At 46.4% G+C, this 117051-nt stretch overlaps 13 protein-coding genes, 1 long non-coding RNA gene and 3 other non-coding genes across 29 annotated transcripts; 9 read left to right on the forward strand and 8 right to left on the reverse strand.

Moving 5' to 3' along the window:
* Nucleotides 1-19524: 19524 nt before the first annotated feature.
* LOC143400760 (uncharacterized) lies at nt 19525-21665 on the reverse strand. The gene is made up of 5 exons (XR_013091543.1): nt 21544-21665; nt 21323-21361; nt 21049-21089; nt 19871-20054; nt 19525-19738 (listed from the first exon to the last, which is right to left on the reverse strand). It is a non-coding gene; the product is annotated as an uncharacterized LOC143400760 (long non-coding RNA).
* Nucleotides 20364-20430, reverse strand: LOC143402669 (small nucleolar RNA SNORD52). Its single transcript, XR_013091742.1, has one exon. It is a non-coding gene; the product is annotated as a small nucleolar RNA SNORD52 (small nucleolar RNA).
* On the reverse strand, nt 21189-21251 carry LOC143402672 (small nucleolar RNA SNORD48). Its single transcript, XR_013091745.1, has one exon. It is a non-coding gene; the product is annotated as a small nucleolar RNA SNORD48 (small nucleolar RNA).
* Nucleotides 21666-24986: 3321 nt separating the features above from the next.
* On the reverse strand, nt 24987-27488 carry Hspa1a (heat shock protein family A (Hsp70) member 1A). Its single transcript, XM_076858918.1, has one exon. It carries the CDS (start codon nt 27280-27282, stop codon nt 25357-25359), a length of 1926 nt encoding a protein of 641 aa, XP_076715033.1. The 5' UTR covers nt 27283-27488; the 3' UTR covers nt 24987-25356.
* Nucleotides 27489-27817: 329 nt separating this feature from the next.
* Hspa1l (heat shock protein family A (Hsp70) member 1 like) lies at nt 27818-34748 on the forward strand. Of its 3 annotated transcripts, none has more exons than XM_076857757.1 (2): nt 27818-27890; nt 32388-34748. In XM_076857757.1, the coding sequence occupies exon 2, from the start codon at nt 32401-32403 to the stop codon at nt 34324-34326; it is 1926 nt and encodes a 641-aa protein (XP_076713872.1). In that variant the 5' UTR covers nt 27818-27890; nt 32388-32400; the 3' UTR covers nt 34327-34748. The 3 variants fall into 3 exon arrangements, with proteins under 3 accessions (XP_076713872.1, XP_076713870.1, XP_076713871.1); XM_076857755.1 differs by lacking the exon at nt 27818-27890 and adding an exon at nt 28688-28763; XM_076857756.1 differs by lacking the exon at nt 27818-27890 and adding an exon at nt 29790-29919.
* Nucleotides 34749-35689: 941 nt separating this feature from the next.
* Nucleotides 35690-41401, forward strand: Lsm2 (LSM2 homolog, U6 small nuclear RNA and mRNA degradation associated). The gene is made up of 5 exons (XM_076857759.1): nt 35690-35908; nt 36490-36557; nt 40617-40647; nt 40763-40822; nt 40920-41401. Exons 1-5 carry the CDS (start codon nt 35906-35908, stop codon nt 41043-41045), a joined length of 288 nt encoding a protein of 95 aa, XP_076713874.1. The 5' UTR covers nt 35690-35905; the 3' UTR covers nt 41046-41401.
* A 961-nt stretch (nt 41402-42362) lies between these two features.
* On the forward strand, nt 42363-54868 carry Vars1 (valyl-tRNA synthetase 1). Of its 2 annotated transcripts, none has more exons than XM_076858919.2 (30): nt 42363-42727; nt 42985-43404; nt 44332-44466; nt 44558-44696; nt 44943-45070; nt 45156-45243; nt 45460-45560; nt 45691-45818; nt 47927-48091; nt 48340-48421; nt 48919-49038; nt 49129-49237; nt 49329-49423; nt 49691-49781; nt 50038-50162; nt 50251-50354; nt 50442-50600; nt 50700-50790; nt 50905-51010; nt 51102-51172; nt 51260-51385; nt 51708-51812; nt 51897-51965; nt 52052-52130; nt 52245-52372; nt 52707-52862; nt 53036-53242; nt 53314-53425; nt 53549-53874; nt 54738-54868. In XM_076858919.2, the coding sequence occupies exons 2-30, from the start codon at nt 43018-43020 to the stop codon at nt 54804-54806; spliced, it is 3801 nt and encodes a 1266-aa protein (XP_076715034.1). In that variant the 5' UTR covers nt 42363-42727; nt 42985-43017; the 3' UTR covers nt 54807-54868. The 2 variants fall into 2 exon arrangements, with proteins under 2 accessions (XP_076715034.1, XP_076715035.1); XM_076858920.1 differs by having other exon boundaries at nt 42364-42727; nt 45159-45243.
* An 84-nt stretch (nt 54869-54952) lies between these two features.
* On the forward strand, nt 54953-65280 carry Vwa7 (von Willebrand factor A domain containing 7). Of its 2 annotated transcripts, XM_076858921.1 has the most exons (17): nt 54953-55306; nt 55620-55868; nt 56208-56489; nt 56972-57068; nt 57644-57754; nt 58184-58379; nt 58498-58667; nt 60236-60348; nt 60584-60700; nt 61118-61303; nt 61829-61961; nt 62079-62231; nt 62349-62441; nt 62674-62975; nt 63054-63193; nt 63409-63583; nt 63695-65280. In XM_076858921.1, the coding sequence occupies exons 2-17, from the start codon at nt 55635-55637 to the stop codon at nt 63857-63859; spliced, it is 2667 nt and encodes an 888-aa protein (XP_076715036.1). In that variant the 5' UTR covers nt 54953-55306; nt 55620-55634; the 3' UTR covers nt 63860-65280. The 2 variants fall into 2 exon arrangements, with proteins under 2 accessions (XP_076715036.1, XP_076715037.1); XM_076858922.1 differs by lacking the exon at nt 63695-65280 and having other exon boundaries at nt 63347-63521.
* Nucleotides 64903-66342, reverse strand: Sapcd1 (suppressor APC domain containing 1). The gene is made up of 5 exons (XM_076858924.1): nt 66229-66342; nt 65858-65998; nt 65281-65376; nt 65085-65174; nt 64903-64998 (listed from the first exon to the last, which is right to left on the reverse strand). The coding sequence occupies exons 1-5, from the start codon at nt 66340-66342 to the stop codon at nt 64903-64905; spliced, it is 537 nt and encodes a 178-aa protein (XP_076715039.1).
* A 500-nt stretch (nt 66343-66842) lies between these two features.
* Msh5 (mutS homolog 5) lies at nt 66843-82894 on the reverse strand. Its single transcript, XM_076857760.1, has 25 exons — nt 82817-82894; nt 82294-82449; nt 81795-81918; nt 81231-81311; nt 81021-81083; nt 79445-79566; nt 79205-79314; nt 78924-78959; nt 78383-78465; nt 77703-77748; nt 73546-73684; nt 73378-73440; nt 71542-71670; nt 70942-71014; nt 70526-70635; nt 70206-70286; nt 69636-69723; nt 69228-69417; nt 68986-69112; nt 68459-68608; nt 68052-68129; nt 67753-67896; nt 67432-67569; nt 67198-67271; nt 66843-66969 (listed from the first exon to the last, which is right to left on the reverse strand). Exons 2-25 carry the CDS (start codon nt 82435-82437, stop codon nt 66858-66860), a joined length of 2505 nt encoding a protein of 834 aa, XP_076713875.1. The 5' UTR covers nt 82438-82449; nt 82817-82894; the 3' UTR covers nt 66843-66857.
* Nucleotides 70682-70757, forward strand: Trnaa-agc (transfer RNA alanine (anticodon AGC)). Its single transcript has one exon. It is a non-coding gene; the product is annotated as a tRNA-Ala (tRNA).
* Nucleotides 82895-86718: 3824 nt separating the features above from the next.
* Nucleotides 86719-91782, forward strand: Clic1 (chloride intracellular channel 1). Its single transcript, XM_076857761.1, has 6 exons — nt 86719-86981; nt 88868-88977; nt 89180-89305; nt 89473-89579; nt 90152-90333; nt 91492-91782. Exons 1-6 carry the CDS (start codon nt 86943-86945, stop codon nt 91651-91653), a joined length of 726 nt encoding a protein of 241 aa, XP_076713876.1. The 5' UTR covers nt 86719-86942; the 3' UTR covers nt 91654-91782.
* A 456-nt stretch (nt 91783-92238) lies between these two features.
* Ddah2 (DDAH family member 2, ADMA-independent) lies at nt 92239-95699 on the forward strand. Of its 2 annotated transcripts, none has more exons than XM_076857762.1 (7): nt 92239-92437; nt 93277-93635; nt 93749-93848; nt 93961-94034; nt 94201-94320; nt 94848-94997; nt 95179-95699. In XM_076857762.1, exons 2-7 carry the CDS (start codon nt 93339-93341, stop codon nt 95293-95295), a joined length of 858 nt encoding a protein of 285 aa, XP_076713877.1. In that variant the 5' UTR covers nt 92239-92437; nt 93277-93338; the 3' UTR covers nt 95296-95699. The 2 variants fall into 2 exon arrangements, with proteins under 2 accessions (XP_076713877.1, XP_076713878.1); XM_076857763.2 differs by lacking the exon at nt 92239-92437 and adding an exon at nt 92495-93130.
* Nucleotides 95700-97672: 1973 nt separating this feature from the next.
* Nucleotides 97673-99358, reverse strand: Mpig6b (megakaryocyte and platelet inhibitory receptor G6b). 6 transcript variants are annotated; one of them, XM_076857764.1, is made up of 6 exons: nt 99298-99358; nt 98757-99104; nt 98523-98613; nt 98121-98161; nt 97905-97984; nt 97673-97777 (listed from the first exon to the last, which is right to left on the reverse strand). In XM_076857764.1, exons 1-6 carry the CDS (start codon nt 99356-99358, stop codon nt 97673-97675), a joined length of 726 nt encoding a protein of 241 aa, XP_076713879.1. The 6 variants fall into 6 exon arrangements, with proteins under 6 accessions (XP_076713879.1, XP_076713881.1, XP_076713882.1 ...); XM_076857765.1 differs by having other exon boundaries at nt 97761-97777; nt 97905-98003; XM_076857766.1 differs by lacking the exon at nt 98523-98613 and having other exon boundaries at nt 97905-98003.
* A 1322-nt stretch (nt 99359-100680) lies between these two features.
* On the forward strand, nt 100681-103076 carry Ly6g6c (lymphocyte antigen 6 family member G6C). Its single transcript, XM_076857770.1, has 3 exons — nt 100681-100732; nt 102096-102206; nt 102862-103076. The coding sequence occupies exons 1-3, from the start codon at nt 100681-100683 to the stop codon at nt 103074-103076; spliced, it is 378 nt and encodes a 125-aa protein (XP_076713885.1).
* A 1445-nt stretch (nt 103077-104521) lies between these two features.
* Nucleotides 104522-113961, reverse strand: Ly6g6f (lymphocyte antigen 6 family member G6F). Of its 3 annotated transcripts, none has more exons than XM_076857772.1 (6): nt 113907-113961; nt 113100-113429; nt 112699-112962; nt 111571-111726; nt 105944-106090; nt 104522-104745 (listed from the first exon to the last, which is right to left on the reverse strand). In XM_076857772.1, the coding sequence occupies exons 1-6, from the start codon at nt 113959-113961 to the stop codon at nt 104522-104524; spliced, it is 1176 nt and encodes a 391-aa protein (XP_076713887.1). The 3 variants fall into 3 exon arrangements, with proteins under 3 accessions (XP_076713887.1, XP_076713889.1, XP_076713888.1); XM_076857773.1 differs by lacking the exons at nt 104522-104745; nt 105944-106090 and adding exons at nt 111173-111197; nt 111347-111413; XM_076857774.1 differs by lacking the exons at nt 111571-111726; nt 112699-112962; nt 113100-113429; nt 113907-113961 and adding an exon at nt 106199-106253.
* On the forward strand, nt 108273-109478 carry LOC143401692 (lymphocyte antigen 6G6e-like). Its single transcript, XM_076859335.1, has 3 exons — nt 108273-108324; nt 109020-109145; nt 109255-109478. Exons 1-3 carry the CDS (start codon nt 108273-108275, stop codon nt 109476-109478), a joined length of 402 nt encoding a protein of 133 aa, XP_076715450.1.
* Nucleotides 113962-117051: the final 3090 nt, after the last annotated feature.

The following is a 117051-nucleotide window of genomic DNA, read 5'->3' on the forward strand; positions in this document are numbered from 1 at the left end:
CGACTGACCAGAACATAAAGCTGTTCCCCTGATCAGCCCCGAACAATTGCAAAGGGCGATCCTCATAAGCCTGAAAACCGCAAAAGGGATGTTCAGGGGTCTAGCCAATGCAAGCAAGCCAGGTTACAGAAGCAGGAGAGTGCAGTCAAGCAGCAGGAACCTAACCAATCTCAGTTAGCCCAATCACCCCAGTTACAGAAACAAAGTCCTGTTACCCTAGTTACAGAAACAATGCCCCATTAGGTAGTTCCATATTCTTAAAGGTTTATATAGCAAAAGGAAAAGAACATCTTGCCCCGGTCATGACCCTTGTACTTGGCATGGTTGTTTTACAGAATGGAGTCACAAAACAAAATGGAGTCACATTTGCTTTTACTATCAGTACCAAAAAAAAAAAAAAAAAAAATTACCTGCAGCCCTATCTGACTTATGTTGACAGGATAGATTACATTCCTCAATAAACTACCTATGTCCAAAGGAGAAATGTAGGCCCCAAAGTTCCAATAAGAAAAACAAAAGTTACCCTAAAGGGTAACCAGATTCCATAGACCAAATTCCAGAACTTGGGGAGAGGCAGGTAATTCCCCCTAACCATAAAATCCATAAGAACAGGTTTCACTTTGTCAGCATGGGCCAAAGTGACCTAGAGTTGTCATGGCAGTGGGGACTTGAGAGACTGATGTCATCCTGATGTCAGTGAAAAGTCAAGCAGTGGGGCTGGGATTGTAGCTCAGTGGTAGAGCACTTGCCTCTTAAGCATGAGGTACTGGGTTCAATCCTCAGCACCACATAAAAAATAAATAAATAAATCAAAATAAAGATATTGTGTCCATCTACAACTAAAAATTAAAATAAAATAAAAAGTCAAGTGGAACTGGGTGGGACTCTCTAGAAACTTTCCTGGGGCCCCCAGTAAAAGGGAAGGTCAGGAGAGGCATGCCATCCTTCCTCTCTTTGAGATGACCCACTCTCTTCCTTGAGAGTGTCCCCCTTTCCCGTTTCCAGTCCCTTCTGATAAACATAGGCCTGTTACTCTGAATGATGTCTGAAATCTTTCTGGCATACTTACAAGAATCCAGATTCAAAGAGGGGCCTTTGTACTGCCTCAGTTTCACAGAATGCCCAGCTCTGAGGCATTCTGTGATCCAGTAGATCACATTTGCAGTCATGTCACAGAGTCAGGGGCCTGAGATAAGTTTGAAGATAAAGATAATGGACCCCTTTTACCCCTAAGAAAGCAGGACTGAGAGAGAAGCCTGCCTCATGTGCAGAATTTAAGAGGATAACAAAAATTCAGGAACCTATATAAATAATATTTTAATGCAATATTTCTAAAACTGTAATGGGCAAACTACGGCCCACAGTCTATTTATGTAAATAAAATCAGAAGGCCAAATTCTCAGTGGGTGAACCAGCTTCAGTCTTTGTTCTGGATGGAGCAGATAAAACAAAGAAAAGTGTCTGGAAAATTCTTGGTCCAGGTTCACATTTCTGGCCCTTGGTGTAAGGACCAGAAATCACATTTCTTATAGATTTGAGACCAAATCTATGAGTCAAAAGCTTAGTGGTATTCACTGGATAGGGTCCAAGAAGATCCCCAGAAGAGAGAAGGGGACCTCAATTTGGCCTGGTAAATTCACAGAAAGAAATTCCAGGCCGAACGCAGTGGCTCATACCTGTAATCCCAGTGGTTCAGGAGGCTGAGACAGAATGACAGGGAGTTCAAAGCCAACCTTAGCAACTCTGAGTTGCTAAGCAACTCAGTGAGACCCTGTCTCTAAATTAAATACAAAGTAAGGCTGGGAATGTGGCTCAGTGGTTGAGTGCCGCTGAATTTAATCCCTGGTTAAAAAAAAAAAAAAAAAAGAATTTCAGGACAAGTCAAAAGAGGCACAGAGGAACATGCAGAAGGTTATTTAGGAAATAAGGAAATTTATTCAGGAGAGCAAGCAATAGAACAGGAAACACAGTCAAAGGGAGAGGAAGTGTGCATGTTCCAGAGGGAGAAGTATTTTGGGGGTCTCAGGCTCCTGCTTTTAAAGGAAACTTTGTAAATGTGAGCATGAGAGTTATGTGGGGCAGCACCAGTTTAATGAGCTCACTCTTTTTGGTCATGGAGCACAAAACGGGTCTCAGTGGTATGATTCTTTTCAATCTTCAAGATGATGCCATCTGCTTAATAACACTTGGACTGGACCCAGATAACAATCTCTCTAAAGGCCTGGAGGAAAACAGTCCTGTGGAGTGAAGATGAGAATGTCCATATGCCGCAGTCTGGCTGGGCACAAAATCATGAGCCACTCAAGCAGGAACAAACTTTATTTCTGAAATTCCCACCAATGCCACGCACGCTCCCGGGAAATATGCCGAACCACACACTCAGTGTTCTCCTGGGTCACACTACTCCAACAGGAAATCCCTCCTCCGGAATTCCCTCCTACCACACTTCCCCAACCAATGGGAACTCTCTGGGAGTCCCACTAGAGCTCCAAAGTAGCAGGCCGAGGCGGACAGCAGGGGTCTAATATCCAATTGAATGCAGATCTTAACATAATCATATCATCTCAATGGCTTGCTGGCGTCACCTTTCAACCAAAAATGCCATGCATCATTCCTACTTGGCTATGGCTCTCAGCATCCATGGACTTTTTAGATTTAAAGTTACAGTCCTTTCCTTCCCTGTCTCCTGTCTGCCTACCATTTCTTCTATTTTACCTTATTGCCACCCACTTCCACTTTGAACTCTTATTTTTTTAATAATTTGGTTTTAATTATTTACTTACTTTTTTTTAATGTGGTGCTGAGGATTGAACCCAGTGCTTCATGTGCGCAAGGCAAGCGCTCTACCACTGAGCCACAACCCCATCCCCTAATCTCTTAATTCTTAATGGTGGATGAGGATCAAAGATCCACATTCCAGAACTGCTTCAAGATGAAAGGGGTGGGCTGGGGTTGTGACTCAGTGGTAGAGCACTTGCCTAGCATGTGTGAGGCACTGGGTTCAATCCTCAGAACCACATTAAAAATTTAAAAAAGCAAATAAAATAAAGGTATTGTGTCCATTAACAGGGAATGTTGGTCCTGCCTAGCCAGGGATTAAAGGCCTCCACCTGACTCGTCTAAAGGAGTAATAGGAAGGGCGGATTCAATTGTTGAGATGGGTTGGAATCCTTGCACTGCCATCATCTTAACATGTAAGTGTTGTAATCTGGAAGACACAAATTTTATCAGAAGATTAAGAAGGCATCTAGGGGCCTTAACTCTTGGATATGCATTGCTTATATGTAATTCCAGTGGCTCGGGAGGCTGAGACAGAAGGATAGAGTGTTCAAAGCCAGCCTCAGCAACTGTGAGGCACTAAGCAACTCAGCAAGATCCTGGCTTTACACAAAATACAAAAAAGGCTGAGGATATGGCTCAGTAGTTAAGTAGTTAACTACCCCTGAGGTCAATCCCTGGTACCAAAAAAAAAAAAAAAAAAAAAGAACTTAAACATGATCATTCTCCCTTTTGAATAGGACCTATAGATCCTTCAGACATACAAATATCGACTATAGACCTTGTTAAGTTCCTGATCCTGTAAATTCTTAAGAGGAATAGGTTTAATTTTAGACATATGAGTCCATGTAGTATGTCCTTAATAGCAGTGAGTGCATTTAAAATAACTTGCTTAGCAGTGCTCCATTTTGGAAGGAGCTGATTAAGGAGAAGTCCATTTTTTAAGTTTTAAGTAGGACATTATCACCAGATTGAACTTTTGTTGTATTAGCTGGTTTATCAGGAGCCAAAAGGACCTTGTTACCATATTGATTTTTTGGCCTTAGGGATCCTGTCAACACCAATTACAAGTTTGATTAGAAAGAAGTCCAGGAGGTTCAGACAAGGCAGAAAAGAGAGTTCCTGTGTCCAAAACAAGTTAACTTCCTTGCCAGCTCAAGAATTACCTAAGGCTGGCCAGGTGTGGTGACACACGCCTGTAATCCCAGCAATCTCAGCGGCTTGGGAGACTGAGGCAGGAGGATCACAAATTCAGAGCCAACCTCAGCAAAAGCAAGATGCTGAGCAACTCAGTGAGACCCTGTCTCTAAATCAAATACAAAACAGGGCTGGGGATGTGGCTCAGTGGTCAAATGCCCCTGAGTTCAATCCCCAGTACCCACTCCCCACACACCAAAAAAAAAAAAAAAAAAAAAAAAAAAGAATTACCCAAGGTTCTTCTGAGGTGATAAACAGTTGATCAAATAGGGCTTTGAGAAACTTCAAGGATTTTAAATCTTTCAGGGCAGCCATAAAAGGAGCAGACAGTCCATCATGTCTCCAATGGTTTCCTTTTATGCAGAGAGGCCATAACCTAGGTATGGGTGAACACTGTTTGGGACAGGACTTGATCCCGTCCATGCTCAGGTTCTCTGAAATGGTATCTGCCTCAAGATCTTGAGTTTTTCCCCCTTTTTCATTTGGAGCCTTTGGGAATCTCTGAAGGGGCAGAGGCCTGTTGCCCAATGCTAAGGCAAATATCTGGGATTGTTCTCAAGCCTGAATTTTTACCTCTTTTGGGTCTTCATGTTTTTCCAATCTAATTTTTAAAAAATTGTTTGGTATTAGGGATTGAACCCAGGGGCACTTTATCACTGGCTATATCTCCAGCCCTTTTCATTTTTTAATTTTTGAGACAGGGTCTTACTAAGTCATTAGGGCCTTGCTAAATTGTTGAGGCTGGCCTTGAACTTGAACTCCTGCCTCAACATCCTGAGGCTATTGGGATTATAGGCATGGACCACCACATCTGGCCCTCAGCCCTTTTTTATTTTTTTAGTTGTCAATGGATCTTTTTAATTTATTTTTCTGCAGTGCTGAGAATCGAATCTAGTGCCCCATACATCCTAGGCAAGTGCTGTACCACTGAACTATGACCCCAGCCCTAATGGTTTTTTATTTTTAATTTTGAGACTGGGTTTCTCTAAATTGCTGAGGGTCTCACTAAATTTGATGATGGTGGCCTCAAACATGCAATCTTCCTGCCTCTGCCTCCTGAGCTGCTGGGATTACAAGTGTGTTTCTACCTCTACTCTCTAATTTATACTGCGGTCTTGCCATATTATGGAGAAAAGTCGAGTTCTTTTTCTTCAAATCCTTTCCTTAAAATAATTCTAGTTGCACCCAAAGAGTGAGTTCGGAGGGATAGAATTGAATTATACATAATCTTGAAAAAAACACAATTTAAAGCTTCCCCTTTAATCTTTCTGAAAAGAAAGAAAAAATAGGATACTTTTTAAAAATTCTTACTGGATACTCCATGAGTTCCTAAACCTGGATTTAGATATTGTCATGTCAGAATACTTATGTTATAGTTTTCAGGATATTTATACATTAACATACTAAACTTGGATTAGGCAGCATTGGCCACACATTGCCATCTACATGAGAGGTTCCCTAACTCCTGAGGCAGTCTTCTCTTAGCAGGAATAAACTGACTCATTCCTTGACAAATTAACAGTAGTTGAAGCATCCTCCCAGCCTCTGATAAGGAGAGGTATTCTTGCTTCTAGGGATCCCTGAAGCCTTTCAGTCTTTTTTTTTTTTTTTTTTTTTCCTTCTGAGGGATTCCTCACATAGATAAACCCACTCTTTTTTTTTTTTTTTAATATATACAAATTTTTAGTTGTAGATGGACACCATACCTTTATTTTCTTGTTTTTATTTTATTTTCTTTATGGTGCCAGGGATCGAATCCAGTGCCTCACGCATGCTAGGCAAGTACTCTACCACTGAGCCACAACCCTTGCCCAAGAGGCCCACTCTTATCACATACCCAAAAGGCAAGGAAAGACAAACAGAGTTTGGGTCCTTTAACCCTTTATGAAAATAATATCTGTGAAATCTTAAGTAATCTATATTTGCTTGAGATTTATTTATTTACTTTTTTGGATACCAGGGATTGAACCCAAGATGCTTAACCACTGAACCACATCCCTAGCCCTTTTTATATTTTATTTTGAGACAGGATCTTGTTAAATTCATAAGACTGGCTTTGAACTCACCATCCTCCCGCCTCAGCCTCCTGAGTCAGTGGAATTACAGGTCTGTGCCACCATGCCTGGTTCTTTCTGGTTCTTTTATTTCTTTCTTTCTTTCTTTTTAATAGTGAGAATACAATGGCCTTCCTTATGGAGAATTTTTAAGAGGACTTGGGTTGTTTGTTTGTTTATTTGTTTGTTTGTTTTTAATAGGACAATGTTAAGGAAAATCCAGTGGAAGATTTATTTAAGGCTGATGTATTATCCCATGATCAGTAAAGACAAACTCTATAAATTGGACAACTATCTTTTGTTTTATTTTTAATACTGGGGAATTAACCCAGTGGCACTTTACCACCAAATTACATCTCCAGTCTTTTTTTTTTTTTTTTTTTTTTTTTTTTTTTTTTGAGACAAGGTCTTCCTCAATTGCTTAAGGCCTTTTAAAATTACTAAGGCTGAGAGCTGGGGTTGTGGCTTACTGGTACAGCAACTCGCCTGACAGGTGCAGGATGCTGGGTTTGATCCTGAGCACCACAAAAAATAAAATAAATAAATATTGAATCCAACTACAATTAAAAAATATATTTAGGAAAAGAATTACTGGGCTGGAGATGTGGCTCAAGCGGTAGCGCGCTCGCCTGGCATGCGTGCGGCCCGGGTTCGATCCTCAGCACCACATACAGACAAAGATGTTGTGTCCGCCAAATACTAAAAAAAAAAAAATAAATATTAAAATTCTCTCTCTCGCTCCCTCTCTCTCTCACTCTTTCTTTAAAAAAAAAAAAAAGAATTACTGCAGCTGGTCTCAAATTGACAATCTTCCTCTGAGTCGTTGGGGTTATGGGGTTACAGGTGTGACCCACTGCTCCTGACCCATCACTATTTATTTATTTTTTTTTGTTTGTTTGTTTGTTTATTGTACCGGGATTGAACCAAGAGGCACTTTACCCACTGAGCTACATCCCCTCCCCTTTTTATTTTTTATACAGGGTCTTACCAAGTTGCTTAGCACCTCAATAAATTATTGAGGCTGGTCTTGAATTTAGGATTTTCCTGCCTTAGCCTCCTGAATTGCTGGGATCACAGGTGTCCACCACTGTGCCCAACTCCATCATTAAAAAAATAAAAATAAGACTCTCCCCCTCTCCCCCTCTCCTCTTCTCCTCTCTCCTCTCTCCTCTCTCCCCCTCTGCTCTCTCCCCCTCTCTCCCTCTCCCCTCTCCCCTCTCCCATCTCTCCTCTCTCTCCCCTGTCTCCTCTCTCTCTCTCTTCTCTCTCTCTTCCCCCTTCTCTTCTGCGACTGCCCCCTATGGTCCTGCTAATAAAAAAAGAAAAAAATTTAAAAAGAAAAAAAAATAAAAATAAAAATTCCCTTCTCTGCTCTTTATCCCTACCTCAGAGCCTCTTTTTATGCTCCTCACAAAAATACTCTGGGAAGTATATCCTGGGCTTTTACTCCAGTTGTTTTTCTTAGGAAAATATGTCCATTACCCAGGGAGTCCAGGTGCTGACAACCACAAAGCAAAACCCCTTCTTTCCTGAAAGGTAAAAAGGAGAAAGCTCTCACAGTTCTTAATCTTTTTAATCCTTGCTGTGCTTGAATAGACACATCTTGTCCTGTGTGCCACCCTGTGGAATTATATAACCAAATCAAGGATATTACAAACCCCAGCATGCCACCAAAAAGGTAATCTTTCTTAAACACACAAGTAAAGTCTTCTCATTTGCCAAATCATATATTGTTTCCTTTGATTTGCACGTGTTTCTTTCAAGAATGTTTCTACAGGAATTTTGTGGTAGAAAAAGTTAATCTTCTCAGGTTCCAATATGTAAGAAGTGGAGTCAATTATTTGAAGGTTTACCTCCTGTTTACCAAAAGGAGGAAACAAGCAAAATCTGGGATTTTACTAGTTTTTAAGTGAAATGAAAATATATTTTTTTAAATTAATTCAAAAGGAAATTCTCACCCATAACCTGTTCTGGCAATCCACCTAAATTTAGTGACTCCAAAAACAATATGTTAGTCAGCCTTTAATCACTACAATCAAAACATCTGATGTACTTAAAGGATGAAGGTTATTTTTGGCTGACAGTTTCAGAAGTTTCAGTTCATGGTCAGCTGGCTCCATTGCTTTGGGTCTAAGGTGAGGCAGAACATCATGGTGGAAGGGTCTGGCAGGGGAAAGCTGCTCACTTCATGAGAGCCAGAATGCAGAGAGTCCCTCTTTTTTTTTTTTTTTTTTGGTGGGGGGAGGGTACTAAGAATTGAACCCAGGGGCACTCAACCACTGAGTCACATCCCCAGTTCTATTTTGTATTATTTATTTATTTATTAGTTTTCAGTGGACACAACATCTTTATTTTATTTTTATGTGGTGCTGAGGATCGAACCCAGCGCCCCGCGCATGCCAGGCGAGCACGTTACCACTTGAGCCACATCCCCAGCCTTCTATTTCGTATTTTATTTAGAGACAGGGTCTCACTGAGTTGTTTAGTGCCTTGCTTTTGCTGAGGCTGGCTTTGAACTCAAGATCCTCCTGTCTCAGCCTCCAGAGCCACTGGGATTACAGGCATGTGCAACTGCACCTGGATGATAGTCTTTTTTTAGCATGATGTTCCAGAAAACCAAGAGATTAACAGATTTGTTAGATCAGGCTCAAATTGACTCATTAGAAATACAATTCTGGTAGTCTTCTGTGATAGTTTTTATCAGGCACTCATGCATAAGAATCCTTTCTTTAGCTGGGTACACCAGTGCATGCCTGTAATTCCAGGGATTCAGAAGGCTGAGACAGAAGGATTCAACTTCAAGGACAGTCCCAGCAATTTAATGAGACCCTCAGCAACTTGGCGAGAGTCTGTCTCAATATAAAATAATGACAAGGACTCGGGATGTAGCTCAGTAAGGAAGCACCCCAGATTCAATCCACCCATATAAAACAAAACAAAAACAAAAAATTCTTCCTTTATAAACTCTCAGCTTTTTTTTTCTTAGTTGTAGTTGGACACACTACCTTTATTTTATTTATTTATTTTTATGTGGTGCAGCGCCTTGCACGTGCTAGGTAAGCGCTTCTGCCGCTGAGCCCCAGCCCCAGCCCTCCAGCTTTATTTTTTAACATGTTGATACATGTACCTGTCTTGATTTTGACAGATCTTATATGTATAGTTTTTTATTTTCTTGTCTTTGTAAAAGTCTTTGTGAAGACAATTATTTTCTTGTTTCATTGTCCCTTGTTGCTGGCATCTGTCCTAATTGTTGGTCTAATTTGGTCCCATGTAGGAGGGGAAGTTATTGATGATGGGGAATCAGCATCAAAAACTCTTTTAACCACATTTGAGCAACAAAGAGATTTAGAAGGCAGTTCTTAGGCCAGGTTTATCTGAAGTCCATTGCTAGTTTTTCATTTATTTATTTATTTTTAATCCTATCTGTCCTATAAGTAATGGCTAGTATGTCAAAACATTGGATGAGATCATTTTGTTAGGTGTGGTACTTCTACAGAATTTTTAAGAAGCAAGAGTTACAAAGTTTTTTTGTTTTTGTTTTTGGTTTTTTTTTGAGAGAGAGAGAGAATTTATTTATTTATTTATTTTTAGTTTTCGGCAGACACAACATTTTTGTTTGTATGTGGTGCTGAGGATGGAACCCAGGCCACATGCATACCAGGCGAGCCAGCTACCGCTTGAGCCACATCCCCAGCCCAAGTTACAAAGTTTTGAAAGGAAAACAAAACAAACCCAACAAGCACAAAACAAATTTAGTTTGTGATAATTTTGAATCAAGAAACAATTTCTTCAGTCATACCAATTTTTACCAGATAATCAATCAAAGGATAACCAATTCGTCTGTAAAATAAGTTTGATTTTTTTCTTTCAGAAAGCTGTATTTTGGGCTGGGGATGTGGCTCAAGCTGTAGCGCGCTCGCCTGGCATGCGTACGGCCAGGGTTCGATCCTCAGCACCACATACAAAAAAAAGATGTTGTGTCCGCTGATAACTAAAAAAAAAAAAAATATTAAAATTCTAAAAAAAAAAAAAAGAAAGCTGTATTTAAAAGTACTTTCTATGCGGCTGGGGATGTGGCTCAAGCGGTAGCGCACTTGCCTGGCATGAGTGGGGCCCAGGTTCGATCCTCAGCACCACATACAAACAAAGATGTTGTGTCCGCCAATAACTAAAAAAATAAATATTAAAATTCTCTCTCTCTTTAAAAAAATTTAAAAAGCTAGTCTTATAGTTATAGTGATAAAATATTTAAAAAATAAAAATAAAAGTACTTTCTACAATCTTTTCCATTAATCTGGTTGCAAATACTTCAAAGAACAATCAAAATTGTGAATGACAAAACACATAAAAGAGCAATGATTAGGATTTTGATGAGAATTTACAAATTGACAAGATAATTTTGTTATTTTCCTTTATACTATCTTTTTTTTTTTTTTTTTTTGTACTGGGAATTGGCCTCAGAGGTGCTTTACACTGAGCCACATTCCCAATCCTTTTCATTTTTTATTTTGAGACAGAGTCTCACTAAGCTGCTGAAGGCCTTGCTAAATTGCTGAGATTGATCTCAAACTTGTATCACTCCTGCCTCAGTCTCCTGAGTCCCTGAAATTACAGGTGTGCGCCACCACACCTGGCTATAAATGGCTTTTTTTTTGCCATTCTATATTTGAGCAATATCTCATTCTATAAAATAGATCCAGTGTTCTGATAAGCTGAGCAGAGAACTTTGGTTTTATGGGCTATAAAATGAGGTAGGATAGAAGAAATGAGGATAGGTAAAAAGGCGAAAACAGGGAAGGAAAGAGCAACTGTTAACTTCTAATTTAAAAACTCCATGAACACTCTCACCTTCACTCCCCTAGGCCTCCCATGGAGAACACAATACCTTTATTCTATTTATTTATTTTTTTCTTCCAAGCCTAAATTCTTAAAAGGTCCAATAAACTTAGAGTACTATAAGTCCAGTTAGTGCTTGTATGCCTTGTTAGCTTACAGAATGTATTTTTAGACTGATTAAAAGAAGCCTAGATGGGGCTGGGGTTGTAGCTCAGTGGCAGAGCATTCCCCTAGCATGTGTGAGGCACTTTGTTCCATCCTTATCACCACATAAAAATAAACAAATAAAATAAAGGCATTCTGTCAGTATATAACTACAAAAACAAAATAATAATTTTAAAAAAAACCAGCCTAGAGAGAGATTATTAGAAACCTTTGGTATGGGTCCAGTCCAAGCACTAATTAATAACTGCATAGCCTCACCCTAAAGATTCTAAGAACCAGACCACTGTGACCTGCTCTGTGCTCCACCCTAAGAAGAATCAAACTCAGTAAGCTGATGCCACCTCACGTACCTCTCATGCTCACCATTTACAAAGTTTCCTTTAAAAGCAGAAGTCTACCTGGGCATGGTGGCACATGCCTATAATCCCAGATTTGGAAGCCTAAGGCGAGAGAATTCCAAGTTCAAAGCCAGCCTCAGCAACTTAGTGAGGCCCTAAGTAATTTAGCATTACTTTCTCAAAAAAAAAATAAAAATAAAAATAAAAAGGACTGGGGATGTGGCCTAGTGGTTAAGGGCCCCAAGTTCAATCCCCAGTATCAATCAATAAATAAAAGCAGAAGCCTGAGATTCCCAAAGTGCATCTCTGTTGCTCACAAACTTCTTCTCCCTTTGAGTGTATGTTCTGCTCTATTGCTTGCTTCCCAAATAAATCTTCTTATTTCCTAAATAAACCACTGCTTGTGTCTCTTTTGACTCATCCTGAAATTCCTTTCTGTGAACTTATCAGGGGCAAGTGAGGTTCCCTTTTCTCTTTTAGGGACCTCCTTGGATCCCATCTAGTGACAAAAAGGACTGAAGAAGCCAGGTGTGGGGGCTGGGGATGTGGCTCAAGCGGTATCGCACTTGCCTGGCATGCGTGCGGCCAGGGTTCGATCCTCAGCACCACATACAAAGAAAGATGTTGTGTCCGCCAAAAAATTAAAAAATAAATACTAAAAATTCCCTCTCTCTCTCTCTCTCTCTCTCTCTCTCTCTCTCTCTCTCTCTCTCTCAAAAAAAAAAAAAAAAAAAAGAAGAAGAAGAAGAAGCCAGATGGTGCATGCCTATGATCCCAGGGGCCCGGGAGGATGAGACAGGAGGATGGCAAGTTCAAAGCCAACCTCAGCAAAAGTGAGATGATAAGCTACTCAGTCAGATGCTGTCTCTAAATAATATACAAAATAGGGGGGCTGGGATTGTGGCTCAGTGACTGAGCACTTGCTTCGTACATGTGAGGCCCTGGGTTCCATCCTCAGCACCACATAAAAAAAAAATAAATAAAAATAAATGCCCTCATTAAAAAAAAAAAAAAAAAATAGGGCTGGGGATGTCTAGTGCTCCTGAGTTCAATCCCTGGTACCCACCGCCCCCGCAAAAAAAAAAAAAAAAAAAAAAAGGCTGAAGAAAGCTGAAAACAGGGAACAAAAAGTGGATTCGTAGGTTCCAAGCTACCTTCCCAGTGAAGGTTCAGGCAGAACAGCTACCTTATCATGATGACTAAAACTGGTCTATTTGGGATTTGGCTGTTAACTCTTTCTCCTGATTCCTTGGAAAATCAGAAAAATGACATACTTTCAGCTTGGTGACATGGACTTCAGCTTGAGTGACTATTTTGTTTGGTCTAATGGGCCTAGTGTAGGAACTTACTCCAAACAATGTGCTCCTATAAATGTTATTTAACAGTAGTTTGACTTTTACCAAGCTTGATTGTGAAATTTTTGAATCCCTGGAAATCATGAGATGGCCCATCAATTAGAGGTGGAGGTAAAATGCATCACAATGGGTACCTGGTACAGAGAACTGTCCAGGAAATCATGTGACTTCCCTGAGATGTCATGTCAACCCTAGGACCAAGTCCATGGCCATAATTCTTAAAGGAGAGAACAGACGGTCAGTGTCTTAGTATGTCTGGGTTTCAGCAAGACTTTTGACAAAATCAAAAGGAACAAGGGAAGGCTGAGGTGGTGGCTCAGTTGTAGAGCACTTGCCTAGTATGTGTAAGGCACTGGGTTTGATTCTCAGCACCACATATAAATAATAAAATAAAGGTCCATTGACAATTTAAAAATTTTTTTTGTTTTTTTTTTTTTAAAGAGAGAGTGAGAGAGGAAAGAGAGAGAGAGAATTTTTTAATATTTATTTTTTAGTTATTGGCGGACACAACATCTTTGTACGTGGTGCTGAGAATCGAACCCGGGCTGCACGTATGCCCGACGAGCGCGCTACCACTTGAGCCACATCCCCAGCCCTGTTTTTTTTAAAAGAGAGAGAGAGAGAGAGAGAGAGAGAGAGAGAGAATTTTTTTAATATTTATTTCTTTTTTAGTTTTCGACAGACACAACATCTTTGTTTGTATGTGGTGCTGAGGATCAAACCCGGGCCACACGCATGCCAGGCAAGTCACTACCGCTTGAGCCACATCCTCAGCCCCTAAAAAAGGTTTTTAAAAAGGTTGTTTAATATAAAAAAAGGAACAAGAGAAATTTCCTAGACCCATGGATATAAAAAAGAAGGCCAGGGTGGCTGGGTTATGGCTCAGTGGCAGAGCACTTGCCTAGCATGTGTGAAGTCCTGGGTTCGATCCTCAGCACCACATAAAAATAAATAAAAAATAAAGGTACATCAACAACTTAAAAAAAAATGGGGAAATTCATTTACCATCATTAAAGGACATTCAAATAACTTCTTACATACACATTGTAAAAACTGGAAAAGTATGAATTACTTATTTCACCTTTGCAATAGGAAAAAATAGATTAAACAAAGGTCAGCTAATGACTTATTTATTTTACAGAAGTAGGCTAATAAGTATAGGAAGAATAATTAAAGGGAAAAGTTATCATTTTGCAAACTCAACTAATGGGCATTGATAATCAAGAGATGCTAAAATAATTAGGTAAAAGAAAGTTGGAGCTGGGGGTATAGCTCAGTGGTAGAGCACTTGCCTAGCATGCATGAGGTCCTAGGTTCCACACAAAAGTGGAGAACTGGATATTCATTCACGGCACCATACACAGCACCATTCTGGTGCCAAAGAATTACCCCAATTATTATAGTCTGAATATGGATTAAATATGTCCCCTCAAAGTTTCATGTGTTCGAAATAGGTAAATAGGAAACAGAATGCTCCCTGACCTGAGGTGATATCTACCTTGCTGCAAGACCCTTTGGAGATAGATTCCCTTCACCAGTTTATTACCTGCTATCATGATGTAACTAGAAATTATTGGATGACATCTGTATCTTCTCTGTCTCTCTGTCTCTCTCTTAGAATTTTATGGTATAATGACAGCAATAACCAGCCTAAAACATAACGCATTTCCACCTGACATCCACCTGACTAAAGACAACAAAATTTAACCCATTGAATTCCATTTTAAAGTCTGCAAATATTTTAAAAATATTTTTAGTTGTAGTTGTACACAATACCTTTATCTTACTTATTTATATTTATGTGGTACTGAGGATCAAACCCAGGCACTAGGAGAGCCCTCTACCACTGAGCCACAACCCCAGCCCCTAAATTCTGCAAATATTTTAATGAAATTGACACACGTATTAAAAAAGTTGGAGGGCTGGGGTTATGGCTCAGCCGTAGCGCACTTATCTGGCATGTGTGAAACACTGGGTTCGATTCTCAGCACCACGTATTAATAAATAAAATAAAGGTCTGTCAACAACTAAAAATATATATAAAAAGTAAAAGGTTGGAAATAATAATCTTGAATTTATATATATATCAATTAATATAGCTATTATAATTATATCCTTGTTATTATGTAATTACATATTACACACTATATTTGGGGCTGGGGATGTGGCTCAAGCGGTAGCGCGCTCGCCTGGCGTGCATGCGGCCCGGGTTCGATCCTCAGCACCACATACAAATAAAGATGTTGTGTCCAAAAACTAGAAAATAAAATATTAAAAAATTCTCTCTCTCTCTCTCTTTCTCTGTCTCTTTCTCTCACTCTCTCTTTTAAAAAAAAATACACACTATATTTAAGTTTTTAAAATTTTTTTAATTGTAGATGGACACAATACCTTTATTTTTATGTGGTGCTGAGGATCGAACCCAGTGCCTCACATGCTAGGCAAGCGCTCTACCACTGAGCCACAATTGCAGCCCCTATATTTAAGTTTTTATAGGTATTCTACATCTGGGATGATAGGACAATATGGTTTAATATTTTAAGAGTCATCAGGTACTTTAATGCCGCAGTCTCTGGCTGGGCACAAATCACGAGCCTCCACACAGCTTGTAGATTCAAACAGCAATTCTTTATTCCCGAACTCACACCGGCCGTCTACAAACACTTTCTGGGGGAATCCACGTTCTCTGCCCAAATCCACACTCTCCCCAAATCCACACTCTGCCCAAATCCACTACTGCTGGGCTTCTGTCTCCCAAATATACTGTCTGACCCTAAGAACTCAAGAGGAACTCAGCAGCAGGATACGCCCTATTCTAAAGGGGGAACACCCTAATCTCCTATTATGCTAAACCAGGAACACCCTAACCTGGTCCTTGAGCAAGGTCACCTTACATGCAATGTCCTGCAAAATGTCCTATTTCCATGAGTCCTTCCACTAAAGAAACATGGGGGTACGCTGGCAAGGAAATTGTCATACCTACTTGACTGATGGCTCCCAGCACTTTAACCCTTGGGATAATGTGTTTCCTTATTGAGAAATAACACAACAACCAAAGGACATCATAGGGGCAGTGGATGTAGTTCAGTGGCAAAATGCTTTTTGAGGGCCTGGGTTCTTTTCCCAGTACTGTAAAAAGAAAGCACACCTGTAATCCCAGCAGGTTGGGAGGTTTCAGCATGAGCATTACAAGATCAAAGCTAGCCTCAGCAATTTAGCAGGGCCCTAAGCCAATTTAATGAGACCCTGTCTCAAAAAATAAAAAGGGATGGGGATATGACTTAGTGGTTAAGTGCACCTGGGTTCAATCTCTGTTACCAAAAAATTAAAAAAAAGAAAAAGAAAAAAGGAGACAATTATGGGAAATCACAATGTTGTGGAAAAGTACAATAAACAAACTATGACAGGTGTGGTGGTACACACCTGAAATCCCAGCAACTCTGGTGGAGGCAAGAGGATTGCAAGTCTGAGGCCAGCCTGGACAATTTATTGAGCTGCTGTCTCAAAAAAATAAATAAATAAATAAACACTGGGGTTGTAACTCAGTGACACAGTACCCCCAGGTTCAATCTGCAGTACCACCACAACAAAAATAACTTTATATGGGCCTAAGCTGCTGAAAGCAAGATGCCCTCATATTATTGTCAAAGTTAAATTTAGGGGCTGGGCTTGTGGCTCAGAGGTAGAGAGCACTTGACTGCCACGTGTGAGGCACTGGGTTTGATCCTCAGCACCACATAAAAATACAATAAAGATATTGGGTCCACCTATATAACTAAAAAAATATTTTTTTAAAAAAAAAGCTAAATTTGGCACCTGTGGTTATTCATGCAGCATTAAAATAAACCAGCATTGTGGGAAGCCATGCCAAATGACCACCCCAGGCTCTGACCAACCACTGCATTGGTTGTGGCTTGGGCAGAGACCTTCTGGAGGTCTTCTTTGTGGGCATAACCCTAGGGTTGAGTTACACTCACCTGTTCCCTTGTAGTCCTACCCTTCTGCCCTTTTATGGATAGAACTTTCTAAGAACACTGTCCCCCCAGGTTAAAGCCCACTTCGGAAGTGCTCCCTCTCTCTCATCAGCCTCTCCTGACATTCTCTTGCTTTCCCTTTTGGGGAGCCAGAGGCGGAGAGCCGGAGAAGCTGTCCTGAAGCTTGTGTAAAGGTAAATTGTGTCTGTGTTCTATTTTGTGTCCCTGCAAATTCACACAAGTCATCTTAGTTCAGCTGCCCACACTGGTCAGGGGTGGCACAGCATGGTGACAGCAGCACCAAACAAGCCATGCCAGGGGTGGAGCATCTTATTCCATCCTTTGTTTCAAAACTTCTTTTTCATATCATCTCTGATTTCTCTGTCTCACAATTTGATTTCTTTTTCTATTTCACTAACACACTATTCAGTCAGCCTGTTGACCAGTTTTTTGTGTTTATGTATTATGTATTTATTTCAACTCTAAAATTTCTGTTTTCTCCTCTCTTGCCCCCAAGCTGGAGTTTGAAACCAGGAGCCTCCCTTATGCTAAACACATGCTCTATCAATGAGTTACACCCTTCGTCATTTTAATTTTTTTCCCAAATCTATCCACTTTCTTTACAATGAACAATGTTCTGTTCATGCAAGTGGATTGAGTTCTTTCCTTTATCTCTTGGAAACAGCCTCTCTATTGTATGGTGTTCTGAGTTTCTGTTATAAAGTCACCTGTTATTGTACCTGCTGGCTGGTTCCCATGGTATTGGACTTCCCTGCCCCTCCCCATCACCATCACCACCACCTCCACCAGTGGGGATTGAACGCAGAAGCACTTAACCACTGTCACATCATGAGATTTTTTTTTAATTCTGAGACAGGGTCTCACTAAATTTTTCAAGTTTGGCCTCAAACTTGCAATACTTCCTGCCTCAGCCTCTAGAGTAGCTGGGATTATGGGTGTGCACCCCCATACCAGGCTACCTATGAATTTTGTTGTTTATTAAGCATTGGGGATTGAATCCAGGAGCACTCTAACACCGCATTTCCAGCCTTTTTCATTTATTTTAAAACTTGAGTCTTCCTAAACTGCACAGATGAGCCTCAAACTAGATATCCTGCTGCCTTAGCCTCCTGAGTAACTTGGATTACAGGAGAGGGCCACTGCACCTGGCTTTTTTTTTTTTTTTTTTTTTTTAAGTTGTGGATGGATACAATATCTTTATTTTTATGTAGTGCTGAGGATCAAATTGGGGCCTCACCCCTGGGAGGCAAGAGCTCTACCACTGAGCAATAACCCCATACCTTGGCTTTTGTTTTTTATTATGGCTCATCTTCAGAGTAGTTGTCCTCCAAGGGAGCAACACCATGTGTGAGCTCCCTCTGGAGGTGTCCCTGTGGGTGGTTGGGTGGTTTAGCTTTGCTCTTGCTCTGCCCTTTGGGAATCAGAGTGCCAAATGAGGTTTTTAAGGTATTAAAAAGTAAACAATATACTCCCATTTAGCTGGGTGCAGTGGCACATACCTGAAATCCTAGCTACTTGGGAGGCTGAGGTAGGAGGATCCTGAGTTCAAGGCCAGCCTGTTCAATTTAGAGACAGTCCCAAAATAGAAAAAGGACTAAGACTGCAGCTCAGTGATAGGCACCCTTGGGTTCAACTCCCAGTACCATGTTTTAAAAAAAAAAAAAAAAAAAAAAAAAAAACGACAATGCAGGGGATGTAGCTCAGAAGCAGAACATCTCTAGTTTAAATCCCTAGTATCAGCTGGGCAAGGTTACTAAATCCCAGAGACTCAGACTGAGGCAGAAAGACTGCAAGTTCAAGGCCAGCCTCAGAAACTTTGTAAGACTCTGTCTCAAAATAAAAAGGGGTGGGGATGTGGTTCTGGGTTCAATCCCCAGTGCCACAAAATACTAAGTGTATAAAAATAAAAGGGCTGAGGAAAGCCTCATAATCCCAGCAACTCAAGGCTTAGAAGCAGGAGGATTTCAGGTTCAAAGCCAGCCTCAACAATTTATCAAGGAAAACAACAAAAAACAGCAAGGACCAACATAAAAAGGATAATGGCAAGGGATGTGGATCACTGGTTAAAGGTTCCTGGGTTAAATCCACAGCATCCCCACCCCCACACTAATAAAAGGCCAAAGATTAGAGATAGTGAGGTACCAACTGTTCAATTTGGAGTAACAGAATTTCTGATCATAGAAATATAGGGTTTGCTATGTGGTAGGCATTTTTTTAAATTTTTAGGTAGTGCTGGGGATTGAACCCAGGGCAAGCACTCTACCAACTGAGCTATATCCCCAGCTCTAGGCACTTTTTTTTTTTTTTAAACAATGTACATCTTTCAATTTGAGGGCATAAGTGTCCAAGGTGATTCTATAATCTTTTTGTGGTAGTGGGAATGGAACCCAGGGGCATTCTATCATTCAGTGAGCCCTTTTGGAGACGGTCTCATTTGCTTAGACTGACCTGTAACTTTTCCATCTAGTCACTGGTTGTTAGGCATGTGCCAAACCCAGCTCAGTGTCTCATTCTTATGCAGTACAAGCACCAGTCAGGTGTTATAATCCCAGTGGCTCAGGAGGCTGAGACAGGAAGATCAAAAGTTCAAAGCCAGCCTCAGCAAGTCAGTGAGAACTGGTCTCCAATACATAAAAAAGGGCTGGGTATGTAGCTCAATTGATAAGAGTGTTTCCCTTGTATGCACAAGGCCTTGGGTTCAATCCCTAGCACCACACACAGAGAACAAAAAAAAAAAAAAAAGGGCAGTAAACCACAGAATAGTTCTTATCTTTTTGTACCATCCAGAGACCAAATAATCCATTCATTACTTGCTTTAAAATATTTTATTGAAAATTTTCCAATAAAATCATGTGCTTGTAAATGAGACAAAACATAAGCAAATACTCTCTACTTAATGATAGGGTCCCAAAAATTCTAGCCAGTTATTTGTGCTTCGTAGCTGCTCAGTTTAATACAGGAAAGATGTTATATTCATAGAAACCGTCCAACATCAGAGCATCCTTTGTGTCAACAAAATCCTGAAATTTCACAAAAGGAACACATTAGAACCATGCAGGCAACTGGCAATAAAACAATGAAGCTGGATGGGAAGAATTAAGTAGATCTGGTAGTTTTAAAGGTCATCATTACCCTCAATGTGAATGACTCACCATAGTAACCAGGGAGAAAGGGTTGCTCTCCACTTGTCATGACAGCCTAAGGATGCAACAGCAGGAACCTAAGCATCCCAACAGTGTCCCATGGGGTAGATTCCAAAAAGTTTTCAGTCTTCAGGTTAGCATAGAATCTCTGTGTAGGGGCACTGCCCTTAGCTGGGCTTGCAGAACTCTCATGCTAGAAAGACAGGACAACCATAAAGAACAAGCAGGAATTAACCAGATGGTATATTCCTATAATCCAGAAAACTGGGAAGCTAAGGCAGGAGGATTCAAGGTAGAAGGCTAGCCTCAGTAGTTTGGCAAGATCCTGTCTCAAAACAAAACAGAAAGGGGCTGGGGCTGTAGCTCAGTGGCAGACCTAACAGGTATGAGGCACTAGGTTCAATCCTTAGCTCCATATAAAAATAAATAGACATGCTGTCCATCTCCCCCCCCCAAAAAAAAGCAGCCTTCTCCAGAGACCCAAGTATCCAGTTCCCTAAATGAGTCAGAACTTATTTTTGACATCAGGACCAGCATCAGAGACTCTAGTCTGTAAATTCATCATTCTCACTTAAGGAAGATCTGGATCAAGAGAAGCCATTCTGAGAGGGGATACAGTACATTCAAAGACAACAGTCCTAATATATAAGGACTTAAGGAATGAGGAGTTGAGAAAGAACACAGAAGAATACAGTTGAGAATAGCTCCACCTGGAGGACCCACATGAGCTCAAGTTTACTATAGAAATATTTTAGAATAGATGTGTTAACTGTACTTAAAAATACAGAGGGGGCCGTGCATGATGGCCCATGCCTGTAATCCCAGCTACACCAGAGGCTGAGGCAGGATCGTGGGTTCAAAGCCAGCCTCAGCAATGGTGAAGCGATAGGCAATTTAGTGAAATTCAGTCTCTAAATCAAATGTATGAGAGGGATGTGGCTCAGTAGTCAAGTGCCCCTTAGCTCAATCCCTGGTACCCCTCCTCTCCCAAAAAACCCAGAGGTAATCACAAAGGGACAAGAACCACAAGAGAAATGTAAAAAAAAAGTGGTCCCTGGAAAGCCACCACATGAAATATGGGCACTGTTGTACATGCTCATTAGGAAACTAACAGACGCCAACGCCCCATGAAAGCTGGGAAACAAAAGGGTTCAGAGGCATTTGGGACTCTTGCAGTTAATACTAACCTTTATTTAAGGATTACACACCAACGGACGTCTTAAAACCCCTAAATAATGAAGTGAAACACAAAAAATTATAATTATTGAAAGGGTTCTTGGCCACCAACTTCCCCGAGCCCAGACATTGAGAATTCTGGCACGAGGGGTGTCAGCGCGCTGCGGTGATGGCATCAGCGACACGCTCAGAATCACCTGGAATCATCATTACCCCCGTCCTCCCCCAAGGTCGACCGCCAGCGACTCCAAATCTTGCAATTATTCGTACAACCAACCCACTTACCATCGTTGCGCTGAGGACCCGCCTGCGAGGATCAGGAGCCTGTGAAGAAACCAATGAGTTAGCAAAAACCAGAGGGAATCCAGTCGAGTTCCCCCTGCCCAGGGCTGGGTCAGTTTTAAGCGTTGGCGTCACGCAGACATCAGAAACTCTAGTCTGTAATGGTATTCATCCTGCTCAGCCCAAGCCTACAGTCCCCTTTCCCCAGCAAGGCCCCCGCGTACCTGCAGGCGGGTTGCTACACCAAAGGTGTGCCCAGCGCCTTCCCGACACTGAACGGCAGGCTCCGTGGAAGACGCCACGAGGCCCGAAGGGACTCATACTACTACCAACCGGTCCACGGCACAAAGAGGTGGGCAGGCGGAAGCCGGAGCTATTTATGCCTGCGTCGGGTCGGGGGCCTAACGGGCATAGCTGTCTTCTTATATGCCTGGCTCGAAGCGCGGCACTTTATCCATCGTTCGTCCAAAACGGAATAAAACAAAGTGAAAGAAAGGTCTTGAATGTAGGATTCGCAATCTTCGGAACAAACACGCAGGGATGTGTTACAAATTTTTACAAACAATAACAAAATGAGCAGGTGATCTGGCTGGCCAGACTCGAGAAAGTCCCTGGCCAGCAGGAGCCCGGGGAGCTAGGCGGTCTTTTTTTTTTTTTTTTCTAATATTTATTTTTTAGTTTTCTGCGGACACAACATCTTTGTTTGTATGTGGTGCTGAGGATTGAACCCCGGCTGCAGGCATGCCAGGCGAGCTACCACTTGAGCCACATCCCCAGCCCAGTCTTTTTAATTTTATAATCTTTTCTTTCTTCTTCTTCTTCTTCTTTTTTCTTTTTTTTAAGCACGGTATCGCTATTGTTGCCTACAGGTTGGTTTACGCCCCTATTCCCAGCGAAACCGTCTTCAAGACGCTGAGACGCTGCCAGGACGCTCTGGACCCGTTAATGACTCTGGGACTTCTCCCTTTATAACCCAGCTTTGGGTCGTGTCCACTCCATTCCAGGGGACTCACTCGTTCCAGCCAGCGAAATCTGAATTTGTTCAAGCACATTAAGCTGCTGCTGCTGCTGCTGCTTCTTTCTTTCTTTCTTTTTCTTTTTTTTTTTTCTTTTAATCAACTTTATTGATATAATGGTGATTTTTAAAAAGATAATAGTCATGCAATAAACTACACGTTTAAAACTTTTTTTTTTAACCATCTAGCCATTTCTTAGGCTGATCCTCCTACCTCAGCCTTCCTAACCACTGGGATTACAGGCCTGCAACACTGTGTTGGGCTCATTCTATTTTTTAAAAATATCTTATTAGTTGTTGGTGGCCTTGTATTTATTTTTATGTGGTGCTGAGAAGCGCTCTACCACTGAGCCACAACCTCAGGCCCTCATTCTATTTTTATGATGCTAGGAATTGATTGCAGGGCATTGTACATGCCAGACAAGCCTCTACCATTAGGCTATATCATAAGCCCCCAAATGATTTTCTTATACCACTAGAGTGGAGAACAATGGTTCTAACGGCTTGAAGATAAAGGATTTCTTCCCTCTACTGCCTGTTAAAAAAAAAAGGGGAGGGTGGGTAGAAAGCCCCAATTCCAGCTGCTTTAATAGTGACACTGCATTTCCCATATGCTGAGTCAGCGGTTATTATTATTATAGCCCACCTTTCTTGCAAGCAAAACACACCTTTGAGAACTTGTCCGGGGCTGGGGATATGAGTTGGTAAAGTGCTTCCTTCATACTCACAAGGCCTTAGGTTCAATCCCCAGCACCATACACACACAAAAAAATTGGTCCAGAAACCAAACTATTTTCCTTTTCATTGACAAACTTCCAAAAAAGCATTCCTATATTGATATTTTTAGAACATTTTATTTTCCCACAGGGTAAGGACTGTATGAAAGGTTTATCATGGAATGCCAGTCTGTTGCTGGATGCAGTGGTATACAACTGTAATTCAGTGACTTGAAAGGCTGAGACAGGAGGATCCCAAATTCAAAACTAGCCTCCATAACTTAGGGAGGCCAAAAATAACTTAGTGAGACCCTGTCTCCAGAAAAAAAAAAAAAAAATACTGGTGATGTGGCTCAATGGTTAAAAGCACCCCCGAGTTCAATACCCCCGACACACCAAAAAAAAAAAAGTAATGCAAATCTTGCTAATCTGTTCAATTCCAAGCTGCCAGTTTGAGGATGATGATGATGAGATTCTCAAGATTAAAGGAGGTTAAGGACACCTAACTGCTACAGCAGGAAGAATCCTAAGGGAAGAGAATCAGGAGGATGAGGAAAGCCCACTATCAACTTGATTTTTCCCAGCTCTACGCTGTGCAGCATTTAAAAATATATATATTTTTAGTTGTAGATGGACAAAATATCTTTATCTTTACGTGAAGCTGACACTCAAACTAGGCAAGTGCTCTATTACTGAGCTACAAAGCCTCCTGTGCACCATTTTTCTTCATCTCTTTCGTCATAATTAAATCTATTTTACGCTGCTATTGCTCAAGACTACTGATTGTGATGAGCTAAGGTTGTGGCTCAGTGGTAGAGTGCTTACCTAGCATGTGTGAGGCACTGGGTTTGATCCCAGGCACCAGATTTAAAAAAACAAAGAAAAAAAAAAAAAAAAAGACTACTGATTATTAAATCTGGGGTAAAACCATCACCAAAAAGGAATATTATGCAAGGAGATCCAGGAAGGTGGGGGGGAAATTTTAGTTCTAAAACCATCACCTATTACTCTCTGATCATGGCCTAGATTCAGCTGAAGTGACTAGCTCCACATACTAAACTGTGAAAAAATAACTTTAAAATACCTAACCTAGAACTTTAGGGCTGTGGCTTGGCGGTAGAGCTCTCATCTAGCATATGAGAGGCCCTGGATTTGATCCTCAGCACCACATAAAATAAATAAACAAAACAAGGGTATTGTGTTCAACTCCAGCTAAAAAATAAATATTAAAAAAAAAAAAAAAAAAAAAAAAACCAACTAATGTAGACAGTGGTGGTAGGAAGACGAGAGGGTGAACACAAAGGATCTAGGTATGGTGTATATTATCTCTCTCCTCCATAATCCAAATTGGTTAATTTGGATCTAGGGTGATCATGGCTGAAAATGTTGTTTGTCTATTTGCATTTCTGTGCAAAATGATGTTAGAACTTTGAAGCGAGGCCATTTATACAAAATAGTTCAGGAGGAAGCTACCAATGCTAACAATCTACAGAAATGGTGCTTGGTTATCCAGTTGGGATTTCAGAGCCAGAGTTGAACTTGCAACTCATTGTGATGTTTGTCCACAGCTGTCACCTGCATCAAAGTCTGCATAGCAGGTAAGACAGCAATGAAATGTGAAGCAAGCTTCAGATTTAGAATAACCACAGATGAGCCCCTTTGGACAGTGCCTTTCTCCATTTCCAGTTATTAACCCATACCAACCTTTCATCCCACAAAACCCTATTTACCCCTAAAATAAATCCCAGTTGCATGGAAATGAGTACCTGACAATTTTTTTTTTTTTCTCCCCATACATAAATTCTAACAAAAGTGTCCAGAATCATGACTCCTATGTGTCCCTCTCCTTCAGTACTGCTGTCCTGGTCTTCACATATCTATAGAATTCACACATACGAAGAATGCATTTTTTCCTCCACAAATACAAACAGACAAGCACAGTTCTAAATATTTTATTTTTCATCCTTTAGTTATAAAAAAAAAATTTCCCTGATCTTGTAGCGTTGCAAAGCAAAAACTGTAACACAGGGTGGCAGTGTTGATATGAAGACAAGAAAAAAGAGGAAAAACACCCTCACAGTGTTAACTTACATTAAACCTAGAAAACACATGGCTTACACCACAAAAATATAATGACATTCAGCTATAGTTACCTTCCAGATACAACAGTCACTTTAGAAAAAAGTCAGCAGGAGAAAACTGAAGTTGGATAATAACAAAGGGCAAACAGCAAAGTCCTGGAGTCCCAACAGTGGGTCTCAATCACATGAAAATCATGGAGGAAGGGAGGGAGGAAGGAAAGACCTCTAATCCACCTCCTCGATGGTGGGGCCCGATCCAGAGCCCCCTTTGGGGGCCTGAGCTCCAAAGCCTCCAGCCCCGGGGCCACCCGCACCCTGGTACAGTCCACTGATGATGGGGTTACACACCTGCTCCAGCTCCTTCCTCTTGTGCTCAAACTCATCCTTCTCGGCCAGGGTGTTGGCGTCCAGCCAGGAAAGGACCTCCTGGCACTTGTCCAGCACCTTCTTCTTGTCGGCCTCGCTGATCTTGCCCTTGAGCCCCTCGTCCTCCACCGCGCTCTTCATGTTGAAGGCATAGGACTCCAGGGCGTTCTTGGCAGACACCCTCTCGCGCTGCACCTCGTCCTCGGCCTTGTACTTCTCTGCCTCCTGCACCATGCGCTCAATCTCCTCCTTGCTCAGGCGGCCCTTGTCATTGGTGATGGTGATCTTGTTGGCCTTGCCCGTGCTCTTGTCGGTGGCCGTGACGTTCAGGATGCCGTTGGCGTCGATGTCAAAGGTCACCTCGATCTGGGGCACGCCCCTGGGGGCAGGGGGGATGCCGCTCAGCTCGAAGCGCCCCAGCAGGTTGTTGTCTCGCGTCATGGCCCGCTCGCCCTCATACACCTGGATCAGCACCCCGGGCTGGTTGTCCGAGTACGTGGTGAAGATCTGCGTCTGCTTGGTGGGGATGGTGGAGTTGCGCTTGATCAGGGCGGTCATCACGCCCCCGGCCGTCTCCAGCCCCAGCGACAGGGGCGCCACGTCCAGCAGCAGCAGGTCCTGCACGTTCTCTGACTTGTCCCCCATCAGGATGGCGGCCTGCACCGCCGCCCCGTAGGCCACCGCCTCATCAGGGTTGATGCTCTTGTTGAGGTCGCGACCGTTGAAGAAGTCCTGCAGCAGCTTCTGCACCTTGGGGATGCGGGTGGAGCCGCCCACCAGCACCAGGTCGTGGATCTGCGCCTTGTCCAGCTTGGCGTCGCGCAGGGCCTTCTCCACGGGCTCCAGGGTGCCACGGAACAGGTCGGAGCACAGCTCCTCGAACCTCGCCCTGGTGATGGACGTGTAGAAGTCGATGCCCTCGAACAGGGAGTCGATCTCCAGGCTGGCCTGCGTGCTGGACGACAGGGTCCTCTTGGCCCTCTCGCAGGCGGTGCGCAGCCGCCTCACAGCTCGCTTGTTCTGGCTGATGTCCTTCTTGTGTTTCCTCTTGAACTCCTCCACGAAGTGGTTCACCAGCCGGTTGTCGAAGTCCTCCCCGCCCAGGTGCGTGTCGCCGGCAGTGGCCTTCACCTCGAAGATGCCGTCGTCGATCGTCAGGATGGACACGTCGAAGGTGCCCCCGCCCAGGTCAAAGATGAGCACGTTGCGCTCCCCCTTGCCGGTGCGGTCCAGGCCGTACGCGATGGCGGCCGCCGTGGGCTCGTTGATGATCCTCAGCACGTTGAGCCCGGCGATCACGCCCGCGTCCTTGGTGGCCTGGCGCTGCGAGTCGTTGAAGTAGGCCGGCACGGTGATCACCGCGTTGGTCACCGGGTAGCCCAGGTACGCCTCGGCGATCTCCTTCATCTTGGTCAGCACCATGGAAGAGATCTCCTCCGGGTAGAACGCTTTGCTCTCGCCCTTGTAGCTCACCTGCACCTTGGGCTTGTCGCCGTCGTTGATCACCTGGAAGGGCCAGTGCTTCATGTCCGACTGCACCACCGGGTCGCCGAACTTGCGGCCGATCAGCCGCTTCGCGTCGAACACCGTGTTCTGCGGGTTCAGCGCCACCTGGTTCTTGGCCGCATCGCCGATGAGCCGCTCGGTGTCCGTGAAGGCCACGTAGCTGGGGGTGGTGCGGTTGCCCTGGTCGTTGGCGATGATCTCCACCTTGCCGTGCTGGAACACCCCCACGCAAGAGTACGTGGTGCCCAGGTCGATGCCGATCGCCGTGGCTTTGGCCATGTCGGTGCCCCGCTCTCTGGGATCTAAGCTGAGCTTCTGGCTGCGGTGGGGGGACGCGACCCGCGAAGAAAAGCTCGGTTCAGGAGGAAAGTGGAAAGCTGACCGCTCCGGTGTGAGCTCACGGAAAGCCGAAAAGCCGCCTATACCAGCTGCTGCTGAGGCTCGCCGTTCCTCAGCCTGCCGCCCGCTGGGGCTTTATACGTCGCCATGGAGCCCCGCCTGCTCCCTCCTGGGCCAATTGCCGTGCCGGATGAGGCTGTCGGGACCGGAATGTTCCAGGGGTTTCTCCTGGCGTTCTGCCCCTGTCCTCCCAGGACCAATCAGAGGCGAAGGTGCCGCCCCTCCCCAGAACTCTCCAGACGCTTCTGGGGTTCACTGGAGGGGATAGGGAGCCCGAGGGGAGGGCGAGTGCGAAGGGAGGAGGGAGTTTGTTGTCGCCTCGGTTTCCATGGCTTTGCTGGTGGCCAACCCCTTAGTGTGAAATGACTGCAAGGACCAGCTTTAGGCTTGGGTTACGACCAGTTGTGAGTGGCTGGTGGGAATCAGACGAGTTCTGGGTGTTTAAGGAAGGAATAAAGCCTGTCAGCGGGACACAGAAATTCGCAGAGGTTTAAGGGGCGGCGGGGGGGGGGGGCGGGGGGGGCGGGGGTGTAATGGTGGACCGAAAGGACTGATTGGGCCAGATCGCCTATGCTGCCTGAGGAATGTTTGTCCTCCCGGGTCCTTGTTCCCATCTTGGGTTTAAAATGGAAAGGAAATGCTGTAATAGAGATTTTACCTTTAAAAAAAAAACACATTTATTTTTTAGTTATAGGTGGACACAGTATCTGTCTTATTTTATGTGGTGCTGAGGTTCCAACCCGGTACCTCACGCATGGTAGGCGAGCCCTCTACCTCTGAGCCACAACCCAGCCCCCCCCCACCCAAGCTTTTACTTTTTACATAATTTTTTAACTACATGAATTAAATATCCTCGAGTTGGTCGGGAAGCTTTACGTTTTGAAAAGAAAAGCAATTGTGTAAACAAGCAGTGTTAGAATTAAGGTCCCCATCAGTTGGATCAGCTGTGCCTTCGTATTGCCCGCAGCTGCCCTCCTTTGAGGGGGAAGATCAGCTTTAGGCTTGTCGTGGTAGAACTGTTGACTAATTGTATGGACTTCTTGGCTGTCTCAATCTGAAGAGTTTAGGCGGTGGAGATGAGTTGTTGGTGGGGACTTGTATGTTGACACAGCCAGGTTTGGAGGGCGTGTCTGATGACGCTGCCCTTTCCAGCAGCGTTACAATGGCGATGCTGCCTCTGACCTCATGGGCTTGTTTAGGAATCTGGGTAACTGCACCGAGCTGGCTCAAAGTTACAGGGCAGGGCGGGGTGGGGGGTGGGGGGACGCCGGCTGATCAAGTTGCATATTAAGGGAGCTCCCACTTGGAGGGACTCCACATCCGGACATTTCCAAACTGGAGCGTAGGCGGCGAGACAGCAGGTGATCCTGGAGGGCTCTGGTTGGATTGTGGTAGGGATGTGTAAGGCCAGTGGATCCTTGTTTGACAAAAGTGTTGGAAAGTCAGTTGGTTTAAGTAAGACTGAGGCGTGGGGGCGTTTTCAGACAAGGGAAAGAGGATCTCTTCAGGAACGCTAGAGTAACGGATTGGCGAGAGCTGGTAGAAAAAGGTTTGGATGTACTCTAGAAGAGTGGGGCGGGGTGGAGGGTGGCAGAGATGGAAGTAAGACTCTAAGCCCTTTCTGGTTATGCTATTGGCTCCAGAAAACGGGTTATATTTCGAGAGAAGGATAAAGAAACTGCCTGGAGCTCCCTCGCTTCTCTGAGAAATCTTATAAAGGCTTTATTGGGTTCCAAGCAGCCACCTTCAGGGTGTCCCAAATCACTCTCCATGAATTTCTAATAGAGCAAGGAAAGTAGTAAATTCCAAGAATGGTGGTTAATGTGCTGAGTCCAGCACATTAATTAATAGGAGAACAGGAGACAGGTGTGATACCAATAAAATGATCTCAGACACAGGAAAAAGACAATTGAATCAGATCCTGTGAAAAAACTGAGAATATACACCCACTTCCCTCTCAGCTCTTTTGAGTAGCTTCTCAGCTACTTTTTTCCTACCATGTCCAATAAGCTCTTTTATCTTGAAAACAAGACATCAATATATTTGTATATCTACTTTCATAACTGTTATTTACAATAATTGAAAGGTGTAAGCAATGCAAGTATCCATGTATGTAGCAACACATGGGTAAATAAAAGATGGTATATACACCTAATAGATATTATTCAGCCTTAGAAAAGAAGGAAATTTTGAAATGTAGCACACAACAGATGAAGATGACCTGCAAAATTAAACAAGCCAAACCACTAAAGGATAAATGCTGTATAATTCCACTTAGGAAGTATTAAAAATAGTCAAAATTCAGACAGAAGAATAGGGATTGTTAGAAGGGGGTGGGGTGGGGTCTGGTGTGGAAAGGAAGCTGTTTAATGAGTGTAGAGTTTCAGTTTTGCAAGATTATAGAGTTCTGAAGATTGGTTGGACACCACTGCGATTACACTTACTAGTGAACACATGCCTGTAATCCCAGTGGCTGGGCTCTGGAGGCTAGGCAGGGCAAAGCCAGCCTCAGCAAAGGTGAGGCACTAAGTAACTCAGTGAGAACCCTGTTTCTAAATAAAATACAAAATAGGGCTGGGGATGTGGCTCAGTGGTTGTATGCCCTTGAATTCAATCCCTCAGTACAAAAAAAAAAAAAAAAAAAAAAAAAAAAAAAAACCTTATTAGTGAATGCTACCCTTAAAAATTGTGAAGACAAGCCAGGCACAGTGGCACACATCTGTAATCCCAGCAGATAGGGAGGCTGAGGAAGGAGGATCTCGAGTTCAAAGCCAGCCTCAGCAACTTAGCAATGCCCTAAGCAGCTCAGCAAAACCCTGTCTCTAAATAAAATATTAAAAAAGGCTGGGAATGTGGCTCAGTGGTTAAGTGCCCCGGGTTCAATCCCTGGTACTAGGAAAAAAAAAAGATGCTATGTTTTATGTATATTTTACCCCCCAAATTAAAAAATACACCACTCTGCCTCAGAAACTTCCACCTCCACACTCTCTCACCACTATGACCACTGCCACCTGCTTCTGTGTCCTCTGCCACTTCTGTACAACCTGGGCCCTCATTTGGAGAAGAAATCATATACCCATGGTTGAGGGAAGCAGGGCAGACCCCTCTCCAGCCTTCAGCAACAGTGAGGGCCACCTTCAGGTATGGGGGTTACATGAACCAGCCTGGCCTCACTGCCTACTGGTGACTCAGTAGGGTTTCATGGCTGTCCTCATGTAGCAGCCCAAGAACTGGGATCATCATCATCTTTTTTTTTTTTTTTTTTTTGGTACTGAGGATTGAATTCAGGGGTACTCCACCACCGAGCTACATCCGCAGCCCTGGTTTGCATTTTATTTAGAGACAAGGTCTCACTGGGTTGAGGTTGCTGAGGCTGGCTTTGAACTTTCAATCTGATTTGAACTCCTGCCTCAGCCTCCTGAGCCACTGGGATTACAGGCATGTGCCACAATGCCCAGCCCTCCAAGAACCGGGGTCTTATGGACAGCTTCCCCAGAATTACCTGATAGGACTCTAAATTATCTTAACAAAAACCTGAGGCATAGGGCTGGGGTTGTGGCTCAGTGGTAGAGTGCTTGCCTAGCATGTGTGAGGCACTGAGTTTGATTCTCCGCACCAATATATTGTGTCCATCTACAACTAAAAATACTTAAAAAAAAAAAAAAAACTGAAGCATAAACTGTATAATTTAGTGTCAACACAACTGGATAGGCAGGACTGGAATCCTACAATGAACCAGTTTTGAAATTGCCTGAAGCAGAATGTGGTTCATTTAGGGATGTTAGAAGCAAGAATTGAGAAGACTGTTTCTCAGGTGATGGATCCAAAATTAAACTGTATCTTCAGGCCACAGATAGAAGGAACAATTCATGGGTTCCCCATGGTTCAGAAAAAGAAGCTGTGCCAGCATCCCATTCAGAACCTGAAAGTGAGGATCATGGCAGGATGATTCCTAAGAATATGCCTGACACCTTTTGAAAGCTACATTTAATTGATGATGATAAAATGGATTCCTGTTAACATAGGATATAGCTTCAAAATGAATGTAGGCCAAGATCATCACTGATTTCAAGATTGCAACCTTGTCTCATGGACAGTGTTCAGATTGAATAGGGAGCAAATTTGGCAGTAGGAAGGTGGTTAACTGTGCATGTCCCCTGTGTTGTTTTGCCAGTTGACTAGTTTTTTATTGTTTTGTTTTGGTACTGGGGATTAAACCTATAGACATTTAACCACTGACTCATATCCCTAGTCCTTTTTATTTTATATTTTTGGGTACCAGGGATTGAACTCAGGTACACTCAGCCACTGAGCCACATCTCCAGCTCTATTTTATATTTTAGTTAGAGACAGGGTCTCACTGAATTACTTAGTGCCTTGCTTTTGCTTTGAACTCTTGATCTTCCTGCCTCAGCCTCCAGAGCTGAGCTGTGGGGATTACAGGCATGCACCACAACACCCGACTCCTTTTTTATTTTTTTGAGACAGGGTCTCACGAAATTACTGAAGCTGGTCTTGAACTTGTAGTCCTCCTGTCTCAGCTGGACTAGAGATGTGTGCCACCATGCCCAGCAGTTTCTAATTGGTTTTTCTTTCTTTTTTAAAAATATTTTTTCTTAATTGTAGATGGACATAATACATTTATTTATTTATTTATTTATTTATTTATATGGTACCAGGGATTGAACCCAGTGCCTCACACATGCTAGGGGCAAGCACTCTACCACTGAGCCACAAACCTGGCCCTTTAGTTGGTTTTCTTTCCCCTGTAAGAAGTGACAAAACATGAAACCCTAGAAATGTGTGTTATGAAGAAAAACATTTTGCAGGCTGTGTCTAGGGCTTCTACCTGTATTTCAAGGGCTCATGAGTCTTGGCTAGGTTTATTCTCATAATTGTGTTTTTTTAGAAAACTGAATGATAATTTGTTACTCTAAATAAATAAATAGAACTCTGCCAAAACAGTATCTCATTCTCTTCCACAGGCCTCGGAAACCCATGGCTGCTGCTAAGGGAACAGCCATAGGCATTGACTTGGGTACCACCTATTCTTGTGTAGGGGTGTTCCAGCATGGCAAGGTGGAGATCATTGCCAATGACCAGGGCAACCGCACCACCCCCAGCTATGTGGCCTTCACAGATACAGAACGGCTTATTGGGGATGCAGCCAAAAACCAGGTAGCCATGAATCCTCAGAACACTGTCTTTGATGCCAAACGTCTGATTGGCAGGAAATTTAATGATCCTGTTGTGCAGTCAGATATGAAACTTTGGCCTTTTCAAGTGATCAATGAAGGAGGCAAGCCCAAGGTGCTGGTGTCCTATAAAGGGGAGAAAAAAGCTTTCTACCCTGAAGAAATTTCTTCAATGGTATTGACTAAGATGAAGGAAACTGCAGAGGCTTTTTTAGGCCACCTGATCACCAATGCTGTGATCACTGTACCGGCCTATTTCAATGACTCTCAACGCCAGGCCACCAAGGATGCAGGTGTGATTGCAGGACTCAATGTGCTAAGAATCATCAATGAACCCACAGCCGCTGCCATTGCATATGGCTTAGATAAGGCAGGTCAGGGAGAGCGACATGTACTCATCTTTGATTTGGGTGGAGGCACATTTGATGTGTCTATCCTGACCATAGATGATGGGATTTTTGAAGTAAAGGCTACAGCTGGGGACACCCACCTAGGTGGAGAGGACTTCGACAACAGGCTTGTGAACCACTTTGTAGAGGAGTTCAAAAGGAAACACAAGAAAGACATCAGCCAGAACAAGCGAGCAGTGAGGCGTTTGCGTACCGCCTGTGAGCGAGCCAAGAGGACCCTATCATCCAGCACCCAAGCCAATCTGGAAATTGATTCACTTTATGAAGGCATTGACTTCTACACATCTATCACCAGAGCCCGGTTTGAAGAGCTGTGTGCAGACCTGTTTAGGGGTACCCTGGAACCTGTGGAAAAAGCTCTTCGAGATGCCAAGATGGATAAGGCTAAAATCCATGACATTGTTTTAGTAGGGGGCTCCACTCGCATCCCTAAGGTGCAGAAACTGCTTCAGGACTATTTTAATGGACGTGATCTCAACAAGAGCATCAATCCTGATGAGGCAGTAGCCTATGGGGCTGCAGTACAGGCAGCCATTTTGATGGGTGACAAATCTGAAAAGGTACAGGATCTGCTTTTGTTGGACGTGGCCCCTCTGTCTCTAGGGTTAGAGACAGCTGGGGGTGTGATGACTGTGCTGATTAAGCGTAATTCCACCATCCCCACTAAGCAGACACAGATCTTCACCACATATTCAGATAACCAACCTGGGGTGCTGATCCAGGTATATGAGGGTGAACGGGCTATGACACGTGACAACAACCTACTGGGGCGCTTTGACCTGACTGGAATACCTCCTGCACCCAGGGGAGTTCCTCAGATTGAGGTGACCTTTGACATTGATGCCAATGGAATTCTTAATGTCACAGCCATGGACAAGAGCACAGGCAAGGCCAATAAGATCACTATCACCAATGACAAGGGCCGCCTGAGCAAGGAGGAGATAGAGCGCATGGTTTTGGATGCAGAGAAATATAAAGCTGAAGATGAGATGCAGAGGGAGAAAATTGCTGCCAAAAATGCTCTAGAATCCTATGCTTTTAACATGAAGAGTGCTGTGAGTGATGAAGGTTTGAAGGACAAGATTAGTGAATCTGATAAAAAGAAAATTTTGAGTAAATGCAATGAAGTCCTTTCCTGGTTGGAGGCCAATCAACTCGCTGAGAAAGATGAGTATGATCATAAGAGAAAGGAATTGGAGCAGGTGTGTAACCCCATCATCACAAAGCTCTACCAGGGAGGATGCACTGGGCCTACCTGTGGAACAGGATATACACCTGGAAGGCCTGCCACTGGCCCTACCATTGAAGAAGTAGATTAATCTTTTCTGGAACGGGAGGGCTCTAGGGTGCCTATAGGTGAATTTTATTCTCTTCATTTTCAAACACCAATTATGATTCTTGACTGGAACTGAACCTAAGTTAACATTACTTTGGGATTCTAATGGAGGTGTCTCATTCATCATCTTTTCATACTCCATCTTGTCTGTAACCCTGAAATGGACTATTAGGAAAACTTGGCCCCTCTTTGAACCATTTGATGGATTTGATTATCTGTTATTTATTTCCAGCCACCCCAGCTTTCTCCTTCCTGTGTGGATGATTGTCAGTAAATTTGTTCCTAAAGGAAATTACTTCTGGTATCTTTAGGCTATGAGTGTAACTTGAAAAGTAAAGAACAGGAGAGTTCATAGAGAACATATGTTCTCTGATTGTGAGCTCACTGTGAACGATTAAACTGGTAAGGGCAAAGTATTTGGATTTTCATGAGCTCATTGTTTCAAACAAAAAATATTTTTCAATCCTCTGGTACCTTTAGCCTAAATGAAGCAGTTGTTTACTATGGTTACTTCTCATAACTAGTTACACGCAGGTTTAGGATTCAGCTGGGGGTGAGGGTACAAACCCTGTTGATGTCCCCATTTATTATAGATGGGGTCCAGGAGATCCAGTATTTGTGGCTGGGCTCAACTCACAGAATCCATTATTTCCTTTACATGCAGAAACGATTTCAACAAACTCCTGACAAACTTACATTTATGCAAGATGAGAAATGGAAAATTTATAGTCTTATTCCATGAAAAAATATTAACAGCTATCATATTACGTATTTAATTGCATTCGTGTCTGGAAGTGAAACATTACAGTGGGTTATTGTCACCCTGGAGCCACAGTCTGTTTAATTCTAATCATTTATAGAACAGTCCTTGGCAAAAGTATGTAAATTGGAGACTGAGGCTAGGGGTGTAAGCCAGTGTAGAGCACAAGCTTAGCACACCTATGGCCCTGGATTCAATCCCCAGCACCTAAAACAAACAAAAAGAACAAAAGAATAAAAAAAAAATTAAAAAAAAAACAAAAACCAGTAAGGCTAGGAGAAATCTATTTACTGGGAACTTTTGATAAAAAACTCCCCTGATCTTGGGGGAATCATTTTAAATTTCACTTAGCACAAAGCGATGAATTTTTAAAAACATCCTAACAATTCTCAATAGAAAGTGTGTTTAGGGTTTGCGCAAATAACGCTGTTTCCCGCAAAAGTGATAGAAAAAAAAAAACCTTGGAAGACAGCAGCCAAACGTTCCTAACCCCCGGCGGCCAATTTGCTTGCGCCTGCGCAGTAGGTGCTGACTCGCCCTGGGAGGAAGTCGGAAGACAGGAAGCCCTGCCTCTTTCCTGGCTTCCAGTCCGGCTGGGCTGTACCTTACCCTCTCCCCTCCGAGCCACGAGAGCCCCGCGCTCTCTTGGTCTACTCCAAGCTTTCGCAGCGCTTCCCTTGCGCCTGCGTGAATCCGCCCCGCCCCACGCGCGGACTCGCGCTCTGGTTCTGGCCCGGCCTCCGGCCCGCGGCACCCGGCCCTTTCCTTCTCAGTACGGCCGGCAGCGCGCGGCGCCAGCACCATGGTGGGTACCGTGACGTCACAAGGGAGCGCCGGCGGGGGGCGCGGGTGTTTAGGACAGTTGGGACTTTAGTATTTGTCCCTCTGGGCTGGAGTTAGGCCCCGGAGCTTTTCCCTCCATCCTTAGTTCGTGCGCCTCAAGTTCTCGGAGGAGACTACTGAGAGCAAATGGTTTTTTTTTTTCTCCTATGAGAGAAAAATCCCAACGAATCCCAGCGAAAGTTGGCGGGGACAACCTCAAGGAGCACTTTCCCGCCGGAGATAAAACTTCGGGACCGTGCCAGTGGTATACCTTTTGCAGTTTACCGAAAGGAGTGGGTAGGGACCTCAGAACAGGCTGAGCGGGCCCGAGAATCGAAGGATTCAGAGCAGTGTGTCTGGGGCTTTAGATAAGGGACTCATTGAGGTGTGTAGAATTATTTGGGATCCAGCCTCTCACCCCTTTCAACCGAGTATTTGAATTTTTGAAAACTGCCAAAGATGCAATGGGGCCACTAATTACCAGTATTTGAAAATACTGGCAGGGGACACTCCTCCCTATCATGTCCCTTCCAATGTGATGGTTTTGCCCCTCTTGCCCAATAGCTCTTCTACTCCTTTTTCAAGTCCCTTGTGGGCAAGGATGTGGTCGTGGAACTCAAGAATGATCTGAGGTAGGTACCTGTTTCAACGAATCTGTGGAGGGTGGGTGTGCTTCGGGTGTGGAACATACATGAAAATATGAGGGCTGGGCAAGATGGGAGAGATGTCAAAGAAATGAATGACTTGTGTCTTAAGCTTAAAGACTAGCTGGGGAAACCATGGGCGCATGCCTGTAATCCCAGCTCCTCAGGAGGCTGAGGCAGGAGGATCGCTAGTTCAAAGCCAGCCTCCCAAAACAGGAGGCGCTAGGCAACTCAGTGAAATCCTGTCTCTAACCAAAATACAAAATACGGCTGGGGATGTGGCTCAGTGTTGAGTGCCCTTGAGTTCAATCCATGAGACCAAAAAAAAAAAAAAAAAAAGCTGGGGAGTTGTATGATATATTGGAAAATATAAAAAAAATATCTAGTTCTTATTAAAGATGTGAAACAGGGTTGGGGCTGTAGCTCAGTGTCAGAGCCCTTCCCTAGCATGTGTGAGGTACTGGGTTCAATCCTTAGCACCACATAAAAATAAACCAATTAAACAAAGACATTCTGACCATCTGCAACTACCAAAACAAATTAATAAATAAAAAGTGTGAGACAGGTCAGAGAATGGAGGTCTCTGATGTCTCTACATTTTTCCCCAAAAGCAACAGGCTTTTTTTTTTTTTTTTTTTTTCCCTTATTATGAACTTAAATACTCTTTTGTTTCAACTTCCAGAAATCTGAGAATCAGTTACATAAATAATGTATAAATATGTCTTGACAACTTAATAAGACCCAGTCTCTAAAATAAAGGGCTGAGGATGTAGCTCAGTGGAAAGCTCTTGACTAGCACTTGTGGGATCCTGGGTTCAATACCCTAGTAACACAAAGAAAGGGGAACAAAGGGAGTTAGTTAAATTGTGGTATTTCCATATCATATACCTTAAGAATGAGATAAGAAGGCCAGACACAATTAAGGTTGAGGCAGGAGGATTGCAAGTTCAAAGCCAGCCTCAGCAATTTATCGAGGCCCTGTCTCAAAATATTAAAAGGGCTGGGGATGTGACTCAGAGGTTAAGTGTCCCTGGGTTTAATCCCTGGTAATCAAAAATAAATAAATAAATAAATAAATAAATAAATAATAAGAAAAATGAAATTATAAGGAAAGCACTTGCATGTGGCATGATCACCCTTATGTTAAAGAAAATATAATTGATAATCAGAGATCAACACAGTTCCTTTTGTCTATATACTGCTTTTGCATCCCCTGCCCTCTTCTATTATTATCTCCTGATTATCTTTCAGGACTTGGATTAAATACTGTGTCTTTGGAAAGATTTTTTCCTGGTTATTCTAGTCACATTAGAACCCTCTAGCACAGAGTATTTTCTTAGTGGATGTGACTCAAATTTTGATTTCATAGAAGTATGTTTTCTGTTTTTAGCCTGTTCTTACAGGGCCAGGACCATGTTTAACCTTACCCCTGTGTACCTAATGCCTAGCTTAGGCCAGGTATACAAGTGCTTAAAGAAAAATAGCTAAAATTTGAAGACCTCCTGTCCACTAAGGACTGCCTGAATACTTGACGTTCATTAATTCATTTAATCTCACAACACCCCTGTGCATACACCATTGTTGCTGTTTTACACATAAAGAAACAAGTGTAGATATGCTAAGAAACTTTGAAGTATACAAAACTAGTGAGTGACACAACCAATACCAAAATCCAATTATATCTATTTTTTCTCCCTTATTGTGGATTAAACCCAAGGCCTTCCTTGTGCATGCTAGGCAAGTGCTCTACTACTGAGCTCCATCCTTGGCACTTTTTTTGATTGGAAAACTGGGGATTGAACCCAGGGTTTCATTACCACTGCACCTTCAGCCCTTTTCTTTTGTAGTATTTTTAAAATTTTGAGACAGGGTCTCTTTGAGTGGCTGAGACTTCCTTGAACTTGGGATCCTCTTCCCTCTGGCCTCTCAGGTCACTGGGATTATAGGTGAGTGCCATTGTGTTTGGCTGCAACACTTTATTTATTTATTTATTTTTGGTGCTGGATATTGAACCCAGGGCCTTATGCATGTGAGGAGGTACTCTACCAACTGAGCTATATCCCCAGCCCTAAAACAAATTATTTTGAGAGCTGGGAATATAACTTGGTGGTAGACCCTTTGCCTTGGTTCAATCCTCAACATCATGAAAAAAAAAAAAAATTTTTTTTTTCCAGTTTTGAGATGGGGTCTTGCTAAGTTACCATGGCTAGACTTGGATTTGTGATTCTCCTGCCTCAGCCTCTCAGGTAGCCTGGATGCAGGCAAGTACCACCATACCTGGCTAAAAATCTGCCATGTGTTAGTCACTTTGCTTAAGTTTTTATTTTTTAATACCAGAAAAATTAGGAAGGACAATTAAAGAGCAGTTATTCTTAGAAAAATTATTGACAACCTGTAGCTTACCATATGTACTTTCAACTACTTCATCCTGTGTTTTCTCTTTTGTTTCAGGCTCATGAAACCTTTAAATACACAGGAGTGTTTCAGAATCACAATTCTAAGACACTTAAAATCTTGTGATGACATGTAGTACAGTTATGGTCAGGGTGGCCAGGTGGAAGGCTGACCTGGATTGAATTGCAAAGTAATAAGACCTTGGTTTGTAGAAGTCAAACTAGAAATGGAATTAAAAAACTATTCAAGTCAGCATAAAAATAGGGATTCACGGGACTTAAAGAAGTGAGACTAATAAGATTTGAAGGTGTAAGACTAAATATTGATGAAGTCATTGATAGGTATAAAAGAAGTTGGGAGGTAGGTAATGTGTATGGCATTGCCTTTTTTTTTTTTTTTTTTTTTGTGGTACTAGGGATTGAACTCAGGGCTTTGCAAATGTTAGGCTCAGTGCTCTCCCACTGAGCTACATCCCCTCCAGCCCAGTACTGATTTTTTTTTTTTTTTAATATTTTTAGTAGTCAATGACCTTTATTTTATTTATTTATATGTGGTGCTGAGAATTGAACTCAGTGCCTCACACATGCTAGGCAAGCACTCTGCCATTGAGCTACAACCCCAACCCCAATATTGATGTTTTGATAACATTCCTCATTAACCTTTCAGGGGGCTTGAGGATTGGAGAAGGGAGAGGTCATGGCTTGTGCCTGCTTCATCAATAATAATACCTTTACTACATATGAGGCTCAGATTCCAACACAAAAAATATGGGCTGGGGGTGTGGCTTGGTGAGTGCTTGCCTAACATGCTCAAGGCTGTGTGATTTATCCCCAGCGCTGTGTTGGTTAAAGAAGAGGAAACACCTACAAAGTGTGTGTGTGGTGTGTTAAATAATTTTTTCCTAAGAATAACTGCTCTTTAATTGCCTTTCTAAAATGAAAAGAAAGGCTCTAGGGCAATATATGTTTAAAAACAGCTGATGGGCTGGGCAGAGTGGTACATACCTGTAATTCCAGCTTTCTCTGATAGGAGGGTAGCAAGTTCCAGGTCAGCCTGGGCAACTTAGTGAGAGCCTGTCTCTTTAGAAGAGCTGAGAATGTATAGTTCGATGGCAAAATGACTCTGGGCTCAGTCCCCAGTACTGGCAGGACATACAGGGGGACCCTAGCTGATGGTTCTGGGTATGAGACAGACTTGGACTAATGTCTGTTTGTTTGTACTAAACTTGCGCAAGTTACATATCTGAGTCCCTGGATGGTGATAGCTATCTAGGAAAGATAGCTGTAAAGATTACTAAATATAGTTCTATCCCATTTACTGTTTAATGGTAGCTATTAAGAATGGGTTGGGGGGCTGGGGATGTAGCTCAATTGGTAGAGTGCTTGCCTTGCATGTACAAGTCCATGGGTTCAATCCCAGCACCACACACATACAAAGAATGGGTTGGTTTAGGGAAAGAAGATGTGGGGTCTAAAACAAATCATTCTGGCAGCTCTATCTTTACCATACCAGGGCTTAGGAATGCCCTTTTTGTTCTGCCTTTTCTGGCTTAAGGCCTTGACCTTAGCGATGTTGTCATGCTATCTCTGAAATTACCTCTATGTTGACTTCAGTATAAAATAATTTAATTCTTTCCCTCTTTGTCCTTGACAGCATCTGTGGAACCCTCCATTCTGTGGATCAGGTGAGAAATAGCAAGGCTCAGAATTTGTTCTTGGGAAGTGAGAGGAAAAACTAAGGGTTGGGTACTTACAACTTGTCTCCTAGGGCTAATAATGATGTTCATCTTCCTTTCTTAGTATCTCAACATCAAACTAACTGACATCAGTGTTACAGACCCTGAAAAATATCCTCATATGGTGAGTTTGGGGTTGGAAAAGAGGAAACACCTCCAAAGCAAAGGTCCTTGGGTGTTTAGAGGAATTTTTAAGGGTGTTTTTACGTGTCTTTGTTTAGTTATCAGTGAAGAACTGCTTCATCCGGGGCTCAGTGGTCCGTTATGTGCAGTTGCCAGCAGACGAAGTGGACACACAGTTGCTACAGGATGCAGCAAGGAAGGAAGCCCTGCAGCAGAAGCAGTGATTGCCACTGTTCCTTTTCCTCTGCCTTTTCTATTGGTTACCCCATAACCTTATGTCTCCCCAATACTTGAGGTGTTTTTTTTTTTTTTTTTTTTTAAGTGATGGCTTTTTTTTTCTAAAGGGATTTAGACGATGAGAGGAATAATAGCAAAGAGCAGCTATCCTCTGTTGAGAAGGGAAAGATAAATAGGTTGGGGAACTGCAAAGCCTTTCCTGTCCCCAGCACTTGTCTTTCCATTCATTCCCTGGAAATAGTGGGAGAATTTCTTAACTCTCACCAGGGCAGCCTGTGATTCATTTTGGGGATGGAAGAAATCTGTCCCGCATCGGGAATAAAATTTATGATGCAAATTTGAATTCTGGTTCTGTGGTGTGTTTTGGGCAGGAAGCTGGGGGTGGAGGCGCGGCCGGTAGGAAAGATGTTGAATTTATCCAAGCCCTGGTACTCTCCATTCCCCCAGCCAAGAAACCAACACAACTTCTTCAGCAAGACTACACCATGTCTCCTGAACATGCCCCTACCTACATGTTTTCCCTTTTGTTTTTCGCCAAACTCAACTGGAGTGCTTGCTGCCCTGCCCTTCATCTCTGGGTCCCTCCATTAATGTGACACGAAAATGCTTTCGATATTGCCGGATTTATTAATACAGCTATTCAAGTGGTCTGATTTGTATTGTAAGCACAAATGACAGGGGGGAGGCCAGAAGCAGACCTCAGGGATCAGCAGCCTAGTCAATGGGTAGAACAATGTAGGTGGCTCCTTTCCCTCCTGGGGGTGGCGGGGAATGGTGGTGGGCTAAAGCAAATATCTGGATTTTATAGGCCTCATTTTAGGGTGGGACAGGAGAGTAGTTCCTCTGCAGTTCATTGTATGGGGGTCAGCTGATCCATTAGGGTGGTACTGAAGTGTGGCAGCGAATTTCCTGGGGCTAATTGTATTGGTTGGCTGACCAATTAGGATAGGGCAGTCAGGTGCAAGTTCCTTTTGTGTTCCTACCCTATGGCTGAGGCCTGGGTTTTTAAATGACAAAAGCTTCAATTTTCCTCCCCACAAGGCGGGTGGGGGAATAGCTACAGATGGGGTGAATGTCCCGGGACTTATTTTCCGTATCCTTCAATAGTGGGGAGAGTGGAAATTACTAAATTCCAACTCCTCATTCAGCAACTGTACGGTAAATGCGCAAGCTTTAAGGGATCTTTGAGGCCACCTAGCGACCATCGGTGTTAAGCGGCAGGTTCCTCCGCTGGGCACCGCCCCACCGCCCCGCCCCGGCCTGACCAAGGACCCCATGGGGTGCCCGTGGCGATGCCAGGCCGGAGCACGGGCGACCACGGACTGCTCCCGGCTCCCGGGGCGTCCTCTTGGCCGGCCCGCGCCATTTCTCGCGAGTGTGGCGAGCGCCTTGGCTCCCTAGGCAGGGTTGGGCGGGAAAGCGTGCGCTTCCCCAGGCGGGGCCAGGCCTCCCCTGCCAGGACCCGCCGGCCCGGAAACGCTTGCTGTCACAAAGGGGGGACCACGTGGGCGCCGACTGCCCCAGCGGCGGTAGCTGGAGCTAGGGTCTTCTGGAGAACCGCCTACCATCTGCCCGCCCGACGCCTCCTCCCGGGCCGCCGGCCTGTCCAGCAGCGGCTGGCGCCCGATTTCGAGGGGGATTCCCGACCCAGTCTGACCACCTCCCTCCAGTACGTACACGCGGCCCGAACATGCGTCCTACCGGACGCGGACCGGCTCCAGCGAAATTCCCACACTCCTGAGGCCGGGCGATCGTGCCCGCCCCATCCCCTCAATTCCAGGCGCTTTCCATTATCACTCTTCTACTTAGAGCCAGGCCCGTAGGCTTTTGAAACCTCGTCAGATTCCTGCGACAGAGGAACTCCCTTATGGGGTTCCCTGTCTTCAAAATTTCAGGATTCCTCAGTCTTCCATCTCTTCTCCTTAGGTTTCTCCAACTCGTCTGGACCCTCACATAACCATGTCCATCCTCTACGTCTCCCCTCACCCAGATGCCTTCCCCAGCCTTCGAGCCCTCATAGCTGCTCGCTATGGGGAGGCTGGGGAGGGTCCTGGATGGGGAGGAGCCCACCCTCGCATCTGTCTGCAGCCGCCTCCCACCAGCCGCACTCCTTTTCCCCCACCCCGCCTGCCCGCCTTGGAGCAAGGTCCGGGTGGGCTCTGGGTTTGGGGAGCCACAGCTGTGGCCCAGCTGTTGTGGCCAGCAGGCCTAGGGGGACCTGGGGGTAGCCGGGCAGCTGTCCTTGTCCAACAGTGGGTCAGTTATGCTGATACAGAGCTGATACCAGCTGCATGTGGGGCAGCGCTGCCAGCGCTGGGACTCCGAAGTCCAGCTCAAGACCCCCAGGTGAGTGGGAGGAGAGATGAGGGAAGAGGAAAATTCTGGGGAAGGAAGGATTGGTGGTGTAGTAACCTTGGGCACTTTTTTTTTTTTTTTTTTAATTCTCTGAGCCTTGTCTGCATATGTCTATGAAAATGCAAGTTGATGTAATTTGTGTCTCACTGATGTAATGAGGTTAAAAGATGTGTGCGAAGTGCAGCCTTAGTGCCAGGCGTTTTAGTTTCCTAATAAAAGTTGGATGAAAAAAAAAGTTCGATGAGTCTGAAACTGATGAGGATAAAAGTTACTTTGAATTGTAGGGAAAACCTGGGTGAGGGAAAGATGACAGTTGCTGGGAGGAGATAAAGGAGGAAATAAGGAGGAAAGGAAGTGAGGGAGAAGAGAGATAATCCCACCAGATTGTACCTAAATCCTTACACTGTAGGACTGTGTCTTAGTATACTTAAAACTCTGCCTCCTGCAGAGTATTGAGCACATGGTAGACACTCAGTGTTTCTCCAATGAATGAATGAATGTGATGTGGACCCTGGCTTGTTCCTTCCTATCCTGATCACCCTATATAAAATAGAGTCTCTCTGTCCTGCAAAACCCTGTTATTTTCAGCCGCTTATTTGCTGATAGGAATTAAGAAGAAAAAAAAAAGGGTAACACATTATATATTTGCTAATTTATCCTTCTCTCAATAGAATATGTTTGTTGATCCCCTGGGACTTGGCAATTGCTAGGGATCAAACCCAGGGCCTAGTGCATGTCAAGCATGTGTTTTATCCACAGCCAGAAATATTTTTCTCATGACCACTTGAGTGAAAATGTACTGGTCTCAGGTGGTGATTTGCGGGAGTAGAGGAGGCCGAATGGATCAGGTTGGGGTGGGCGATAAGGTGGGATTAAAGTGAGCTAAGTTCTATCTCACATCCTTTCCCCTTCCTGCAGGCTGCACTGGGGGCCCTGGGCAAGGCCCTGAGCCCCTTGGAGGAGTGGCTTCGGCTGCACACCTACCTGGCTGGGGATGCTCCCACTTTGGCCGACCTGGCGGCTGTGACTGCTTTGCTACTACCCTTCCGATATGTGAGTCATTGGGGCCTAGGGAGGAATAACATTATTTCTCTCAGACTTCATTATAGAGTGATGAAAGACAGTCATTTCTTTTCCCTCCCAGGTCCTGGACCCCTCTGCCCGCCGGATCTGGGGTAATGTGACTCGATGGTTTATCACATGTATTCGGCAGCCAGAATTCCGGGCTGTGCTAGGAGATGTAGTTCTGTATGCAGGGACCAGGTCTCTCTCTCAACAGCCAGGTGAGCAGAGGGAAGGGCTGTGAATATGTGCTCCTCTGGGGCTTTCCATGGAACTTATTTGCTTTTTTCTGTTAGGAATAACTAAATCACTGGATTAGGGGCCTGTTAGCAGGCAGGGGTGGACGGGATATGGTGGAAGGTCAGTGCAAGGGAGCATTTATGCAATTGAAGTAGTTCTTCTGAAACACAGTATCACTGTTCACAGAGGATCCAGGTTCATTTCTGAATTTCTGTGCTTCTCTCCAGGACCTGAGAGAGACCCTGCACCCCCAAAGACAGCTGCTCAACTCAAGAAAGAGGCAAAGAAGCGGGAAAAGTTAGAGAAATTCCAGCAGAAGCAGAAGATCCAACAGCAGCAGCCACCCCCAGGGGAGGTGAGAGGCTAAGGGTAGAGCTAGAAGAAGGGTTTGTGCTATGGTGGGTGGCTGATGTCTGGGCCTCTATCTTTTCTCTCCCAAGCAGAAGAAACCAAAAGCAGAGAAAAAGGAGAAACGGGATCCTGGGGTCATTACTTATGACCTCCCAACCCCACCTGGGGAAAAGAAAGGTACCAGGAGAGGGAAGGGGAGGAGACCCTCACACACCCCCAACTGAAAAGGATTCTTCCTGGTTTTTACTCCTTTTTCACTGTCCTGGCTCTTTGCACTTTGCTTGATAAGGGTTTGCAGGGAATGCTGATGCCTGTTCTGTGATGTGTCCTGCTCCATCTGTGCTGGCCCATTCCTCCCTGGCCATTCTTTGAGCCCCCCCATCCTTTCCCCAGATGTCAGTGCCAATATGCCAGATTCCTACAGTCCTCAGTATGTGGAGGCTGCCTGGTATCCTTGGTGGGAGAAACAGGGCTTCTTCAAGCCAGAGTACGGGGTGAGTGGGCGCTGCTGCCCAGGCCCCTGAGGGGGATGGGGAAGGGAAGGGCTAAAGGATTCATTGCCTGGGAGGGAGCCAGGTGAGGTGACTTAAAGCCTTAGCGCGTGCCCATCTTTTCCACTGTCAGCGTCCTAGCGTGTCAACACCAAATTCCCGAGGGGTCTTCATGATGTGCATCCCACCCCCCAATGTGACAGGCTCCCTGCATCTGGGCCATGCACTCACCAACGCCATCCAGGATTCCCTGACTCGATGGTGAGCTCCTGGCTATACCTCCAGATGGTTCCTTCTGCCCTCCCTGCCTTTCTTCACTTCTCAGACTTTTCCCTCTGGCATCTCATGTTGGCCCTAATCTGTCCTCCAGTGTCATTATACTTCTCTGTCCTTGTCACTTCCATCTGATCATTTAGCATCCTAGTCAAGTAATCCCATCTTGCACCTCATTTACAGGTTCCGTCCTATCCCTTTTTTTTTTTTTTTGGACCAGGACATGTTAGGAATTTGCATGGGGAGGGGGAAGTTTATTTGTTTTGGTACAGGGAATTGAATCCAGGGGCTGTTTACCACTGAGCTACATCCTCAGTCCTTTTTATTTTATTTGTTTACTCCTTTTTTTGAACCCAGGAGTGTTTAACCACTGAACCACAGCCCCAGCCTTTTTAATTTTTTATTTTGTGACAGGGTCTCACTAAAATGCTTAGTAAGTTGCTGAGGCTGGCTTTGAACTTATGATCCTCCAGCCTCAGCCTCTCAAGCCGCTGGGATTACAGGTGTGCACCACTGCACACAACTTTATTAACTTATTTTGAGACAGGGTCTTACTTAGTTATTGAGGACTTTACTAAATTGCTGAGTCAAAATTGCAATCCTTCTGCCTCAGCCTCCCAAGTTAGTGGGATTATAGACATGTGCCACTGTGCCCAATTCCTAGCCATTTCTTTTAAGACAAGGTCTCACCATGTTGCCTAGGCTGGCCTTGAATTTATGGTCTTCCTGCCTCAGCTTCCTATGCAGCTGGGAGTATAGGCATGTGCCACCATGTTTGGCTACTTCTGTCTTTTAATAGAAAGGGTGCACATAAAACATGTCATTATAAAATGTTTTTCTTACACTTAACAATTTCTCTTAGAAATCTTTTTTTTTTTTTTGGTACCAGAGATTGAACTCAGGGGTACTTAACCACTGAGCCACATCCCCAGCCCAGTTTTTTTGTATTTTATTAAAGACAGTGTCTCACTGAATTGCTTAGTGCTTCATTGTTGCTGAGGCTGGCTTTGAACTTGTGATCCTCCCTGTCTCAGCCTCCCAAACTGCTGGGATTACAGGCGTGCTTCACCACATCCGGCTCTTGGAAATCTTTTCTTGTCCCATTCTTTTTTTTTTTTGGTACTAAGGATTGAACCCAAGGGTACTTAACCATTGAGCCATATCCCCAGTCCTTTTTTATATTTTATTTAGAGAGAGGGTCTTGCTGAGTTGCCAAGTGCCTCGCTAGATTGCTGAGGCTGGCTTTGAACTCCTGTCTCAGCCCAAGTTGCTGGGATTACAGGTGTGCATCACCGCGCCCAGCTTGTCCCATTCTATTTAATTCCTCTATAGTATTCCATAGTTTGGGTGTACTATAGTGGAATCACTTTTTTATTGATGATTATTCCTAGTTTTCATCTGATGAAAACCTTGTTCAATATGCTTGGCATGTGCTCTACCACTGAGTTAGATGCCCATTCCTGTTTTATTATATTGAATTATTTGATATGTGTAGAACTTATTTTTGTGAATATTGGAAAGTAGGCAGGGCTGCGGTTGTGGCTCAGCGGCAGAGTGCTCGCCTAGCACATGTGAGGCCCTGGGTCTGATCCTCAGCACCACATAAAAATAAATAAAATAGAAGTATTGTGTCCAACCAAAAAAATAAATATTTTACAAAAAAAAAAAAAAAAAAAAAAAGAAGAAGAAGAAAGTAGGCACACTTTTTCAAATAATTGGCTTATTGGCCTAAATAAGTTTATTAAATAATTTATTCTTATCCTGCAGATGTGAAATGCTACCTTTCACAAATGCTGAGTTTGCTTGGATCTGTTTCCTGACACTGTTTTTTACCCCTACTCTATCATTTTGTTTCTATGTGGTAACTTACTCTCATAATCATAACTTTCTCATGTCTTGCTGTCTAGTTGGGCAAGAGCCTCCTCTTGAGTTCTTTTTCCAGATTGCCTTCACTATTCTTTCCAGTCTTGAGAATTAGGGTGTTTCCAGCTCTACCTTGCTTCTTTCCCAAGCATCTCCCAACTCCCTGCCTGGAAGCCTTTGCTTCATTTGGTGCCAGCCCAGCTCATCCTTTGACCCTCATGCCCTCTCTACAGGCACCGCATGCGTGGGGAGACCACCCTGTGGAACCCAGGCTGTGACCACGCAGGCATTGCCACCCAGGTGGTGGTGGAGAAGAAACTGTGGCGGGAGCGGGGACTGAGCCGACACCAGCTGGGCCGAGAGGCCTTTCTGCAGGAGGTCTGGAAGTGGAAGGAAGAGTGAGTATGCAGCATCCCCATGGGAATCATAGCCCTGCTCCCTCTCCCCTCCCTGCCCAGAAAAGACCTCTGTTACCTGGGATCCTTGTCTGCAGGTTCAAATCCTTTCAATGAAACAGAGGGTCATTTGGCTCCAGGACCCAGATCAGTTTCAGAAGGATGAGTGATCCCATGCTGCTCCATCTGCCACCCATGTCTCCCTCCAGTCCATGCCTGGTGTTGATCCCTGCCCATCTGTCTACTTCTAGGAAGGGTGACCGGATTTACCATCAGTTGAAGAAACTTGGCAGCTCCTTGGACTGGGATCGAGCCTGTTTCACCATGGACCCTGTGCGCAGGAGGGGTCTCAGGACTGGGGTGGGAGTGGGCAGCTCCCCAGGGTAGGGCACTCATAGAAGAGAGCACACATTGCATCCTTCTCCCAGGAAGTGAGCCCAGTCCTAGGATACCACTGAGGCCTCAGCTACAAATGCCACTTTCTAACCCCCCTCACAGCCCTTCTTATTCTCTGTTCTTATCCTGGAACTCCATGGATAAATTTGGCCTCCTTATTTGGCCTCCTTCTCCCATGGATCCTGAACTCCTGATGTGCTTTGTACCAGCACCTGATCCCCATCCAAGTGGCTCCCTTGCCATTTCCAACATCACCAGGCTTGTTGCCTGCTGTTGTGTTCAATAGTCCTGTTTCTCTCTCAAGAGTACTACTTTTCTCTTCAAGGGGTCCTGGCTGGTGGGACTCTGGACAAGCCAGATCCTGCTGCCTTGGATGTGTGCCTAACCTTCGGACTCATGATCCAACTTTCTGACTTACCCTTGCTTCACCCCAGAAATTGTCAGCAGCTGTGACAGAGGCTTTTGTCCGACTTCATGAGGAAGGTGTCATTTACCGCAGTACCCGCCTCGTCAACTGGTCCTGTACCCTCAACTCTGCCATCTCTGACATTGAGGTATACCCACATCCCTTCAGCCTGTCTCCCATCAGCAGTACAGCCCCAGCCCTATCCCCTAGGCCAAATCTCTAACTACCCTTCTTGCAGGTGGATAAGAAGGAGCTAACAGGTCGCACCCTGCTCTCTGTTCCTGGTTATAAGGAAAAAGTGGAGTTTGGGGTCCTCATCTCCTTTGCCTACAAGGTCCAAGGCTCAGGTGAGAGCCAAGGACACTAGGATTCTGGGCCAGTTGAGTAGTGGGGCAAGAAGGGGCCAGGGTTGAGACCATAAAGCCTCTGTCACCACAGACAGCGATGAAGAGGTGGTGGTGGCAACAACTCGGATTGAGACTATGCTGGGAGATGTGGCTGTAGCTGTGCACCCCAAAGATCCCAGATACCAGGTGGGATGGAAGTACTGCCTATAATTGGGGGGGAAGAATTCTGGCGTAAAAGGGATTCCCATGCTTATGGGTGTGGGGGGTAGGGATTAATGCTTATGACTGACAACCAGGGAAATTAAGTTAAAATCTCATCTTCTGGCTCCTTTTCCAACCCTGAAGATGGAGCCATCATTGAACATTTTGGGGGAGTTTGGATCAGTTAAGGACCTGGGTAGGAGAGACTCAGGTCTAGCCCTTATACATTTTGACGTTTTCCTCTGTCCCAAGCACCTTAAGGGAAAGAGCGTGATCCATCCATTTCTGTCTCGGAGCCTTCCTATTGTCTTTGATGATTTTGTGGACATGGAATTTGGCACAGGTAAGCAAAGGGCTGGTCCTGTGGGAAGAGGAAAAGACTGGAGCCCCACAAGGATCTCTCAACCACCTTCATCTTTCTTGGAAAAAAAAAGAAAACAATCTAATCAAAGAGGCAGGACTTGGGTTCTCTCAGTAGACCATATTAGGGAGGCAGGGGCTAGGGTGATCTGAGAGCCACATCCCTCAACACAAGGGATGAATGTGGGAAGAAACTCCACAGAGTCCCTTGGGACCCTGGCCCTTCTCTTATACTTCAGGTGCGGTGAAGATCACCCCTGCACATGACCAGAATGACTATGAGGTTGGGCAGCGTCATAGGCTGGAGGCCATCAGTATCATGGATTCCCATGGGGCCCTTGTCAATGTACCCCCACCTTTCCTGGTGAGGCTGCCTTGGGTGTGGTGTCCCTGGTTGAGGGAAGTTGGGGAATGCCTAAGCATCACCATGATGAGGCCTTTTTTCTACTCAGGGCCTGCCCAGATTTGAGGCCAGGAAGGCAGTTCTGGCAGCACTGAAAGAGCAAGGGCTGTTTCGTGGCATTGAGGACAACCCCATGGTGGTGCCACTTTGCAAGTGAGGGTGGGGACTAGGTATGGTGGGAAGTGGGGAGCTCCTTCAGGTGCTCACTGCTTGGCCTCCTCACCTCACTTGCACCCCCAGCCGTTCCAAGGATGTAGTGGAGCCTCTGCTAAGGCCACAGTGGTATGTGCGCTGCGGGGAGATGGCCCAGGCTGCCAGTGCTGCTGTGACCCGGGGAGACCTCCGCATTCTGCCTGAGACCCATCAACGAACGTGGCATTCCTGGATGGACAATATCCGGTGTGTAGGGCCCCTCAGTATGAGGTAGCTGGCTGAGGAACATGGGAAGGGACATTTGCAGGCCTTCCTGACACTTTCCCCACCACTGGCCATTTGCAGGGACTGGTGCATTTCCCGGCAGTTGTGGTGGGGCCATCGCATCCCAGCCTACTTCATCACTGTCAATGACCCAGCGGTACCTCCTGGGGAGGTAAGGATGGGCCAGAGCTAGGTGTCTGGGAAACTGGGTTTGTTGAACCCTGGGTTGGGGAGTGGTTGGGGCAAGGCAGAGACACCCCATGGGAACTCATTCCGCCTTTGGCAGGACCCCGATGGGCGGTACTGGGTGAGTGGACGCAGTGAGGAGGAGGCCCGAGAAAAAGCAGCCAAGGAGTTTGGAGTATCACCTGATAAGATTAGCCTCCAGCAAGGCAAGAAGGGGCCTTGGGGGTGAGTTGGCAGAGCTGGAGCTCTGACCCTTAGGTCCATTTCCTCTGACCTCTGACGTTTGGCTTTCCTCAGATGAGGATGTATTGGACACCTGGTTCTCTTCCGGCCTCTTCCCCTTCTCCATCTTGGGCTGGCCCAACCAGGTGTGTTCCTGGGGCTAGACTAGGGTGGGTTGACGGTCTTGAAAGAGAAGGTACTTGACTGTCATTCACACCTTGGTCTGCCCGCAGTCAGAAGATTTGAGTGTGTTCTACCCAGGGACTCTGCTGGAGACAGGTCACGACATCCTCTTCTTCTGGGTGGCTCGAATGGTCATGCTTGGCCTGAAACTTACCGGCAGGCTGCCTTTCAGAGAGGTGTGAAGATGGCCAAGACCCTCCCACTTTCCTCCCTCCTCTCCTGCCCCTTTATGCTGCAGCTCAGGCTCAGCCCAGACAGCTGTGGATGGGCCTGGTCCCAATGGGTGGGGTCGAAATCCAGCCTGGGCTCCACTTAGTGATTTCTGTGCTTTGGCTTAGGGCTTTCTCTTTCCAGAGGAGAATGAGCTTCTACTGATTTATTTGCTGAATGAGCTGATGGGGATAACTCAATGGGATCTAAGGTGGGGCAGACCCTGCTAGGGGGCATTGATGCTATGAGAGGGACTGAACCTCACTGTTCTTGCCTCCTGCCCATCAGGTCTACCTCCATGCCATTGTGCGTGATGCTCATGGACGAAAGATGAGCAAGTCTCTAGGCAATGTCATTGACCCCCTGGATGTCATCCACGGAGTCTCCCTGCAGGTAGGACTGTGGCTTGGACCATTGGGAATAATTAGCTCTGGGGCTGTGGCCACGGCTATCTAACTATTCCTCCTCTATTGTCAGGGCCTCCATGACCAATTACTGAACAGCAACCTGGACCCTAGTGAGGTGGAGAAGGCCAAGGAAGGGCAGGTACAGAAGGCAGGGCCCTGGGGTGGAGCCTGAGTAGAATGTGGGCAGGGCTGACAAGAGGCTCCTCCATCTGCCTCCTCCTACAGAAGGCAGACTTTCCCATGGGGATTCCTGAGTGTGGCACTGATGCTCTCCGATTTGGACTCTGCGCTTACACATCCCAGGGTATGGCCTTCATGCCTCCTTCCCAGAGGCCCACTCTCTCCTCTGCCCTGGGCTTCTGGAGAGCCTGGGCCAAGAAGGAGAATGGTGAGGACTCTCATTTTATCCCTCACCTAGGTCGTGACATCAACCTTGATGTGAACCGAATATTGGGTTACCGCCACTTCTGCAACAAGCTCTGGAATGCCACCAAGTTTGCTCTCCGAGGCCTTGGGAAGGGTTTTGTGCCCTCACCTACCTCCAAGGTGAGGGCCTGGTGGGCAGTGAATACACACCCACATAGACTATGCCCCTGTTCCTCAGTTATCAAGCATAGTTGTGCGAGGATTGCAGCTGTAGGATCAGGAACCCAAGCCCCAGTCCCTGAGGGTCCTCTATGTAGCTAGGGAACAGAGACAGATAGTAACAGGTATTAGGGTCATCCCTGAGGTGGCTGGAAACCTATTTGTTTTTCCCAGACACTGGGCACATGTTCAGTTACTTCTGGAATGGAGACTTACCATGATTCCTACCATTGTGGGGTTCAGGCTCCTCCCTCCATCTGGTGGCTTGCTGGCTGATATACCCCTTTCCCCCAAGCCTGGAGGCCACGAGAGCCTGGTAGACCGCTGGATCCGCAGTCGGCTGGCTGAGGCTGTGAGGCTCAGCAATGAAGGTTTCCAGGCCTATGATTTCCCAGCTGTCACCACCGCCCAGTACAGCTTCTGGCTCTATGAGCTCTGTGATGTCTACTTGGTAAGAAGAAACTGAGGTGGGGTAGGGCATGGGTGTTGCTGAGCTCTGGGCCCAGCTCTGTCACTGGTTGGTTGTGAGATCTAAGCCAACCCATTCCTTTGCCAGTCCTTATAGTCACGTGAGGGCTTGAGGCTCGATCTTCAATCTGAGCTTTGTACCTCCCTATCCCCTAGGAGTGCCTAAAACCTGTCCTGAATGGAGTGGACCAGATGGCAGCTGAGTGTGCCCGCCAGACCCTTTACACCTGCCTAGATGTTGGCCTGCGGCTGCTCTCACCCTTCATGCCCTTTGTGACAGAGGAACTCTACCAGAGGCTGCCCCGGCGGACCCCACAAGCTCCAGCTAGTCTTTGTGTTACCCCCTACCCAGAACCTGCAGAGGTATGGGGTATGGTCTGGAGGGGACTCGGGCTCACCCCCAGGCCTCCCTCACCTCCTCCTCCATCCCACAGTGCTCCTGGAAAGACCCTGAGGCAGAAGCTGCCCTTGAGCTGGCGCTAAGCATCACCCGAGTTGTGCGCTCCCTGCGTGCAGACTACAACCTAACCCGGATCCGGCCCGACTGTGAGCCTCAGGCCCTTATGTCTACCTTGCCCCACTATCCCTAGCCCACTCTAGAGTCCAGCTGTGGCTGTCTAGTCTCCTGTCTCCTCGTGGCCAGATCTCACCTTCCTTTCTCCCTTGTAGGTTTCCTGGAAGTGGCTGATGAGGCCACAGGCACTCTTGCATCGGCAGTGTCAGGCTACGTGCAGACACTAGCCAGTGCGGGTGTGGTGGCTGTCCTGGCGTTGGGGGCTCCTGCACCACAAGGCTGCGCAGTGGCCCTGGCCTCTGACCGATGCTCAATCCACCTGCAGCTGCAGGGCCTGGTGGACCCAGCCCGGGAGCTAGGCAAGCTGCAGGCTAAGCGAAGTGAGGCCCAACGGCAGGCCCAGCGTCTGCGGGAGCGACGTTCTGCCTCGGGCTACTCTGTCAAGGTGCCCCTCGAAGTCCAGGAGGCAGACGAAGCCAAGGTTTGTGGTGTGGGTGGGCATTTCCCACACCATCAGCTCCATCTATCCCCAGGCCCCTTGAGCAGTGACCATGCAGCCCCCTCCCTATATACATAAGAAACCACTGTGGGTAAAGGACCCAATGCAAGGTTACATGGCAGGTTGGAGAGAGAGGCAGACTTAGAATCAGGCATCCTGTTTCCCAGTTAGACCCTGGTAACCCTATCCAACTCCCAGAATGTAGAAACCCACATCTTGGGGTTGGACTTGGCACCCACATGCAGTTAAGGAGCCCCAGGTTAGCACCTACTTCTACTTCTGTAGCTCACTGGGCTGACTTCAGAAAGTCAGGATCATCTCCTGGTGTGAAGCCCCTCTGCAGACCCTCTGCAGCTAAGATCCCTCCAGGGAACGGCAGTGGGTAAACTACACAGACCAGAGAAAAACAGTCCTGAACCTAAGAGCAAGGGTGTTGGCTGACAGGTTTATCTCACTCAACTCATCCAGCACTCTCTGAATAGGCAGCATTACCATTTGCGTTACCGCCACCAACAGTTAAAATGATTTCCTGTCAGCCTGTGCTTTCCTGCCTGGGTGAGGGTGCTGAACAGGGTGTGTGGGCTCTGAATCCCTTCAACCTTGGTTACTAAGGACTATAAGAAAAGGGAAGATCTATGTGGCAGGGTCCTGGTGGAAGAGAGTGGGGAGGTGCTGGTGGGAAGACTGGAATTGGGGAGAAGGTGACAGCCAAGCACACAGACCTGGAACTGCTCCCTGCTAGTGATTCTCACCCATCTTTCCAGCTTGAACCCCTTTGCTATCCTGGTGTTCAGGTCTTCTCCTTGGGCCTGGGTCCTCACCTCTTCCCCTCATTCCATCTCTAGCTCCAACAGACAGAGGCAGAACTCAGGAAGATGGATGAGGCTATCACCCTATTCCAGAAGATGCTGTGACACCCAACTTCAATCCTCACAGCCCACCATGGGATGGCAGCAATAAAATATTTTGCCACAAACTCATCTCTTATCTGTGAATGTGGTGGGGGTAGGAGTGGGTGCAGAGGGCTGGGTTCCTAAGGCCTCAACGACTGCTGGTGTAGCTGCAGGCTGGGAGCCAGGCAGGTCCTGGTGGGCAGAAGGGTGCGTCTGGGTCTGTCCTTGGCACCTCGCCAGGCCTGAGTCATGCTGCTTGCTCCCTTCCTCCTTCCCAGCTCTTCTCACCTCCGCATTGCAGCTGGAGAAAGCCAGCACTGGTGCCGCCCTTCTGCCTACTGCCGGCCTCTGCTTGTGGCCCTGGGCAGGTCATGAGTAGAGGGCCAGGGGCTGTCTGTTCTGCCCCCTGGCTCCTGGGGCCTCCCTCCCCCTCCATAGAGGCCTGGTTAATTATAACTCTGACCTAAGTGCCCTGTGACGCCACACCCAAGCTAGTCCTGCTCAGGAGACCCAGCAACCAGGTAGGGGAGAGGCCTGAGAGGAAATTCTGATTTCTTATGCATGGGGGTGTTCCTGGGGCAGGGCTGGGAACTTGTCTGGGACTGTGAGAGAATCTGGGGAAGGAGCTTTGGACCCCATTCCTTTCAGATCTATGGGTTTGATAAGGCCCTCAGGCTATTTGGGTGACAGTGGGGAAGCCAGCCTGGAGCTAAGGAGGCATTTAGCCAAAAACGAAAGGAGGTGACTAAAGCAGGTGCCCGTGGAGACAAATAAACAAAACAGAACAATCAGATTTGCAGTTTCCTCCTCCCTTGAGAGCCTTCTGTCCCCTAGGTCCATGTTTCAGCCATGCTCTCTGCAGAGGTGCCCCTGTCCCACCTGGGCCCCTCAGTGCTGCTTCTGCTACAACTGCTGCTGCCACCGACTTCGGCCTTTTTTCCCAACATCTGGAGCCTCCTGGCTGCCCCTGGCTCCATCACCCACCAGGACCTGACTGAGGAGGCTGCACTCAATGTCACCCTGCAGCTCTTCCTGGAACAGCCGCCACCCAACCAGCCCCCACTTCGTCTAGAGGACTACTTGGTAAGCATCCCCAGGACCCCTCACATTCCTGCTAGATTCCCCAGTTCTCTGAGACTTCTGCTCCCTGAGGACCCTGGTCATTAGAGAAGGGACACTGTTCATTCCCCACTCCACCAGTTCACCTCCCCACTCCACCTCCTTGCAGCAACAATACCTAGTAGTCTTGGTCCTGAAGTTGGGAATCCCCCCTCAGGGAGGTCCAAGGCTACCCACTTTCTCCTCAGGCCCAGCGCTCTCTAATCCACCTATACCAGCCTTGAGTGATAGTGCTGACAATGTGGGCAATAATCCAATCCTAGGGGCTTCCCTGGAGCCCCTGTCCCCTACCACTTTCACCAGGGCCGAACCCTTCTTGCTGATGACCTCTTTGCCGCTTACTTTGGACCTGGGTTTCCTTCCCGGCGGTTCCGAGCAGCCTTAGGCGAGGTGTCCCGTGCCAATGCAGCCCAGGACTTCCTGCCAACTTCCAGGAATGACCCTGACCTGCACTTTGATGCTGAGCGTCTGAGTCAGGGACGCACCCGCTTGATGGGGGCTTTGCAGGAGACATTGGTGGCAGCCAGAGCCCTTGACCACACACTGGCCCGCCAACGCCTTGGGGCTGCGCTTCATGCCTTGCAGGTGAGACAGAGTCGGGGGAATGCCAGAGGGGTCTTTAGTTTTCCTTTCCTGGTGGATCCTGACCTTAATCATGCCTTGTCTTCCCTTACTCTAGAGGGGTGGGGCACTGTTTGCCAGCACCTGAGGCTCTGTCCTACTTTCCAAACCAGTAGTGTTTCCTGGGGGGCCACTATGGCTGGAGAAAAGGGAGGGAGAGGATAGTAACAAATGGGAGAGGTGAGGGAGGGCAGCTTATCTGTGTGCAGGACCCAGTGGGCCACTGAGAAGCCTTTGGCTTAGACCCCCAAGATGGGAAGATGGGTGGCCCTCCTCCTCCAAAGCTCTGTTCTGTAGAGAAGAACAGTGGAGGGTGTCTCACAGAAATAGTGGGGTGGGAGGAGACTTTCTGGATGGGAATTTGAAGGAGTGGCATGTTAGAGCTGGATTTCATGACAAGATCAGACCAGTGCTTTGTTCCCTATCTTTTTTCCCCCGGGGACCAGGATTTCTACAGTCACAGCAACTGGGTAGAACTGGGGGAGCAGCAGCCACACCCTTACCTCCTCTGGCCACGGCAAGAGCTCTGGAGCCTGGCACAAGGTATGGCCATGACTTTGTGGTAAAGTGGGAGCTCACAGAGCCACCACCTCTCAGTCCACCCTGTGTCACGTCCTGAGGTCACATAGGATAAGATGTCATTTCTTCTCTGCAAGGACTCTGAGGTCCCCTAGTTCAACTAAAGACCAGGTCAGTTAAGTGGCTTCGCCAGGGTCACATGGGAGAACAGCCAGGACCAGATCTGCAGACCTTAGACTGATCTTTCATGTGGCTTGCTCCTCCACCCCGAATGGCTCCCATGACCTCTCATAATCCCCCTCAGCCTCTCAGCTAAACTAGGACCCAGAAGCTTCCTCCTGTTCATTATAAGTTTCCTTCCTCACTATAGCTCACAGAAGACAGAATCCCCATACAGTTGATTCTAACACTTCCTGAGTTTTCTAGCACAGCCCCAGTTTCAAACATCCAGTCCTGCTACCAGCCTTGAACTCCAGAATATCTAGCCAGGGTCCCTTTTACCTTATTCCAACCCAGATCAAGGACTGAAGTTGGGTGGGCAAGGATAAAGTCCTGGGGTAACTGAGGCTTTGGTTCTAGCCCCTGTCTTCTTTTCCCAGTGGGCAATCCTACCTGTTCTGATTGTGAGGAACTGAGCTGCCCCGGGAATTTGCTGGGCTTCACACTCCTCACCTCTGGCTACTTTGGAACTCATCCCCCGAAACCTCCAGGTACCAGAAAAGAAAGATTCCCAGAAGTAAAGAGAGAAAGTCATTTCCTTTGAACACTCACACAGGACTTTAGTCCTGTAGGCCTTTGCCCCATCTGCTGTGGCATTACTTCCTAGGAAAGGTTATTGGGAATGGGATGGGTGGGTGAAGGCCCACTGAAGAGGCCATGATCTTTGAGTGGGGAGCAGCTTCTTACTCCACTTGTAGGATTTTTCTTTTGCCTATGGGCAGTGTTGGGAGACTGGCTGGAGGGATCTGGGGATCTGTCATGTGATTAACCCCTCCATGTTTATTCTAGGTTTGCTTCTACAGTGCTTATGCTTTGGTAAGGGCTTAAAGGGTCACATCGAGTCTGAAGTCCCCCATTTTCTTAGGAGGCAGTGGGACTTTTTTAAACCTCCACCCTCCAGATCTCTTTCCCCAACCCAGGAAAATGTAGCCATGGAGGCCATTTTGACCAGAGCAGCTCCCAGCCACCCCGGGGTGGCATCAACAAGGATAGCACGTCCCCAGGATTCTCCCCCCACCACATGATGCATCTCCAGGCTGCAAAACTGGCCCTTCTAGCCTCCATCCAGGCCTTCAGCCTCCTGAGAAGCCGCCTGGGAGACAGCGGTTTCTCCAGGTTAGTGGCCTCCTAGAGGTGGGTCCCCTGATGGGTTGGTGCTCCTGGGAGAACTGAAAAACTAGAGGCTGTGGACAAATATGCAGATCCTTCACTGTATTTTTGGCCTGCTCCCCAGGCTGCTGGACATCACCCCAGCCTCTAGCCTGAGCTTTGTCCTGGATACCACTGGCAGCATGGGTGAGGAGATCAATGCTGCCAAAATCCAAGCTCGCCACATCATGGAGCAGCGGCAGGGCAGTCCCATGGAGCCTGTCCACTACATTCTGGTGCCTTTCCATGACCCAGGTAACTGGGGTCTGGCCAGGGTAGTGGAGAGAAGGAAAGTCCAGGGCAAGGGATAAAGACCTCTGATGAGGAAGTGGTCTTCATAGTAACTCTTCCTGAATGAACCTCTATGGGATACTTACGCCACTTCTGTTTCCAAAATGGCAACACTCTACATAAGTCTAATGTACAATCCATGCTTAGGCCTTCTTTACCTTTCTTGCTAATAAGTCATTTTCAACTGTCTATTTCCTACAGACAAAGATTGGGATGAAGATGAGGGGTTGGTGGGTCTGTTCCTTTGGGGAAGTATCTGAGCTATCTAGTTATATTCTTTTTTTTTTTTTTCCCCCTACTGAACTAGAAGTCTGCCCATCAGGCCTGGGTCTACCAGTCTTACTGTTTTCTTGGGCTGGCCATTTAACCTCCCTTGGCCTCAATTTAATCATCCATAAAGTAGATTTCAACCATACTTTATCCTATCTAACTCCCAGGGTTAATGATCAAATAAAGTGTCTCCTGGGGGGTCTAGGTTTTTAGCTCCATGGTAGAGCACTTGTCCAGCCTGCATGAAACCCTAGGTTCAATCCCATCACTTAAAAAAAGTATTATAGATACATAACATATACATTTATGCCTCCTAAACTGAGAATTCCCTAAAGGGAAAGTTTGTCTTTTTTCCTTATAAGTCTTATAGTGACTGGCATTTAATAGGGACTTATTACATGTTTGATGAAGGTAGAATAAATGAATAAGATTTTAGCACTACATCCAGGCACTATTCTAAGATTTAAAAAATCAATTCATACAGTCCGCTTAATAAGTTTGTGAGGTAAATACTATTATTTTCTCTGGCTTTTCTGATGAGGAAACTGAGGACCTAGTTTTTTTTTTTTTTTTATGCAGGCACATGTATCCATTAAAGGTCCACTCAAGACCATAGGAAGTGCCACCATTTTAAGGGAGTGGAGACCCACTTTCCCTGCCAGACCCTGCCCTTCTCTTCTGATGAGTATAAGAAGTCATGTAGGGCTGGGGTGTGACTCAGTAGTAGAGTGCTCACCTTGCATGTGTGAAGCCCTGGGTTTGATCCCCAGCACCACTAAATTAAATAAAGGTATCATGTCCATCTACAACTAAAAAAAAATTTTTTAAAGTCATATAAATAAAAAAGAATAATCATTTTTTTTTTTTTTTTTTTGGTACCAGTGATTAAACCCAGGGTTACTTAACCACTAAGTCACATCCCTAGCCCTTTTTTATATTTTATTTAGAATTAGAAGCAAGGTCTCACTGAGTTGCTTAGGGCATCGCGAAGTTGCTGAGGCTGGCTTTGAACTTGCAATCCTCCTGCCTCGACCTCTCTAGCTACTGGGATTGCAGGTGTACACCACTGCACCCTGCTTTCCTTTTTTTCTTTCTTACTGGGGATTGGACCCAGGGCCTCATGCATACTAGGCAAGGAATATTGTTATTTCAATATTTGTCTACCCCAGGAGCACAGCAGGCCTCTACTGGGAAGGTGGGCCAGGGTAGGAATAAGGGGAGCTCTTTTCTTACTCACCTCAACGTCCTTTCTTCCTACCCAGAGTTTGGACCTGTCTTTACAACCAGTGACCCTCACAGCTTCTGGCAGCGACTAAATGAGATCCACGCCTTAGGGGGTGGAGATGAGCCTGAGATGTGCCTATCTGCCCTGGAGGTCTGACCCTTCCCTTTCTCTTCCCCTTCCCACTTGTCCTGCCTTTTCCAGACCCTGCCACCAGAAGGAGATAGAGCTAGAATCCTCCCCAGCTTCTTCCACTGGACCCAGAACCTAGCTCTGCTAGCCTCACTCCAAGGTTCCAGGGTCATATTCCTTTCTACTCTGTCCTCCCTGGCTCTGTCAACTCCCTGCTGCTGTAATTCTTAACACTAGCCCTTTTCCTCCCTGGCAGCTAGCCCTTCTGCACACACCTCCACTTTCAGACATCTTTGTCTTCACTGATGCCTCCCCCAAGGATGCCTTTCTCACCAACCGGGTGGAATCCCTGAGTCAGGAGCGTCGGTGCAGGGTGAGCACAGCTGGTGGGAGACCCAGTGATAGCCACCCAAGAATAGAGAGACCCTATGACAATAACCTCATAACAATAGCGACACAACACTATGGTGGTCAAACTAGCCATACCTTTAGCAATAGTCCTATCCTTAATACTGCTGAATTCATATTGGAACCAGCACAGTAAAGTATTTGAAGAACTGGAAAACTAGTTGCTAAAATTCCACCATGAAACGTGGTGGTTACAAAGGGGCAGCCAACTATTGAGGGTCAGAGAGTTGCATCATTAGGAGACTGGAAGCAGCTGGAGTATAGACAGAAATATTTTATCACTAATCATCAAATCTGGAGAAATTCTGAGCAGAAAGGATCCTTATTTATAATACCAGATGGCACTTGGACCCCCAAGCATTGGACTGTCTTCTGGCCACAGGTGACATTCCTGGTGACTGAAGACCCATCAAGGGTTCAGGGTCGAGCTCGGCGTGAGGTCCTATCCCCTGTGCGTTTTGAGCCATATGAAGCAGTGGCCCTGGCCTCAGGAGGAGAGGTTATCTTCACCAAAGACCAGCACATTCGGGACGTGGCAGCCATTGTTGGGGAGAGCATGGCTGCTCTGGTAAGTAGATGCCAGAGGGCCTGGTGCCCTCTGTTCTGGGCTGAGAAGTGTGGTGCTGCTTCTCACTTACACTTTGTTGCCATTCATTCAGAAGTGTGGACAAGGAAGTTTCTTTCCTTCTGAGATCCATGGCTGTCTTTTTTCCACATTGCCTTTTCAGATTAGTAAACCTCCCTTCCATATGGCTTCCAGTGCCTCAGGGCTGTCACAGAAAGTCCTTCCATCCTTTTTTTTTTTTTGGTGGTGCTAGAGATTGAACCCAGGGCCTTGTGCATGTGCACTCTACCAACTGAGCTATATTCCCAGCCCAGTCCTTCTTCCATATTTTAAGGGCAAACAAGTAGTGACTGCCTCATTCTGAACTCTCACCTCCAGCTTTGTTGTTGAACATAGTAACTGCCCCTCATTAGTATTCCTTCTCCTTGTGTGACTTGGTGTCTTTCTGTCTCTGCCTTTCTCTTTTGTTCCTACTCATTCCATGCCTTACTTTCTCCCCTACATTTTGGTCCTGTCTATTCCCCCAAGGTGACTCTTCCTCTGGAACCGCCTGTCATAGTGCCTGGCAAGCCACTTGTGTTCATTGTTGATGGGCTGCTCCAGAAGGTCACAGTCCGGATGCATGGGGAGATCAGCAGCTTCTGGATCAAGAACCCTACTGGTACCTCTGTGTGTGGTTCAAGGCAGAGAGAAAAATGTAGATGGAGAATGGAGAACTAGGGGGGATGTGCTAAATACAGGGCTTGTTTCATATGACAATCTATTATTCCCATCCCAGGAATATTCCAGAGCCAGGAAGAAGGTATGGGTCCTTTGGGTCATACTCACCGCTTTGGGCAGTTCTGGATGGTGACCATGACTGACCCCCCACAGACAGGGACTTGGGAGATCCAGGTCACAGCTGAGGGCACCCCCCGGGTAAGAGTGCAAGGTAAGGAGGGAGATGTTCTTGGGAAGGGAAGGGAAGGGAAGTTCTCTCAGGGGTCAGAGAACAATCTGAGGCACATTCCTCTCAGGAACCTCTCTGACTGCCTTCACCCTCCCCCAGCCCAGACCTCCCTGGACTTCCTCTTTCACTTTGGTATTCCCATGGAGGATGGACCCCACCCTGGCCTTTACCCTCTGACTCAGCCCGTTGCAGGTACATCTATTCCCTGTCTACCCCCAACTCAAGTACATTATGTGTGTAAATGTATGTGTACATATGTGTAAGCATGTATACTTATATAAATGTACATACATGTGTACACAGACATACATAGACACATTATATACACATTTTTATTGAGTAAAGAGCCATAACTAAGTGTACAGCTTTGTGGATTCTATATAATACACCATGTGACCTCCCCTTCTTTCCCTTCCTGTCTCAGGTCTCCAGACCCAGCTGCTGGTAGAAGTGATAGGGCTGGGTTCGAGAGGCAACCCTGGGGATTCTCCCCCACATTTCTCTCATGTCATCCTCAGAAGGGTTCCAGAGGGCACCAAGCTGGGTCAGGTGCCCTTGGAGCCCTTGGGACCCCCAGAGCGAGGTGTCCTCACAGCTTCACTGCCACCTACATTGCTGTCCACCCCTGGACCCTTCTCCCTGGAGCTGATTGGCCAGGATGGAGGTGGGCAGGGCCTGCACCGGATTACCCCCCAGCCTTGCACTGTGGCCCCTGTGCTTCTGGAGGTGAGACCTCAGGGGAAGGTCCCGGCTTAGGTTGGTGAGAACTTACGGGCTTCTCCCTTGACTGGCCTTTCTCTGTAGCTCAGTGGTCCCCCAGGTTTCTTGGCCCCAGGCAGCAAGGCCCTGCTCACCCTCCGCATCACCAGCTTCTCAGTCCCTCAGGATCTTGATATTAGGATATCTGTCAACCCCAACTTTGCATTCACCTCCAACCTCTCAAGGTGAGTCCTCTGAATCCTCCTGCTGGGTTCTGGTCCTACCTGTTGGTTCTAGGGGTGTGGCCCCACGCTCTTCATTCCAAACCCTGCCCCTGAGCTCTTCCTATTAGCCCTGAGAGTTCCCCATCCTCTTTCCTGCTCTTGGCTCACCCCTAGACTCTCAGCCATTGGGAGCTTTCCTTGGGGCTTTAAGCCCCATGTTCCTAACCACTCTCAAGGGCTCATCTGGGGCTGAATGAATCCGCCTGGGGGTGCCTGTGGCTGGAAGTCCCAGACTCAGCAGCCCTGGACTCGATGGTGATGGTGACTGTGACTGCCTTGGATCGAGAAGTCAGCCTAATGCCTCCGACCCATGCCTTCCTCCGGCTCCTGGTACTGGCTCAGACCCTGCAGGTGAGGTACTTTCACCTTCTATCTGAGGAGAAGCAGGGCAAGAGGAGGGAAGTATAATTTTAATTTGGACAAAGCTCTAGCACACCTGACCTTCCCTTCCTCTCCTCTCAGGACCAGCTCTCTGCCTCATCTGGGCCTGTTGTCACCACCACCACTCCTGTTTTTCATTCCTCCACTCTGGTGACTCAGGGAAGGGCTAGGGGAGGGAAGGCAGGCAGACCCTGGTGGGGTACTGTGGGAGGTGTACTACTACTGCTAACCCTGGCCTCCTGGTGACAAAACAGCACTTAGAGGAATGAATCTCTAGCTTTTCAACCTGCCCCACTGGTGAAACCATGAGATAGGCCTCAGGACTTTATTTCTCCCAGCTGGATGGGTGTTTTCTTTCTCTGGCCCTTGTCCCTTCTCTTTCTTTTGCACTGTTGGGGACTGAACTCATGGCCTCAGGCATGCTAGGCAAATGCTCTAGCACTGAGCCTTAGCCCTTTCTATTTTTTATTTTGACAGGGTCTTGTTAAGTTGCCCAGGCTGGCCTCAAACTTGTGATCCTACTACATCAGCCTCCTAAGTAGCTAGGATTACAAGCATGGGCCACTGCATCAGTTTCCTTTTCTTAAACATCATGAGGTTGGTGTTTTCAGTGGTTAGAGCACTTGCTTAGCATGATCAAGGCCCTGGGTTCCATACCTAGCACTCCAAAAACAAAAAACACCAAGATTGGGATAGAAGGCAGTGGATTTCCTGGCAATGCACTTTCTATAACCCTTATGGGAATGAAACCAAAGATAGATATATATATATATAGATATATATATATATATATATTTTTTTTTTTTTTTTTTTTTTTTGAGAAAGTTGATCTCTATTTCTCTGTAGCATCTAGAGCATTAACTAGTCATGCTCTCCCAGGCTCAGGTAGATAGATATGTGGGGAGGAGACTAGTTTTGGAAGGAGGTAAGTGCCAGGAAGCGTTATTTATAGAGTTGTTTTTATTTTAAACTCTGGAGCAGCTTCTATTTTATTTTTTCTATTCAAAGCTGAAGGATGGTTTCAATGAACATGTCTTCTCCCCTAAGGGATTTCAAAGAAAGATCATTTTTGCATATCACATATAGAGAGTGAGGGCATGAGACATCAAGAAAATGAAATGGAAATTTTTAGGAGTAGAGGATAAAATTATACCAAGGTATATGAACTTTGTTGACCCAAGAACTGCAATCGAGTTAAGACAGAATAAGGAGAGGAGGCTGTCGAGTTAAGACAGAATAAGGAGAGAAGGTTCTGACTCAACCTGCTCCTTCACTAGATTGAGAAGGGTTTACACAAGGGTAGGGCCTCTCTGCCCCTGGAGACAGCTCAGCTGAGCCATCTCCTCCTGAGACTGGATGTTTCCTGTCTGCTGCTTTGATAACTCCTGGAGAAGAAGAGAAAAATAGACTGAGCATCTGAATATTCCCTACCCCATGGGGCCAGAGCTTCTGGGGAAAGACCCCCCAATACCTGTTGCTGCCACAAGTTCTGCTTCCACGGCTCTTCCTTCCAGTTCTGGGTGGTGCAGGAACTGGCCTTGTTCAATGGATGTGGGGAGAACTGGTGGTGGGATTCACTGTGAATTCCGTTAAACGAGATACTGACCCCAACAGTATCCCTCTCTCTCCCATTTCCCAAAAGTCTAAACTAAAAACAATAAACTCACCTTTCCTTGAATCAGATTCTGCAAACAGATGTTCACTTTTTGAATTTGGGCTAACTGGGGGCCGCCAGGCTCTGAGTGTAAATCTGTTAGAAAATTCTGAAGGAGGAGTTGGAGGCTGACAACATGCTGTCACTCATATGTCATCACAGGCCACTCCTTTCCTCATATGGATCCCCTCATCTTGGTATCCTTCCAAGCAGTTGGAAAAATCCAGTACTCTCCATCTCTTTGACAATGCAATCCCCATCCCCCTCAAATAATATAATCCCCCTTTCCCCTGTTCTTTATGGATCTTCCCTATCCATCCCTACCCTATTGGAAATAACCCAGGCCACTCCCCCACTCCATGGAGTGATCCAAATCATGTCCCTCTGAATGGAATGCAGCCCAATCTCCTCCAGCAGGAACAATGAACAGGACCTAACACTTGGTGGCATCCTGTCATTCCAATGTTGCCTCCAATTCATGATCCCTCACGCATTAACTCTCCCCTTTCCAGAGTGGTCTCAGACCATGTCCACATACTCCCTGCTCCTTCCTCCCCGTCTCTACTGCACCTGCACGGGGCAGTCCCTACCTCACCAAGGGCTCCCAGATGCAGCTGCTGTTGCTGTGCCTCCCTCAGATGGTCTTCAAACCAGGCCCGGCCATATTCCAGCAGCTCCAGGCCCTGCCACAGGGCATCCTGCTCTCTCTCCAGAGCCTGCATCCTCTGCAGCTGGGTCACACAAGAAGCAGAGGCTAACTTGCCCTACAGCAGGGCTGTGGCCATTGCCCATTGCATAACCCCTGGCTGGGTTCACTGGTTACAGAATGTAAGCCCAGACCGTCCACTGAGGACCCTAGAGGTCAAGGGGAAAAGACCTTACTTCTGTAGGTCCCTGGAGTTGAGTAGAAATATAAAGGACAGATCTGAGGAAAGGGATCTCTTGTTGGGCTAGTACTTACCCAAAGAAAAAAGCTCTGGGCCCCGGGGTCTTCTCGGCTTGTTCCCAGTGGCAGCAGCAGAACCGTGTAGGGAGCCTGTGCCAGGGGCTGCCCACCAGAACCCTGGCTCCCCATGGCTCTGAGGTGAGGAAGGTGCAGCCACTCCCTCTGCTGTGGCCTGAACTGGTCCCTCCCCTCTACCCCTCCCTCACACCCATTCTGCCTCTCTGACCCCTTCCTGTGGTGTCTAAGGCTGAGGTATTCATAGATAAGGGGGAAAACCATCTCTCTTGGACCCCTCTTTCATTTCTTTATTCTGTTTTCACAGGGCCTTTCTTAAGTAGCTTTTTCTCAAGAAGTCTCCTGGGGAAGAATCTGAGGGTCTTCCCATAGCAGTGTCAATGTACTTTTAGTGAGGGTAGGGCAGGTTCCTCTGTGGAATTCTGCTTGGTGCTTTATCTCTGTCCTATTCTCCTGTTCTGTTTTGGATTGCCTAAGGAAACAATAACATTATCCAAAATAAACTTTATTCCTAACATGAAACAAAATTTCTACGGAAATTGAGAACTCTGGGTCTAAAGGAGATAAGAAAACCAAAAAGGCATTGCAGCCCCTGGGTCTCAGGTAGTTGGGGAGGACAGAGGAAGAACTCAGAGGATGGTGGTGGCAGCAGGCAACACTTCCTGACTCATGAAAATGTCCAAGTCCAGGCTGGGATCTTCCAAATCCAGTTTCAGAAACTTGTCCACTAATGTCTGGCAACTGAAATGGGGGAGAGAATGGTGAGATTTATGGAAGAACAGTTAACTGAGTCCTTGAACAGAGGGAAAAGGCTGTGGCACAAGAAACCCATGACCTTGAAGATTTAGGAGTTTGAGGAAGAAGGAATGAGTCCTTGAAGGGCACAGTACTGAAGTAAGGCTTCCGAGGCTCTGTGAAGGGGAGAGGAGCTGCAGGAGAAGGCATGAAGAGACCAGGCCAAACACTCACTTTTGCATTTGGTTCTCCTTTAACAACTCCTTCACAGGCTTGATAGGTTTTCCACTGCGGATCAAGTCTGAGACCTAGGGACAAGAAGGAAGGTGGAAGGGGTGGGGAAGAGGAAATTAGGATCAGAAATCCTGTGGGCCCAGGAACCCAGGTGTCCAAGAGGAATAGGAACCCAGGTGTCCAAGAGGAAGGGACCCCTGAGGCAGAGGTAGTTGGATGCATGGATCTCTTCACCTCTTTGCCACGAGCAATGAGTTTTTCAGGAAGCCCTGCCTGGGCAGCTGTGTGGGAGGCATAGCTGGCATTGGCAACTCCTCCGCAAACCTGATAGAAGAAGACAAGGTCGTTCCCATCCTCACAGGTCTCCATGGTCTTAAAGAGAATAAAAGGGGGAAGCACATATCATTAATCCTGGCTTCCTACCCTGAAACCCTTGGCCAGTCCCTGTGGGAACTAAGAAGGGGAGTACTGGAGCCCCCCACTCTAATGGAAGAGCCAGTCTCACTTCTGGGAAACACTCAAGGGAGCCCATAGGAACTATATTGATTTCCTCACCAAATACTGCACCAGGGGCCCTTGTGGCAACAGCTGTAGTTGAACAAGACTCAGAAAGTTGGTGGCCACAAAGATGTGGGGGCACATGGGTCCAAGCACCAGCCAGTGTCGGAGCACAGCAGCCAAAAGTGCAAGCCCATCCACCTGCAGAGGGAGGAGAGAGGATGTGAAACCCACCTTCCCCTCTGCTTGTGCCCTGGCCTTTCCCTCTCCCGTCCTTTCTTTCTTTTCTGCCCACACATCCCTATTTGTTCCCCTCCATTTCCCCTCCTTAGTTCCTCATCAGTTTCTCCCCTCACCGTGTTGGTTCCCTTTCCGAATTCATCAATAAGGACCAGAGATCGCTCAGTGGCATTATTCACTGCTTTCGCCACCTGCTGGACAGGAGGTGGACAAGGAAAGTTTCATTAGCATTTGAAGCCTATTATATACTAACCCTAGTCAGCCTGTGAAAGAGTTGTTTATATGTGTCCACCCTACTACACTACAAGTTCTGTCATGGTGAAATGCATGTTTAGTTCATCTTTTCATTGTCAAATGAGTCACACAAAGCAAAGGTTCAATAAATATTCATAGTGTTGTTTCTGACCTGGGTCCTCCCTGCCCCAAGTATTAAGGACATGCAACAGAAGGAATGCTTTCCTCAGATCAAATTCCTTCCCCATTATCCCTTTCCCTGATCCCACCTCCCTTTACTCCCTTTGACCTGGTTGAGGTCGATCATGAAGGTGGAGAGGCCAAGGGAGATGGATTCACAGCTATGAATTCGGGTGAAGATGGCATCTACTGCCCCAATTTCAGCCTCCTCTGCTGGTACAAAGCTGCCCACCAGGGCCATGAACGTGATCAAGCCTATCTGAATAGGGGAGGAGACAGGACGTGGAGCCTCGTAGTGTGGGCTGAATAAAAAGCAAGGCTCAACTGAAGGCATGAATGATAGATCAAAGAAAGATGGACAAATGTAATAGAAGAAAAAATGTATAGAACACACTGTCCAGAATCAGCAAAGAGGTATGGGGAGTAGGTAGAGGCATACTTGGGAATGGCATGTACCTAGGTAGAGGGGAGTGAAGGAAGGTTAGGCCATGGAAATATTCATTAGAATATAGCTGTTCCTTAGCTAGAAAATGAGAACATGGAAGTAGAAGAGCAGAGAACCTCAGTTAGTTGGCAGGTGGGGGTGAAAAAGATGTAGAAGATGCCCAAGGCCCAGGTTGTAGGGCTCCTTCTCACCTGTTTAAGGTATATGCTCTTTCCTGAGGAATTGGGTCCAGTGACGACTTTGACCCTGCCTTTGTCCCCACCACATTCTGCAGAATTGGGCACAAAGGTTCGGGCACATAGTTCCATCAGAGGATGTCTGTAGTGGGTGGAGAGGTACCTTACATGGTCCATGGATCCAGACAAATGAACCCTCCAGAAGATGAGGCCTTTGCACACCTTTTATCTATGCCTCCAACCCCCTCTCCTCTCACCTGCCATTATAGATTCGTACCCCATGGAGCTGGGGGGAATAATGGGGCCGTGAGTAGCCATAGTCCCGGGCAGCACTGGCAAGAGCCAGCAGGGCGTCCAGGCGGGAGGCAAGGTCCAATACTCGGGTCAAGACAGCTGCCCTCGCCAGCACCTGGCACTGCAGCTGGTACATCAATAAGGTCTCCTGGTCTGGGAGTGGGTGAGGAAGGGAGCCAGGAGTCACTTCTAGAGAAAGTAAAGGAGAGAGGCCCACAGAGAGTCCCGAAAGCAGGCATATAAATTCAGTCTGAGATTCCCAGAGACATTCAGAGAGGAATATGTAGAGTCAGAGTGAAAGAGAGGCTAAGAGCAGAAAGAAAAGGGCCTATTGGAAGCATTACGAAACTCCAGCTTCTTGGTTTCCTCACCCCGGATCTCACAGTGCAGGTCCCCAAGCAATGCATCCAGCTCCTTGGTTCGAGCACTGCGATAGTGCAGCTTCTCCTCTGAGAGAAACTGGGTACAAGGGTTAGAGCTGTGAGCTGGGCATCTCTTGGTCCTCCTCTCCTCTCCCACTTTTCTAGCTGTACCTACAGTGTTCTGACTTCTCTCTCCTTCATCTCATAACTGGTAGAGCTCAAAGTAAAACTACAAAGAAGAAGCCAGGCACAATGGAGCACACATTGCTATAATCCTAGCAATTTTGGAGGCTGAGGCAGGAGTATTACAAATTTGAAGCCAGCCTGGGGAACTTACTGAGACCCTGTCTCAAACCAGAAAATAAAAAGGGGTAGGGATATAGCTCAATGGTATAGTATCCCTGGGTCCAACCCCCAAACCCCTGTACCAAAAAGAAAGGAAGGCAGGCAGGCAGGCAAAAACAAAAAAACAAAAACACCACTACAGAGGAGAAATCTCATATTGGGCTGTGCTGATGGGGCAAAGCCCTCACCCAGCTGCTGCATTTTACACCTCCTACAGAAGTTAAGGGATCTTACCATGAAATCCAGTCCCTCAATTTCAAAGTCACCAGCCTCTACCATAGAAGGAAGGCGGGGAATAGAAAGAAGGAAGCCAATCTGGGGAGAATAAAGGACACAGAGCAGGAAATGACCTACTGGACACCTTCTCTGCCTAAAGGAAGCCCCAAAACCCATGAAGGTATACCTCATGCCTCCCTTAGGAGGCTAAAGTCACCAAAAGGCTCATGATCTTCAGACTCCTCCCTCCAAGATTTCTTACCTACCAATATGTCTTTCATAAACCTAATATTTCCTCTAAAAGACCCCTAGAGGCTACAGCCACCTCCTTCCCTCACCAGAGGGATGTAGATGACACTGCATGATGGAATACGGGAGTCCAGATTCTCCAGCTCCTTCCGAGCAACTTCAGTGAGGAAACTGGGAAGACCCATCAGCCTTCGTTTTTCTAGGAGGGTGGAAGGCATGTAGATATTAAAAGTAAGGTCCCTGGGGCTGGGGTTGTGGCTCAGCGGTAGAGCGCTTGCCTAGCACGCAGGAGGCCCTGGGTTCGATCCTCAGCACCACGTAAATATAAGTAAATAAAATAAAGATATTGTGTCCAACTACAACTAAAAAATAAATATTAAAAAAAAAAAAGTAAGGTCTCTGATCTGGCTGCTAGTTGTAGTGACCGTCTGTTGAGAATGATACCCCACTGATGGGCAGGCTTTATTTGGGGGCTAACAGGCCCATTCCCACACCCAACACTCACTCTCATCAATTTCAGGGTCTACATTGGGGAGAACTGTGAAACGGTTTTCAGCAAGACTGCCCTCAAAGTCCACCTGTGAAAACAGATAAGGAGCTGTTTCTTATCACCTAGCACCATCTCTGTCCTGCTCTCCTTGGGCCCAATTCCTCCTATAATCCTATCTTAACCCTAACTCTCCAGACACTTTTCCTGATGTTCTGCCGCCTCCTCTGACCATCCAATTATTTATTTATTTATTTATTTATTTTTTGTGGTGGTGATGATGGTATTGAAGATTGAGCCCAGAGCCTTGCACACTAAGCTACTTCTCTAGCCACCATTTTTTAAAATTTTATTTTGAGAGAAGGTCTCCCAGGCTGGCCTTGAATTTGTGATCCTTCTGCCTCATCCTCCCTAAATAGTGGGATTACAGGCCTGTGTCACCACTCCAAGCTCGCTATCCATCAGTCACCCAACACAATTCTTCAGTCACCCAACTGACCTCAACATCTCCCATGCTTCCCCATATGCCACACTATATTCCCTAGACCCCACTCCTTTTCCATTTTCCAGCCCCATTCCTCTTCCCTCTCTCAATATGCCCTCTTTCCTTCCACTCACCACTTTGCCAATGAGGCTGGCAATGTGATGCAGGTCGTCAGAGAATTCTTGGGCAATGTCCCGAAAAAGCTGAATGGACTGGGGCAGGGAGCGGCAAGCATCCCTTAGTCCCAAGGCACTGTACACGGTCTGAGGAGAAATGCAGCAAGGAAGGTGACCCCCACCCAGGTTGGGCTAAGGGAAGGGGACAGTGACAGACTGAAAAGAACGGAGAACAATAAGAAGCTGAGTGTGGTGTGTACACCTGTAATGCCAAAGGAACAGGAGACTGAGGCAGAAAGATTGCAGGTTGGACGCCAGCCTCAGCAACTTAGCAAGGCTGTAAGCAACCTAGTTAGACCCTGTCTCAAAATTAAAATAAAAGGAGCTGGGGATATGGCTCAGTGATTAAGCACCCTTGGGTTCAATTGTTGGTACCAAAAACAAAGAAACCAAAGACAAAAAGGAAAAAATACAAAGTGAAGATCTTAAAGACAAAAACAAATGGAGAGGAGATGGCAACTATAAAACTGTGCCAGGCACTGTACTAAACACTGAGGCCACACAGACAAAAGATAAATGACCCCTGACCCAAATGAGTTCACATTCTACGTAGCCAGGTACAAATGGTGCACGCCTGTAACCACAGCTATTTGGGACTGTAACCACAGCTATTTGGGAGGCTGAGGCAGAAGGACTGCAAGTTTGAGGCCAGCCTGGGCAATTTAGGGAGATCCTGTTTCAAAATTTAAAAATACAGGCTGCCAGGGCTGGAGTTGTGGCTCAATGGTAGAGTGCCCACCTAGCATGTGGGAGGCACTGGATTTGATCCTCAGCACCACATAAAAATAAATAGTTATAAAAAAATTCATCTTAAAAAAATATAGGCTGGTATGTAGCCCAGGAGTAGAGCACTTGCTAAGCATGAGCAGCCCTAGCTTCAATTACCAGTACCACACACAATAATAACAATTCTTTTTAGTAACGACACTGAAATATGTATGAATAAAATTAAATAGTGGCTGGAATTCAGAATAATCTAAAAAGGGAAAAGTAGGAAGAGAGATAGATGAAACAACATTAGCAGGAGTGAATGTGTGTTGAAATTGCATAAGATTAATAATATTATTCTCTCTAAATATTTTTTAAATATTTATTTTTTTAGTTATAGTTAGACACAATATCTTTATTTTATTTATTTTTATGTGGTGCTGAGGCTTGAACCCAGGGTCTTGAATGTGCTAGGTTAGCACTCTACCATTGAGCCACAACCTCAGCCCTCTAAATATTTTTTACATTTTCCACAATACATAATTTTTAAAAAGTGATGGGCCAGGCATGGTAGCACATGCCTGTAATCCCAGTCTCTCGGGAGGTGGAGGCAGGAGGATCTTGAGTTCAGAGCCAGCCTCAGCAAAAATGAGATGCTAAGCAACTCAGTGAGACCCTGTCTCTAAATAAAATATAAAACAGGGCTGCGAATGTGACTCAGGGGCCAAGTGCCCCTGAGTTCAATCCCTGATGCCAAAAAAACAGTGATGGAATAAAGTTGGACAAGGTGATTAGAGTTAATTAAAAGAGTCTGGAACATAGGCCAAGAGGCTTAACTTGGATGTCTGGGGTTCAAGAAGGGAAGCCTTGCCAGGCACGATGACACACGCCTGTAATCCAATGGCTCAAGAGGCTGAAGCAGGAGGATCTTGATTATAAAGCCAGCCTCAGCAAAGCAAGGTGCTAAGCAACTCATGAGAACTTGTCCTAAATACGAAAAAGGGCTGAGGTTGTGACTCAGGGGTCAAGTGCCCTTAGTTCAATCCCTGGTACCCACCCTGCCTTACCAAAAAAGGGAAACCTTACCTTGTACAGAACCTGCCAGTCACTGACCTTGGTGTGGGACAACTTCATGCGTTTCAGAATCAGCTACAGTCAGACAAAGGGAAAATCACCATTTTCTCTCTCCCACCTGAATGCCCCTCAAGAAGCTAATGTCCTTCCCGACTTCCCAGCCCTGAACCCTGGGCTTACAGGCACATTCTTGATGTGACTCATAAGCCGATGCAACATCTGAGCCATGTCCAGATTCTGGGGCAGCAAAAAAAACTGAATGACATCCAAACGGGAATTGAGTTCTCCCAGGTCCTGAGTTGGGCGTGTGAACCAGAGCCTGGAAAGGAGGGTTTGGGAGGGAAGACTAGAAATTACATCTGTTTCATTACGGTCTTGATCACAATTTGTCAAAATATGTTTGGAAATCCCTGGGGATTGTCAATGTGTATGGGTGACATGCTCTGGAAACGTACTGGCAAGTGCAATGTCCTATCTATGCGGGTGTGTTTATGTATGTCAACTGACAACTGCAAGATGTTTGAGTATGTCTGTACATCATGGTTTGATGGATAAGACCATGTGTCATTCCATGTGGATATGTGATGGAGCTTGTCAATATTTTAGAGGGAGAGCAGTGTGCTGAGGCATTTGTGTGCCAACACTGTAGCTCTGTGACTAAGGAGAGGGTGAGTCAGTACGAGTTTGCATGTCTGTATTTAGCTGTGAAAGTATCTTTGGGTAATAGCACAGACATTTGTCTTTTCTTGTTCTTCCTGTGAAAATATGTAACTGTCCCATGTGGAATGATGAGCCTGCAATTCATAATAATGGACATCTCTACAAAGAAGAGAGGACTGATGGAGAGAGGAACATTTAAGAGGCTTTAAGAATAAGTTTTATTCTTATTTTCCCTCTTTTTTTTTTTTCCCAGTGCTGGGGACTGAATCCAGAGTCTTGCACCCATTAGGCAAATGCTCTACCACTAAGCTACAGAGACAACCCAAGAGTGTCTTAAATTGGCTGGTGGAAATACAGAGGTTTATATTATTATTTGCATTTTTGCATATTAGAAGTATATCCTAATAAGTAAAAATAGTATATAGAAATAAACGTTTCCTTTGTTTATTGAATTCTGGGAATCCCTATCTCCCTATGGCTATGAAGAGAAAGGACTAGAGCCCATGGATTCATTTCTACATTAGAGCAAACTTTTAAGAATTTTATCTAAAAGCCACCATGCAGAGACATTGGAGCCTGTTGATACGTATTTCACATTACAGTCTATAACTGATTACCCTGGTCAGAACAGCTCAAATTAGAATGAAACGGAAAACCCAATTGGATTCAAGGGTGGATTTTAGGCACTTCCACTCTGATCTACAGTGGGCTTCAACCACAGCAGTTGAATACCCACTCCACCCTCTGTGGAGAGGACATGAGCCTCACTGAGCAGACTCTCTTATATAACATGTAGATATCTCTAACTCATCTTCTACTGTGCCACGGAGACCTTAGCCAAGCCAATTCCCTAATTTTACACCTGAGGAAATGAGGCCCTTGATGGGTAAGTAAGTTGTCTAAGGTCATCCTGATAATGAGAAGTACATCTGAGTCTCAAACTCAGGTCTCCAGACTGCCAGAACAGTGCTCTTTAGAGCACAATGTGACAGTTACCTTCTCAGCACCCTGTTCAGGTTTAATTCATGACTCAGGCTGATTCCATAACCTGTGTATCCCCTCTGGGAAATCTGCACTCCTTCCCCATCTTTAATCCTGTTCTCTTCTCCACTGGGAATTTCTTCCATCCCTGGTTGAGATTAGAGATCTATACTTGAAGCACTGGAGATGGGTAATTAAACTACTCCACCAATTACTTGGAGATGACCCCAGAGATTATTCTAAATTAAACTCCAGAAGGTATACACTGCAGCAGGGCGAGGCAATGTATACACCTGTAGGCTAGGAAGGGTTTCTACTCTTGAGTTTTTAGAGATGATTTGACTGGTATGTTTGATTTGTGTGTCATGTTCATTCACTCAGTGCTACTACCAACAAGGCCATGGGTTAGGCACTGAGGTAACAGGAATGACCACTAGATAAAAGTTCACAGCTATGGAGGCAAGCAGGCTCACTAACTGCTAATTCTAACTTTATATGTCAGTGCAATTGAAAAACAAGCACCGTGTAATCACATGGAAGGTACATGTTTATTTATTTACAGGTACTTATGAAAGCTTTACCAACAAGGTTTGCCTCTTTAAGAGGATATAAGATTTTGACAAAGGGAGAATAGATGAAAGATTTTCCCAAATGAAAAGCATAAACACAAGCATGATGTGTTTCCATAATAGCAAGTATCCCTAAATAACTAAAATGCACAGTGGATCCAGTAGGAAAGGACTTAGAAGTTTGGGAAGGTAAGTGCAAATTAAAATTGGGTTGAATGGAAGACAGCCTGAACATCATACTGCAGCATCACACTGCTAATTTCTCTTTTTTGTTGTTGTTGTAATTGGATAAAATACCTTTATTTTATTTATTTATTTTTATGTGGTGCTGAGGATCATACTCAGCATCTTGCAATGTGCTAGGCAAGCGCTCTACCACTGAGCCACAACCCCAGCCCCATACTGCTAATCTTAAAAAAAAAAAAAAAAAAAATGTTGTAGTTACAGATGGAAAGCATACTTTTATTTTATTTTATGTGTGCTGAGGATTGAACCCAGTGCCTCACACGTGTTAGCAAGTGCTCTGCTACTGAGCTACAGCCCCAGCCCATACTGCTAATCTGTAATGCCAGGCAAGAGGGCAAATACCTGTCATCCCAGCGGCTTGTGAGGCTGAGGCAGGAGGACTGTGAGTTCAAAGCCAGCCTCAGCAAAAGTAAGACACTAAGCAACTCAGTGGGACCCTTCCTCTAAATAAAATACAAAATAGGGCTGGGGATATGGCTCATTGGTCGAGTGCAAAAAAAGCTCATCTTCATCCTGAAGGTAATATTATGGACAGCTTCCTGTTATTTTGTTTCTACTTCAAAGTTTAAAAGAAAGTAGAATGACACAATCAGATCTCTGTGTTGGTATGTCAAGTATTTTAGAATGAAGAATTGGAAAAAGAAGAGATAAGAGGCAGAGAGACCAATCTGGAGGTAAATGCAAAGTTCCAGGTAAGAAATTATTATCGCTACAATTGGAGCAGTGGAAAGACCAATAAAGGATGGCTAAGAGAGACATTTCAGGATAGAATCAATAGACATTAGTGAATAATTGAATATGGGGGTGAGGGAGAGAAGCATCTATCCGAAGTCCATAGTTTGAGAAGCTGTACTGCCAGCAATGCCATTAACCAGAAAAGGCTGCAAGAACAGCAGTTTTTGTGGACATTAGTTTTGGATGTCCCGAGTTTGAGGTGCTTGAGGAAACTATGGATGGCATTAGTATATAATTAGAATTACACATGTGGAGTTCACATTAGGGACCTAAATTTAGGAATCATCACAGAATAACTCAAGTTTTGATTTTTTTTCTTTTTTTGTGGTGCCAGGAACGAAACCCAAGGCCTCACACATGCTAGACAAGTGCTCTATCATTGACTCATTCTCAGCCCTTGAAGTATGTTTGTTTTTTTACGGGGGAGTAGGTACCAGGGATTGAATTCAGGGGTACTCAGCCACTGAGTCACTTCCCCAGCCCTATTTTGTATTTTATTTAGAGACCAAGTCTCACTGAGTTGCTTAGAGCCTTGCTGTTGCTGAGGCTGGTTTTGAACTCTCGATCCTCTTGTCTCAGCCTCCTAAACTACTGGTATTACAGGCATGCACCACCGCGCCCAGCTTGAAATGTTTTTTATTTTTTAAAAATTTTTTAGTTGTAGACAGTTACAATACCTTTATTTTATTTATTTGTTTTAAAATTTTTATTTAAAAATTTTTTTATGTGGTGCTGAGGCTCAAACCCAGTCCCTTACACATGCAAGGCAGACACTCTACCAACTGAGCTACAACCCCAGCCCTTGAAATATGTTTTTTATAATTAAAGATATTACCAGTGTTACATGAGTGTTTTGTGACTTTTGTAATGTTTCTGCTGCTTGTATATGTGCATGTCTGTATATCATCAACGGGTGTATCTTTTCTGAAAACAAAAAATGAGGGTAATACTAGCTACTACATGGGATTATTGTAAGAATTAATTACATGCATTTAGCCAGAGTTCAGAACAGTGTAGTTGTTTTATTATTACTGGTAGATGGAGTGGTATGTGTGAGTCTGTAGACTGCTATTAATAGGACTCAGTATGTAGTATGTACATGAGACCCATGCGTTAGTGTGTAGCATGTGTCTGAGATCCACTCACCTGAGTAGTTTCTCTCCCCACTTACAGCGGCATCTGTTGAGGATTCCTGTAGGGAGTATGGGCAGGGAATGAGCTTGTTACAAGGTAGGCTGGTCTGGGGACCCAGACATAGGATTCATTCCATGGAGACTGGGGAAGGGAAGGACACTTATGGCAACACTCAGTCAGAAAAATACAGGAAGCAGGCATAAGTAACATTCACAAAGAGCCCAACACACATATGTAACAATTAGACACAACTCATTGAGAGATGCAGATGCTTGGGGCCACATTTGTAATATACCTTACATCCAAAAGGCTATATAGACTATTAATCAAACATAGGCAGTTATGGAAGTTATACAACTCAATAGTTTGAGAAGCTGTCCTGCAAGCATAGGCCCCGTACATAAGCCCTCCCAAAATTCCTAGCAGGTATCCAGCTATATAAACATTCACACAGACCAGGGGAATGAACATAGTACTGGTAAAATCACAACTATATGCAAATACTATACAGTTAGAGTATGGAGAGATGCTTAACCTCAGAGCAGGTACAAAGATGATAATAAAGCTGAACTGGCTTAGAAGAGACAGCTGGCAATGGGAGTAAAGTGGGAAAGAGGGGATAGGACACACTCTAGTCAACAGCTTTTATCACAGGTTTTTGTAGTGTGGGGTTAGGGATGGGACACACCTACCAAAAAGGCTAAGCCCCTCCTTCAGTCCACTGGCCACTTTGTATACTGAGGGGTGAGCCTCACTCTTAAAAATCTGTAGAACACTATCAGAGAGAAATGAAAGATTTTGGGGTTACTTGATTTTTGAAGACTGAGAAAACAGAATGGGGACTAGAAACATCCTTCTAAAATCAAGTCTTGATGTAAGGTTTATCTCTCACTCTTCTATGCTTTAGTTTCTCCATTTAGAAAAGAAAAGTGGCAGGCCAGGGGTATAGTTCAGTGGTACAGCACTTGCCTAGCACACCAGGCCCTGGGTTTGATCTTCAGCACCCCCCCAAAAAAAAAAAAAAAAAAAAAAAAAAAAAAGACACAAAAACAAAGTGATACCTTTGTGCTTTTCTTCCTTTCTTCCCTTTACCCCCGCCCCTTTCCTTTCCTTCAGGGAAAGATATCTTAATAGCCCCAGGATTAGGGAAATTAGAACCTCATTAGGATTATTAGAGCATTAACCTTAATCCTTCTATCCCCTAGAGATGGCAGCCTGCCTCCACCTCCTCACCTGTAAGTGTCTTGATCTATGCTCACAAGATGGGTCCTGAGGACAGAAAGCAAACAGAAGGGAAGACGACTGGGGTATAAAAGGTCTGAGTTCATTACAACCTCCACCCATTTGGCTCTCCTCTCTGAATAGTGCCCTGATCCTCTCAGAGCTCCATAGCCCCTCGGGTTCTCCTGTTCAAATGCACTTCACTCACTGGGTCACTGTCCCCTACCCCTGGCTTACTTTTTAAGCCTCCAAATCCCACTTTACTTTGATTGAGGTTAAGCCAAATCACCTACAACACAAATTTCTTAAAGCCCAGGATGGGGATGTTGACATTATAGTCTTCCAGTTCAACTCCAATTCTTCTTCGACCCAGGAACTTGAGCAGTCCTCCAAGTGCCCGGACCTGGGAGGGAATCAGCAGTGGAGTTGGGGGACACAATAACGTCCTGGAAGGTGGTCAACACTAGGGAAAACTATTATTTTCCACAGATAGGCCAGTATAATACAGAACCCAACCCCAGGACCCAACATACCGTGAGAAGGCAGTCAAAGGGAATAATGGAGGAGAGGAAAAGGATTTTTTCAGTGGCAGTCATGGACTCTGGGACAAAGGAGTAGTTTCCAGAAAGGAGACGTTGTTTGCTTATCTCCAGACCTATTTTGGGGCAGTAGGGGAGGGAAAGATTTCATAGCTAAATTTTTCACCCCACCTTTTTTTTTTTTTTTTGATAGGAGGGATTAAACCAAGGGGCACTTTACCACTGAGCCATATGCCCAACCCTTTTTACTTTTTATTTTGAGACAGGATCTTAATAAGTTGCTTAGAGCCTCTCTAAATTGCTGAGGCTGGCCTTGAACTTATGATCCTCATGCCTCAGCATCCCAAATTGCTGGGATTACAGGCATGTGTCATTATGTCCAGCTTTTTTCACCCCATTTTAAGAATATGGACAATAGAAGCAAGAAAGATGATGTGACTTGCCCAAGCTCACCTAGGTAATTAATGGAAAGCTGAAGCAAGAACCAAAATTTTAGCCGGGCATGGTAGTGCACACCTGTAATCCCAGCAACTAGGGAGGCTGAGGCAGGATGATCTCAAGTTCAAAGCCAGCCTCAGCAATTTAGTGAGGCCCTAAGCAACTCAGTGAGACCATGTCTCTAAATAAAATACCAAAAAAGGGCTGGGGATGTGGCTCAGTGATTAAGCACCCTGGAAATCAATCCCTGGTACAAAAAAAAAAAAAAGAGCCAGGTGTGGTGGTGCACACCTGTAATCCTAGCAACTAGGAAAACTGAGGCAGAAGAATTGAGAGTTCAAAGCTAGCCTCAGCAACTCAGTGAGGCCATAAGTAACTCAATGAGACCCTGTCTCTAAATAAAATACAAAAAAGGGCTGGGGATGTGGCTCAGTGGTTAAGCACTACTGAATTCATTCCCTAGAAAGACAAAGAAAAAAATATTTTCAGATTCTTAGTCTAATACTCCTTTTCTTACATATATAAAGCAAATATGTTTGAGAGCACAACCTGAGAAAGATTAATGACTTAGGAGAGAAAGCTATCTATCTGGAATTGGAGATTTGGTTTAAAAGATAATGCTGAGTACTGGGACTGCGGCTCATTGGTAGCACACTTGCCCGGCATGTATGAGACACTGGGTTCGATTCTCAGCACCATATAAAAATAAATAAAATAAAGGTCTATCAACAACTAAAAAAAAAAAAAAAGATGATTATATTGATAGAGGAATTAATGTTACTGCCTTAACATCAAATTAGAATAGAACAGAACATTCTCTATTTTGTAAACCTGGGAATGTTACGGAAATGTCTTATGAATCATCAGAGCCACTGAGTGCCTTTTAACTTTTTTTTTTTTAAGCAATAAATCACTCTTGTAAGCAGTACATCTGAGGGGAGGTCTCTGATGATAGGGTGGAATTAGGAGAAAGGAAAGCAGAAGGAAAGGTGACTGGGGTATAAAATGTCTGAGTTCATTCCAACCTCCACCCACTTGGCTCACCAATCTCAATACTATCTCAATCATCCCCCTAGAGCTCCATAGCCCTGACACTGGGATGGGTTATTGGCAAAGCAAAAGAAGGAGATACCAAAATCCACACTTGGCAAAAGTATGATTTCAGGTCTCTTTGGCTCTCTGTGCTCCTGGGAGGCTGTGGGGGAGGCAAAGACAAAGCCATCATTCTGTACATTTTAGTTCTTTTACCTCTGTCCCACTCTCTCTAGCCCAATTCTAGCTTCCTGCAACATTACATATCTTAATCCTTTACTATTATCCCATTTCCCAACCCACTCCTTACCAAGCTTCCCTAGAAAACAAGTCATATTCTCATCCTGTTTGGCACTGGTAACAACAGACCGGGGATTGATTTCATCCACAACTTAGAAAGAGAACAAAGAATAAATGAGATTAAGGATCTTTATCCTTTGACTAAAAGGGAAACTGTAGCTCTCTTCTTGCCCCTTGTTCCCTCTCAAGAATTTATTTATTTTTTCCCTCTAAAAGGAGGAGGTGCTCCACATATCAGGAATAGAGGTAAAAGGAATGAGACTTAGAAAGATAGTGACCATCAGGATGGTGGGAGAAGAGAGATGCCCTGGAAATTGTCAATAGACTATAAATCCCTAGAAGACAAAAAAAAAAAAAAAAATAAAATAAAATAACTGATTTGACCAGTTCTTGATACATTATAAACAATTAATAAATATTTTTAAAATAATGGAAATGGATTCCTAAAACCAACAGAAGGGGCCTCTGGTTGTCAACTAGGAAATTGATTTTCAGGTAAGTGAAATTGATTTTCAGGTAAGTGAAACATATTTCCAATCCCAGAGAGAAGAGGGATTCATTGATCTGCCCCCACCTCTTTGAAGAAGCTTGAGGCTCTCATGGTCTGGGGCATCTGGCATGAAGTGAACAATGGAGTCACTAGTGTCATAGTAGGCAATGCCCAGGTATCCTGAATTCCATAACACACACAGATGGATCTGTCCCACAAGGAAGAAAGAAAATCAATATGTGAACCACTGTAAGTGTAGGGTTTTGCCATCAGGGATTGAACAGAGGCAATCCACTACTGAGCTACATCTCAGCCCCTTTTATTTCGAGACAGGGTCTTGAAAAATTACCCAGGCTGGCCTCAAAATGAATTTGCAATCCTCCTGCTTTAGCCTCCCCAATCGCTGGGATTACAGGCAAACTGCATCCACCAAGCCTGTTAATAATTTTATCAAATCTCTTGGGAGAGACAGAATCCCACTGGAACCAGAGGCTCATGAAGGAGACTTGCCCAGTCCTCCCAACCCCTTTTATTCTAATAGCCAGTTTTTTCTTATCAACTCCCGGTTGGCTCTCTAGAACACCTCGGCTGGTCCTTCCTCCTCCTCATCTTCCTCTTCGTTGGCTTCCGTGGGGCCCGGTGCTGGGACCAAGTTGAGGAACCTGGCCGAGGCCGCCCCAGGTCCCAGTCCCTGAGGTGTCCTGCCTGGGGTTGCTTGGAAGGTCATGGGCTTGGAACTCTGCGGATATAGGAAAGTGAGGGCGGTTCAGAAGTGCCATTCTAGCTAAGGTGGTGCGTGGAAAGACAAACCCACTGGGGACATAGTGGCGTAAAAAGCTGGGTTGCAAGATATGGGGGCATTCTGAGGGCGACTGCTCATCTATTTCACTAAAGAACAGACTAGGAAACTCCACGCGCACCACCCTCATTTCTGTCACAAGGAGATTGTACTTTGGAAGGAGAAGGGTTGAGGGCCCTGTGGGGCAAATTGTACATGTCTAACTTCTGCTTCTGCCAACCACGCCCAATGATCACAGCCTATTGCTCTCAAGTCTCCAACCCACCACTGGCACCAACTCGCGACATTTTCCCGCCTTTTCCGTCACCTCAGTCGCTACACGCGAGAAACAGCCCCAACCACCACCAACAACAGCAAGCCTGCAGGAGGGGCTCGTCGGCGCGTGGGCGGGATGCGCGCGCACTCGCACCACCCCCGTGGCGGCTTATTGGTCGGAGGATCCTGGACCGCCCAGAGATCCAACCAGGCGTGAAGGTGGAGTAGACCGCAGGCGCAGAAGAATCTGGGTGTTCATTGGACTATTCGCATTTGGGGCGGTGCTAGAACGTTCAAACTTCCCGCCCTCTATCGTTGCTTAGCAGCGGGCCTCTGACCCGAACAATTTCTGGGTTTTGATTGACGCGGGGTGGAGTCCCAGAGCCTGGATGGGGTCTGGGGAGTTGGGCAGGGGTTTCGGAAGGAGGCTGACTTTAAAGGGCCAGAGGCACTTTTTTTTTTCCCCCCCTTGGAGAGTGGAGAGAAGTAACATTAAACCTTTGCCAACAGCAACTAAGTTAATATTTGTACCCTCTGAGTTAATATTTATAAAGAATTTGGAACAGTGCCTGGCAAAGAAAGTAAGAGTTATATAAGTGTTTTAGAAGTGGGACTCCTATCTCAACCCTATTTTTGCCTGTTTCTTGGGTCCAGAGTATGACCATCCCCAAAAGGGCACTACAGGGCTAATTTATTATCCCCACCCACATTGAATTATTCAAATTATACCAAATTCTGAAAGCAGTAGAACAAATAAGAACACTTACACACTTATTGGGTTATTGCCATACTCCTACATACACACATAAGGACAGAGGGTGGCAATAATTCATTCAGCATTTATCTTTGTTAATTATTATTATTATTATCAGTAGTAGTACTATGGGTTGAACCCAGGGGTGCTATACCACTGAGCTATATCCATAGCCCCCACTTTTTTAAAATAATTTTTTTTTTTTGTAGATGGACACAATACCTTTATTTTATTTGTTTATTTTTATGTGGTGCTGAGGATGGAACCCAGGTCCTTACCTTTACTAGGCAAGTACTCTACCACTGAGCCACAACCCCAGCCCATAGTCCTTTTTAAAAAATCTTTATTTTGAGACAGTGTCCTCACTGAGTTGCTTAGGGCCTCATTAAATTGCTGAGGCTGGCCTCGAATTTGTGATCCTCATGCCTCAGCCTCCTAATCTGCTGGGATTACAGGCATGTGCCACCACACCCAGCTCAGCATCTATTTATTTAGTGCCTACTCTGTGACAGGTGATGGACTCTAAGTAATAAACATAATGAAGTCCTTACTCTATGAAGTTTATTTTTTAGGGTGTTTGGTGGGAAGGGAGAGGGAGGAGGTTGTGAGACAGAAACAAAGAAACAAACAAATATGTACTTTTTAAAACTCCATCTTTCTTTCCAGTGTGGAGACACATGGCTGTAATTGTAGCAAGTCAGGAGGTTGAGGTAGGAGAATGGCAAGTTTAGGCCAGTCTCTGAAATTTAGCAAGACCCTGTCTTTAAAAAAATAAAAAATAAAGGCTGGGAGTGTAGCTCAGTGGTAGAGAGCCCCTGGGATCAAATCCCCAGTATAGCAAAAGAAAAAAAAATCAGTTTTGTTTCTCTCTCTCTCTCTCTCTCTTTTTTTTTTTTTTTTTTTTTTTTTGTGTGTGTGTGTGTGTGCGTGCAGAGACTTGAACCCAGGGCTTTGCCCACACTAAGCAAGCTCTCTATCACTAAATTACATCTCCCAATCTCTCAGCTTTGTTCTCAGTACCCTGGAATGGGAAGATCCCACCCAAGAGGCAAGAAAATATGATGGGGGTGAGATGACTTCAGTGTGCTGACCAGTGATTGGAAGATCCTCTCCAGAGAAGAGAAGGTAGGGAAACACAGCTAAGGGCTGAGTTAATGGTTACCTTGGCAAATTGTTGAACAATGGAGCTATGGAAACCTGGAGAAGGCTGGTGACAACTCTGGGGAGTGGCAGAGAGGGACACACCTTCCAGGGTGTGAAGAGATTAGAGACTGGTTTACCAAGCCACAGAGGGGAAGGGAGCAAAAGAGAAGCCTAGAGAAGGGAAGGAGAGACAGTGAAAGAGGAGAAAAGCAGGGGCAAGATAAGATGAGTTGAGATGGCATGAGAGGAAAACTTCTCTAATGCAGGACTTAAGGGAGCAGCCCCTGACCTCAAATCCCTGAGACACTGTTGGTGGTTACAGGAGAGGGAAGCGCTACCTATCACCTGGGGAGTTAAGCAAGATACCTTATAGGTAGCCAAAGTCAATACTGATGATCAAGGCAGCGGTAGCTATAAAGCTGTAGGAGAAAGAAGAAGAAAGGGAGGGGCTGTCAGACCTGTTTGAGCCTATAGCTGGCCCCATTTACTTAAGCTTCTCCAAGAAAGACCTTTGTGGGACACTCATCAGTGAAAGCAGGAGAGGACCCTGGGAAATAAGGCTTCTTTGATAACCACCCCCAGATCCCATCAATAGGAAGGGGTCCTGTGTGCAGATTTTGAGGGTCACCAAGAAGGGGATATTTCTCTCTCTCTCTCTCTCTCTCTCTCTCTCTCTCTCTCTCTCTCTCTCTCATACACACACACACACACACACACACACACACACACACCATTTATGGAATCATTCTGCATCCTCATAGGATGTTGTAATTCAAGTGAGCAAACACCAAATATGCTGCATCTTTCTGGGGTGGAGAGAGATGAGCCTTCCCTCAGGGAGAAGAAACCCACAGAAGAGGAAGCACAAGAGGAAACCACTAACTGCTGATTTCCAGTGGCATATCATATCACTCCAACCCACTCCTTCCCCAATCTCTACCTTTAAGGTCCAAAACCCTGTTTTGCTTCCATGTCTTTGCAGTCTACCATGTTTTCAGGTTTTCTTTTGTTAGGCAGAGAAGGTGTGAGAAGGAAAGAGAAGAGACAGGAGAGAAATTCAGGGTGTTGAGAGTGGAGTATATGCTGTTTGGGGGACATATTTTGAGACTTTTTCAGAAGGTCATAAAGAGTTTGAAAGTACAACCCAAATCAAGGTTACCAAGGAGGGAGAGAGTAACTCTTTTTCTGTCGGCCCTACTTATTCATTTAGATGCCTCTAGGACTCCACTCACACTATTTTGGGTTTTGTTTGTTTTTGCAGTGCTAGGAACTGAACCCAAGGCGCTACGCATGCTAAACAAGTACTCTGTCATTGAACTACATACTACCCAGCCCCACTTCACATTATTCTGTCTGACTTGCTTTTTCCCTATGAAAGGACCAGCTACCATTCCACCAACCGGGGGAAAGTGCAGTCAGCCTAGTGCCAGGATAAGCCCACTCCAACACCCCATCTTCAAGACAACCTACCAGTGAGAAGAGGGCACAGGAAGGGGCCCAGTATGGGAGGCAGAAGTGGAAATGTTAAAACTGACCAGGCTATCAGTAGAGCACCTCCCCTTGCCATTCAAGCCCCAAAGTTCAGCTTCCTGTTTCCCCAGCACCAGGCCTCTGGGTCTCCCTTCCCATTCACTGTACTACCTTTCACCACTCCCTACTCCCAACCCCAGCTTCCACTTCCAAGTTCTCCTCCCAGACCACAGTCCTAAAAACCCAGAATTTAGGCTGGAGTCTGGAAAAAATATAGAATATTTCCTTTCTAAGTTCCATTTTTATGAGCGTGCTTGAGCTGTTAGTGTCAAGTTTCTTGTGTGAGGGTGGATAACCCTTCTGATTAATGAATCAGGGAAACTGAGGCAGAAAAAATGCTATGCTCAGGAGAGGACAGAGACAAAAGGCTTCTCATAACTTACTCCTCTTAACACCCCCAATGCCTGATCTTCTGGGAAACCGGAGGATCTCCTCTTCGGACCCAGTCCCTAGATCGCCCAGTCCCTAGGTCGCCCAGTCCCGCCCCCTCCTGTCCCCTCCCCAGGTTCAGGGCGGGGCCGGCCGGTGAGTCAGCGGCTCCCTGATCCAGCTCCCGAGGGGACAGAACTGGAAGAGTTAGGTGTGGGGTTCACCGGTTTGGTGGAGCAAGTGGGTCTGATCGGGCTCGTGTTGGCTGAACGGTCAGCCCTAGGTCTGGAGAAGAAAATCCCCGACTGTGAGACCGCCTTCCCAGGCCCGGGCCCCTCCCAGTTCCCCCAGCTACGGCCGCTTCCTGGTCCCCGACGCAACCATGGCTGAAGAACAACCCCAGGTCGAATTGTTCGTGAAGGTAAGAACACCTTCTCTTTCCTTGGCCATCCTCCGAATTCCCGGAAGCCAATCCTGCCTTTTCCCCAGCTGCAGTCGAAATTCCCCAATTCCTCCTCCCCCAGACCCCAAACCCCAAGTCCACGTGTAATGTGGGTGGAGGGGGGGAGGTGGCGGGAGGGAAAGACAACTTGTAAGCCGGTAATGAAACTTCTAGACCCGATCCTGAAAAGTTTGTAGCAGAACAAGTTTCCAGCAGCCTAAAGGAGAAGAAAGTGGAGAAAAAGGAGTTTCCAGGCGTGAGATTGGGATGGGTGGGGGTGCGAACTGATGGAAGGACAAGAGAGAAAGCGGTCTGCTGGAGCCCAGAGGGGCTTGGGGAGAACAGAGGGGAGCATCTACTGGGACAATGGCTGCTGGAAAGATTGGGGGGGGGGGAGGGTAGGGAGGGATTCTGGAAGAGGGTGTGTCTAGGGAGGCTTGGGAGTGGAGGAGGTAAATCGGCCAGAATTGGTGGGGTGGAAAGAAGAGAGAGGATAGCAGGAGGGCTGGACGGATGATGGGGTGTTACAAATATCCTCTGAATGGAAAGAGCTGAAGAGAGAAGTGAGGAGGTGACAGTTTGGCAGTAGCTACCCAAAGACAGTCGAAGTAGAGATCAGAGGAGAGCGAGTTGGTTTGGATATGGGACGTGTAGATGCAGAAGGAAAAGCCTCACCCCAACCCCAACTCTCTCCCTTCTGTGTGGGTGTGGATGAAGAGATATGGTAACCTGGTATTTGGGGGTAAAATCGCAGGCAGCAGCCTTTCTTGTGTCTGTCTGGACCCCTCCCCTCCAGCATTGCCTTCTGTCCCCGTCTTAGGACCTTGACTCTGCCCTTCCCTCCCTTCCTCTCCTTGGTGGTCTGTGTCACCCTGTTTGTTCATTCTCCCCCACCCTCCGCTTTCCTGCCTCCTTTTTCTCTGCTTTTTCCTTTTGTTCATCTGTCTTTGTGTTTTCCTGTTTCTCTCTCTCTCCTTATTCGCTGGTTTCTTAGTCATTCCCTCTCCCTGGGCCCCAGGGAAGTCAACTCCAGCCTGGGTCCGCCCCTTAGGTGTGGTCCCCACCTTACTTTCATGCTGGCCTCTGGGGCTATTTTTACTCCTGGGTGAAGCTATGCTGGTATGGATTTTGGCCCTATGTCCAATACAAGAATTATTGGTAGCCAGAGGACTTGTACTGGAGAGATCTAGAAGTGGGAATGAGGGTGTTAGTGGGCTGGAGAGGTTCCCTAGCAGCTCAGGCCTTAGCTTCGCTGTCCCTGCCCCCACTTCCTTAGCAGGAAGGAAGCTGCTGAGGCCTGAGACACCAAGAGATGAATCAGTCTCAGCCCAGGGGGAGGTGTCCCTTGGGGGATGAGGTCACTACTTGCCAATTAGAGAGCAGCCCCCCTCTACAGGGTCCTCCATATTTCTAGAGTGAGGCTCAGGACCCCTTGAGTTCCCACTCAGTTGTCAGAAACAGGTTGAATGGAGATGTAAATCAATTCTGACTTCCAAACCCCACTCCATCCTTAGAGTCCTTAGACTCAATTCAGGAATCTAGGGCCCTAGCCTATAATTCTAGCCTCACCAAAGTCCCATACCCTTCCCTCTCTATGATTTAGACCCTCCACGTTCTCTAAGACCCATTCCCTCTGCCTCTTCCTGCTTGTGCTTAATCTCTGGGAACTAGAAGCCTGCCTTTGCCAAAATTTTCCCATTGATCTGCCCTAAATTTGATCTAGGCCAGCTCCCTGATAGCTTATAATAGGGGAATAGAGCATAACTAGGAAGATAATAGCTGGTCTGGGAGTAGGTGGTGAAGAAAATGGCCTGGGAAGGGTGGGGTACACCAGACCTAATCTTAGGATGGGGATTGCTTTTCAGGCTGGCAGTGATGGGGCCAAGATTGGAAACTGCCCCTTCTCCCAGAGACTGTTCATGGTGCTCTGGCTCAAGGGAGTCACCTTCAACGTCACCACTGTTGACACCAAGAGGTGGGCCTACTTCTGTTTTTCTAAATACCCTTGAATACATGCATGTACATGTGTACACACATACTCAGGCCTACCTGAGTCCTTCCATCTTAAACTTTTTCCCTCTCCACCTGGAGCCTTTTTCTCTTCCCACATTCCTCTATCTCCTTTCTGGCTCTCCCTGACCCCTTTTTCCTACCCTGATACCTGGCCTCTTCTCCAGGAGGACTGAGACAGTGCAGAAACTGTGCCCAGGAGGGCAGCTCCCATTCCTGCTGTATGGTACTGAAGTACACACAGATACCAACAAGATTGAGGAATTTCTGGAGGCAGTGCTGTGCCCTCCCAGGTATAGGAGTACTTGGAAAGGGGAGAGGGGGAACTGGAAGACTCTGGAGAACTGAGAGTTTGAAAAAATGGAATACAGAAATGGTGATGGGGCTCGGGCAGGGGAGATAGATAACAAAGCCTCTTTCTATGAAGGTATCTTACCTTGTTTCTCCCATTGGCTTTCAGGTATCCAAAGCTGGCAGCTCTGAATCCTGAGTCCAACACAGCTGGGCTGGATATATTTGCCAAATTTTCTGCCTATATCAAAAATTCAAACCCAGCACTCAATGATAGTGAGTTTTGTGGATCAGAGGCCAGAGGACTGGGTCCTGGGGGAAGGGAAAACACCCAAGGGTTGAGAGGCATTAAGGGCATTTGGAAGTTCAGGTTATCAGGAAGATGGAGTAGGTGTTGGAAAAATCTCTTCAGCCTTCCATTTTTGCTTTACCTCTTTGTCTCCCTGCATTCTCAGACTACCTGAGCACAAATCCAGCTAGCTGTATGACTAGACAGTTCACTTAGCCTCTCTGTAAATCCATTTCCAGATCTATAAAATGAGGATAATAATACCTATTTCCTGGGTTGCTGTGAGAATTAAATGAGTTTTGTTTCTGAAGGGCTTAGACTTGGGGGCTGGGGATATAACTCAGTGGTAGATCATTAACATGCTCAAGGCTGTCAGTTGAATCCTCAGCACCTCTCACCAAAAGGGGGGAAAAGTGCTTGTTCTCTGTGTTACTATATATTAATATTTGGTATTATTATTTTGTACTGGCCTTGCATTATGTCCCCCCCTCCCCCAGGGTCTTCTTGGATAGACTTTCTCAGTCTTCTGGTATTCTAATCAGTTCCCTCTCTTGCACAGATCTGGAGAAGGGACTCTTGAAAGCCTTAAAGATTTTAGACAATTACTTGACATCCCCCCTCCCAGAAGAAGTGGATGAGACCAGTGCTGAAGATGAAGGCATCTCTCAGAGGAAATTTCTGGATGGCAATGAGCTCACCCTGGCTGACTGCAACCTATTGCCAAAGCTCCACATAGTACAGGTGAATGGTCACTATGGGAGGAGAGGATGGTAGCTGGGGTGGCTCTCTAAGGGGCTTCCACATGACAATCACTTCCCATGACAACAATTTGAAGGTGATTTATTTCATAGCATGTTTTTCATAGATTGCTACCAAGGCAGACCCCACCCCAGTGACAAAGTCTAGTCCCCAGCAGTCATTGCTGACTTGACAATTACATTCCATGAGACAAGCCATGGGTGCACATGCCTTAGCCAAGACTAACACATTCTGGTATTACTTTCAAAAAGTCTCTTCCTATCTCTGCATTACTGCCAGATCCCCAGATAGACAAAGCAGTCTTTTCCTAAGGCAAAGCTGTAACTCTTTGTAGCTTCAGACTCCACTTCCTCTTAAGGAAGTTGAAAACTTCTGCTTCCCTTGTCTTTATTATAGCCTCAAAGCTGTGGTAGAGTTTATAAAACATGGGCCCAAAGTCAGTCTGCCATACAACTGAGTAATGAAAATCTGTGTACTAGTCATTGAAAGACAAAAGATGTTTGGCAACCAGTCCATGCCTTTTAAGAGATGAAACCTACAGAACATAATATTAACATTAAAGTTATGAATAATACATGTCTTAAAGTCTAATGAAAAATACAGACAAAAATCACTTGAACCAGGTGCAGTAGCACATGTCTGTCAACCCCCCAACTTAGGAGGGAGGGATCACAGGTTTGAGGACAGCCTCAACAATTTAGCAAGACAGTCTCAAAAAAATAAAAAGGTCTGAAGATGTAGCTCAGCGTAGAGTGTCCCTGGGTTCAATCCCCAGTACTGACAAAAAAAAAAAAAAAAACCCACTGTGGAAATTCAAGTTAATTCCTCTCCCCCACCCCTTTAATACCAGGGATTTAACCCAGGGGCACTCAATCACTGAGCTACATCCCCAGCCCTTTTTAAATTAACTTATTTTTTTGGTACCAGCGATTGAATCCAGGGATACTTAACCACTGAACCATATCCCCAGCCCTTTTTAAAGTAATTTAGAGACAGGGTTTCATTAAGTTGCTGAGGCTGGCTTTGAACTTATGATCTTCCTGCCTTAGCCAGGTGTGTGCCACAGTGCCTGGCAATTCCTCTTTTTACTTATCTTCCCTGGGGTTTACATTTTGGTTTCTCTCCTCTTCCCATCTCCAGGTGGTATGTAAGAAGTACAGGGGATTCACCATCCCTGAGGCCTTTCGAGGAGTGCATCGATACTTGAGCAATGCCTATGCTCGGGAAGAATTCGCCTCCACCTGTCCAGATGATGAAGAGATCGAGTTGGCCTATGAACAAGTGGCCAAGGCCCTCAAATAGGCCATTTCTGGGGCTCCCTCACCCCCGTACATGTTCTTTACAGAGGCCCAGGGCGGTTTCCACGTTGCTTCCCATGGACACACTCCAAAATGGCCAGTGGACAGAGAATCCTGGGGCACTTGTGCAGGACTGGGGGGGGGGGGCGAGTTTGGGGGGTGGAAGGGAATAAGGGTAAGATTTTTATTGTGGGATGGAGTGGATAGGACAACTTATTTCAGTAATAAAATACGTAGTGAAAATGTAGTGTTATTTTTACACAAAACGGAGTTGGAGTGTAGTTGACACCAAATTAGGGGTGGGTCAGTGATCTTGAGCTCAGCGCAGAAGCCAGGAATTAAGGAACAGGATATTTGTTCCAGGGCTTCGGTCTTTTTTTTAGTGCCAGTCCAATACAGTGCTGTCTTCTGGTCCATGCCGCATTTGCTTCCTGGCCGATAGGGCTAGCCAGATCTGGGTGGGCCTGGTCCGCGCTGGGGGGGGGGGGGCGGTGTCGAGTTCAGGGAAGGGGGGCTCAGTCCTGGTGGAATGGGCGCGGCATCGCAGAGCGGAATAGGCGTGGCCTTGTAAGGTTCCGCCCCGTCCCGCTTAGACAATGCCCGGGAGCCGCCAGACCCAAGCGCCCCCGCCCCGTCGTAGGACGTGAACTCGCCAACCCAGGGACCCCTCAAAAGCTAGAGCTCCCAGTCTCTTGTCTTGAAGACTAGGATTCCTTTATATCCCTACCCTACCCTCTGGGGGTGGGGCCCCAGCCGAGATCACAGCGCAGCAGGAGTGACCACTGGAGGTGAGTCTGGGGAGGTGGGTGACCCCTGGACCGTAGTGGTATTTGGGGATACCGGGCCTGTGCCAGTACCGAAAGGAGTGTGCGGGAGGCTGGCTTTTGGGTCGGAGCTGGGCGGGGTGGACTTCGGTGGAAGATGGACAGGGGTACCGGGTCTTGGGGCCAGGAGTGGCGCCCGCGCCCCGGAACCACGCCCCCGTTTCCCCGCCTCCCGGATTTCGTTGTAGACCTCTCCCAGTCCTCCGGGACTAGGTCTGGTTTATACTGGGTCGCGCCAGGGACAGCGTGACTGGCCTGGGTGGAGAGAGGATGCTTAACTCCTTGGACTCTTAATTCTTCTCTCTCTTCCTTTTTTTTCCCCTTGGGGCTTCAGGACTTCATGTCCTGGGTCCTGATTCACTCCCCCAGTTTTCTCCTCCTGCCCCATTACCCCTGTGTGTGGGTCCCTGGCCAGACTTCGGGTCCCTCCAGCTGCGAGCAGCTGAGGGTTAAGGGGGCGGGGCCGCCGCATTTTTGGGGAGTGAGCGCATCCTAGCGGCTGCCAAGAGGGGCGCCCAGCAGGGACCTTTTGAAGCCCCCCGAACAGGGGCAACAGGTGTTTTGGAGATTAGGGATTTAAGACTTGTTCTATGGGCTCCTCTTAAAGAAGCAGACTCATGGGGTTGCAGTGTGGAGCAGGGTCCACCGAAGAGAAAGGTCTGGAGGGGGTGGGGAGGAGAGGGAGGGGCACCGAGATGGCAGGAGGAAGACCCTCTTAATCACCGTTAATCAGGCTCTCTTATTCACCCCCACGACCTTCTCTTCATGCCTCTTTCTGTGCTTCCCCCTGTTTCTTCTTCCAGACAGGTGAAGTAAAAAGAAAACAGAAATCAGCTTGGCCGGAAAGGGCGTCTGTGTGGATGGGATGGGGACGCCGGGGGAGGGGCTGGGTCGCTGCTCCCATGCCCTGATCCGGGGTGTCCCCGAGAGCCTGGCGTCGGGGGAGAGTGCAGGGGCTAGCCTTCCAGCTCTGGACCTAGCCAAAGCTCAAAGGGAGCATGGGGTGCTGGGGGGTAAACTGAGGCAGCGACTGGGGCTACAGCTGTTAGAACTGCCTCCGGAGGAATCGCTGCCGCTAGGACCGCTGATTGGTGATACAGCCGTGATTCAAGGCGATACGGCCCTAATCACGCGGCCCTGGAGCCCGGCTCGTAGACCTGAGGTGAGCGCCAGGGTGGGTGTGTAAAGGGAAGGGCGAGAGGAGTTGGATGTCCGAGTTTGGGAAAAGAATTGGGAGTTGGGGTGTCTGAGCCGGCACTCTTCTCTTGCCCTAAGGTTGATGGAGTCCGCAAAGCCCTTCAGGACTTGGGTCTCCGAATTGTGGAGATGGGGGATGAGAACGCAACTCTGGATGGCACTGACGTTCTCTTCACGGGTGAGGCTGGGGTCTTGGCACAGGGAAGCAGTTTGGGAGACCTAGGATGTTTCGGGCCTTGTTTTCAACTCACTCAGGTCATCAAACCTTTGTGGCCTTCCCGGGGGTTCAGGCCGGGAGTTTTTTGTAGGCCTCTCCAAGTGGACCAATCACCGAGGAGCTGAGATCGTGGCGGACACATTCCGGGTGAGGAGCGGTACCAGCCTTGGGAGGGAGTGGGGCGCAGGCAGGAGACCCGGTTGCCTGAGGACTCCGTGAGGAGGAGGAAGAAGCCTGGGAGCAGCCTTTGTTTGAGGATATCCCCTCTCACCCCTCCCACGACCCTGAATACCCTTGCCTTTGCTCTACACAGGACTTCGCCGTCTCTACTGTGCCGGTCTCTGGCCCTTCTCACCTGCGTGGCCTCTGTGGCATGGGGGGACCCCGCACTGTGATAGCAGGCAGCAGCGACGCTGCCCAAAAAGCTGTCAGGGTGAGGAGGGGCGGGGTGGGGTGTGGCCAACGACCATGGGCGTGGCTCCAAACTCGGGAGGCGGGAGCTCCAACCCTAGCCTTCACACCAAGCTGTCCATCTAAGTATGAAAGATCACCCAAGTAAACAGTTGGGATACAGGGAGGGAGCAGGGAGCAGGGAGACTGGGAACAGGGATGATTAACTTGCTCTTCCAGAGTTTTAGGAAACTCCTCAAAGGTGATATTTAAACGGATTTGTAGGATGGATGGGACAGATAGGTGGGAGCTGGAGAAGGGCAAAAGAGGGTTACAGGTGAAAAGGACTGCATCTGAGTAAAGAGTACAAGATGGAAATTAGCAGAACACTGTCTGACATATTAGAACACTGTGTGACATATAGTAAGGACTATGTACTTGCTGTCACTATTATTCCACAAATAGAACTGTCCCAAGTCTTTAATAGGGTCCTTAGTTTGTGGTAGGATAGGCAAATTCAATTGTGGAAAAGCTCTGATACTTAAACACTTCCTCTTTCCTTTCTCTCAGGCAATGGCAGTGCTGACAGATCACCCATATGCCTCTCTGACTCTCCCAGATGACGCAGCTGCTGACTGTCTCTTTCTGCGTCCTGGGTTGCCTGGTGCACTCCCTTTCCTCCTGCATCGTGGAGGTGGTGACTTGCCTAACAGCCAGGAGGTGAGAGGGGTATGAGCTCCACCACCACTACCCACTACCAACAACCAATAAAAGAATTTTTCCCAGTGGGAGGAAGGAGGGGTACCTTACCTAGAACCCTGGGTGGAGCCACTATAAGGTGGCTGGACAAGGGTGACTCTAGACTCAAGGTTTTACTCCCTTCTCTGTATTGTCCCTGCAGGCACTGCAGAAGCTCTCTGATGTCACCCTTGTACCTGTATCCTGCTCAGAACTGGAAAAGGCTGGTGCTGGGCTCAGCTCCCTTTGCCTGGTGCTCAGCACACGCCCCCACAGTTGAGGGCCTGGCTTGGGATTCTGGGTGGCCAGCAAAATAGGAATTAGAAGGGGAAGGAGAGCTGGGCATGGTGGCACACACCTGTAATCTCAGAGACTCAGAAGGCTGAGGCAGGAGGATCACAAGTTTGAAGCCAGCCTCAGCAATTTAGCAAAACCCTGTCTCAAAATAAAATAAAAATGGCTGGGGATTTAGCTCAGAGGTAGAGCATCCCTGGGTTCAATCCTCAGTACTGCCCCACCCCCCAAAAAACCCAATAATAATAAATAATAATAATAGAAGGGGAAGGAGGATTAGATAGATGATAAGTAGGTAGTAGCAGGAAAAGATGGGGTGGGATGGGACATAGTGTAGGGAAAAGTATAGGAGCCACTGGGTGAGTCCTCTCTTAGAACCAATAAAATAGAATTGGCCTTTTAGATTGTGCTGTGGCTGATGTCTTCCTGGGGCAAAGGGATGGGGCGGGGCTGAAACCTGAGCTGGGGTCAGTGCTGGAAAAGAGAACTCTTTCATTCAAAAAAACCTTGTTAAGCAGTTACTCATTGCCCAACCCTGTCCTAGGTGCTTGGGCAGAAGATGGGTAAAACAGAATTTGTATTGTGCACAGTCTGTCCAGGGCAGAAAAGGGAGTGTGTGGGTGGATCACTCTCTGACTGTATCTAAATGTCAGATGATTCAGACACTGGTAGATTAACAGTCCACCTTTACTTGATAGAGAAGAAGAAATGACATTTTCAGAGACAATCATTTTCATTCACTCATTTACTGAGGCTTAGCAGTGATATCAAAAGGGTCAGTCTCCAGATGTCAGGGAACTTACAGTACATGAACATTTCTTACAAATTGAAATATAGATAGTACTGTAATAATTCACAGGAGGCTGTTTCTTTCTATGAGAAAAATAAGGGACTCTGTAAGGTATCAAAGTGTGTGCTGCAAAGGGCAAGGAGGTTCAGGAACAACTTCTCAGAAAAGGCAACACAAACTGAGTCCTGAGGATAAATAAGAATTAGCCAGGCAGGTAGTGGAGAGGAAAAAAAAAAAGGGTAATCTGGGAAGAAGGAATTACTCTAGACAGAGGCATTTTGGATGGCTGGGGAGATTTTTTTCTAAGGCTGACATGTTGCGTGCACATGGAATGACAGATAAGCCAGAGAGTGCTATGTCACCTTGTATCAAAAGCCAAGGTCCAGGGCTGAGGCTGTAGCTCAGTGGCAGAATGATTGCCTAGCACTGTGAGGCTCTGGGTTCAATCTTTAGCATCACATTAAAAAATAAACATATAAAATAAAGGCATGCTGTCCATCTACAACTACAAAAAATATTTTTTAAAAAAGCCAAGGTCCATGACCCAGAGCTGAAGCTTAAGGAGAAAAATACTGCAGTTTAAAAATAAGGGATGTCAGGAGCAAGTTAGTACTTGAAGAGGATCTCTGGCTTCAGAGGAGGGCAAAGCAGAAGTATGAGTTATGGATAACCCAGGAAGGAAATGAGATTACATTCTGGTGACAGCACTAGACATGGAAAAAAGATTTGACAGTGACCTCAAGATAGACAAGACTTCATGGCTCATTGTGTGGAAATGAGAAATGAGGTCATATGACTCCAGGTTTCTGGCTTGGTCAACTGGGTTGATCAAGAGAGAATGTAAACAATAAATTGTGCTTGATACACTGTGCAAAATGCCTGGGGTCAGCCAGGCAGGATGTCCTAGATCTGGGATGCAAGAGAGTTCTAAGTGTCTTTCTAGAGGTGCAGGCTGAGAATTACCTGCAGATAGGAGATTTCCAGAATAGGGGTAAGGGGAAGAAAGGGACAAACCTAGAATGGTAGAGAATACCATGGGGATTGAAAGCAAAGAAAAAAATCTAGAGGAAGATAAAAGCAGCAAAGTAAAATAACTTAAAGAAGGGGGTAATCAAAGGCCATGCCAAATGAGTGCTAAAAAACGTAGCCTAGGACATCAGAACATCACTGGCAAACTTGTGGAGAGTAGATAAGCAATTTCAGCAGATAAGTAGTGGAGATAGAAGAAAAAAGAAAGTGAAAAAAAGGAGATGTATGCTCCTGGTTCAAAGGCTTGATTCTGAAGGGAAGAGATAGGACAATTATTGGGAAGTTAACTAAGATATCGAGACAGGGTTTGATTCAGGTTTAGAGAGGACATCAAGGGCGAAGGAGACATGGAAGCTATAGGAAAGATGAAAGTAACTGAAGGAGCAAGATCAGCAGCAGATATAGCCCAGAACCCAGGCCTTCAGACTCCTAGACATGCTCATTTCCATCCCATGATGCCTTCCTCTAGGTGAGAGATCAAGAGGGTGGGAATTATGAGGGGTGGAAGCCCCCAACTACAGAGGTTTGGAGTGAGGGCTTCCCTTCAAACTACAACTGCATAGATAGTGGACGCATCAGCAGGGACTACTGTGGACAGCCGGCGGGGTCTCCTGAGGGCTCTATGGTCCAGATCAGCGTAGAGCAGGCTCTGAAGGAGGCAAGGGAGGAAGGCAGGATGGTCTCAGCAGTCTGACTCCCTTGAGATTCAGACCTACCTCTTGGTTCACTTTCCTGGGGGATTCCGTCCAGCACCTTTCCCATTCCCAAGTCCTTACCGGCTCCTGGTCCAGGTCCCCTGGAATCTTGGGCTCCTCCTCCTCCATGGGTCTCTGGGGCTCGGCTTTCATCAAAGGAGCTATATGGGGGGGACAGAGCTGAAGGATGGAGAGAAGGTGACCAACTTGTCTGCTCCCAACAGGGGCCCAACTCAGGAATTGAGGGGAGGGGACTGTACCAGTAGGAGAGGAAAAATGGGGAGGAGTTAGTCTTACCAAATGTGGGGAGTGGTGGAAGAGGAGGCGGGGGCGAGCGCCTGTAAAGGAGTATGAGTCTTTAATAGTCACCAATCTTGTTGCGCTGGTTCTCCTTGGCCGCAGGCGGCGCCAACGACAACCTTGCAACTTGCTCACTCTGACCAGCAAAACAACTTAGGCCCCTCCCACACAAAAAGTGCTGCCCACGCTCCGATCCTGCGGCGCATCTAGCTTCACTCCTCTAGTCATGCCCCGCCTGCTACACCAGCCTCTGGCCTCGCTCCCAAGTGTTGACCTCTTGCGTTCCCCAAACCATGCCTGGATCTCCAGATCTAGCTCTTTTCTTTGCGAAAATTCACGTTTCGCCCCTGCCGCCTCTGGTCAAGCCCTATTAAACCAGGCCCCGCCCCTGGTGCTCACCTGCGCAACCACCAGACCACGCCCAACGCTCCCAGTCCTAGCACCAGACCAGCACCCAGCAACGGGACCAGGACTTGGGGATACAGCGACCCTAGGGAAACAGCGTGGCGGGGAGGGATGCAGACGTCAGGGGTACAACCACAGAGAGCTAGCTCTGTCGCTCAGTAAAGCTCCAATCCCTCTGCCCGGAGTGTGTCCGAGTTAACTCCACCGTACGTGTTGATCTCCACCTACCGTGCGTAGGCCCCTGGGCTCTGCAATCGGCCCTATCGCCCAGCACGTGAAGCACCGTACGACTCTCGTCCTCGTGGCGTCCCCTGCAGAAAAATGTGCCCGAGTCCCCCGCACTCAAGAGCAGCTCCAGCCGCCGGATACCAGGGTCCAGAGAGCGTAGGCGGCCAGCGAAGGGCAGGAGTGGAGGCACAGTGGGGATCCCACTGGACGATGCCCACAGGATCGGGCGCCGTCCCTTGGACAGACCTTTGCAAGCTGGGAAACTAGGCGCCCAAGCCCAGCGGATGGGGTGTGAGACCCCCACGCAGGAAAGATTCACCCGGTCTCCAGGGCGTCCATCCAGAGATGCTAGGGGAGGCGGGGGACGGTGGTTAGGACAAGTCCATGGGGCAGGTCGATGACACTGTCCCCACCCCATCTCTTTTTTTCACTCTGCCCTTCCACCATTTTGGATCTTCTCACACACTCGCGACTCCTCAGGTGTTCCCTTCCCCTGCCTCAGTCTTTCCTCACCATCACAACTTTCCCCGGAATTGCTTACCCCCCGGGTCCCCGTGGGCCCTCGAAAGCAGCAGAGGCAGTAGCTGCAGAACCAGGGCCATGGCTGGGGTGAGGTGGGGAGAGGCAGCAAGTGAATCAGCGGGAAGACCGGAGGGAAGTCTGGGGACAGGGACTGAGGTATCTCGGGACTGGGGGCTCTGATAAGAGCAGGGGCGGGGCCACCAATTCTTCCATCTCTTTAGGAATCCTCACAGGCAAACTCACAGCCCTAAAACAGTGCCCACTTAAAATTTGTAATAGGCTGTTTACACAGCACTCCTGCCTACTTAACTCCTCCAGCAGAGTGATAGCTGGGACAAATTCTGGAGCTCCACTGTCCTGAGTTCATATGTTGACTTTGCCATCAATGAACTGTTGAATGTGGGCAAGTAGCTTAACTGCTGCCTCTTTGCTCATCTGTAAATGAAGATGAACACACCTATCTCATACAGCATTGTGAGAACTAAAGTAATACCTGTAAAACAACTAAAGCAATGATGGACATAGGAACACTAAGTGCTCACCATTATTTTTACTACTTCTGTTCTTATTTTAGCTTCTACCTCACCTTTCTGTGCCCACACTGTCCTTCCCCGCCTGCAGTACCCCACCCAAGTCCACAAGTTTTGACTGGGGAGGCCTTTAGGAGCAGATGCAAATGTCCCGCACCTGTTACTCCAGCAGCCTTCACTGGACTGGAGCCATCAAGCCCATGTGGAGGGGTGAGGTCCCTCATACCTTTAGGGGACCTGAAGCAGCAACTCTTTAGAAGGTGGGCAGCCTCAGTTCCCCTATCCCCAGGACATCACAGAAACCCTCCATGATGTCACAAACCCTTCATCCTGTGGTTGTGCTGGGGTGGGAAAGACCAAATGAGGGTTGAGTAAAGATTAATTCAATCCCTTCCATCTTTAATTTCTGCCTGCATCCTGGCCAGTGCCCCCCAGGGACCCAAATTCGGCAATCCAGCTTGGGCCACATTCCATCGTTTCCTAGGAACTAGCAGAAGCTGTCACTATGGTCATTGTAAATCACAGAGGCCTTTTGGTGACTCTCCTTCAGAGGACTAGACAGGGCTTTCAGCCGGGCATCCTGAAACCAAGAACCAAAATGGAGTTGGCCACCAGTGGCACTTCCTCTTCCCTTTCCCCTTCCCTCTCACTCATCCCCATTCCCCAGCCAGGTCTGCTCAGCCTCTCCCCATCCTTAGTCTTTTTCTCTGGTCAGCACAGTGTAAATAGGAAGGGAGGTGCCAGCAGAGGCAGAGAAGGGAGGGGCCTTGGGATTATAAATTCCAAAAAGGCCGTTCAACTCCCAGAGCAGGATCCCTGAAAGTCTACTCTTGACAACGGCTGTGACTACTACCATTCTTGGGACCCTCACCATGAAAGGCCTTCTTCTGCTCACCCTGTCTGCTCTGCTTTGCTGGGTCTCAGGTAAGTACCTGTGGCCCCCAAGAACCTGGTTCACCTGTCAGGACCTCAACCTCCCTGCCCTGCCTGTACCACCCATTAGTCATGATCCCCAAAACCCTCAGCCCCAACTGGTTCAGCTCTCCTATGTTTCCAGGACCAGATCTCTCTATTACAGGCTCTTGCACAATTTCTCAAGGACCCAGGTCTCCATCATCATATTCCTCCTCATCCCCAAGAAAGTCCCACTTTTCTCACCTGCGAGGGCTCCAGGTCTCTTCCTCACTCCAAGGTGCCCATTTCTTGGAAACTCTGATATCTAGTTCCCTGGCTTGCCCCATTTCAATCCACAAGTCTCCTGGATCCATCTTACTGCCTTTTCTCACCTCCTGCAGACAGCGGGATGTGTCTTCAGACTTAAGCCTCCAGATCCAGGCTTCTTTCAGACCTCACCCTCTTCATCTACTCCACCCTGGACTTAGGTACTCAGCTGTGGCTCTTCCTAGTGTATCCTTGTTCCTCCCTGAGCTACATATTCTCACCCCTACCAGGGACACAGGCTTTCTGGATGGTTTCAGTAACTTCTTAAAGCCTTCTGGGGAACCAGGGAGTTTCCCCAAAGCTCCTAGGGAGGGGATGCCAGGGCCACTCACCCCTAGAGTGAGGTGGGTTTTATTTCCAGGCTCTCCACTCTTGGACTGACCTCTCCTTTGCCAAATCTTGCATGCCCATGCCTTGAATTAGCTGAAGCAGGAACACTGGGGGTGCCATCTTCTGTACCCACCCTCTCCCTTCTGGTAATCTGCTAAGAAGGATTCTGATGAAATGTCTCTCAGGTATTATTCCTTCTGCCAGAGAGCTGTAGTAAAGAGGACTCCATTCAGGACTGGTTCCTCCACCCACACTCTTGGCTGCCCCACAAGGTGAAGAGTAAATTGCTAAAGTTGGCCACAGGTGGCTTTCTTGAAGCCTCAAGTTCCAAGCCATTTCTGAAGGCATCATAATCCCATCATTTTTATTCTTCATATTTCTTCCTATTTCAAGTCTCTATCCTCTCCCTCCTTTCCCCATTCCTTCCCCACAGTTTCCTCTCATCCCAGCTGTCCCCAGACGCATGTTTTTGTTGGTAGTCGTGCTCCTCTTGACTCATCCCAAATGGGGTGTGGTGGAGGAAGATATTTAGGGTGTGAGCCTTTCACAAAGAACAACTCCACCCTCACCTGTCACCCACTTGCCACTTTCACCGCATCACTCACCTGCTCTGTCCCATGGACCAAACAGATCAGTGCACCTATTTCATAGGCTCTTCTACACCCCCATTCCCTGTTCAGCTTACCCCCAGGTAGCTTAGACACCCCATGCCTCAGCCTGACTTGTTTCTCCCCAGCTGATATCCGCTGTCACTCCTGCTACAAAGTCCCTGTGCTGGGCTGCGTGGACCGGCAGTCCTGCCGTCTGGAGCCAGGACACCAGTGCCTAACAACAAATGTGTACCTCGGTAATATCTGCCTCTATAGTGGAAGAGGGACAAGTGGGACACTCTGTCTGGGACTGAGACCCAACCAGGGCTAAGACTAAGATGGAACAGAGAATTATAGCAATGATGACATTTGGCCAAAATGATTATATACCAGGCACTGAGCTTTTTTGTGTGTGCTTGTGTGGTAATGGGTACTTTACCACTGAGCTACATCCGGTGCTTCCCACCTCCCTGACTTTCTTTTTCTTTTTTCTTTCTTTCTTTCTTTTTTTTTTTTTTTAAGATAGGTTTTGCTAAATTGCTGAGGCTGGTCTCAAACTCCCAGTGACTTGGGATTATAGGAATGTGCCACCGTGCCCAGCTTGACCTATGTCTTTATGTGCTCTGTTTCAATGAATATTCATGACAGTCCTATGATGTTGGTGTTAGTGTCAAATTGACTAAATACCCTCAAGAGAGATAAAACAGGCCCAAAGACCTCATGGCCAATCAGGATTGGGGTTCAGAATAAGGAGGTAGAGGAGTAAATTAGGCTGAGAAGAGATAAAGGGCAGAGCTGGGCAAATTTGCGAAGGAAGGAAGCCTGGGTGGGTGTACATGGTGGGGAGTGGGCATAGGTGTGCCAGCTGCCAATCCTAGCTGATCTCCCTGCCCACTCCACTCCTGCCTCTAGGGAAGATGTGGGTTTTCTCCAACCTGCGCTGTGGCACACCAGAAGAGCCCTGTCGGGAGGCCTTCAACCAAACCAACCACAAGCTGGGCCTGAACTATAACACCACCTGCTGCAGTAAAGACAACTGCAATAGCCCAGCTCCCCGGCCCACGCCCACCCTGACCCTGGTTTTCCTCACTTCCTTGGCTGGCCTTGGCCTCTGGCTGCTGCACTGAGGCTCACTCTGTGGCTGTCCTTCCTCCCCACCTGCCTTAGCCAGAGCCTCTCTCCTTATGGCTCCACATCTCCTGGTTTCCCAGAATGATCTTTCTCTGGCTCTCCTTCCTCTGAAGAGCATTTCTCCAGTCCCTTCTCATTTCTTTAAGGAGACAGTGCCCAGAGTGGTCTCCCTATCTATTTTTCCTAAACTGTACCCTCTGTTCTGTTTTTCCTGAGTCTTTCCCTTTAGACCACTCCAGATCCTCCACTGGCTCATGAAGGACTTCTACTTTGTCTTCTACACTCTGAGGTGCCCTCCTTGAGAGGAGGGATTGGGATCTGGGCAGGAAATGGGGCTTCTGTCCTGTCTCCAATGAAAGCCCCAGGAAGGACCTGATGACCTCACTCTATGGGACTGATTCACCAAACCCTCTACTCATCTTTTCCATTTTAAGTAATAAATGTCTGTGTCTAATAAATTGTGCATTCATTTTCAGAAGACTTTAAGTGTCAAACCCCCTCCCTGATGTAACACTCTCAGCACCCTCACCCCCACCCCCACCTTCCCCTTACCCAAGAGTCTTTCAGGGAGTTTCCCTGGGAGGCTGGGCTCCTGTAAATGAAGGATCAGGTTTTTCAGGTCTCCATCCTGTCTTTCAGTGTCTGGAGGTGGCACATAGGTCCCCGTGTTTGGAGAAACAACCCTTATCCTAAATTTAGCCACACCCTAGTGATATTCTGCCAAGGAGGAGATACAGCCTGGCTTTAGGTCTCCCCAGAGAGGTAGGAGAGGGATATGGGGATGGGGCCTCAGATTAGGATCTGAGGCCTTACCTGGCCTGGTTACTAACCAGGGTATCCAAGCAACTCTCCTATCGCTGGACTTATATTTCCTTTTCAATTCAAAATAGTCCTATCCATGCTTACCTAATGTGTGAAGCCCTGGGTTAAATCCCAGTACTGCAAAAAAAAAAAAAAAAAAAAAAAAAAAAAATTGTCCTTTTGGGAACTAAGTTACAAATGAAGGAAAGGGGAACAAACCCAGACAGCCAAGTTCATGGAATCCTGGTCACTTCCACTCAGTCCAGAGCTTACTCTCCTTAGTAATCTGCATTACTAAGGTAGATCTTCCCTAGCAACAAGATCCAGTAGTCACTAAGAGAGATTCTGCATCATCCTTGGGGATTTTGTTGGTTAAGGGGTGCAATGTGGGATCGTGGTTGGGGTCCAGGACCAGAGAAAGGAGCAACCACTGTAACTAGGTCCATTGATGGGCCAGAAACCCTCAAACTAGAAGATAGATGTCCCCATATTGCTGCTTCAAGTTTCCCATCAACAAAAGGTATATGGAATTTTCCAGTCAGCTCTAGATTTTAATGGCTCACAGAGAAGTGCTTACTTTTTCACCTTAGATGTTCAGAGCTCCCTTGTTTCCTTGCTCCCTTGCCTACCCTCATTCCCACTACCCGCTCCATAGTCCTGGCAAAAGCCAGACCAGGGTGGTGGCTGCTGCAACCAAGATGCATGCTGGGGCCACGGTGCTTGCCACAGCACTGTTGCATAGGTCTCCAAAGCAGCAGTTCCTGTGAGTTGTGTAAGTCACGTCTCCCACCAATTCTGTTTCCACTTGGTTGCAATGATGGGTGGCCACACAGGCAGGATGGTGATGACTCAGGGTCACTGAAGCTGAGAGAAAGAATGAAACCGGGGTGTTGGACTCTTGGCTTCAGGATTTGCCTTCTGGGGCAGAGCAGATGTGATTTCAAGGAGCCCAAGGGAATTTTCTGCCCCCTCAAAAAACACCTCCCTGAAACCAAGTGATCAAAGTTAACACATTAACATTGTGAACTGCTGCTGTGGTGTGCTGATAAGGGAACAACATCACTTCTATGGTATTCCTGCCTGAAACACATGACCTCAATCTTATCATGTGAAAGAAAATAGAAGTTAAACCAGTTGTGGTAGCGCTTGCCTGTCAACCCAGCAATTTGAGAGGTTGAGGCAGGAGGATCACAAGATCAAGGCTAGCCTGGGGAATTTAGCAAGACCCTTCTCAAAATAAAAAATAGAAAGTGCTTAGGATAGCTCAGTAGTAGAGCATCCTGAGTTCAATCATCAGTACTACAAAAAAAAAAAAAAAAAAAAAAAAGAGGAAAAAACAAGTAAATAGACAAATCCAAATTGAGAGCAATCTACAAAACAACCTATCATAAAATTACATAAAAACAAAGTGACCTATCAGGGCTTTTCAAAAATATCAAAGTCATGAAAGACAAAGCAAGACTGAGCATTTGCACAGGCTGGAGAATGTAAAAAGACGTGAGAATGAAATGCAATGTGGGACCCTGATTTGTGTCCAGGACCAGATAAAGGACATGAGTGGAACAACTGGCTAAATCAAAAAGCCTAAATTAGCTAGTCATATTATACCAATGTGATTTTCTGATTTTGATAATTGTGCTACAGTTATGTGATATGTTAGCATTAAGGAAAGTTGAGTGAAGGATATACAAGAACTTCCTGTACTACTTTTGCAAACATTCTGTCAATCCAAAATTATTTCAAATTAAAATATTAAAACATACACAATATACCTCTTAGCCAGTGCTTGAAAGTTGGCCCCTGACTTAAGGGACGAATTTCTGAGTAAATGGGCCTATGATTCTTTCTGGAGAATAAAGAGGAGGGAGGTGAAAGCCCAAGATCTGTGGGATGCTCAGGTGCTCAGTGCCAGGAACCAGAAGGGTACAGACTGCTCTTCTCCAACAGTGGCACCATCTGCCCAGAGCCAGACGGAGCCTGGAAGGTTCTGGAAGCCAGAGGAATAAAGTGGGGCCTAAAGGCAGGGAAGGGCTGAGGGAAGAGGGAGAAACTGAGGACTCACGGTTCTCAGACAGTTTGCTCTGTCCCAGGCCTGGTTGGGGTTTACGCTCCAAGAAGCCACAACGTTCACCCTCACCACAGATGGTCACGGTCCCTTTGCAGGAGTTGCTGGGGCCTCCACCACAATTGTAGCACCGCATGCGGTTTCCTGGCAGGAGAGGCAGGAGAAAAGAGGCACTGGACCTGGGGCTTTCTGGGAAGTTGCTGGCAGAGGGTAAGACAGGCCATATGAGAGGTGAATTGGCCTCCTCCTTACCCAAGGCAGCCCCCAGCAGTGTGCAGATCAGGATTCCAACAAATTGGGGCTTCATCATGTTTACCTGTGTCAGTAGGGCCTCTCCCTCCCGCCCACCCCCCTCCCTGGCCCTGCTCTGCCAGCCTTATATCCCCCTTGTTTTAGGCTTTATAGGGCTATAAAAAGGGAGGAAAGAGTCTCCCCCAGCAGGCGCCAGGGCCCCAGTGGAGACAGGGAGGGGCCTGTGGATGCTCTCAGCATCCTCTGGAGCCTCAAACTCCTCCATCTTCAGCAGTAGTTCAAAAATTATTGCTCAAGAACTCCTGGGGGTCTCTAAGACTCTGTCAAAGGGTCTTCAAGTGTCTTCCTTTTCCAATTCCATTGGATTATCTTTGAGTTTGGATTTTCAACCAAACAACGTATCCCTACAGACTGAATATCAAAGAAGTGGATATGAAAACCCTGCCATCTTAAGCTTGACATGAAATAGATTCACAAAAATGTAAATCACTTCCACTCTTCTCACTGTGAAATTGAGAACTTGTATTTATTTTTCATAAAACTGTATTTCATTAACGTGTAATAGGTTTATTGTTCTTATTTGTGAAACAAATCAATACCTATTTAAAATGTCTTATTTTAATTTCTAATACAATACATATTGATATAAAAAACATGAAAACAAACTCTTTGGGGCATTTGGATATATTTTTTTTCAGAGTGTAAAGAGTTGGGTGCAGTGGTGCATGACTATAATTCCAGCAATTTAGGAGGCTGAGGCAGGAGGATTGCAAGTTTAAAGCAATTTAGGGAAGCTTAAGCAACTTAGCAAGACCCTAACTGAAAAAAAAAAAGTAAAAAAAAAAAAAGTAAAAATAAGAAGTAAAAGGGGGGGCTGGGGATGTGGCTCAAGCGGCAGCACACTCGCTTGGCATGTGTGCGGCCCAGGTTCGATCCTCAGCACCACATACAAACAAAGATGTTGTGTCCGCCAAAAACTAAAAAATAAATATTAAAATTCTAAAAAAAAAAAAAAAAAAAGAAGTAAAAGGGCTGGGGAGGTAAAGCACCCCTGAGTTTAATCCCCAGTACCAGAAAAGAGGGAGGGAGGAAGGGAGGGAGGGAGACAGAGAGAGAGAGAGAGAGATCCTGAGATCAAAGTTTTTAAATACTGCTGCTCAGTGTCTCTCCTGCCCTCACCCTTCCAAGTCTTCCTTATTCCTCCTTAGTCTTTTTTGTGATCCTGAGGATCAAACCCAGGGCCTCACCCATGCTAGGAAAAGCACTCTGCCACTGAACTACACCCACAGTCCTGTCTCCAATCTCTTAAACCCCAGTCAGTCAGACTCTGCCACACTCCCCCATCCCTACATTCTATCCATGCCTTTGTTCCCAGTCTCATTCTTCCCCAGTGGAAGCACATCCACCCAGCCCCACCCATGATTAATTTTTTTCCTCCAAGGTAGTAAAGCTGGGAGGGATAATTATGGGGTGGGAATGTTGAGGCTTGGGGGAGATCAAAGGTATATGAAGCAGGGTGGGGCTGGCCCCTCCATAGCTGGGCTGTGTGGGTGGGTCCCCTCCACAGCTGGGCTGTGTGGGTGGGTCCCCTCCACAGCTGGGCTGTGTAGGTGGATGAATGAGTGTTGTTGATTCCACCTTCAAACATCACACACACTCTAAAGATCTAGGCCAGGACTGTTTAGGAGTGTGACCTTGAGAAGCACACATGCACTGAGGGGACAGAGAAAACAAAGAATAAGAGAACAGAGAACAGCTTGAGATGGGGAGCAAGGGAGGGGAGCAGAAGGGAAGGCGACAGACATAACTCAGGAGCAGCAGACGGAGCTGAGTTATAAACACTGAGGGAACAGAGAAGACCCTCAAGGCACAGGCGGGGAGGGGGGTGAGAGACAGGGGCTCCAGAGCAGAGGGCTGGGGACCCTGCTGAGTCATGCTGGTGAAATCTGTCCTATTCCACCCCCAGGTTCTCTCCCTAGGTGTGTTTGTTTACTGGTCCCTCCCTGTCATGCTCAGATGTTCCATCTGGGGGTGCAGATCACATTCTCCCAGATTCCTGAGCCCAGGTCCTGCCATGGGCACCTCCAGCATCTTCCTCTGCGCCTTGTTCCTCTGTGGGGCATTGGGTAAGGGTGGACTGGGGAATCCTCAGGGGGCAGGGGGCAGGGGGCTGGGGCAGGGGCTGGCAGATTCTGAGGATTGGAAGGGAGAGGGAGCTGGGAGAAGCCAACAAGAGAGCAGGAAAGACTTTGGGGAAACCAACCACTGGGATGGCCTCAGGCCAGTAGACAATGTGAAAGAGCCAAAGTTGCCTTTCAGAGGCACTGTCTCTTCCTTGCTGGTCTTTGACTTGCCTTTGTGTCTCTTGTTCCTTATCTCACCTCTTGCTTTTGTGCTGGACCCCTCAGTCAATGTCAATTCCCATTTTCTTTTCTGCCCCTGATGCCATCTACTTAAGTTTTTTCACTTTCCCCCTCCACCTCTTCACTAATCTCTCTCTCTCTCTCTCTCTCTCTCTCTCTCTCTCTCTCTCTCTGTGTGTGTGCGCGCGCGTGCGCGTGTTTGTGTTTCTCTATGCTTGTCTCTGATTCTTTTGGCTTCTGTTCATGTCTGCACCTCCCTCTTAATTCCCTTTGCCTCTCTGCCTGTTTCTCTTCATTCGTTCTCTCTCTTCCCTTTCTTATTTTTCTACTTCTGTCTGTCTCCATTTTATGGTTCCTCTCTCCCACTTTATGTGCCATCTCTCTCTGTATGTCCCTCTGCCAGCTCATTTGGGGTTTTGCTTTTTACCTTCTTGCCCTGATCTTTGTTGACCCAACAGGTCTCACCACTTCCCCTGCCCAGGGACGGCTTCACTGTTACACCTGCAGCTTTGCCAAGCCTTGCTACCCTGTACCCACAGAGTGTCAGGATGATGAAGCTTGTGGCATCACTGTTGGCACCTCAGGTAGGAGTATGGTCCATTGGCCCTTGTCCAGGTGGCTCCCTACCTGTCTCCTTCCTGCCTTTCCTGCTGCCCCCCTCCCCCACCTCAGCATTCCTCCTTCATCCCACAGACCAGAATGAGATCATCGAGCGGAAAGGCTGCCTCCCAAGGACCCAGTGCCCTCTGCCAGGTCATGCCACCTACTGGTCACGTGCCTACGTTCTGCGGCACCACTGCTGTGAGCAGGACCTGTGCAACTCGGCTGTCACAGCACAGTGGCTCCCCAGTCTCTTCCTCACCACCCTGCTCCTCCTGGTGGCCAATTTTGCCTGGGGAGGCCAACTCCTCCACTAGCCTTGTGTGGACTTTCAGCCCCCAACCCAAGACTCCTTCACCATCAACATGGTACTGGAAATACCCGCATGGACACTTTTGAGACATGCCCAAGAACCTGATTTTGTACACAATCCTTAGACTTCTAGACCCAACACCTCCACAGACCCCTCCCAAGACCTGTTTCCCATGGGCACTGCTCTAGCCCTTGTAGACACCCACCCAAAGCCCAGCCTCATAAGAAACATCTGCTCTGTGTCTTTTGTCTTTTCCAAACGCCTGGTGCTGATGTCTTCTCTCAGCCCCAGGTGCCTAGCAAGATGCCATTTTGATAGAGCTGTGGTCCCAGGCAAGGGAATTGAAAGGGCACAAGGTATGGTGATGAGGAAGGTCTTTCTGGGAAAGATATAACATAGTAGGTGGGGAACTATAGAGTACATTTAATAAAGGAGCTATCTGGGAACCTAGCAATGGTTCAGTGTGTGCAGGGTGTGTGTGTGTGAATGCATGGGTGTGCTCTCTAAGAATGAACTATAGCTGCCTGACAGGTTGGGCTGGAGTGCTGGAACCTAAACAATATTCTCCTCATTTTCCATCTGTCATCTCATTCTCCTTCCTGCCAGTATCTTAGCTTAAGCTGCTGTAGCATGAATGTTTTAGGCAAGATATCAAAGGAAGTTTTTCTCCAGGGAAGCCCAGACTTGAGCCAAGACCCAAAAGGGGAAATGATAGGGTTACTTTATGAGGATGTGGCCTGGAGTCCAGCTCATCTCTGCCTGAGACTGGGGACTGGCCAACTTGGGAGTGTGAATGCCCTTCTCCACTGACCAGCCCAAACTTGTCTGTACGTAGGTGGCCAAGCATAACCAGCCTCACTAGGGAATCCCACCTGCTAACCCTTGTGGACACTCTTCTCTGCTTAGGGAGAGAGGGTGTGAGCACAGGGAGGTAGTGTTCCTAGGAGTCTGAAGTGATAACTGTTTAGCTCTGAATGCCACAGTGGAGCCCCACAGGGAAGTGTGTGTGCCATGGATAAGGAGGGAGTCTGGCTGGAGGTGGAGCGTAGGCACCCATATTCTGACTTGGTTCCTTCCCTTCCATTTGAGGAAGTCTGTGAGCTGATTAAATATGTTTGTTCCCTAGCTTCTTTGTGAGAATGAGGCTTAGCGGGTGGGGAGGTCTGGCTTAATTTGGAGGCATGTTGAGTCTTCTTTCCATTTTCTGTCCCTTAGTTCTCCCACTTTGCACTTCTATTTTTTTCTCTCTTTGTGTTTCTTTTTATTTTAACTTTAGTCTCTTTCCTTCTCTGTTCCTCAGTTTCCCCCATTCTTCTTTAGATTCCCCTGTGACTCTAGATTCCTTTATCTCCTCCCTGCCCACCTTACCCCTTCTCACCCTCAACAGGTACCTCAGCCTCCCCTCGATTCTATAGTATTGCATGCTCAGGGCCATCCCTCCTCTGGCCAATTCAAGACACAAAACCACACCTTTTTGTAGGTGACATCATGAAATAATGCTACACCTTTTCTTCAGCTCCCCCATCCCCATTTCCCAGGTGGCCTGAGGGCTGCAGGAGGCCAGATAGACAGTAAGTCACATTCTCTGCCCACCTCCCAGCCCTACATCCCCGCTGATGTTTTCAGGGAATTTTTCAAGTGCCAGATGACCAGGGAGAGAGAGAAGGTCACATTTCCCAGCAGCAGATGTCACCAAGATCACCTGGTCTTGTGGGCAGGTGGGCTGTGGGATTTGTAAAGCAGACTGTCAGATTAAGTATAGTTCTATTCTCTACTTCCTCAGGAACCAGAGCCTCATCCCCAATCCAGTGTTTCCTCTCCCACCCCGAGACCTTTTGCAATTTAGGCCTCTGTCCCCTGTTTGTTCCTCACCTGAGATGGGCCAAGTGGATGTTCTCATAGATCTGGATTTCAGGTTTAAAGTGAGGAATGGAGGCATCTGGGGAGAAGTAGTCAGAATGTGTATAGAAGTCTCTAGATAATTCAGTTGTGTTCTTTTATACTCCCTCCCCTAGAGAGGACAAGGTTCAGAAGCAAGATATGAACCTTTGCCTCACATATGCCCTCTTCTCCCTTCTGGAAGAGGGGGGACTCACCTCTGCCCTGAACCCCCTGGACTCTCCGCCTCCAGAGCATGATGCTGAGAGCTAGGATGGTGAATGCCTGGCCCACTGTGAGTGATAGCATCAGGATCCAAGTCACATCCCAGGCCATGGAAGGTACACTGAGGTTAGGAGAAGCATCCATGGAGGCTGTAGCCAGAACAAGACAAGAGGGATAAGGAGGGAGGCAGTGAGGGGACCTGTCCTTGTACCCCAAAGACAAACTCCTCCCAATCTGGTAGGATCTTCCTACAGAAGACTTCATGAGCTTCCCTATCCCCAATATCCACCATCCCACTTTGCTCTTTTCCAGACCTCTCCCCCTGACCCCATGGGTAGTAGAAAACCTCAGTAGAGAAGGACAGTGTTGCCCTGTTCATATGTGGACAGCTAGCTCTAGAACAGACCACCAGCCAAAAACTGCCCTCAGAGTAATTCAACTTTTCAAGAAAAAATAAAGTGTCTTCCATTTATTTGTTCTTCCATTCATTCTTTATTCTCTATGACTTGCTTAGTCTCACCACATGCTAGATACCATATAAGGTGGTAAGGATACAGAGGGCAATAAGGCCCAGCCGCTGCCCATTGACTGGCCTTTGATTCCCCAAAGAGTAGCCATTTGCTCCACATCCTGACTTAAATTAGTTATTCTACATCCAATAGTATTCATTCTCTCTTTAATGACCTTTTTTCTACTTTTTTTTGTAGAACAAATATATATTTTTTCCTTTTATCTTCCCTATCAATAGGCCATTAAAACACTAGTGCATATATCCTTTCTTCAAAAGCAACTGCCCCAACAATAATCCTTATTTTCTTCATCTCTGCTATAGGATATTCCACAAAATCATAAATTACACTATTTCTAAACAATGGTATATTCCACTGAAATATATACATCTTTGCTGCTAGTCTATTCCACCAGAAAGTTGGCTTAACCAATCCCTTTCTCTGTTATGGACTCAGTCAATGATAAAAATTGCCTCCTCCTACTAGCAATGAATGATCTGCTCCAACAGAAGTCACCTCAACCTGTCCCTAGTTGTCTCCTATTCCATCTACTTTCTTATCAGCAGGAGAGGGATGTTCCCCCACCCTGGCACATCTCCTCCCTCAGTTTACCTGCCAGGCTAAAGCTGACTCCTTTATTCTGAGACACGAGGCAGCGGATGATTCTTGGTCTATGGCCCTTGGGCTCAGGAAACCCTTCCCCAGGACACACCAAGAGCAGGGCAGCCCCATCACCCCAGAAGGAATGAACACGTCCTCTCACAGGACCCTTCCCCTCCAGCCAAGTCACAGAGTCCAGACGTCTGACAGGGACCACAGAGCACAATAGGACAGAGCAGGAGGATCCATCTGTAGCCTTTGCAGAGAACTGGGATCCTGTGGAGGAAAGAAGACCTTTCAGTTCTTTGGGCTTCCCCAGTCCCTACAGCTCGCAGTCTCTGGGTTCTTTTCTACTCCCTCCCCATTCAACCTTAGGTTCCTATATGACTGGTACCAGGTTATTGGTATCTTACCTTTGAGAACAGAGACATCATACACTCTCCAGTTCTGATACCTGTGGTGCTCACCCAGCACGGTGCACCAGTACCGCCCAGCATCTCCATCCTTGGACCCCTCCAACCACAAGGAATAGTTTCCAAGGAGTTTGAGCCTGGATTCCTTTCCAGGTTTCCTAAGGTTTGGGATTGACCTGGTCACTTGGACCTGGGCCACCAGGATGGTGGAGGAGCCTGCTCCAGGGCTGTGGAACCATGATAGGAGTTCATCTCCACGTAGAGTGGGTGGTGAGGGACACGGCAGCTCCATCGCTTCCCCCAAGGCTACATAGATGACCTGGATGTTGTCTGTGAGGAGACAATTGTATGAGGCCAGAGACCTCCTTTTGCATCAAGGCCCCACTTGTCCTCCAACCCCTGGCTCCCTCCCTCTATTGGGTCTCCCAGCAGTGACTCAACTGGTGAACACATTTCTTAAGTGACAACTACAAAGAAAGAGAGGTGGAAGGAAGAATGTACAGACTTTCCTTCCCCCCTCCCCAAGCTGGTGGAAGGGTCTGGAGATGAGAGAAAAGCCTGGAATAGTTGGCAAATGGCCATCTCTTTAGACATTTACTCATCTGCTTTTATTTTCTAAAGGAAACTGTACATAACCTGGACCCTCATTTCTTCTGGGTCTTCACCAGTGGTAGAGTCAGGGAGAGGTCAAATGGGTAAGTCTGTATTCTTGAGTTGATGCATTCTCCAGACCTCTAAGGAGAAAGATCAGTAATCCCTCCCTAATCTTGCAAATAGCTGAAATATCTCCCACTTCCTGCCCCTTACCTGTAGCAGCCTGGGGGAGCCCACAGAGGAACAGAAGGAGAAATAAGACTGCCATGGGGAGAGACTGCCAAGTTCTTTTGCTCTAAGACTGGGGTTACTAGGGAGGAAACAGAAACCAGATAAAGGCTCATACTCCCTGAGCTGGAGTGACATGGGCCTCTGGAAGGGATGAGAATGCTGGGGAGATAAAACCCAGTTGCATGTCTACGGGGGAAAATGACCCCACCTTTCTGTTTTGGGGGTGGAGGAGAAACTGATTCAAGCCACTTTTACGTCGATGGGGTTCCAGGTCTCTATCTCCAGTCAATTTGGAGGTATATTCTGTGATCTTTCTTCCACTCCCGAGAGATATTAGCCATGAGCCAAGGTCCTGAGTTCTTCACGGAACCCAATACAGAGCTGGACATACAGTTAATGCTCCATAAATGATTGGAGTGAGTTTTGCTGTGGTTTCCTGGTATACCACAGACCTCTCTCTCTCTCTCTCTCTCTCTCTCTCTCTTTAATTGTGGAGGAACATTTTAATTATTTTTATTTATTTATTTTTTCTGTGGTGCTAAGAATTGAACTCAGTACCTCACACATGCTAGGCAAGCACTCTACCACTGAGCCACAACCCCAGCACCTCTAGAACTCTTGAGAAGTATTCTAAGCTATTAATCAAAGAGAAGAATAGCAGGGATCTGGATTATTCATTAATTCATCCCTCTGCTCCAGGCAAGACTGAAGGAAGCTCTTTATACAGTTCTAATAGTTTTTAATGCGTTATTTATTTTAATTAATTAATTAATTTTGGTGCTGGGGATCAGATCTAGGACCTCATGCATGCTAGGCAAATACTCTACCACTGAGCACAATCCCAGCCCCTAAATTAATTAATTTCCTTATTTTTGTTGTACTGGGGATTGAACAGGGCTTTGTGCATACTAAGCAAGTGCTTTGCCACTATCTGCTTGTGTTTTTGAGGTGCTGGGGAATCAAACTGACAGCTTTGCCATGCTAGGCAAGTGCTTTACTGCTGAGCCACAGTCTAGCTCCTTAAATTTTCCCCCTTCTCCTCCTCCTTCTCCCTCCTTCTCCTCCTCTTCTTCTGTTTTTTTTTTTTTTTTCCCCTGTACTGGAGATTGAACCCAATATCACTTTACCAATGAGCTATATCCAGCCCTTTTTTATTTTGAGACAGGGTCTTCCGAAATTGCCCAGGCTGGCCTTGAATTTGCTATCCTCCTGCTTCAGCCTCTCAAGGAACTGGGATTATAGGCATGCATCACTGCACCTGACCTTAAATTATTATGTTTTTTTCTTGTTGGTGCATTATAGTTATACATAACTATAATTTTGATGAAATGAAGTCATACATGCATGGATTTTAATTCATTCCATTACTGTTCCCAGTGTCCCCCTTCCCTTCCCTTTTCCCTCTCCCTATTCTCCTTACTCTATTGATCTTTCTTTCATTCATTTATGTAATTATCTAAAAAAAATTTCAGTTGTATATGGACATAATACCTTTATTTATTTACTTTTTTATGTGGTGCTGAGGATCAAGCCCAGTGTCTCACGCATGCTAGGCAAGTGCTCTACCACTGACTACAACCCCAGGCCCTATTTAATCGATTGGTGCTTTAGAGATATACATAAATGTGGAATTCACTATGGTATATTTATACATGCACAAGCATAATTTTGTCAAATTTATTCTGCATCTAAATTATTTTTGCTGATTATTTTTGATGAAATTCTTCATACCAGACTATATATGAGGTACAACTATATAAAAGCTAAAACTGTGATATATATATATATATATTTTTGGGCGGGGTGGGTACTGGGGATTAAACCCAGAGGGATTTTACCACTGAGTCACATCCCCATCCTTTTATTAAAATTTTTTTAAAATTTTGAGACAGGGTCTTACTAAGTTGCTTAGGGCCTTACTAAGTTGCTGAGGCTGGCCTCAAACTTTCGATCCTCCTGCCTGAGCCTCCCAAGTTGCTGGGATTACAGGTATGGGGCACTGCTGCTGGCAAACTGTGGTATATTTACAGGATGGAATACTGGATAGTAAAGAGAACAAACACAGCCCTACTATGAAGTTGAATCTCACAAGTGTCATCAGAGTAAAAGAAGTCAGACACAAAGAATATGTATTGTGTGATTTTTATTTATAAATAGTAAAAAAAAAAAATGGAAAACTAATGTGTGGGTGAGAAATTCAGAGAGTGGAATATCTTGGGCGGGGGGAGCAGGTAGCAATTGGCAGGAATCCAGAGGTTCTTCTGGGTGCCATAATGATTTGTTCTTGATTTGGGTGCTGAATATATAGATTTATTCACATCCATCCCTTTTTTTGTATATGTGTTTACTTCAATAAAAAACTAGAGTATATGTATTATGTAGGTGTAAGATACAATGAAAATAAAACAAATCTGTATATATGTTAAGAAAGAGAACATTACCATTTCAGTTAAAGTTACCTTATAAAAAAGTTACCTTATATTTTAAATTTGGTCTTTGTCTTTCACTTGTTTTTTATTAAATTTTATGTGGTTTTGACTTTCATACAATGCTATCATGTTCTATGTATTCTTATGTGGTTTTCTTTCTTTCCCTGAACATGATGGTTTGTTGTGCAATTCCTCCATGCTTGAGAGTGATAATTCATTCATTAAAAAAAAAACAAGAAAAAAAAAAAACAAGTATTACACATACTTTAACAATGTTGTTTTCCTATGATCCTCGTATGGCTCTTCATTTACTTAAGCCTTTGTTTACGTAGTTCAATAACTTTGTTTTTAAATATTTTTTTTAGTTGTACATGGACCTTTATTTTATTTATTTATATGTGGTGCTGAGATTTTAACCTAATGCCTCATACATGCTAGACAAGTGCTTCACCACTGAGCTACAATCCAGACTTCAATAACTTTTTTATATTTTTTCTCATAAAAATCTAGCATTTCTTTTATTACGTATACTGCTAGACACCTTATCTTTTTTATAGCTCTTGTCAAGTGCTCCTAATCTTGTGTTTCGTTAGTTACTGGCACTAGGGACTGAAGCCAGGAGCACTTTACCACTGAACTACATCCCCAGCTCCTTTTATTTATATACTTATTTTGATACTGGGTCTCGCCAAATTACT

Source organism: Callospermophilus lateralis, chromosome 6, assembly GCF_048772815.1.
Source record: "Callospermophilus lateralis isolate mCalLat2 chromosome 6, mCalLat2.hap1, whole genome shotgun sequence".
Taxonomy (NCBI): domain Eukaryota; kingdom Metazoa; phylum Chordata; class Mammalia; order Rodentia; family Sciuridae; genus Callospermophilus; species Callospermophilus lateralis.

Coding starts and splice junctions, on each gene's coding strand:
- Hspa1a (XM_076858918.1), bottom strand. CDS start 27,282: ATGGCCAAAGCCACGGCGATCGGCATCGACCTGGGCACCACGTACTCT.
- Hspa1l (XM_076857757.1), top strand. CDS start 32,401: ATGGCTGCTGCTAAGGGAACAGCCATAGGCATTGACTTGGGTACCACC.
- Lsm2 (XM_076857759.1), top strand. Junction 36,558..40,616: donor GAACTCAAGAATGATCTGAG/GTAGGTACCTGT, acceptor TGTCCTTGACAG/CATCTGTGGAACCCTCCATT. Junction 40,648..40,762: donor CCCTCCATTCTGTGGATCAG/GTGAGAAATAGC, acceptor TTCCTTTCTTAG/TATCTCAACATCAAACTAAC.
- Vars1 (XM_076858919.2), top strand. CDS start 43,018: ATGTCCATCCTCTACGTCTCCCCTCACCCAGATGCCTTCCCCAGCCTT. Junction 49,039..49,128: donor CTGCCATCTCTGACATTGAG/GTATACCCACAT, acceptor CCCTTCTTGCAG/GTGGATAAGAAGGAGCTAAC. Junction 52,131..52,244: donor CTGCGCTTACACATCCCAGG/GTATGGCCTTCA, acceptor TCCCTCACCTAG/GTCGTGACATCAACCTTGAT.
- Vwa7 (XM_076858921.1), top strand. CDS start 55,635: ATGCTCTCTGCAGAGGTGCCCCTGTCCCACCTGGGCCCCTCAGTGCTG. Junction 57,755..58,183: donor TCATCCCCCGAAACCTCCAG/GTACCAGAAAAG, acceptor TCCCCAACCCAG/GAAAATGTAGCCATGGAGGC. Junction 58,668..60,235: donor GGTGCCTTTCCATGACCCAG/GTAACTGGGGTC, acceptor CTTCCTACCCAG/AGTTTGGACCTGTCTTTACA.
- Sapcd1 (XM_076858924.1), bottom strand. CDS start 66,342: ATGGGGAGCCAGGGTTCTGGTGGGCAGCCCCTGGCACAGGCTCCCTAC. Junction 65,377..65,857: donor ATCTGGGAGCCCTTGGTGAG/GTAGGGACTGCC, acceptor CTCCTCCTTCAG/AATTTTCTAACAGATTTACA. Junction 64,999..65,084: donor AGAACTTGTGGCAGCAACAG/GTATTGGGGGGT, acceptor CTTCTTCTCCAG/GAGTTATCAAAGCAGCAGAC.
- Msh5 (XM_076857760.1), bottom strand. CDS start 82,437: ATGACCTTCCAAGCAACCCCAGGCAGGACACCTCAGGGACTGGGACCT. Junction 71,671..73,377: donor ACTGGCAGGTTCTGTACAAG/GTAAGGTTTCCC, acceptor ATTTCTCCTCAG/ACCGTGTACAGTGCCTTGGG. Junction 70,636..70,941: donor AGACCCTGAAATTGATGAGA/GTGAGTGTTGGG, acceptor CCACCCTCCTAG/AAAAACGAAGGCTGATGGGT.
- Clic1 (XM_076857761.1), top strand. CDS start 86,943: ATGGCTGAAGAACAACCCCAGGTCGAATTGTTCGTGAAG. Junction 89,306..89,472: donor GCAGTGCTGTGCCCTCCCAG/GTATAGGAGTAC, acceptor ATTGGCTTTCAG/GTATCCAAAGCTGGCAGCTC. Junction 90,334..91,491: donor CAAAGCTCCACATAGTACAG/GTGAATGGTCAC, acceptor TCCCATCTCCAG/GTGGTATGTAAGAAGTACAG.
- Ddah2 (XM_076857762.1), top strand. CDS start 93,339: ATGGGGACGCCGGGGGAGGGGCTGGGTCGCTGCTCCCATGCCCTGATC. Junction 94,321..94,847: donor CTGCCCAAAAAGCTGTCAGG/GTGAGGAGGGGC, acceptor CCTTTCTCTCAG/GCAATGGCAGTGCTGACAGA. Junction 94,998..95,178: donor ACTTGCCTAACAGCCAGGAG/GTGAGAGGGGTA, acceptor TTGTCCCTGCAG/GCACTGCAGAAGCTCTCTGA.
- Mpig6b (XM_076857764.1), bottom strand. CDS start 99,358: ATGGCCCTGGTTCTGCAGCTACTGCCTCTGCTGCTTTCGAGGGCCCAC. Junction 98,614..98,756: donor AGCCCAGGGGCCTACGCACG/GTAGGTGGAGAT, acceptor CTGTTTCCCTAG/GGTCGCTGTATCCCCAAGTC. Junction 97,778..97,904: donor GGGACCTGGACCAGGAGCCG/GTAAGGACTTGG, acceptor TGCCTCCTTCAG/AGCCTGCTCTACGCTGATCT.
- Ly6g6c (XM_076857770.1), top strand. CDS start 100,681: ATGAAAGGCCTTCTTCTGCTCACCCTGTCTGCTCTGCTTTGCTGGGTC. Junction 100,733..102,095: donor TCTGCTTTGCTGGGTCTCAG/GTAAGTACCTGT, acceptor GTTTCTCCCCAG/CTGATATCCGCTGTCACTCC. Junction 102,207..102,861: donor AACAACAAATGTGTACCTCG/GTAATATCTGCC, acceptor TCCTGCCTCTAG/GGAAGATGTGGGTTTTCTCC.
- LOC143401692 (XM_076859335.1), top strand. CDS start 108,273: ATGGGCACCTCCAGCATCTTCCTCTGCGCCTTGTTCCTCTGTGGGGCA. Junction 108,325..109,019: donor GTTCCTCTGTGGGGCATTGG/GTAAGGGTGGAC, acceptor TTGACCCAACAG/GTCTCACCACTTCCCCTGCC. Junction 109,146..109,254: donor CATCACTGTTGGCACCTCAG/GTAGGAGTATGG, acceptor TTCATCCCACAG/ACCAGAATGAGATCATCGAG.
- Ly6g6f (XM_076857772.1), bottom strand. CDS start 113,961: ATGGCAGTCTTATTTCTCCTTCTGTTCCTCTGTGGGCTCCCCCAGGCT. Junction 113,430..113,906: donor GCTCCCCCAGGCTGCTACAG/GTAAGGGGCAGG, acceptor GTCTCCTCACAG/ACAACATCCAGGTCATCTAT. Junction 106,091..111,570: donor CCAGGGGGTTCAGGGCAGAG/GTGAGTCCCCCC, acceptor CTCTCCTGCCAG/GAAACCGCATGCGGTGCTAC.